General features: G+C 42.5%; 1 protein-coding gene and 1 long non-coding RNA gene across 2 annotated transcripts; one reads left to right on the plus strand and one right to left on the minus strand.

Moving 5' to 3' along the window:
- Positions 1–10,943: 10,943 nt before the first annotated feature.
- On the minus strand, positions 10,944–92,932 carry LOC149308833 (uncharacterized). The gene is made up of 3 exons (XR_016282062.1): positions 92,879–92,932; positions 43,510–43,708; positions 10,944–11,059 (listed from the first exon to the last, which is right to left on the minus strand). It is a non-coding gene; the product is annotated as an uncharacterized LOC149308833 (long non-coding RNA).
- A 4,769-nt stretch (positions 92,933–97,701) lies between these two features.
- LOC149308834 (POU domain, class 3, transcription factor 4-like) lies at positions 97,702–98,936 on the plus strand. Its single transcript, XM_089537187.1, has one exon. The coding sequence runs from the start codon at positions 97,702–97,704 to the stop codon at positions 98,869–98,871; it is 1,170 nt and encodes a 389-aa protein (XP_089393313.1). The 3' UTR covers positions 98,872–98,936.
- Positions 98,937–144,179: the final 45,243 nt, after the last annotated feature.

Here is a 144,179-nt window from a genome sequence, read left to right on the forward strand (position 1 = left end):
GGGCTCAGGTGGGGAAGTAAATACATCTATGACATTCTGGCTACATGTGTGATGTAGGATCTTAGGCAAAATTTTACAATCAATAAGTTGACTTTTCTACATGCCCATGGAATAGACTTAATAGTTATCAATGGTTAATCTATCTCATATCACAAGTGTATGGTAAGGATCACAGAGATCAGGACATATGTGACACCAGTACTCGCAATGGTGCTTGTAAATAACAGGACTTTCTCATTGTCAAATACAGATTTTGCAAAAGGTACATGACGACGTAGGGTAGCTTGAAATGAAGTCCTCATAACTGATCCCGAGTCCAGGAAGCAGAGCTGGCAATCCGCTCCTTTGGGCCGGTGCAAAAGCCACCAAGCTTGTCTCTTGAATCCCACCCAAAGAGAAGCAACCATTATAGCGAACATCTTTGTGAGACCGACAGCTCTCTGCTGACCTGAGGGAATAGACACTGGCTCCTTCTTCTTGTTCTTCTTTGCCTTGCGATGGGTACATTCATCTTCAAAGCACCTTACACATAAGTGGAGAGCCTCAGAAGCAGATCAGGAACAATTCAAAGACTCTTGCATGGCACAGGAGGGGGTCCCTCTTCAAAGTGGTCGGCTTGCATCTTGCCAGAAAAAGAGCACGATTCAAAATTCCAAAAGGTCACCGCACCACCCTGGAGTCTGATATTCAGGTGACTCTAACTAAAAATAATGGATAGACTGGTGGCCAAGACTTCTAGGCTATGTTCTTCCTCCCAGGCAGAGTGGAGGGGGGCTTAAAACTGGAGGCCTTATGCACAGTAGCTCTCCCAACCCAGAGCTTTTCCCCAGCATGAAGATCAGTAATATATACCCCAGTAATAGTTTTTGTGGGTTTTTCAGGTTATGTGGCCATGTTCTAGAAGAGTTTATTCCTGACGTTTTGCCAGCATCTGTGGTTGACATCTTCAGAGTAATTAACTTACCCCAGTAAGTTGAAATAATCAGGGGTACCTCAGGTTTACCCGGATGCAGAGCATAGAAAAGTTATATATTTGGATTACAAATTGCAAAAACCTGGCCACTAGCCATACTGGGGCTGAGGTGTTTCTTGGAATTGTAGACTCCAAAAGTAACATTTGCAAGCTATGGAAATGTATAGCATGGCACATGAATAACTATTATAGGCATGGCATGAAACTACAGGAATGGTAATTCAGTATGGTTTGAGTCTTGGCCACAAATACCTCTATTTCTCCCTCTGTCCCCAGTCTAAATTCAGTCTCTGGCATCTTGTGTTTTAAAAAATCAAGTAGCAGCTAATATGGAACACCTTTGCAGGATTACTTGCTACAAGTCAGAGCAAATGACACTGGGCTACATGTACGTTCCAATATTTTACAGGGGGATACGAAAGGGACATATCTGTTCAAGATGGCAAAAGCTAGTAATGATGAAGAGCAGACAAGCTAGGAGAGGCTGCAGTAGTTTGCTTTTGCCTGAGACTACTGGGATGGGCATGTTTCTGCAACCTTCCCTTCCCCCCTCCATTGAGTTAACTGAGTGCAAACTACGGAGGTATGCTGTTTAAATGTTGCATGCGTCCTAAGAGTCCGGAAGCCATGCCAAAGCCATGATCCAATCCTAAGGACTGGAGCGCAGCTTTGGCACAGCTTCTGGACTCTTAGGATGCATGCATCATTTAAACAGCATACCTCCAAAGTGACCCGAAGCAGCTTTATTTTGGCCTGTCTGTATGGGGTCTACTTTTGCACTTTGTACTCAATTTGCAGCATTTTTAGAAAGTTGAGGTCAAAGGGGGAAAGTGGAAGGAGAGAGAAACTGGGACATTTTAAAAGAAGCTAGAAAAGTGGGACGGCAGAAGATTAATTGACCACATGAGGCATGGGCCACATTCCCTATGTTCTGAAATCTGGGTATCAGAGGAAAGCAATACCCCATCTTCTGGTCCAATTGTCATCTATTCTTCAGTAAAGGACTTGTACAATGCAAGAGATGAGTACTTCTTCCTCACCCTATTCAGAAACACACTGTGCTGCCTAAATATATTTTTGGATGTTATTAAGCTTTGTGGCGCTACGAGGGATATTGCACCCAGTGGTGAGATTTCAATCCATATTTCATCCCTGCTTCTGTGTCGCCGCTTCCAGCTGCCTCCCTAAGCCCCTGCCCTGCAACCCTTCCACAGCCTGCTCAGAAGGAGTGATCCGTTTATACCCCATATGGTTCCTGGGTTGTGAAGCAACATAAAAAGCACAAATGAAGAGTCTGGCTTGATGCTTGCCTTCCCGCTGTGTGCAATGAAGCCAGAAAGCAGCTCCTACTCTATAAAACTACGCTCTTGCAAATTACCTCAAGGTACCTGAATCAACAATCCAAATGTGTCCATGGGAGCTATTTTCTCCTCCTTTACATTGTCTGTTTAGAGCTGTTACTGTCCACCTGCTGTGTTCTTTTAACAAGTATATCACATTTATTTTTATTTTATTTTCCCCGCTCTATATAGTATTTTAAAGTTCTTGATGGTGGATAAGGCAAGAGACCTTTGCCACAAATGCATTATATATTATCTGTTTTATTCATTGCATTTTTATTCGACTCTCTAAGGAGCTTGGGGTATTATACAAGGTTCCTGTACCTAGTTTATCCTCATAACAACCCTAAAGTTGCCACGGAAATTTTGTCTGAAGTCAATTTTGAAGCAACCGCACAAGTTTTTCCTCAAGGTGAACTACACAGACAAAAGCCCCAAACTTTCAATGAGACTACCAAATTATATTGGGGAGAAGGGGCTTGTTGCTGGGGCTCACCTAAAGCAAATGGGATGTGTCTGGGGTTTTCTTTTGAAAAAATAAAGCATAAGAGAGAGAAGGAAATAAAAGAGAATGGCTGAAACATAGCTACGATATCACAGCTATGCTCTACCTCTTGATCCATTCCATGAAACCCACCTTGAAAGCCGCTCTGCCATCCTGAAAGATGGAGTTGTACAGCACTGGTGTGTGGGGCTGCATTCACACTGCAGAAATAATTCAGTTTGACACCGCTTTAACTATTGTGGATCAATGCTATGAAATCCTGAGAACTGTAGTTTGTTGGGGTACCAGAGCTCTCTCAAAGAGAAGGCTAAATGTCTCACAAAACCACCATCCTCAGAATCCCTTGCATTGAGCCATGGCACTTAAAGTGGTGTCAAACCGGATTATTTCTGTAGTGCGGCTGCTGCAAGAGGACAAATCAGTTCCTCCCTGCTAGCAAGCGATGGTGCAAGGATGAGTTGTCACTGGAGTCCAGATGGGTCCCTGCTTCTGCTCCTTTCCTGTTGCTTCATGGTAGGAAGGGACCAGTCATCTCATCCTGCAGCACCCTGCTCACCAATTGCTTCAGGTGGCTACCTTGGTTTTAAGGTGGGCTTCAGGGGCATTCGTGTTCCTGGCAATGGTACCACAATCATAAGTGTGAACAGGAAAGAGGCAGTCCAGCAGTAGTTTTTATAACTCTCCACACTAGGCAGGACTACCACATTTCCTGGTAGATCATGGACTGAAAACCAGTATATTATCAAACACAAAAAAATCTTCTAGTACCCCACCACAAGTCTCAAGTGTGGAGTTGTTGTTGTTGTTGTTGTTGTTGTTGTTGTTGTTGTTAGCCCACCTCTCCCTTTCGGATCAAGGTGGGTTCCAAGCAAAAAACAAATATCAATTACAAATACATGTGTCCTATTTTAGGGTGGACAGTACTCTACTTGAAGACATTTGGACAGATCCACGTTTTGAAGAACTAGCCAACACTAACAAGCTAAAAGTCTGATTATACTTATTTCTTATGGTGGTGAGATATCTTTCCATTTAAATTATGATTATTAATGTTGAAATTTCCACAATATATATATAAATATACATATACACAAACTAGTCTATACAATTTTTTTGCAGATTTCTTTTTCCTGTTGTCCTTTTTTTTCCTGAGGGTGACACATTCCTCTCTTTTGACAAGGTGTAAGCGGCACTCTATCAAGTTGCGTGGATCGAAATGTCTAGGTATAGTTAGTGTCAGAAACATAGGAGCTGAATAAGAACTGCTATTTTTAGTTTCAGATGCAGCTACATAATGAACAGATTCCTTAAATAAAACTTAACTTCCTTAACAACACAATCTTGGAAACGTCAGCTCAAGCGTTTCCACTGAGTTCAATGGGGCTTACTCAGAGACAATTGTGCACAGGATTGCAGCCTTAGTTACTTCTTTGGGAACATCTACACTGTAGAAATAATGCAGTTTGGCACCATCCCACAGAGTTCTGGGATTTGTAGTTTCATGGGGAACCAGGACTCTGCCAGATACTGTGGGTGGGTCAGCATGGGACTGGTTGTTGTTCACCTATTTGCTTATTCTGCTGGAGAGATCCACTACTGTCTTTCACATTTCCCAACATGTATATCTCCCACCCAGATGTTCTTGGAATGCAACTCCTATTGGTCCTTGCCTGCAAAGCAAATGACCAGAGAAGATGGGAGTTGCAGTTCAATACAAACTGGAAGGATACATGTTCTCTACCTTTGCTCCGGGCCATTGAATCATCTCACAAACAAACTAGTCAGGTTCTGTTAAACTGTTAAGCTGGGGGATATTTTTGGGCCTGTTTTTGACTTCGAGAGGTAGTGTGAATTGTACCAATTGTCAACAGAGGGAGCTCTTTGAAAAATCTCGCTCTGTGCAATAAAGACCAGCGTCTGGTGAATACGGGAAACTGTAGGAGTCTTCTCACTGCTAAGGCATGCTCATACTTCCCTCATCAGGAAATTGGAAATGTGTCATTTGCAAAATGATAGAAGGGAGAAAATGTGGGCTTTTTTTGGTGTGTGTGTGTGCAGCAAAATGCCAGTGATTGACTTGCAAGGCACCCAGCGAATTTAAGTGGGACAACCATCATCTGATTGATGAGCCTGATATAAATGATCCTAATCATCAGCCCGCTACCTGATAGGAACAATTCTCATCCCAACCTCTGACATTTACGGTTGGACCTAAGCCGACACCTCGCTTGTCTCATGAAAAAAGAAAGGCTTTGCTCTTTGGAATCAAAAGAATCTCTTAAAGAGTTGCCCATTGATTCCATAAGGAAACTGAACATTTCTAAGGGAATGCTTAACAGTCGAGGCCCTTTTGAATTTGCATGTGTGCCTCTGAAACATTGCTCTAATCTCCTATTACACCTTCCTTTAAAGGACATTTTAAGATGCTTTGGTCCCTTTTGCAGACAAAACTAAAAGAGTGACAGGGTTGAAAGCTACAAGAAGCGACCAAGAAAAAGAAAAGAAAAGACAATCTCCTTACTTTTATGCAGACAGTGAATTGGATCCTAAGATTACAGAAAGGAAATACTCTGTCCTCTTCTCTTCCTACTGCAACCCCCCAATTTTTTCTCTCAAGGATGCAGGGGGATCAATCATCCTAAATTGGAGATATGATTTTCCACATGTAGAGAGAGTTCCCTAATCCCCGTCCTATAACATTTAGGGGGGTTTTGGCTGCATTTGCACTGCAGAAATAATCCGGCTTGACACCACTTTAACTGCCATGGCTCAATGCTATAGAATTCTTGGAACTGTAGATTGGTGTGGCAAAAAAGCAAATCTGAACAAAGCTGAACAAAACATATAATGGATGGATGGATAAAGGGTTAATAGGGTGCGCTGAGTAGAACTTGAGAAATTTAGGTTCAAATCTCCACCAAGCCATGAAACTCCATGGATGATCTTGGGCACACCACTCCTCAGTGTGACCCACACTGTGTTGTGAAATGCGGACGGGGAGATCTACATGCACCAACATAGGCTCAATTGCTGTTGTTGGGTGCCTTCAAGTCATTTCTGATTTATGGCGAACCTATCATGGGGTTTTCTTGGCAAATTTCTCCAAAGGAGGTTTTGTCATTGCCATCCTCTGAAGCTGAGAGTGTGTGATTCGCCCAAGGACACCGAGTGGGTTTCCGTGGGTGAGCCGAGATTTGAACCCTGGTATCTCAGTGTCCTTACCCAACGCTTAAGCCTCTACACTGCGCTGGGTCTGATAAACTCAATAGAGGAAACATAGCTCTAAGTGTGACTAGTAAATGTAACCAATCTAAATTCAATGGGAGAATTAAGCACATACCAAAAGTTCTCCTGTTATAATAAGCTGGACTTTGGATGGGTCAAGACATGCACAATCCCCCTTGCCCCCATGTGTGTCTGTCTCTGGTGTGTCTCCGTCTCTGGTATGTGTCTGTGTCATCCATTTCAATCAAATGCATCTGATGCTTTCTATTAAGCGGCGCCACATGCTGTGATCAGACCTCCATGTGTTGGCCCCATGTATTTTCAATAATCTCCTTTTGAGGTGCTGACAAGGAGGCTGGGCATTTAAATACACTTTGTCCTTCGATGGCAAAAGGAGTATGTTCCCCAGCATATTGCTACCATCATCACTGTAAAGAGCCCCCTTAGAGAATATTGGGAATTTCCTGCCCAAATAACTCCAACTTTTTAAAATCATGACCAAAAAAAAAAGCAGTTCAGGTTTCCAAAAAACAAATACACTCATCACTTGCTCATTTCAGCTCCTCCGGCATAACCCTGACAAAGGCCGAAAGAAGCTTATTCCTTTCAGCAGCCTTTTCATTCTGGAGCATGGTTTCCTGTCTGGTGTTAACTTTACATGGCTTGCTGTCAGAAACCCACAACACTTCAGAAACTTCATAAGTTAGCCAGTGAAACCTCATCACATCTGGCTTTTCGTCTGCCATGCAAATGCTACCACTTTAGATAGCGCAAGTAACACAATGAGAACTTGGAAGCAACACATTACAAATCACAATATTACCTTCTTGGGGTAACAGTGGCATAAGGACTGCAAGGACATCTTTACTTTTTACTGTGTAACAAGTAATGTTTGCTTGTGAGTTTTTCTCACTCCCTTTAGGCTTTCTTCTTCTTCTTCCACTTCTTAGGCTAGTTTCTTACTTTTGCCAGATAGTTTTAATGCTAGAAATGAATTCAAAAGTAGCACGCACAAAAAAGTGCAATGAATCATGTTACAAGCCACACAATGATCTGCTGTTGCCCTTGGATTTCTGTAAAGAGTTACATAATAAATTAATGGTAAAATTAAATTTTCTTACCCTGAACATAATACCACTTAGATCAAAAATAGTCCAAAGCACAAGGGGACTATTTGAAAGGATTGCATTTTGAAAACTGAATTTCCTTCCAAATGTTAATGTACCGTCTTACTTTGAGCCCTGTCTAACTGCCCTTTTGGTGCCCGCTATTAGATTTGGAGAGTGTCGTAAAATGTTTGCTCATAACCGAAAAAGAAGTTAGAATATTTTGAATGTTCAGATCAGATTTAATATTTAGGTCTTATTTTAAAATGTTTCTCCAGCAAAAATGTTCTATACATTTATCAAGACAGCAGGTATACTTAGGTGTCCCAGACGTCCTAGTTCTACTTAGTCTGCTTAGGAACAATATATCCAGCCTGGCAGCTATATAACTTTGCTTAAAGACTTCTTTGGATTAAACCTTTGGATCTAATGCACACACAGCTGAGTTCTTCCTCTAGTTAGAAAGCAAAAAGGAAGTGAGAGTTCCTATCGTGAAGTTTCCATGTCAAGCATAGTTCAACAATCCTTCTCAACCTAATGTACTTCGTGGGGCTATTGGAAGGTCAAATAGTCAGTGAATACATGGTCCTTGGTTCCTTAGAGGATGGGATACAAAATGGAGTGAATACATCATTATTTTTATTTCTGATATTCAAGCCACACAGGGCATGCAACCGGAACAGTTCTCCACATACAAAGGAGGTGTTATCAGTAGGCTTGCGAAAACATGTTGTGCAGAAATATACATTTTTAAGCAAACAGACAAATACTGGAATAGATAATTCCCAAAACAGGCCAATGAAGACTGAATTTAGAAGCTAAATCCTAGCCTAGGTGACTGTTGGGAAAACAGAAAATGAATGATGTGGAAATGGAAAGGAGTGGCTGGGATCCTTAATAGCAGGACTCCAAGCTCCAACATTTTGTTGCAGACCCTCTTGGTGAATATAATTTAGAAGAAGTTTCAAGCCCCTCGAATGCCCAAAACGTCTCCTCTGTTGCCTTGCTTGTTTTGCTATGTTATAGTTAGCTGGTCTGATTTGGTATTTATTTGCTATACACAGTACAATAAACATTCAAGGATTAAAATACAATATTGAGTCCCATCTAATCTTGGAAATGAATTTCCCAGGGTTCATATTACGTATGAGATTCCAAATCTTACTGGTATATGGAAAGGGCATTGAGGTGTAACTGTGAATCACATCCTTGATATACCTAAGCCTATTCTAATTGCAGGTGAAATAACTTTATTGCGCTGCCATAGCCACTTCATGAAAGGGGACAAAACCGGTCATTATATACTGCCGCTGTTTTTCATAGGACCTTCTGGGCTCATGACCCCAGGGTTACAAAAAGGCCATAAAACCAGCCAGACGGAAACACCTTGTTTTAGTTAGTTAGATGATGGAGAGTACTAGCTTGGAATGGCTGACTTGCTGCACCATTGGGCCTAACCAATGCAAATGAGCATCCTTAACTGAGAGCAGAGTTCTTCAGGCCCTCCTTGGCCATTCCCATGGAGGTAGTTGTCTAGTGATGTGGGGAGAGACAGAAAATACTTTCCTATTATTCTTTTCTAAACACATTATCACGTTTCCATGCAAGAACTTTGGAACAATATCTTATAAGAAACTTCGTGATTCTCAGCAATGTCCACCATAGTTGTTCCCATCCTTATAACTCTAACCATTAGGATGTAGAGAGATCTTGTAGCACCTTTGAGACCAAGTGAAAGAAAGAAGTTGGCAGCATGAGCTTTGTAGACTTAAGTCCACTTCCTCAGATGCATTTGCATCCATCTTCATCTTTTGTTTTTACTTGACTTTGTTCATTCTTTGACTATGTGTATTTTATTAACCTCTCTGATACTTTTTATATTTAAAAGATGCTGTCTTGCCACATCCTCACTGAACCAAAGAATAAAATCATCTTGGCTATAGGATTAATGAATGTATATTTAATGCATTGTATTTTACTCTTTCTGTCTTGTAACCCGCCTTGATTCTTTCATGATAAGGGGGGATATAAATGAATTATTATTATCCATGAGAAATCCACAGTCAGCCCTTATTAGAGCTGGCCAAATAGTGTGCAAGATTTTGACTTCTCTAGAACTCTTTATCAAGCTGGATGGAAAGCAGAAATTTCTCTGAGACAGTAGGGAAGGCGAGGAGAGACAGAGAGACTGACAGGTTTGGTACTGAAGTCCCAAGGCCTGAATTTACTCACAGTCTTAAAATTATGAACTATGCAGCATAGAAGGACTATTCAAAGGCATAACTGTAACAGTTATCATTTATCAATATGCAAAGGAATCTTGTAGTACCTTTGAGACTAACTGAAAGTCTGCTTCATCAGATGCATGAAGTGAAATGCCCATGAACAAGCATTTGCCCATGTGCCATTTGCCAAGTGCCCATGGACAAGCATTTATACCCATGAATGGGCAAGGTGCGTATGTGAATAGTAATAGAAATGCAAAACCTGTGGGTATGATTTATGCTACTTGTGACCTTATCAGTGTACCCACAGGTTTTGTTTTTCACTACTATTCTTTCTCATATACACACTCACACACAAGCATACTGTCCATTCATTGATATAAATGTCCATCCAAAGGCACCTCATTCCATATATCTGGTGAAACAGACTCATCTACAAAATTTTATACTATAACGTCTTCTCACAGATCGTCTCAAAGGTGCTACCAGCCTCATCTGGAGTATTGCATTCAGTTCTGGGCACCTCCTTTTAAGAAGCATAGACAAGTTGGAGGGGATTGAGAGAAGGGCAACTGTGATAATAAGAGGTATGGAGAACAGAACATATGAGGAAAGTTTGAGAGAGTTTGGTATATTGAGCCTGGTGAAGAGATGACTAAGGTGGCACTCTTTAAATATCTCAAAGGCTAACACAGAGGAGAAGGAGGCAGGTTTGTTCTCTGCTGCCTCAGAGGGTAGACCAGGTCTAATGGTTTTACATTACAGAATGGTAGATTTCGATTAAGCATTACAAAGAAGTTATTGGCAATAAGAGTTGTTTGACAATTAAACTAATAGCCTAAAGAGGTGGTAAAGCCTCTTTCTCAGGGTGGCTAGACAACTACCTGCTGGGTATGCTGTATCTGGATTTCCTGCATAGAGGTGGACTCAATAGCTTATGGGACTCCTTCCAACTCCATGATTTAATAATACCACTCTATTCTGCTTTAGTCAGATCTCACGTGGAATTCTGGGTCCAGTTCTGGGTGCCATAATTCAAGAGGAGCATTGACAAGCTGGAATGTGTCCAGAGGAGGGCAACCAAAATAGTGAAAGGTCTGGAAACCATGCCCTATGAGAAGCAACTAAGGGAGCTGGGTGTGTTTAGCCTGGAATAGAAAAGATTAAGAGGTGACATGATAGTTTAAATATTGGAAGGTACATCATGTGGAGGATGGAACAAGCTTATTTTCTGCTGCTCCAGAGACAAAGATATGGAGCAATGGGTCCAAACGACAGGAATCCACTTGAACATTAGAACAAACTCCCTGTTGGTAACAGCTTTTCAACAGTGGAGCATAGAGTGTGGTGGATCCTCTTGCTTTGGAGATTTTTAAACACAGGCTGGATGGCCATTTGTTGGGGATGCTTTGTTCGTGTCTTCCTGCATGGCAGGGGCCCTTGGAGGACTTTTCCAGCGCTATGATTCTATGATTCTATGATTCTACAATCCCTTTGTGCACAGCATAGGAAGAGACAGTAACCATACTCACTTATCAGGATGTAGGTTCCTTTGAACTCAATGGGGCTTACAAATCTGATGTAGTTATATACAGGATTTCAGTGAAAATTGGATTAGCTTCCCCTTGCAGATGTAAACTCTTTCCGATCAACAGCCATGGTTAACTTATAGGTGTCTGTGTGCCCTAAGAAGAGAAGAGAAAGAACAAATGTTATGAAGTCCATAAAATAAATAACTGTTCCAAGAAGAAAGCACTCCTTCAAAGAACGTGGTTCACTTCTTACAGTACGATTGCATCAGTCGATCTTCATACGGCGGGGAAAACATCCCCTAGTAAATATGAAAGAAGAGAGGGATAGTTTTCTTTAAAACCTCTCACAGGGAGGTAAAGTAGAGCACTAAATATTACATTTCACCTTTTTTCTTGTTTTCTTTCCTTTTTTCCTCACTTTTCTGTATGTGTGCGCTTTATTTCACGATAAACAGGGCTGTTGAAAGAGCAAGTTATTTCTCCACCAAGGGAACAAAACTCGGAGAGATATACAAGATAAGAGAGAAACGTCGTATCAATTACCACAATAAGTCATTTGTCAGAGGTCTATGGGATTCCTTGAGTTTTTTGTTTCATTTTCTTTCCTAACCTCTCTAGAGAACCAGATCTTAATCGAGGACTTTCACCCTTCACCAAGTTAAGTGTCACATTGCTCAGATGATTAGAGATGACTTAATCTTAACACTTGGTTTAAGTAAAATCAAGTACAATTCATGCGCTCACTTCGTTTTAAGAAAGTGCGTTGAGCAGCAGAGCAGATCTGCGTCAAGTTTGGTGCATGAAAGAGTTGTGAGTGTTTTCTAATCTCCAAAGGAGATTGTTCAGGTTGCCTCATAAGAACATTGTAGGGTTGGACAGGGTGCAAAAAGGGACATTACACGATTGGGGAGTGGAGCACCTTCTTTATGCATTCCTTGGATTTTGCAATTTTTCAAGATGGAAGTGGATATGTTACAAAATTATATCTGATGTGGATAATGTATGTTTAGATACAAACAAGAATTAACCAAAAATTGTCGATGTCTTCATAAAAAGGATGGGAAAATTCAAACTAGGAATAGGCAAAACTGACAGATTAATCCAGCTGCCAACAAGCTTTCAATGTCTAGCTAAGTTTTGTTTAGAACCTAGAGGGACCACAAGGGATATCTACTCCAATCCCTGTCCGTGTTGAAATGCACATCTAAAGAACTTCTGGAACCAACCTTTGTTTAAAAAGCCCCAAAGATGAAGAGGCCATCACCTTCCAAAGCAGTCTATTGCACTTTCAAACCAAATCCATTGGTTTGTGTTCTATAGAGCCAGAAAATACGGTGGTTTGTTTTCTTCTGCCTGACATTCCTGCAGATATTTAAAGTTGACTATCATGCCAGCTCCCACTTTTCTCTCCTCCAAGATGGACAACTGATTGAATCAACTTTCCTGTGGGTCAGTCTTCTCATGACACAGTCAAAGTACAATAGTCATTTTGGCTTCTAGCGTCTAGGCTTGATTTACTCTTGGAGTCATTTGTGGGTCATTTTGTCACTCCATCATCTCCACAGAACTCTCTTCCAGGGCTGCATTTCAAATGCATTGATGTCTTTTGCTGTCTACTATCTTCATCGTCCAGCTTTCACAACCTTACACAGAAAATGGAAATATCATGACATGGATGAATCTGACTTTGGTATTTAAATGATAAAACCCACATACCCATACAGAAAATGTACACATCGGGGGAAGGAAACCTTCTTCCTCATCCACATATATACATGCACACACACGCACACACAATATTCTTGCATAAAACCAGGAATGAGATTTACTTCCCTCCCCCTTTTAATAATCTGTGGATGGATTAAGTAATACCAATGACAAAGGGAAACAAATTCCATGCCAGAAGGCCTCCCGCAGTTGAAGCTCAGTAGCCTGCTGACTTCAGATGCAATGTGCTAACCCTTCACAGTTGGCACTGAGAAAGAGCAGAACGGAACAAGTTTCCTGAGCATACTATGAGATGCTTCCTCCAAAATTTAAGGGCATGAAAGGCACAAAAATAAAAGCTGGCGGGCCCAAGTCGTGACACCAGTCCATCATTTATACAGATCTGGCATGAGAATCTGACATCCTTAGGTGGCAGCTGGGATACCTGCTCTGGAACCCCCTCCCCCCCAAATGTTGTTCTGATGTGTTGATCAGTACCAGGTGGCAAGGCCTAGTTTCCATTTTAATTTCCAAGACTTATTCAGTGCAACCGAGTGTGAGAAGGTGTTTTGGGAACTTAAAATGGCCGCTTTCAAGAACAGAATCAACTCCTTTGAAATGTAAGAGACACCATTTGACAATGCATTCTATTTAATGGGACTTGATATGCATGGATTTTGGTATCCCCAGGGGGTCGTGGAATCAAACGCCAGCAGATACCAGGGGCCTACTGTGCCACAAGTAGGCAAGATAAATCATGGGTAATCCAGAAGGAGAATCAAAAGCCATGCTTCAGCTTAAAAAAAGAATAAAGTAACCCCTTGCCACTTTGAAATCATGTTAACTTAATTATGCCTTACTGAAAAAGTAATGAGCTGTTTATAACTAATTGGTAACTACTTACATGTAATTTGTTACTGGGTGGGAAGTCAGGGAATTCCATCCCCTGACACACAAACACACACACCCCATATGAATTTCCCAGGCAAACCTATCATGGGGTTTTCTTGGCATGACTTGTTCATACAGATTTTGCTAGTGCCTTCCTTTGAGGCCGAGAGAGTGTAACTTACCAAGGGTTACCCAGTTGGTTTCCGTGGTTGAGTGGAGATTTGAACCCTGGCCTCCAGCATCACAGTCTAATATTCAAACCAGTATTGGAAGAAACAGGCAGAAGGAACAGAGAAAGAACAGTACATAGATGTGTGAGCAATGCATCCGCGTGTCTTTATTTTTTGTTCTGATGCAGAATGAAGGAACCAGGGAATTCATGGATCATGTGCTCTTGGATTGTTGTGTTTGTGTGTTTCTCAGTGGCCACATGAACAATTCCCAAATAGATTACTCCTTCGTTCTCTTCTCCAAATAGACACACTGGAGATAATGGGGATGCCAGCAGATTTTGTGCAGCCCACGTTTTTAAACGAACCAACCCAGTTCTCACTTTCTGGACAAATGCACAAATCAGAATCAGTGTTTTAACTGCTTTTATTTGCTTGTCACTTCAGAAGCTCTTGCGCGCTGGGAGGCAATACAGAAATACCTTTAAGTAAATAAAGAAATAAAGGATAAAGAAAGAATGAAAGAAATTTTAAAGTGTCTGCTCTAGAATACATGCAAAATGCATATTAAGTAATATTGCATGAAAAAAAGAAATCACTGTTCAAAAACAATGCAAGCTTTTGTGCCTATTTTTGTAACACGAATGAATATGTGTAAAACTGATGCAGAGCAGAAATAGACTGATCCATCTATTCTTAAGATATACACACACACAGAGGATTTGTGCAATGCTGTAAGAATTATTTTGCTGATGGGGAAAACGGTGATCCCTCCTTTGATGTTCGGAGGGTGGGGAAGGCAAAAAGAGACTGAGTGAAGATGATGTTACTAAGACTTCATTACCCCTAATAAAATACACTGTGCAGCACATTCAGTGGCATACTATGAAGTCTTCATAAATCACATTGCCTGCTTGACGTGTGTCAAAATAAAGGCACATAATACAAAACAAGAAGAGATATTCCCAGTCCTGTGTATTTGTTCATGCACATCCCTGGGTTAGGCTAGATGACTCTCCAGATCATTACTGGGAGTTAGAAAGGTCCCCAATGCCAAATATATCTGTCCCTACATTGTCATATTAATGCTGCACACAAGGAACAGGCTGGGATTAATGTCGCACACAAGGAACAGATTGGGATTAATGTTGTACACAAGGAATAGATTAGGATGGGGGCGGGCGGCAGGGAAGACCACCTTGGACAGGTTCTTGGGAAGGTTGCATGTCTTTCCACAAAGAACGGTAGCTTGGAAAGAAAGGGACGAAGGGTTTGGATCAGAGGGAGATGAGAATTAAAGGGACCCAACAGGCAATACAAAGTGCTTGGGAGGAACTCTCATATAGGGTAAAGACATAGAAAAGTATTTGTACACTAGGATTTTAAAATGGGAAATAAGATTTTAAAAATGAAGAAGCATTGGACAGTGCAGGGAGGGATCAAGTATATGGATCAGTTGGAGGGAGTGAAGGACTAAGCTGTTTGCTTTTCGTAATGAAACTCTACAATGGAAGTGGGTAACACACCACCCAGTCTCTGCATCCTACCCTTGGGACTCCAAAATGCATCCCCTTAAGATCCCCACAAACACACCAAAGCCACCAAATTAATTATTTTAAAACAACTTTCTACCAGTGTTCAGGGCACATTTTATTTGAAAACTGGCCAAGTGTAACCGAAAACAGCCACAAGAACATTCTGCCAATTTGGGGGTCAACATTTTGCCTGAAAACTGGCCCAAAGCTAGCCAAACCAGCCACAAATGTGGGGTTTAGTTTCTACACTCCAGTCTCTACTCCCCATAAAAGGCCCAAACAAACAAACAAACAACAAAACAGCTAAAATATCTGCCAAAACAGCAGCCATAAGTGATGTAATGTCACTTCCAACATGCCAGAATGCAACAGTGTGGCTTGTTGAGCAAAATGCCCTGTGCCACGGGTGGCCACATCTGCCCTATAGCTACTGTTTTTAGTAGCAATAGGCTGCATTTGCACTGCGGAAATAATCCAGTTTGACACCACTTTAACTGCCATGGCTCCATGCTATGCGATTTTGGGAATCATAGGCACGTTACAGACTGCCCAAAATGGGCAGTCTGCCGCCGCCGCCATTTGCAGCGCGGAGGAGCCCCAGCGTCCAAACCACGCGGCTCCTCCGTGCTGCAAAAAGAAGCTCCCCAATGGCGCTTCTTGTTGTGGCGCGCTTATGATGTCACGAGGCGCCAATTGTGCACTCGCGGCATCATTTGTGTCATGCAACGTGTAGATGCAATGCGTCCACTATGTCAAGATGGCGGTGCCCGTGTGGAATGGATGCCACCATTTTGTGCGCGCTCCACGCATATTAGGGTTAGGGGCGTCAGGAAGTGATACCCCTTCTAACCCTAGTACGCATGGAGCGCATACTATAGGCCTGTGCGGAACAGGCCATAGTTTGTTGTAGCACCAGAGCACGCTATGATTCCCAGAATTCCACAGCATGGAGCCATGGCAGCTAAAGTGGTGTCAAACCAGATTATTTCTGCAGTGTGGATGCAGCCAATAGATGGGGAGGCAGGCTGGTTCAGGAAAAATATTGCATCCCCTACAATGCTCCAAGCCCAGTGTCATTCTAGGGCATTACCGGAGACAGGGTGGCGGTGGCACCTTTTAAAAATGCTGCAGTGTATTTGAGTGAAATTCTACATATAAGAGAATATTTCAGAGGGAGAGAAGAAAGAATTTCGGATAAATTCATTGTAAGAAATCCAGACTGCCCTCAATGCCCAGTTGGCATGGAGAGACCTGTCAGTAGAGAAAGCAAGAACGTGGGCATCTGAATTTCATCACTCCCTTACATTTTGCCCCATAGCTTGAGCACTAGTAAGACTGATAGAGAGGGGAGGAGGCCTTCTGATGTTCACACAAAGTGGTGCGGAAAGGCAAGGAGTCTTGACTTCCACATACAGATCCAGAACCACCATCAAAATCCTTGACTCACACCAGTTGGGTACATGCACTGGCAATGCATCTGCACAGCACACTGAGCCATGACCCTCATGCAGCAGGCATCCAATAAACCCTCAACATGCAAAGCCTTTTGTGCATAGAAACCTTTGGAAAAGCTGCACTCCCTTTTGTATACTTTCTCTCACACACACACATTGCTAGCATTCTCTCCCACCACTAAAATAAATAAAAAAATGCCCACCCCCTATTTCTATGCTAAGGTTCCTCCTCGGCATGCTTTATGGGCGCCCTGCGAGGAAAACTCCCATCAGCTGCTTAGCCCAAAAGCATAAATTTGATCTCGCAATTAGTATTCAGCTCAGCACCCTGGATAGAAACCAATGTTGCAGCCAAGAGGTGGTTTAAAACACATAAATCATAGATCAATGACAGAACTCTAAGCACTGGATAGATTACAAAAGTAAGCTTTAGTTAAAAATAGATTAACCATTTCCCTGCAGGAATTCCTCCTGTGTTTTTTTAAACAGAAAAACTCTCTCTCCCATTCTCTCTCTCTCTCTATGTATATATACATATATATTTTAAAGATGCATCTGATCCAAGGAGTTTTTCCCCATCAAATATATGAATGCAGTAGATTAATTGCTTTTTTTCCTTGACATTTAGCATTCTGGTTTAAAGACATGCTGCATCATGCTATTTGAAGAGAAAATAATATACACCGCAGAGAGCTTTTGTTTTGTTTTGTTTGGCTTTGTCTTCAAGTGAGCCAAATGCAAAGTGAACTAGAAATATACTGAATTCCAACAAAAGCAGCAGCTTTTGGGACAAGTGCTACAGCAAACTGTGGCTATGTCAGGGGCATATGGCTTGGGCTGGAATGGTCAAATGGTCAGTTTAGGTTAATAAAGCTTGGTGCACATGTCCAGTTAGGCAAGTCCCATTTTGTGTTTAAAAATATGAGGTGCACCCCTTCTTCAAAATGGTAGAAAAAGTCATGAGTTTGTACTGAGTTCGAAAAATGTGTTTTGGGTCCATTTCAGTTTGGAACATATTTTATATCAAGATGGATCAGGTCCAGCTAACTCCTTTTTTTTATCTCTACTACGGATGGAAAGAATATTTGACTATATTTGAAATATAGTCAAAAATTATGATAGGAAGAATCCTGCTCACTGTTTTTCTATGTATTTGCACAGGACAGCATTTTCTGAACCAGTGGAAAACAATGCTATAACTGGGGATTTATTCTATGCAAAATTCACATGATTTGCTTAGAAAACAACAGCTTTTTTGTGCAGGAAAGAATATTTTTGCATGGAAATGGTATTTTCTTCACAGAAAATGTTGCTTCATGTGCAGAAAATGCAAAACAACCACATGTGAATTTTGCACTGAATAAATTCTGAATTGCAAATAGGCTTCAAAAACGGCGTGGTTTTTAAAGACTTTCTCACAGTTGGACGAAAATTGCTACAATCACACATTGCTTTCTTTGAGAACAAATTCAATGAAGAATTGCATCTCTAAATTCTCTACTGACGTATCTACTGGGGTGGATCTGGGATGCAAAACTGGCAATTTAGCATTGCATTATGAACCTTGCCCATATGAGACAAGATTCCAGTTCTGAATAGAGGCCTGACTTGAAAAGAAATATTGTGAGATGCCTCATACTGAGTCAGATCATTGACCCATGCACTCAGTGTTGTTTTCATTGTTGTTGTTTTGTTGTGTGCCTTCAAGTCATTTCTGATGGCCCTAGGGTGAACCTATCACAGGGTTTACTTGGCAAGATTTGTTCAGAGGAGGTTTGCCATTGCCTTCCCATGAGGCTGAGAGAGAGTGACTTGCCCAAGGTCACCCAGTGGGTTTCATGGCTGAGCTGGGAATCGAACCCTGGTCTCCAGAGTTGTAGTCAGTCACTGAAACCACTAAGCCACACTGGTTCCATTATTAGGCAACAATTCTGTAGGACTTTTTCCAGCAAATGACCTTGGACCTTTCTTGGTGCAAAGTAGCTGGTACACCACTGAACTGAAGTCCTTCCATAGTTGAGGCTTATATAATAGACGGGCCTCCCATTGAGATGAATTCCTTGTGCACAGAAAACTAGTTTGTCATGAAGAAGGCTCTGAGACACATTAGTTGTCTTACAGACCCTGTGTGACGATTTCTTGCAATACAGGGATTTTGAAGATTCAGTTCCACTTTCTCACATAGGTTTAATCTGAGCTTCAAAATGAATGCAGATTGACACTGTGTTAACTGCCATGACTCAATGCTATGGAATCCTGGGATTTGTACTTTGTTGTGACATCAGAGCATTCTGACAGAGAAAGCTAAATATCTCAGAAAGCTACAAATCCCAGAATTGCGCCATGGCAGTTGAAGTGGTTTCAGGCTGCATTACTTCTGCAGGGCAAGTTAGACCTCAGTTTTGAAATTCATTGGGTGAGCTTGAAAAAAATCACCACCACTTACACTGTCCTATTCCGCAGGGTTGTTGTGAGGATAAAGTGGAGAGGATGACAGAGATGTATGTTGCCTCAAACTCAGCTCATAGGAGGAGAGAAGAGACATAAATGAAGTGAATGAATAAATGCACAAAAGCTTTGGGTATGAAAGATTTCAAGAGGCGAACCCTCGGTGCAGACAACCCAAACTCAATTTTATCTTATCAGTTTGAGAAGCACAAACGTTTCTTTGGAACTCTAAAGAAGGGAAAATAATTCCATTTCTGAGTCATAGTTTTAAAAACAAGGACGTCACCTGTTTCAGTGACTCAAAATTAACATTATATTAAATCTCTTTCTTTCTTTCTTTCTTTCTTTTCAGAGTATCCGTAAGTATTATTCACCTATTTCCTCAACCACCAAATTTTGGAAACTCACTGGCTTTTGGCTGAAAAAAACTATTTTAACTCAGTGTTGACAGACAGTCACTAGAGAAAGTATAGAGGAGGGATTTTTTTCCCTTTTAAAATTCCAGACAGCTAAAACAACATCAAAAGGAGGTAGAATTCAGATACACAAGTCTTTCACTCGAGGTTTCTTTTTCTTTTTCTCCCCCCTTTTTCTCCACTCTCATTAAATACATCCTGCAACATTTGGTCGGTTGAAGAACGATCAAAGGGAAATGTTGAGAAACCAAACTTCTCGATGCTGGGTTCCCCAAATTTTGATCAAACGAGAAGGACGGAATTTAGAAAATTCATTACCGCACAAGGCTATGGTTGTCTCATACTGGATGTGCTAAATAAGGATCATGTTTACTTCATGTAAATCCTGAAGCAAAGTAAACATCACCAAACACCTATGTTTGCTCTGATACTTAAACATCCTGCAAGTAACAAAAAAATGAATATGCAGAGGAATGTTGTTATGTTGAGTTACTTTTCAAGTCATAGAATTCTGACTTGGTTAAGAATGTTCAAAGTACATGAGCAAGAATGGAGAATATAGGGTCAGTCCTGGGTTCAGATGAATCTTGGATCCCTTATCTCCATTTACTCGATTTGGAAAGTCTGGATTCCTCCAAAGCACATTGTCTCAAAAGCAGTCTTGTTCCTCTTGGAGATTCAGGAGTGATTTGGCAAGAGATGCAAAAGAGCCAGTGTGGTGTAGTGGTTTGGGCCTTGGACTATGACTCTGGAGACCAGGGTTTGAATTCCACGGATTCGGCCATGGAAACCCACTGGGTGATCCTGGGCAAGTCACACTCTCTCAGCCTCAAAGGATGGCAATGGCCAACCCCTTCTGAACAAAACCTGCAAAGGAAACTCCATGATAAGGCTGCCTTAGAGTCACAATAAGCTGGAAATTATGTCAAGGCGCACAACAACAACAAACAATGACATAACTGCAAAAACTGTAGATCTGCAAAAACTGATATATTTCCCTTCAAATGCTCCATAGAAAGAAAACACCAGTGTGAGAAGACTGGGAGGGAAGGGTAGTTTTCTCCACCAGGGAGGAATTTTACTACGGCTCTCCTATTTTACTTGCAATTAAAGAGCTTTTGAGCCAGTGTGACCTAGTGGCTTGAACATACTAGCCCTATGATCCCATTTTAACTGCCATAGTTCTATCCTATGGAATCCTGGGACTGGTAGTTTAGGGAGAAGCATTTAGTATTCTATGCCACAGAGCTTGTGCCACCCACATCAAGCTACAAACCCCAGGATTCCATAGGAAGGACCCACCTCAAGGTGGAACAATGGTACTATCATTGTGCAGCGTGAATGGACTTTAGGACTTTGAGAGACCAGGCTTCCTGCTCAGCCATGGAAACCCACTCGGTGACACTGAGCAAGTCCCACCCTTTCAGCCTAAGAAGAAATGGAAAGCAAAACTTCTCTGATTAAATCTTACCGAGAAAACTCTTGTTGCCCCATCACACTCCATTGTTATAGTGCTATATTCATGCTAAACATCTTCCTCCTTCTGGGTTGTTTGGCTGAAATGGTACTTTGGGGCATGGATTTGCAGTGTTTCTGGTCTATCTTGGCTGAGTATTCCCAGAGAGTGGTGCTGGGAGACTGTTGTTCATCTTTTTGACCATTACCCTATGGGTCAATATTGGATTTGAGCAACTGGACAATGGCAATCACCTACCTGAAGGCTGGATGTTCTCATCTGGTTGGAGGCGGTGGAAGATGCTCTTCTCTCTCTTCTCCCCCAGATAAGAGGGACAACAGTTAAGTTAGGATTCTTGGATCCCATTGGTAGCATTCAGTGAAACTGTAAACCTTAAACACACTTCTTGACTCCCTTCTTCTTCCTACAGGAGTGCGGGCACCATTTGGATCCTTAATCCAGAATTAAGCCTTTTATCCAGAGTCACAAGCATGGTCCGCACAAGAATGGCTTGCTTGAATAAGCATTGCAAGGATGGATTTTCTATTCCTCCTAATCCCAACTTTTTGTTTCCTTTATCTTTTTTTCTTTTTCCTTCCTTCCTTCCTTCCTTCCTTCCTTCCTTACTTACTTACTTACTGGTATTAGACTCAATCTAATGGGAAGGGAGGGAAATGGCAAGGAAACACTTTAAATAAATGTAATGTGTCAGTGAAAAAATCAGGGTTAATTTTTAAAGACACATTTCCCTGCAGCAACAATTCTCTTTAATTGTTTCAATGTGAAACACATTATAAAGCATGTTTGTTTCCTGTTCTCAGCCCTCGGTGGCTGACATGAGATACTCACAACACAGAGCGTGTTTCTCGACTGTGCGGTTACTCGGGGTTTACAAGGTGCTGAAAACTCTTGAATGCAGCTAGAAGTGAAGAGGACCACCGGAAAGGCCACCTCAGAACATTGCAAAAAACATGACCTAACAGTTTGGTTGCAAATGGGACTGTAATCAAAAACCTCTTCTAACAGTGTCCCAGTTGGAGTATACACACAATACCCTTGGAAATCTTGCCTATGGAAAGATTGAAGAATGCTTAAAGCTTTGCAAAAATGCAAACTTGTGTTGCTACAAAGGACTGAACTCAAGATGAAGAACAGACAGAAACCTAAGTAGGAGGTTAAAGGAGCAAAGAGAGAGTCGTGGGGAGCAGCAGAGGGGCTTGGTATATTTTAATGTACTTTCTTCTTCATCGCTTGACATTCAGTTTGGTTTTCCCATGGAGGGAGTTATCAAAAATCAGACTAGGAAAATGTTCCTCCTCCACCACCTTGGTGCCACCCAGTATCTGGTTTCGAGTGGAAAACAAGGGCTGCTCCTACATTCATGGACCCCTGTAAGGAAAACCAAGACAAAAAACCAAACCCAGGTGTCAAAAGGGTGCATAGACCAGATGTGTGTGTGTGGGGGGGGGAGAGAATGGTTGCAAATTTGGTCTTTAAACATCCCTAACAGATGATGGTCATTCTCATACATCATGTGAGCAGAATGTAACTGCTCCATCTGTGCAGTTCCATGTCCCTTGTATCTGAGAAGACAGCTTCCAGGCTGCCATGGGCACTTATTCGGGATGAAAACTGACCAAAGCAACTTGCTAGATATTCAGGAGACTAATGTCATCTCTCTTCTCCAGGTTGCAGGACTGCAGTTGGGTGTTACTTTCTCATGTCCTGTCCTCCTTCCAACTACCCTAGCCAACAAATGCAAAGGATGCCAATGCTTAGGAGCTACCTTGGGATGTGATCAATATTGTGCAAGGCAGTAGTGAATACCTCCTTTGCAACATCTAAAAAAAGGACATATGTGTACAGAGCTTGGAGTTATCAATGCATACATCACCAACAGAATTCCAGCCAATGATATCATGAAAGAGGAACGGTTGCACCAGGAGAGACCAAAGTGGGCAGGAAGCTCCCTGCAACAGTGTAAAATGCCAGGCTGTTTGTTGTTTTTGTATGCCTTCAAGTCATTTCCCACTTATGGCAACCATAAGGTCAACCTATCATAGTTGTGTAGGGTTTTTTTGCTGTTGTTGTTGCAAATTTCTTCAGAGGGGGTTGCCATTAACATCCTCTGAAGCTGAGAGAGTGTGACTTGTCCAAGGTCACCAGTGGGTTTACATATCCAAGCCAGGATTTGAACCCTTGTCTCCGGAGTTGTAGTCCAACACTCACACCACTACACTACGCTGCCCCCCCCCAACCAACAATGTCTAGTTTTTATTTCAGCCATAACTAAGTCTATTCCAAGTATAATGCTATGGAGCTAGCAGTCCAACTCTACTTCTCATTATGTCATTTATGTCTGAAAAGTTCTTCCTGCTTTTGCTTGATGGAGTTCCCAAAAAAGGAGCCCCAAGATGTAATTTGGGCCCAAGGAAGAGTTCCTTCATCTTGTCTTAATGACATGAATGCCTCAGTCTCATCCACACACAAACACACACATGCAACCTGTTCCAATCTACAATGGACTAAAACACAAATAATTTCAATGCCTGCTTTTCTATTCCTTTTCATTTTGGGGATGTAGCCAAAGGTTAATGATCGAATTAGACATCACTCATCAGACCAAGTTTATGAGCAGGAACAACATGTAGGGCAGCCTATGGTAATAATACGGGATGGGCGCTCTGATTCACTCCCTTTTGAATTTGCAAAGTGTTCGTGGGAAGCATTTCCGATCCCTTCCTCCAAACGGAGATGACTAAATTGGGCAGCTTATATTGCTAAGAGCTCGCTATTTATAGCACCGTTATACAGGAGGAAAATCAGACGAGAGAAATGACAGCAGAAATGAGATGACATTGTCTTTTGAGCTCACCTGCGGAAACATCTAGGTCATCCCAGGAATGAGTTAAAAGTCTAAGAAGGCAGTAAACGCTGCCATAGCTGTCCTTCATCTTGCAAAGAGATTTCATCTGGCTCCGCACATGAATCTTTAACTCAAGGCCCTATCCGCCTCCCTCCCTCTCCCCAACCTCATTGCAAAAGTCTTCTCATGTCCTTAAAGATACTGGAACTTTCAGACAAGTTTTTTTTTCCTCCAACATTTTCTTTATGATTATTATTATTAGTGGAAATTCAAATCCCCTTGAGGAACAAAAAATGTCTGGATTCTTTTCTTCTCCTTTTTCTTCTTCTCCTTTTTCTTCTCCTCCTTTCCCCCCTTTTTGGACCAACTCTACCTGATCAGCTGTAATCAAATGGTCTTTTTTATACCACCTACAGCAAAACTCCCTCTCTAAGCCAGCTGTAAGATTAAAAGCTTTTCAACTTGCTATCTTGGGAAATTTCTTTCAAGGAAATTACTACAAAGCCTTGTTTTAGTGCGTTCCCCTACTGTGCGTCCTACTGGGTTTTTTTAATAAGGAAAGCTATCCATCCATGGAAGTGTATCCTGTTCTCCATGCTTGAGTGTCTAACAGCAGGCATATACAGTAGACTCTCTGATGTTTTGCTCCTTTAATTTTCACTCTATAATGTTCTCTGCCTGGTTTTGCTGACTGATGCATGCACCTTCATCGCCATTTAATTAGGGCTGTGCGCAGAGTTTAGGCAGGAAAAGCACTTCTCTCAATCCCTTAAATAAATAAAAATCAATGTGATTACCCCAAAAAAGCAATGTACAGTTATGAAGCAGCAGGAAAGAGGACTCAAAACATGGGCACAGTGTTTAAAATGTGACATCCTGAACAGTCTATTCTGACCTTTCTCTATCTGATGATCTCCATATACAGTCGGTCCTCCTTATCCACGGATTTTTTATCCACAGATTCAAGCATCCACAGCATCAAATTCAAAAAAAGGATACATTCCAAATACAGAGCCTTCATTTTGCCATTTTGTATAAGGGACACCATTTTACTATGCCATTGTATTTAATGGGACTTAAGCATCCACAGATTTTGTTATCCATGGGGGCGTCCTGGAACCAAATCCCAGTGGATAACAAGGGCCCACTGTACGTTATCCAGATATGTTGGACTACAGTTCTAGCCATTTCCTGCCAACACAACTGGATCATTGCTCTCAGCCTCAGGGGAAGGCAATGGCAAACTTCCTCTGAAGAAACCTGCTAAGAAACCCCCATGATAGGTTCAAGTTAGGGTTCCTGTAAGTTGGAAACAACTTGAAGGCACACAACAACAACAACAGATCACACAGTTCCCACTGTTCATCTGATCATCTATCCAGATCAGAAGAGAGTTGGAGTCGATCAACATCTGCCCTTATTTTAGGCTTTCTTTTAGAGCAGAGGTGGGCAATTGTTGGAGGTTGGGGACCTTAGTGGACAACACCATCATATCCTCTGACTTTTCCAGTTTTGCAGGGAGAGTCCCGATTAATCCTTTGTTTTCAGCCATTTTGAAAATGTCCCAGCTTCTCCCCCTCTCCCCCCTTCGTCCTCAGCTTACTTCAATTGCTGCAAACCAAGTTCAAAATCCCCAAGTAATTTGCAGTCAACTAACTCAGCAGGAAGGAGAGGAGAAAAGGGGTTGGTGTCTTACCTTTTCTAGTGGGATCGCAATGGGTAATCTTGGGCAAGTCACACTCTCTCAGTTAAAGAAGTAGCCAATGTCAAATCTCTGAAGAAATCTTGCCAATAAAGCCCTAGGGCAGGGTCACCAAAGTTGGAGTTTGTTTGTTCATTCCTGCATGGCAGGGAGTTGGACTGGATGGCCCTTGGGGTCTCTTCCAACTCTATGATTCTATGAAGTTGACTTGAAGATCCATAACAAGAAAGCTGGGCAAAGAAAGACCAAAGCTAGAAGGCCTCCAGGGCTAAATGTCCAGGACAAGATCCTTTGGACACCTGATCTCTGCTACACTAGAAGCTATAGTAGTACTCTGGCCTTCCAAAATGGTGTTACTTTTGAGTATCTCAAACCAAGCCAACAGTACTGGTTGATGAGAAAGTATTGTGGCAATGCTGGGGAAAGGCCCTGGTGCCAAAGTCATCCGTCTCAGCTCCCTCACAATCCATACAAACAGTGAGAGCCATGAAACATATGTTTTGTGCTTTTAGGCCAATGTACAATTTTGAAATGGAAGAATAGCAATACAAAATACAAAACTAAATCATAAAAATTGTAGCAACAACAGGCAATTAAAACTTACAAGGCCCAAGGGGGTGGTGGTGGAAATGTCTGCCTGGCACTGGAAGAAACCAGTGTGGTTGCCAGATGAGGAGGGCAAACCCCCTGAAAGAGGAGACACATCACCAAAAGAGAGAGAGAGAGAGAGAGAGAGAGAGGCTAGCTGAGGACACAGATTTGCAACCTTCTATTGCATAACTTGTATTAATTCATGCAAATTTAGAACTAACTGTTGTTGTTGTTAACTGCTGTCAAGTCAACTTTGACTTATGGTGACCCTATGCATGAAAGACCTCCAAGTTTCTTTGATTATCCTTGTTTAAGGAGAACTATAATACATCTTACCCAAGTAAGGAAGACTGTGACCTGGATATCTAAGGCTCAATCTGCTGCCCAGTTGTATAAACAGCTGATGGGCAACTTCAAGGGCCTTACGCATCTTTCTTTCCTATACTTTATTTTGCCCCTTCAACCAGATTTTGGCTGGACAACCTTTTCAGCAGGGACATTTTCAAACAGAGACCTGCCATCAGTAAAGCTAGACACATGGGCCACCCCAGGCATATTGCCAGTGAAGCTGACCTTGAGATCTGAGGACTTAATTAATTAATTAATTAATTAATATCTTGCCTTTCTCCCATCTTGGGATTCAAGGTGGCTTGCAGCATCTAAAAACCATCACCGCACCGTACAATTTCAAAAGCTCTTGATACGAAAGTGGAAACGCAGTTAAACTAAAATTGACATTAAAAACAGCAATAAAAAGCGGCCGCCTGGTTCGGCAGGCAGGCCGCTTTGCCTCTAGACAGCGGCGCGGACTTCAAGCCCCAGAAGTCTCTGGGGCTTGCCCTGGCCCCTTATTGGTGCGCGGGGCGGAAGTGTCCTGCTTCTGCCCTGCGACGCTCTAGGGGTCGGGCTCTATGGTCCAGGAGTTCCGGTCCTCCAGGCAGCTCATTGGCTAGCTGCCCTGGAGGAGGAGTCTCCCGGATCAGGTGATCTGGGGGCGGAGCCGGGGCCTATTTAAGGCCGCACGGCCGGCTCCGGCCCCAGTCGGTGCTTGGCTCCAACGAGGTCGGAGCCAAGCAGGAAGGGAACAGGCCAGCGTAGTGCTTCTCCCACCCACCCACCGCTTTCTTTGTGGGTTTTTGTCACAACTTTGGGGCGGCAGCATAGGCCAGGATCTGCACGGTGTGGTACCAGGGCTACGGAGCTCTGGTTTGGGAGCCAGTAGGGACCCAGGGGCGAATAGGGCAGGCATATGGCCATTGTGGGGGCCATAACGCAAGGACGCCTCCCAGTGACTAGGGACTTAGCGAATATGTGAACACACGGCAGTGTTGCGGTAAAGCGGTGTTCATTAGCCCCTACGTCATCCCAATGCCTGGTGGGTACCAGGTTTTGCTATCAGACCAAGATGGGGTTGTCTGATTTCGCAGATCCTGACCTCATGCTTTGTGCCAACCCTTCTAATGGTTTGCTTTAATAAAGTTGTGGCCTTTCCTCCAACTTGGTCTCTTGTGGTTATTTGAGCAAGCTTCTGAGGCAAAAACATTGAAACAGAATTATTAGTATTAGTATTATTAGTGTTATTATTATATTTACATTGGACCCTTGGTATTCACTTGGGTTTGGTTCCAGGACCTGCTGTGGATACCAAAACCCATGGATGCTCGTCCCATTAAATACAATGGCATAGTAAAATGGTGTCCCTTATATGAAATGGCAAAATCAAAATTTGCTCATTAGAATTTCTATATTTTTAAAATATATTTTTAAGCCATGGATGGTGGAATTTAAAAAATCCGTAGATACAGAGGGCTGACTGCATTCGTATCCCACCCCCACTCCCCCGAAAATTGGGACTCAGAACGGCTTACAGTTTAAAAGAACAGTCAATTAAAAACGTCCAAAAGTGATGCATCAATCATAAATGAATTTTAAAAACACTACAAATCCCCCTTCCATCAAAAGCTCTATCTGTTGCAAGATGCTAAAACCCAAGTGCCTTCTTAAATAAAAAATCTCTGAATTTTGGAGAAGGGGCAAGGGAAGTCAGTGGTAAAATGAACACAATAACCTCACCTCCAAATTCGAAGCAAAGCCACCCAAAAACCATTCTCCCTGGATACTTGGAGAGAATCCTACATTCTTGGAGGTACCACCACTGAGAAAGCCCTTTTATGACTTCTTCCAGGGACATCCTACAGATGTTGGCTTTCTGTGTAAAAGAAAGCTGGATGGAAGGGGTTCTTTTGTTTCTGTTTCTTTCTTTGGTTTTGATTTATTAATTTTGTAGAAAAAAGATTTCGTGATGCAAGTCTTCTCTCTGCGCATCTGAAGTGGCATAGCCCATATCCCACATATGTCATGTCAATGAAAACTAAGGTCACAGACTATGGCAAACATTGGTGGTCTGTGGAGGAGGCAGATGGCGTCTGTTGTTCTCAGAAATACTACAAACACAACCTTCTTGTGTGGGGCAGGACACATCCCCAGGGACCCCTCCAGATGCTTCCATTTCCCATGTTCAAAAGGCAGTCGGTGACAAAAGAGCACCATGAACCACTAAGACTGCATTGGAGCACAGCTGGGACCTCGGAGCGCAGTACAGATGGCCCTCTTAGGGTCACACTTATGTGTGCCGGCCATTTGACGTCTCACTACTAGCAGGCCACAGTGGAAAATATAGGCCTGGGTTGTAATTGGTTGGTAGATGGTTGGTAGACTCATTGGATCCATTACTGAAGTCAACATATAGGTAAATCCCATTGATTCAATGTGTTTCAACTAGTTTGAACAAACAACATGCTCTGAAGATGTCAGCCAAAGATGTCAGCGAAACGTCAGGAATAAACTCTTCTAGAACATGGCCACATTGCCCAAAAAACCCACAAAACTTCACAAACAGGATTCAGGCCTGCTTGCACCAAGAATATGAGGTCCCATCTCTGGTGGGAAAACACCATCCCCAGTCTCCAGCATACCCCCCTCATCACCAGAAACATAGGGGTTTATCACACTAGTGAGAAAACGGGAGTTAAACGAGAGTTAAGTTAAATTCAAATTTAAACAGAACTTACAAATTCGGAAAGTTTATCACAGTAATTGCTGCTAAAATGAAATAATGCCAAGTTAATCCGCAGTCAAAGCAGAGGAAACCAGCAGCTTTTTAAATTCGGTTTGTTCCAAGTTTAAAAAGCTGCTGGTGGCGCAGTGGTTAATGCCTGTACTACAGCCATTCACTCGAAACCACAAGGTTGCGAGTTCAAGACCAGCAAAAGGACCCAAGCTCGACTCAGGCTTGCATCCTTCCGAGGAGGGAGCTAAAATGAGTACCCAGACTGTTGGGGGCAAATTAGCTTACTTGCTAATTAGCTTACTTGCTGTTCACCGCTATGATCTTTGGAATAGTGGTATAGAAATAAAACAAATTATTATTATTATTATTAACTGCGGATTAACTTCACGTTGTTTCACATTAACTGTGACGTCGTGTGATACACTTTGGGCATTTCCAGGTTATCTTCGCGTTACATCGTGTTTAACTCCCGTTTTCCCACGGGATCTCACTAGTCTGATAAACTCCATAGAGGAGCCCTTGGAACCAGACCTCTCCTCCCAAGAATTGGTAGCCTAGGCTAAGATCTACATCATGAGATTTAGCCTAGCTCATGGTGTTATTCCTTGGTTAAGCTCCATCCTCTTCTTAACAGGTGATGTTGCACAACTCTGTGTTTGTAACCTTCAATTGAATACTGTCATTATGCATTGGTCAAAAATAACCATCCACTTGCACAAGACAATTTTTGCATGAGTAGGATGCTAACAGGAGGCCAGTCCTAGGTCCAAAACACACTGCAGAAATAATCCAGTTTGAAAACGCTTTAACTGCCCTGTCTCAATGCCAGGGAATTCTGGGAACTGTAGTTTAGCAAGACATTCAGCCTTCTCTGTCAGAGAGCTCTGGTGCCACAATAAACTGCAGTTCCCAGGATTCCCTCCAGTTCCCAGGATTCTTGTTGTTGGATCCCTTTAAAATTCATTTTATAAACAAACAGCATGCATTCTGTCACAGATACCAGCATTTCATGGCAAGTCATTTCGACGCGTCTTCTAACTAATACTGACCCATATTTAGACTATGAAGAAAAAGGGACATGGGACAAAGAGCATTAGCTGCACAATGGCAATAGTTTGAATGCTGGCTTAAAAGAAAAGAAAAGGGAAATAAATAAATAAATGTGCATTTGATATTTGGGGAAAGCATCTCCATTGTAATTAAATTAAAATCAGTAGATAAAAACGAGATTGCATAATGTTCCAGCGGTGTATGGCTCCCGATATTGGGTTGTGTTGCATCCATGACAACAGGCTGGAAGGTTGCTTTTAATACTATTATCTTACATCCCTGCAGCTGAATGCTAATGCCAAGGAAATCAAGTTTCAAATCTAGAGTCACTGAACTTGCCATTGCCAGGCTCAGAAAAGGGACGGAGGGGGTGGTGAAAAGAGAACAACCAGCGAATATCAGGAATGGCTATCATTCAGCGGTCCACCACTGTCCAGTGAGATGTGTTTAAGCATGAGACTAATGCAAGAAGCAAAATTAATGCATCTTTACCACTGAGGATGAGGAAAAAAAATCAGCACCATGTCCTTAAAAAAAACACCAGCCTACAATAGTACCAATAAATTAAAATGCTGAATTCAATTTCCAACTGCATTCAGGGTGCTAAAAATTGATCGTTCATTATCAGGAGAAACAATTTCAGGGAACAAAAAGGAAATCCTTCCATGTTGTTTTTGTTCTCCTTTCCCCTGCCCTTTCTTCAGACACCTTAGTTTTATATCCAATATTACTTCTGTTTAGCCCAGAGAGGGAAACAGTCTGAGATCCATCCCTTGCTTAAGTTATGTGTACTGTAATAATTATTATACTCCATCCCTTATCCATTGTGATCCTTCCCATGGAATAAATCTACATACATGTTAATCTCAGTTAACGAAGAAGCTCTTTTTTAATGCCTGTCTAGCCATTGCTTTTCTTCCTCATCTGCTGTCTAGCTGAAGGTTTTTAGCAGCATCAGCACTGGGAGGATGGTGAAAGGGGGCTAGAGAAAGACTTTCACAGCTCTTCCACACTGCGAAATAAAGCAGTTTGGCACCACTTCAACTGTCATGGCTCCGCCTTGTGGAATCATAGGATTTGTAGTTTGGTGACATATTTAGCCTCATCTGTCAGAGAGATTTGGTGCCTCAACAAACTGCAAATCCCAGGGATAGACTAATCACAGTTAAAATGGTATCGAACTGCTTTATTTCTGCAGTGTGGATATGTGTTGGGTGGCAGTGCTGGGCCAGTATGTCTCTAGTAAATAATGTGATGAACAAAATTTGGGCTGGGAAATAGTGTAGGATTCTGCTCTTGCTTTTTGTACTGGAGTTGCGTATGATTCCAGAAATCCCTTACTGAAAATGCAGGAACAGAAAATTTGAGAGAAAAGGGAGGAGAAGATGAGCCTGTCTCACTACCAGCTCCCCAAAATGTTAAAAAATAGATCTAGAAGTTTGGCCACCAAAATAGAAACCGTAAGAAAAGTGGAATATGGTGAAAGAAAAAGCCATCCCAAGCTATGTATTAAAATAAGCATTCAGGAGGTCTTTAGAAGGTTCAAAATGATTTTGTTTATCTGACCAGGTTGTTCCTGTGTTTTTAGAGATGCTAGAGCTGGACAGTGAAGAAAGCCGACAGAAAGAAAATCAACTCATCTGAGATGTGGTGCTGGAGAAGAGTGTTGAGGATACCATGGTTGGCCAAAAAGACACACAAATGCATCCTAGATCAGATCAAGCCTGAACTATCCCTGGAAGCCAAGATGAAGAAACTGAGAAGAAAGCCAAGATGAAGAAACGGAGCCTACTGTACTTTGTCCACATCATGAGAAGCCATGACTCATTAGAAATGACTGCTAGGGAAGGTAGACGGCAGCAGAAAGAGAGGAAGACCACATGCCAGATGGTTAGACTTGATCAGGGACAGGGACATAGCCAGGATTTTGGGAAGAGGGGGTCCAGACTGAGTGCCACCATTATAATGGGGCTTGGGCGCAGTAGCACATACCATTCATTGTGCCTAACAGAAGGGGGGGTCCGGATCCCACGGACCCCCCCCCTTGGCTACATCCCTGTCAGGGAGGTCACTGAATCTGCAGGACCTAACCAAAATAGTGGAGGACAGGGGCAGTTAACAACAACAGGCTTAATTACAGTAGACCTACTACTGAGTCAGTTGTTAAGTCAACATTTGTATAGGTTCTATTGATTCAAAGGGCATATTCCAGTTGGTACTAGCCATTGCATTTAGTCCTGTGGTGCCCAGTCTACTGAATCAACACGTGCAGAAACTCAGTATGCAGATATAAACCCGATCACATTTTTGGGAGGAAATTGCACATGATTCAGTTTTGACTGAGGACTGAATTGTGAAATGAAGAGATTAGGATATTAAATCAACACTGAAATTACCCAGGCTCACATCCCTACTCCATTATGAAGCTTGGTGGGTAACCATGGATTGGTCACTCTCTCTCTCAAATAATCTAACTCACATGGGTGTAGTAAGGATAAAACAGAGCACCAATTTTATACTGTTCTTTGTTCCATGGAAGAAATGCAGGATGCGCATGTGTTTTGGATAGGTGGGCATATGGATAAACTTTGGAATCCCTGCCTGTTCACATATGCATGACTTCACTTTGATCATTGCAATATTGTGATGACTTACACATGCATGAAAGTACAACAGATATTAGGGAACACTGCAAACCCAGAGATTAGGTTGTGCTAATAGAATTCCTCTATTAGCACAAACCAGAGTTTGTCAGAATGGGACAGATTTGGATTGGTTACAGCAAATTATCCTTGACCTAGAGTGTGGGTCTGGCACTGGTCAACCTGCTTGCTTATATGGCAACTGGCAAGCCAGGGAATGCATTTGTGCAAATATTTACTTATATCAGTACTTAAATCTATTGCCTTTTCCTCATTCTTATTTTGCATCTCCCAGGAGCTGGCACTAAAACAAAGTTTCTGGTGTTAAGCTTGAATGGGGCCTTGGCTCAAATTAACCCATCCTCTCCATATGGCGAAAGAGGGAATAAGGCTGGATATGTCACTAATAGCTTTGTTTCCACTCGATCCGTCAGCGTATGTCCTCATTAGAAATACATCTCCTTTTAAAAAGAATGTTATGAGCTTGGCTGAGGCTGATTGAGAAAGATCACTTGAATTTGCTCATTGATGAACCTTCCGGGAGGAGGCAGACACTATCAATACCATTGACCTTTGTGGGCACAGATGCTATTTCAGCATCTGGCCCTGCCATTTTGAAATTAAATGGAATTGCTGTGCAGGCACAAACATCCTATAACAGAAAAGGAGGATGTTTCCCTATCATAGCCCCCCTTCCCCTTTCTCCATCCTGTTATGAAGTCGACGCATTCATGATATTCTTGTAGTCAGCTTCCCACTTTTATTCTCATCTCAGCAGAGCAAGTCTGGAATCGTATAGGTGGTTTATCTTAGTGTAACCTCCATCAGGACAGAATAGCTACTTATAGACCATTGAAGAAAGAGGTATCCTGTACCACCTTTCACAGTGCTTTACCCTTAGCAGTGTATGGCTCTCAGGTATACAAGCAAGGATGGGTGAAAATTTTGTTTCACTTCATTTTTTAAAGAATTTATCCAAAATCACAAATATCTTCCTATTCAGAATCAAAAGAACTGATTTAAATGCACAGGATCATGCCTTGCTCCTGAATAGTAGAATAGGTCCATTATTATTATTATTATTATTATTATTATTATTATTATTATTATTATTTGGAGTATTTATACTCTGCTGTACAGCCCCAAAGGTTCTCAGAGCAATTTTTACCCAACATATGAGGGCATAGAACCTTGTCCTTTTCTACTATGGAAGGAAAGGAAAGAACATCCCAGTTGCTTTGCTCCCATTGCAAAGGCTTGGTGGTGGGGTACATCTTTTTCTACATATGCGTTGTGATTCTGCCACTATGACACATATTCATTGAGATCCTACATGATCAAGAGTTTGGCATGTGGAATTCCACTGTGACTCACCTGTCACCATCCCATGACTTACTACTGGGTTGTGATAGTCCATCAACAAGAAAGCCAGCATGGTGTAGTGGTTTGATGTTGTTCTGTGACTCTTTAGAGCAGGGTTCGAATACCTGCTCAGCTATGAAAACCCTTTAGGTGACCTTGGGCAAGTCAGACTCTCTCAGCCTCAGAGGATGGCAATGGCAAGCCCCCTTTGAAAAAACTTGCCAAGACAACACCATGCTAGGTTCTCGTTAGGGTCACCATAAGTCAGAAACGACTTGAAGGCAAGTTATCATGGCCATCCCATGACTGGTGGAGAACAGGGGAATCAGAAAAGCAGCTAGCTGTGGCCCTGTAGTTAGATGAAGACCAAGGGCATTTCCCATCAAGGTCTGCTGGGAATTCCCAGAGGTCTCAGCAAATGATATCATTGGGAACATAGCCAGATGCTTCTCTGATCCCTCTACTCTCCACCAGCAACAGAATGGCCATGGAGGAGCATTGCCACACAACAGTGAGTACTAAGTGTGGCTTTTCGACATTGCAGAGGAATGAAGAGAATGTTAATTTCTGCAATTACAAAAATATATATACATGCGCAAGCCTAACTTGTATTTATACTTGCAAATCTATGATTCCATGATTCTATGTCACTAACAGGATTCCGGCTCTTTTGTTTTTTACTATTTAAACACAGTTACAGCCCTGCGATATGTGTTTAATTTTTCTTCCCTTCTGGAGTTCAAAACAACAACAAGTGTGGTGATTTCAAAGCAATGGGTCAGAGGAGAAGCACCAGGCAATGAAAGCCAGGAGGTGAAATGATCTATGGAACTGAGTACTAAGCACTGCAGAGAAAAAAAAGGCCCAGTGCAAGGTATGAATGTAGATAATCTTCTACTGAGGAAGCAAAGCAGGACTGACCTGCAAGAGGACTGGGTAGGAGGCCTCCAGGGAACCATTGTTAAGCTCCAGGAAAGCAGGGTATGTGTAATGAATGAATAGTTAAAAGGCATGAGAACCTAAACATGTATGCTAATGCATCTGCCTGCATAGATGTAGCCTCAACTCTTTGCAATCTTCTCCCTTCTCCAGCGGTTCATTTTATGACCTTCCTGATACAAACCCGGTGGCCTCCATTTCCAGTGTGCATATGTTTGATCTCATGGGGCCAGTCTTGATGTTGTTAGATGCTGTTGTTGTTACTGCTGTTTACAGATATAGGAATTGTTTCTGGATAGGTAATTATAACTAAGACTATTAACCTGACTGACAGGCAGCCTGATGAAATCTATAACCCCAGAATAGGCTAGGAATTGGCTTGAAGATTTACAATTGGAGAAGTATGTTTTCCCATGGATGATGAGGGTAAGGTTGCCAGAGCAAAATATGGAGAGGGACGTGTAGGAAGTTCTGTAGGTGTTGCATGTTTTCTATTTGTGTGACAAGCAGTATTTCTGAAATTTCCTCTTCTACATATTATTTTCTTTCCTTCCATAGTAGAAAAGGTACAGGATCCCTCTCCTGCTTTTATCCTGGGAACCCGAGGTATACACAGAAGAAGAGAGGAAAGCCCTTTCAATGCATTTCTTTGGTTTTCTCTCTAACAGAATTGAAAATCTACAAAAGAAATCCTCTTTTAGCCAACCAAAATGCAAAAGAATGTACCATGTCCGACTGCTATCCTTTCTTAGGAGAGACTCATCTGTACCATTATATCTGTCAAAACTCTTGGGTGCTGTATAGGTAAAACTTGGCAATGATACTCTAATGAAGGAGTTTTAATAATAAATAATAAACTGTTTATTTGTATCCCGCTTATCCTTGCAGATCTAAGCGGGGTAACAACAAAGTACAACAATGTACAAATCACACAAACAGTATAAAATACATCAAAGCACAAACAATGCAATAAAACAGATTAAAAACAAGGTAAAAACTACAGAATTAAAACACAACAATAGCTAGCGTAAAGTGCAGGTGGAACAATACATCAGGGAGAGAGCAGATGCTACATTATCTGGGGGAAAGCCTGTTGGAAGAGGAAGGTTTTTAACCTCTTCCTAAATAAGTCAAGGGAGGTAACGGAGCGGAGCTCACCGGGAAGGGAGTTCCAGAGCTGCGGGGCCAAGCTGGAAAATGCCCTTTGTGCAGTCACAGAGTATTTCATGTCTGGACCTCTCAGCAATTGCTTCCCGGCCGATTTGAGAGTGCGGGGCGGATTATATGGGGAGAGGCGGTCCTCCAAGTACCCTGGGCCCAAGCCATTTAGGGCTTTATAGGTAATTACCAATACCTTGTATTGCACCCGGAAGCGAATGGGCAGCCAGTGTAGATCTTGTAAAACTGGTATTATATGGCTGGTCCTGGGGCATCCAGTGACCAGCCTGGCTGCCATATTCTGCACTAATTGAAGCTTTCGGGTTTGGTACAAGGGTTGCCCCATGTAGAGCACGTTACAGAAATCCAACCGAGAGGTTACCAGAGCATGTACCACCATTTCATCTTTGTTGGTGGTAAAATCTTCAAAGACCTAAGTCCCAGTCCCTGGTCCTCAGATGGCCAAGAAGATGGCCTCTGCCTGTACTGAAATTCCTCAATACCATCTTAATAACAGAGTAACACATGACCCAGAATGTAGGCCTATGACTCTAATATCTTTGCCATTTTTCTCCTGCATGGTTTTTAACACCTTTGCCTGATGCAGAAGCCAGTGAAGCTTTGAAAACTTGCATAATACATTTTTGGCATTTTGGCTGGCCAATAAAGGTATCATTCTTTTGTGGATTTTGGATCCTGATGCATTTTGCTGCATAGCCCTGATCATGTTTCCCCTCTAAAAGAATTTCCCTCGGCAACACCACTTCTACAACCTTGAATTCAAGACAGATATTTTACACATTTCTCCATCTGATGAAAAATCAAAAAGGGCCCTTTCACATTAAAACAATGAACGTGTTTAAGATTCCACTTTAACTACCATGGAAGCATTCTATGGAATCCTGGAATTTGCAGTTGAAGGAGGAGTGTTGAAAATTCTCCAACGGAAAGCTCTAGTGCCTCCTGAAACTGCAAATCCCAGGGCTCCATAGTTTGCAGCCATGGCAGTTAATGTGGAGTCATAGTGTCATAATTGCATAGTGTGATAGGGCCCCAAAACACCCTTTTTGCAATCCTCAAAACCAGTCTGGTGCAGCTTCTTATGTGTGGCAAGGTTGCTAAGCTGCACCAATGCTATGGCATCCATATAGACGACACAGGCATCCCCTTAATGACAAATGTGCCTACCTGATGGAAAGTGGTATTTAAATGGGAGAACAAAGGCGAGTAAAATTGCCTACGGGAGCAGGATCAGGTGAAGGTTAATCAAAGGAAATGACAGTTAAATGGTACTCTGGGCTCTTGAGACTATACATGTGCACTTCGCTGGAAAATATGTTGTGGGTTTCCCATAAAGAGATCTCTATAAACAGAAGCCAAAATAATGGATCCAAAAGAAACATCATTTGCACAGCTGCCCCTTTGCAACCTTTATGTCTGGTTTCGGAACATCCATTTCCATGACCCTAAAACAGCACAAAGGAGAAAGCCAGAAACTTACTCACCCCACTCCCCCCCCCCCCAAACATCACTTCCAAAAATAAAAGCAAGATCTGCATTCTGGATGGGAAAAGTATATAGGTTCATGATTGGAATAGAGGCAGAACTCAGGTGGATGGATACAGTTCTGTTTGGGAGTCAGTACTGAGAGACGGGTGCTTCTCCTTCTTTTTGGACCTGTATGTATTTCCGTGAATAATCTGGAATTGAACTCATTTAAGTTCTTTGCCCCAATCCAAAAGATCTTGTGAGCATCACTCAGGGTTCATAATACAGTGGTGTATATTAGTTCAGGGACTCATCATGACAGTGTATTTAGGATTAACTTATTTTAATGTATATCCCACCTTTCCCCCAGCATGAGCTTCCAGGAACTGTTCAACCATTTAAAAACACAATGCAACTGAAAAAACAACAACACTTAGTATGAACATTAAAGCACAATTAAATCAACTTCTGTTTTAAAAACGCAAGCTCAGAGCCATTTTAAAAACAATTTTAAAAAAAGAATAATAAAGTATGAGTCTGGGGACCCGGGTTTGAATCCCATTCAGCCAAGGAAACCCACTGGGTGACCTTGGGCAAGTCACATTCTCTCAGCCTCAGAGAAAGGCAAAGGCACACCCCTTCCGAACAAATCCTGCCAGGAAAATCCCATGATAGGGTTGCCTTGCGGTCACCATAAGTCAGAAATGACTTGAAGGCACACAACAATAACATTTCCCACCTTTGTTAGATGTTGTCTTCTTTGCTTGAAAGGCATACTTTGTGCAAGTGTGACTGACGCCTAAAGTGGCACACTCAATGACACTATCAGGCCCATCACCTGTGACACACAAGATGCCATCTCTAGTTGTTGGATTTTGACTCTGAAATGTCAGTGTCTGGACAGTCCTGACATGGCCACCCAATGGCACCGCAGTCCATTTTGTGTCTACAACCTGCAGGTGAAGCAGATTGTAGCACCTACACAACTGAGGCTGTAGTGTGGACAGTCTCCCAAAACAGAGTTGCTAGTCAAGTCTGCTCTCTGCTTCCTTTCTTGACAGCACTCTTAAGACTATTTTATTCTGGCAGCCTTGGTTTTTTATGTTTTAAATCTTAACGTATGATATCTTTTTTTAGTCTACTGCAGTTGTTTGTGTGTTGTCTTTTTTAAAAAAGAAAGATGTGACATTTTTATGGTGCTGTTTTACTACTATCTGTTTTATTGTTAGGTCTGGGTTTCTTTTAAAAATGTGATGATTTATATCTGTTACTTATAAGCTGTCCTGCATTTTATATTATTATAGAAAGTTAGGCATAATGCCCAAAGAAGAAAACAAAGTGGCAAATCATGCAAAGTGCAAAGGCCAAGATCCTACATTCCTACTTGCACAGTGTAGATCTACACTTGTGTAGTTACACAGTGGTTGCACTGTCCTATTTTCCCACTAAGTAAACTTAAATCTATGAAAGTTCATGCTGCCTATCTCATTCTTTTAGTCTCAGAGGTGCTACAAGATCTACAGACATACAGATTCTACAGACTTACATGGCTATATCTTTGAATTCTATTTCATAGGATCACCATAAATCTAAATTGACTTGATGGCAAATAACAAAGACAACAACCCATATGTGCAACTTGAGCTGCATCTTTTGGTTCCCTTAGCAAAGATCCTCAGCATTACCAAAATATCAGGGGGGGGGGGGTTGGTAATGCTTTTAGGGGTCTACTAAAAGAAAATTTCAAATGCAAACTTTTGAGTCCTCCCTGAATTTTCACCAGCTTGAGATATGGAGAGAACCAGAAAAGTCCCCAAATCATCTTGGCTAGACCTCCAAACCACAGGATGTGCTGTTAGACTCAAGTTCCACAATGGTGACAGCAAATGGAAAGTAAAGGTGCCTACTGAGCCATAGTCCTGAGGCAAATTCCTCCTCTGGCCACAACAGATGTTTTTCATCTTTAAAAAAAAGAAGAATCTAGATTGTTGGATTCCAAAATGGGAGTAACTAACCCTTAGATCAGGGGTAGGCAACCTTTTTGAGCCGGGGGCCGGGTTGCTGTCCCTCAGACAACTGGTGGGCCAAAGCCAAAAAATAAATAAATAAGGAGGGAGGAGGCTGCCGGCGATTGTGGCGATTGCCGGTGGCCCCGCGCACTCCTTCCTGGCCTATGCAGAGGCTTCGGCCTCCGCAGAGGCTGAGATGGAGGGGGAGGCCGCCGGCGGCAGCCCCGCACACCCCTTCCCGGCCTCTGCGGAGGCTTCGGCCTCCACAGAGGCTGAGAGGGAGGGAGGAGGCCACGGGAAGGGTGGGGCGGCCGCACGCAGGAGGCGCCGCTTCCACCTTCGCCTCCTCCGCCCCAGGCCTCGCTGCCCTCCTCTTCCTCCGCCTCCTCCGTGCAGCCATGCACGGTGGAGGAAGAGGGCAGTGAGCAGCGCAGAAGCTGCGGCGGGGGCGGCAGGGCCGAGCTGGGGCCGGTCGCAAGGCCTCGGCGGGTCGGATTCGGCCTGTGGGCTGTAGGTTGCCAACCCCTGCCTTAGATTAACCAAAAGAAAGAAATTGGCAGCATGAGCTTTCAGAGGCTTCAGCCTACTTCCTCAGATGCATTTAAGGAAGTATACCAGAGTCTATGAAAGCTCATGCTGCCAACTTCTTTCTTTCCGTTAGTCTCAAAGGTACTACAAGATCTCTCTACGAACTGATTCTACAGACTAACATGGCTATATCTTTGCATTCTGACCCTTAGATTCTTAGAGATACTGATCTAAGAATAATTAAACCTAATTATTGTCTGCAGCTTTGAATGGCACTGGGTGCATGAGGTTGGCAGCATGAGCTTTCATAGACTTAAGTCTATTTCTTCATGAAGTAGTCTTAAATCCATGCTGCCAACCTCTCTCTTTTCATACATAGGGGTATAATGCTACATATAGGGTAGTATCCTTGGCTGTTTTGTCCTCCCATAATTGGGGTAGCTTTCTCCCTACTGCAGGAGAAAACAAATACATCTCCACAAATTCGAAAGTCCTGAAGTCACCCCATATTGAAAAATCGTGGTGCGCTGTAGAGGAATTTTGCTGCAGGGGGAAAAATACTTAACAGGTATCCCATTAAGTATTACGATGTCATAAGCTATACTTACGACCTCGTAACTGTTTCACATTGACATTTACAATCGTGGCACTATTGCCCTGACCACAATTGCCCTTAAAATCCACCTTAAGAGCCAGATATCATACCGAGCAAAGGAGTTCTGCAGTGCTGGCAATCTGGGCACTGAAGGGATAATGTTTCTAGCCCACTCTTACCAGTGAACCACAGCACAACAAGGAATTGCAACAGTCCCTGCTTCTGCTCATATTGCAGCTTACTGGTGGAAAAGGTTGGGTGCATCATCCTTCAGCAATCCTGCTCCCCACCAATGTCACCAAACCCATTTGCTTGGTGCTGCCAGACTTTTAAGTTGGCTTTTAGGAGGTCAGATTAGGAGACAGAGCATTAAACCATAACATCAAGGCCACATGTTCCATGCAGAATGTCAGTTGGCTCTCCATATTCATAGATTCTTTATCCACCAATTCAACCATCCACAGCTTGAAAATATTAAAAATATACATAAATTCCAAAAAGCAAACCTTTTTTTATAAGAGACACCATTTTACTATGGCACTGTATTTAATAGGACTTGAACATTCAAATACTTTTATATCCACAGAGGTTCCTGGAACCAAACTCCAGCAGATACCAAATGCCTATTATAAAAGAAGCACTTTCATAGTACATAGTTATAGCACTTTGATTCCACTTTAACTGCCCAGGCAGCATTCTGCATAATCCTGGGATTTGTATTTTAAAGGATGGGATTTTAGAAATCTCAACCAGGGAGCTCTAGGGTCTCCTAAAATGACCAGTCCACGGATTTCATAGGATGGGACCATGAAAAGGAAAGTGGAGTAATGGCACTATAATTGTGTAGTGTGAATAATCCCATAAAGGAAACAGGTTTCCTCAATAGCAAGATAGATACGATATCTAGAAATTTTAAGACCAAGCTACAGACTCAGGTGAACTTTGCAAATAATCCTCATGCAATGCCTAAAAATATTCCAGAATGAGAACATGAGGCAAAATTCATTGTATGCTTTATTCAGTATTATAACTATTAGGAGTATCATTGGTATTACCAACTATTTACTCAGCTTGTGTAAACGCTCATCTGTTTTTCCATTCTCTCTCTGGCCCTAATGAAGTATGGCACCTGAACCACTGTAGTCTTTGGCCCTTCTCATTGTTGTCATTGTGTGCCTTCAAGTCATTTCTGACTTACGGTAACCCTAAGATAAATTATTCACAGGGTTTTCTTGGCAAGGTTTATTCAGAGGGGAGTTTGCCCTTGCCGTCCTCTGAGGCTGAGAGAATGTGACTTGCCCAAGGTCACCCAGTGGGTTTCTATGGCTGAATAGGGATTTGAATCCTGGTCTCCAAGAGTTCAAATCCAACATTCAAACCACTACATCATGTCAGATCTCATCAGCCTTCCATGTACCAACTCTAATTCCTCACCTGTGCTATAGCATTCAAGATCCATTAGATATTCCTAAACCACTGGTTGAACAAACCTGGATAAAAGCAAACACCAATATTAATCTTGTTCTTTTTGTTGGCAATATCACAAAGGGCATTTGTTTAACTCACAAGCTCCTTCCCAAGCCAGCTGTAAATGAATATTACTTTTCATCGCGAAATAGTCATTTAAAAGTTCAAGCGCAGGGTATGTTTTCTTGAACACAATATTAAGCATGTTTTTCCCCTCTCTCTTTTTAGCACTTAACCGCCAGAGATGTCACCACCTAAAAGCTGGCCGACAGGATAGTTTTGTGTATCACAATGGTGTGACAAACTCTTGCAAAGATCAACGTGACCCAAGTGTTTGGTGCAAGACATTAACCTTGCTCCTTGTTAATAGGGATGTCATTATTCACTTATTCTTCTCAAAGAACAAGTATTTCTAGCAATTTTCTCCCCACTGCGAGAAAGTCTTCCAAAAACATGCCTTTTCCAAAGCCTATTCGTCGCCAGGACTTGTTATTCACAAAATTCACAAGTGGTTGCTTTGCCCAGGAAACAATATTTTCTGCTGTTCAAATAATATTTCTATGCAGAAATACTGTTTTCTGCATCCTCAATAGAACATGATGTTTTCCATCAATTCGGGCTGCATTTGCACTGCAGAAATAATGCAGTTCGAAACCACTTTTATCTGCCATGGCTCAATGCTATGTGCCCGCATTATACGCAGGTGCGCTTTGCGTGGGCTTGAGTGTACGTGCTCAAGCTGCGGGGAGTGCACGGGGTGCGCGGGGTGGTGCGTCCCATTCAAATGACTCTGTCACGCACGAGCCCCATTCAAACGAATGGGGCTTGAGCATAGGCAGAATTATGCAGGGGGGTCCGGAACGGATTCCCCGCGTAAGGCAAGGGCCCACTGTGTGTGTGTGTGTGTATACTGTTCATTAATAGCTTCAATAAATAAATCAAATGCATACATTTCTAGAAATGGCAGGAGGAACAGACCATTTGCCAAACAGGTGATTTCTTATGGGATGCTGGTATTTAGGACACAAAGTCATTGACACCCTTCTGAGCAGACCTTACCTGTTCCTCTTAACAATGTCAAAACTGTGAGGCCGATATGCCTCATTCCAAGTATTAATCTTGATCTCAACCATCTTTATCTCCACCAGGAAAACAAATGAATGCCATTCACAATTAGAGGAGATCTGTGGATGCCATTGTTGCTGCTATTTTCTCCTCATCTGAACTTCCACAGTCATGGGGAGGGAACGGCATAAAACTGTAGAATAAAAGAGAAAACGTTTGGCTGCTTTTCCGCACACTCACACAAGCATTTAGAAAGGGAAATGTTTAAAAAAGAAATCCCTCTTTCATTTCATCTCAAGATCATAACGCATATTTCCCCACAAAACTCAATTACATAGCCCAGTGGTTTACCAGCAAAGCTAGTCAAAAGATATTATCTAGCGGCAGTTAATGCGTGTAACTAGTCGCAAGACAAAATAAATCCTTGGGAAATTGCTGAATACAATCAAACAAAATGTTGCAAAAAGAAATCTCAATAGCATAGGAGTAATCATGAGGAAATGTCCATGATGCACCAGAATCAAGGGTAATTTCAAGTCCAGATCCCCAATCGGTCTCCCTACTTTTCCTACTTTTGTTTTCAGGGGGAAATTTAAGAGATAGCTTTTTATACACTGAGTTATATTGAATGGGTGACACCTGGTTTGATGGAAAGAGATCTAGGAGTCTTAGTGGATCACAGGATGGACATGAGTTAGCAACGTGATGCAGCAGCTAAAAAAGCCAATGCAATTCTAGGCTGCATCAAGAGGAGTATAGTGCCTAGATCAAAGGAAATAATAGTGCCACTCCATTCTGCTTTGGTCAGACCTCACTTGGAATATGGTGTCCCATTCTGAGCATGACAATTCAAAAAGGACACTGAGAAACTGGAGCATGTCCAGAAGAGGGGGACCAAAATGGTGAAAGATTTGCAAACCATGCCCTATGAGAAGCAGGTTAGGGAGCTGAGTATGTTTAGCCTGATGAAAAGAAGGCTAAGGAGTAACATGATAGCTATGTTTGAATATTTGAAGGGCTGTCATATTGAGGATGGAGAAAGCTTATTTTCTGCTGCTCCAGAGACTAGGACATGGAGCAGTGGATTCAAACTACAGAAAAGAGATTTCACTTAAACATAGGAGGAACATCTTGACAGTTAGAGATGTCTGACAGTGGAATACATTATCTTGGAGTGTGGTGGAGTCTCCTTGTTTGGTGGTTTTTAAACAGAGATAGGTGACCATCTGCAGGGAGTGCTTTGATTGTGTATTTCTGCATGTCAGGAGTTGGAATGGATGGCACTTGAGGTCTCTTACAACAATAGGACTCTATGATCCCATGATTCTAAGTTTCCACTGTTTACATTTCAGACTCTCTTTTCCTCCTGATCATTTAGGCTGCAATCCTCTGCCTACTTACCTATCTAGCCATATGACTGCTCATTCAGAAATGTCTGTGTATGATCCAATTTACTCCCTAGCAACAGTGCATGGGATCACAGCCTAAACTGCTGAATTGAGAAATGGCTCATCACACAATTGGGGAATGTGAGCAAATGTGCATGTGAGTTGTGTGGGTCTAGTAGTTGCTCACCGTCTGCTGATGAATACTAATTACTCTGTTCTCAGATAGTTCACAGATTGGAATCCTGGTCTCCCAGAGTCCTCCTCCAACACTACACCATGCTGGCTATTGTCAGCCATAGATATACTAGACCTAATTCTTCAATGGCGCTGTAAGACTCAAGATCTATTAGATGTTCCTTAACAACTGGATTTAATTTCTATTTTTGAAAAAAAAACTGGACAGCGCTAGAAAAAAGGAAATGTCAATCTTAATCTTGGATGGTGTCCACCAACAGTTTGTGCTCCAAGCATGGAGTACTTTGCCTCAACCTCTCTCATTTTGGCATGAGCCACCTCTTCTGCTTGGATCACAGGCCAACACTGGTAAAGCTCCATAATGTGCTGAATGCAATATCCTAAATGGATATTTACTGACAACATGATTGCCCGACAAGACTGCCAACTCCAGCCCTACCATTAGGCAGTCTTCCCATTGCTTCCCATCTAAAACAGTGATTCCCAAACTTTGGTCCTCCAGGTGGATTTCAACTCTCAGAAGCTTCTGTCAGCTTGGCCAACAGTCAGGAATCCTGGGAGCTGACGTCCCAAACATCTGGAAGACCAAAGTTTGGAAACCACTGCTCTATAAGCTAGCATACTTCCCTCAAGCATAGTGAAAGATGCTGCCCTATCGTCAGTGCCCAAAAATGATTCAACTGAAAAGTTTGGTAAGCTTTCTATGGAATGGCGAGGGGGACAATATTATCATGCCCTTTGCCTCAAGCAAAACTATTCTTGGACCAATCTAGATGTACTGCTTGTACTGCCTGATAAAGTGGTGATATTGGGACTGTTTAGACTTTTGTAGTTAATGTGCAAGTATAGTTCCTTTGGATCTTCTCCTACAAGATTATCATTCTAACAAAGAACAGGAAAATATGTAGATATATTCTGAAAGGAACACAGTGGTGAGATCAAATTCAAGTAACCAGACACGTAGTACAGTCAGCTGAAATTTCCTAAGCCAAAACAAAGATAGAAAAAGGTATCAAAAACCTTTTCTCACCATCTCTTGAGAACATGCAATAATTTGTCCTGAAATGACTTAGGCCATGAGTTAGGACACCGTGACATGAAATGTTCTTAGGAACAGTTAATGGTGATAACATGAAGTGATATAATATGGACCGTGTGGCCAAAATAGGCATGGTTACATTGTTCTTAAGCTTTTTTCCACCATCCAAAAGCACTTTATAAACAACAATGACTGTGACACAATGATGATGACCACGGCCATTATGAACATATCTACCCAAGCATCATCTGCTTTGGTCAGAACTCACTTGGACAACTATGTCCAGTTCTGGGAAATACAGTTTATATTTACATGCAGCAACACATCCAGAAGAATTTAACAAATATGGTAATGGTTTGGAGACCTAAGTGTTGTGAGGAAAGATGGCTGGATATATTAGCCTATGGGATGGAAGAACTAATGAGAGGTCATATGTGTTGTTGTTGTTGCTGTTGTTGTCTGCCTTTAAGTTGTTTCTGATTTGTAAGGTGAACCTATCATGGGTCTTCTTGGCAAGGTTGATTCAGAGGGGGGTTTCTCTTTGCCTTCCTCTGAGACTGAGAGAATGTGACTTACCCAAAGTCACCCAGTGGGTTTCCATGGCCAAGTGGGGATTTGAACCCTGGTCTTCAGAGTCTCATGTTGAAATCACTACACCATGCTGGCTCTCTCATGTGTGTGCAACTATCATTTGAAAGACTGTCACATATATGTTGAAGCACATTTATTTCCTGTTGCTCCAGGTAGGGCCCCTACCAAGCTTTACAGGGAAAAAAGAGTTTTATGCAAAACATTGGGCAAAACCAAGGAGCCCAGGTGGTGCAATGGTTAAATGCCAGTACTGCAGCCATTCACAGCTACAAGGTTGTGAGTTCGATCCCATGGACTCCAAGGTCCACTCAGCCTTGCATCCTTCTATAGGTTGCTAAAATGAGAACCAAGCTTATACATTGTAAACCACTTAGAGAGCGCTTAAGTGCACTGATAAGCGGTATAGAAATGTACTTGCTATTGTGCTTGCTATTGCTCACTTCCTGATACTATGAAAAGTTTGACAGTCAGGCAGATTGACTCAGAAAGGAGTGTTCAGATTTTTATGGAGTGGGTGGAATTTCAAGCAGGGATGTTTTGTCAAATGCTGGGATGCTGTACTAATGGACTGCTAACACCAGCAGCAGGTTGGGCCATATGACTTTTGAGATCCCTTCCAGTTCTATGATTCTTGGATTCAATTGCATTTTACAATGCCGCCCCCCACAAATGAAAAACAGAAAGAACACAGACAGCTACAACAGAAGACAATTACTTGAAAAGTAATGCATCAACTCTGCAGTCTGTAAAACAACAGGACTGGCAACAAAAATAGTTTTAAAGGAATTGCTCCCCATCATTGAGGGTATTATTTAAGGCCAAAGAGACTCTACAGAGACAACGCCTTAAACATCCTTCCTCAAGCCCTCCATATGTGTTAGACTACAACTGCTCTCCCTTTCTGTTCAATGGCCTTAGCCATGAATATGAAGGGATAGGGATGACACAGGGAATGGATACAGCCTGGATAGCTGCATATAAATAATAAAGGGTCTTCTGAGCTCTAAGAGTCAGAGGAAGCTTGGAGACAAGGAAGAAAAGGTGTATGGATGACAGTTCGCTGTTGTCTGTCTTCCAAAGCTCTTAGGCCAATGTGGGAAAGGCACTCAAAATATCATCCCCTCCGAAGAAAAACCCAGGAAATGAATTGAAATGAAATGAAAAATAGAGGAAATAAGAAGAGACGGAACTGTGTGAAATCTGCATGTGCTCATTGATACGCATGTGTGCAAATGGGAAAATCATTTCTCTAACAGAAATGCCGCACATTTGACCATAGCAGAGAAGACCTGTGTGCTGCCAGTCCGGCTGTTCAGGTGTTCGCTCTTGATGGGCAGCCTCAAGATCCCTGCTCTCCCCTTCTTAGACCTCTTTATCTTTAAACCAGACTTGGACTGAACAGCTCTTCAGGTGTTTTCAAAAAGAGGATTGACCTCTGACAGCACTTTGAATAAGAGGACTGTAAAGTGGGACACTATGGGGGCAAGAGATCGGGGCAGGCTGGAAGGTGACTCTTATAGGTCCTACTGGGACCCCTTTTGATGTCTTTTTGAAGGACTTAATGTAACATCTCTAGAGATGATCCAGTACATTTCTGGCTCAATGAAATGTGTTCATATGGGGCCTCTTTGAGGATTTTTTCCGTTCTGCTGGGGGGAAAAATTGAACTTTCTTACAGGATCATTTCAAAACCTGTTGCATAGATATAAAATGCTCTTAACAACTTTAACATAAGAATATATTTGTTTATTCTTGAAAGGTTTGTTCAGAGGAGGTTTGCCATTGCCTTCCCCTGAAGCTGAAAGATTGTGAGTGAGTTTCATCCTCAAACTGCGAATTGAACCCTGGTCTCCAAGGTCATAATCAAACCACTAAACCACAAGTTACTTTGTAGTTCCTTTTTTGACTGCAACTACAGGGAGACTCTCATTGCTTTACTTCACTAATTTGACTCTTAAGGAGGGAAATCTGTGGTTAGCATAGGATGCTATGAAAACTATTCTGGACAAAGGAATGGATCTGCCATAAACAATGCACTAACCTAATTCAGAGTCCAAACAAAGAGCAGGACACACTTGTTGCTTAGACTTAGTACGAAGTCAAATTTTGAGATGCAGTCCTCAGCTTAAAAATTGCATGTAAAATGCATAAATTAGAATGGATTGCATTCAGAGTGTGTGTGCGTATGAAAATAAACGTGAACTCTTATGCTTTTTTTAAATCACAGAAATCAAATGGAACAAGTACAGGTGAAACTGACACACAAGAGACTCATCCGTCCATCCTTATCCTAGCCGCAGAAAAGCCTGTGCTTCAAACTACAGGAGAAGAGATTCCACCTCAACATTAGGAAGAATATCCTGATAGTAAGAGCTGTTTGACAGTGGAACACAGTCCCTTGGAGAGTGGTCCAGCCTCCTCCTCTGTGGTTTTTTAAAGAGAGGCTGGATGTCCATCTGTTGGGGGTGCTTTGATTGTGTCTTCCTGCATGGCAGAATGGAGTTGGACTTGAGGTCTCTTCCAACACTTTGACTGTATAATTCTATGAATGCCAACATCAAATAATTAAAAAATATATCCAAGATTCTGTACTGCAAAGCATAGAGTAAAAGGCCCACAGGCAGAATTACACTTGTCCCTCTTCTCAACCTCAATCCCGGACATCCATGGCCATTCAGTGTCTGATGGAAAATGAGAAAAATAGAATCATAGAATAATAGAGATGGAAGAGACTGCAAGGGCCATCCAGTCCAATGCCCTGCCATGCAGGAAATCCAGATCAAAGCATCCCTGACAGATGACCATGCAACCTCTAAGAGAGGAGCATCTGGCTATGTACCCAAAACCAGATGCAGACCAATGGCATCATCCATCCATATCTGCTGGGCTCTGCCAGGGAATACAACACATGATGTAATAATTTTGCACCTTATGGGGACATAGCCAATCCACACTGCTCTCCACCAGCCAGTAAATGGTCATCAGGAGAGAAGGGATATCTCTATGATACAGTGAATCAGGAAGGGTGCTATTGTGGAGGGAGGAAGAAAATACTAATGTCTGCAATGCCCCCCATCAAAGACATTTAAAAAGCCTACTTTAGACTTACAGTTGTGTATGTCATTAACAGGATGCCAGCCAATAAATATTTCAACAAATTCATTTCACATCAGTGTTCAGGATATTATATTATTTATCCCACTGGGAAAGAAAATGATAAGCCTACTGGAATTCAGCATGTTTACATTCTCTGGTTTTCTGCAGGCCAAATTCCAAATGGTTTCCCCCTTTCTTCCCGAACGCTCTAGTGAGAAACACTCCTCTGGATTTAGACATCCAACTAGCCTAAGTCTTCTCGGTGAGGAACGTTGTCAAAAGCTCTGCAGCAAAGATCATTTCTACATCTGACAACCTTTCAACCCCCAAAGAATGGGGGAAAGGGAGTTGCGCTTGTCTCTGAAGAGCTCTTTGGTGAAGCTAGCAGAATTATGAGCAGCGGGAGAAATACCGGTAATTAAGACAATAATATATCTATATCTTGCAGCTGACAGAATGACGCTTCGAGTTAGCTTTGGGCAAAGTGTTGGATAAGGGAATGAATAAAGCACCACCGTGCCGTGGAAAAAAGACAAACTAGCTCTGGAAGAGAGCAAAGAGACAGACATGTTTTTCTTAAGGGGAAGATCAGCTCAAGAAAAAAGAGAAATGTGCAAATCTACACACATACACACACACCAGTGAAATTCGGGTGAATGGTGATACACTGTACCAATCAGAGTTGGATAAAATATGCCCCTCCAAATGGAACTGGACTACATTTCCTAGCACTCCTCACCACTGACTATGCTATCTATAGCTAACAAGAGCAGCAACATCTGGTTTAGGAATGTAACTCTTCACTAAACTAATTCTCCTCCTTTCTGCTAAAAAAAAGTGCTCATGGGGTTCACAAATATCACTAAATTTCAACAAAAGACAATTGAAATCATCAGCACTAAAGACCAAAAGAGTTTCTAAACCAAAATTCAACAGATGTGTCTTCACATATTTCCTAAATACAGCAAGAGTGGAAAGTGAGCACGACTCTAATGGAACCACCGTCAATGATTTAGAAGTCCACGCAGTGATACAGAATAAAAGAACAGATCCCTGCTCCAGTAGCGTACCTTTCCAATTCAGTGGAGGAAAACAAGAGAACATGAGGAGCCCATAACAATTTAGAACGGTTGGAGACTTTCAGTTGGATATAGTACACCTTGTTTATTCTTGTCCTCTCCTTGCCGGCACAGTTGTGAGGTGGAATGCTGAGGACATCGTATCATTACATAATGGATCTATCCTATACACTTTTCAAGAATTGTATTTTATTTCCAAATATCAAAAGAGGATGGCAGCGCTGTACATCAATCATTTCCATTTTAATTGCTCTGTTGTTTTCTTGATTACAGTTTTTCTTCCAAACGATTTGTGTATTTGGACCATGTTTGGATCAGCAAAGGTGATTTGGACCATGCTGGAAAGACAAAAATAGCAACTAGCAGTTTCTAATCTTTCCCGTAAGCTAGTTCAGTCTAATATCATCCTCCAGAAAACAGCTTATGGTCCCTACCACTATAATAGCTTTGAGATGGAAGAACCAGCCGGTTGGAGTCTTTTGGCTCCACGGTGCCCTAGAGTAACAGGATAGAAACTTGGAATGATCAGCCCAGAAGGAATCGGGAGACCGGAGAAGTCTGGAGGGACCCAATTAGTCATATGCAAGACGTTTTTGCCCTAGTCTCGGTTCCTCTGTGCAAACAATTTGTCTGTGGAAGCACATGCTAGACAGACTTCTGCCTTGCCTCCTGAGATCTTGAAACTCTAGTTAGGGCTGCTCCCATTTCTAGAGTTTTTTGAGAGAAACAACAGTGACATACATTCTATTTGCTGTGCAGAAGTTAAGACAGAACTAGTCTTTTTGCCTCAGTCCCTCAAGTACAACACAGAGACAAAATTCAGCCACTTATGCCTAAAAGACTTCTTGAGCATCTTCCTAACTTTGGATGTGCTAGCTGGTTTCCATGAGCTGTAGAAACGATGATTGTTTTACTTTAGGGGCAGTACAGATGACAGATGCGCCGCAAAACAAGAGCCGCCTAGAGTGGCTTCTCTTTTGCAACGCCGTTGTGGCCATCCAAATGAGACACTTCCACATGTGCTCTGCAACTGCTTTCCACACTTGACAGCCTGGAAACATCGGCGCGATGCTGTGATGAATCGACTGGCCAATGCTATTCCAGCTTCAATGGGCACCATCTCTCTAAATCGAACTGTGCCTGGGACAGACAGTCAACTGAGACCTGACATAGTAATCACAGATGAAGACCCCAAGAAGATTACTATTGTGGATGTCACCATCCCCTTTGAAAATAGGAAGCCAGCCATGAGGGAGGCCAGAGAACGGAAACATCAAAAGTAAACCCCTCTGGCTGAGGTCCTGAGATAAAAGGGGTATGAGGTCTCTGTCCATGCATTGTTTGTTGGAGCCCTGGGTGCCTGGGATCCAGCAAATGAACCTGTACTGAGAGTTTGTGGAGTGGGAAAGCGCTATGCAAAACTCATGCGCGAGCTAATGGTGTCAGATACTATTAGATGGTCCAGAGACATTTACACTGAGCACATTTCGGGCCATCGTCAGTATGAGGAACCAGCTGCGGTTTTGGTAGAAAAGGAACGCCGGAAGCAGGAAGGGGCACTGCCATGATGCCACTTCCTGCCAGCAACATCTGGTCGCTGAATGGCGGCGGTGGCATCATGGCGGCCCCCATATGGATGGGAGGCCACCATGATGCTGGCGTCCGTACATATTAGAGTTTGGGAGCATTAGGTTGCTGTGTGCTCCTGAACCCTGAAATCCTGCCGCAGCCACAAAGCATCCATGTGTACCAAGTCATAGGTTGCTTCTTCTACATGTTTAACCATCAAAGATGGCATTTGAGTACCCTAATGACCTGTAGAGAACAACTGGGTAGACCCAAGTCTCTTTTCATCCCTCCTAAAAATTGGGCTAAAATATAATCATGCAACCTCATATAAGAAGAATGGTTATCTTAGCAAGGAGTGGAGGAAAGGAGTTCTGGAAGCCAGCTGAAAAGAGGGTGGGATAAAACTAAGCAGTTTGAAATTAAACCCAAGGAAATTGTTCGGACGTGTTAACCTGAAACTTTTAAATGAATTTTAAAAAAGTTAGAAAATTCACCCTTGTTTCAAAGTTAGTTTATCATAAATCTGGCCTATGACACATAATAACTAGCAACGTTTTTGAAGGTTATTTGATAGCAAGTTCAACAGTGTAGGTGACTGCCGGTGTGAGCAGCATGATAATGACTCCCTGGGGAAATCAGAGTGGAGGAAACAGGCTGGGTGAAACATCCATAGCCTTGTATTTTAATGGGGAACGGGGGAAACACATATTCAAAATTTGAATGTTTATCTAAACAGAGCATCAAATAATACCAAATCACTCCAATCAAATATATAAAGCACATCAGATAGATAAAACATAGTAGAGGAATGTTTGCTACAAAAAGATAGAAAGAATAAACATGTGATGGATGAGGAACGATGACTGGTTAGGCCTTATTCTATATCCGTGTCGGCCCTCCTTATCCGCTGATTTTTTATCCACGGATTCAAGCATCCACAGCTTGAAAATATTGCAAAAAAGGATAAATTCCAAATAGCAAACCTTGATTTTTCATTTTAAATAAGGGACACCATTTTGCTATGCCATTATATTTAATGGCACTTGAGCATCCACGGATTTTGTTATCCACGGAGATCCTATAACCAAACCTTAACGGATGACAAGGGCCCACTTTATATGGCATGCACTCCATTGAAATGAATGGGGAAGGTGAAGAAAAGCCCCACCAAGCTGTGGTTCAGTTCCTTTCAGTAGCTCTAGCTGTCACAATATGATTGGAGCATCCTCCCCATTCTACCCTTGCTTGTTTTTGTTGTTGTTGTGTGCCGTCAAACCGTTGTTGACTTATGGTCACCCTGTCTTGGCGTTTTCTTAGCAGGTTTCTTCAGAGGGGGGTTGTCATTGCCATCCTCTGTGGCTGAGAGAGTGTGACTTGCCCACGGTCACCCAGTTGGTTTTCCATGGCCAATCCAGAAATTGGTCCCTGATCTCCAGAGTCATAGTCCAACATTCAAACCATTACACCACACTGGTTCCTAGCTGTTTCCAGTATCATCATGCTGGCAGCCAGTATAACATAATGGAACCAAGGTTGTTAAAGTGGAATCATAATGTTATAGTTATACATGATGCGTTATTTGCAACCATGGGGGGGGGGGGGAATTATTCACATTACAGTTATATTACTCTATAGTGTACAACTGTAGCTTAACTAAGGATAACTTCACTCCTTTTGATGTACCTTCAGTTCTTGTATTGTTATAAGGTTGTGGCCTCAATAAAGGACGGACAAGAACTATCATATTATTCCAGTGCTGCCAGTTTGTATCTTGTTATGGGTGTTCAAGTGATGACAGAAGTGGACCAGGAAAGTGTGTGTATTTTCTGTCACAAGACAACAGTTTGTAGTTTTCTGTTATATGCCAGGTTTTTAGTCATTTAAACAGTTTGGGGGGTTCGAACTGTATTACTTCTAAGGTTAATTTTAAAACATATTATTTGGAGAACTAATTACTAATGTACCTAAGTTCTAATTACTTGCACTAGTGATTACTAATAGTAGAACTAATTACTAATTACTTTTACAGTTAGCTTTAAATTTTACTTCTTGTGGGGAAGATGGTATCTTTGTTCTATCAGAGAACAATGAATGTATATTTTGCAGAACCAGAGCAGCAACCGTCATATATTTTTAATCTAGCTTGGCTTTCTCCTTTCTGCTCACCCTCTTTTCACCACCAACCTCCTCTGCTTGGCACAATTAATGGAGTTCTTTAGGTGTGACAAGTAAAAAATTGCAGCCATTCACAATTTCATTTTAAAAGCATGCCAGCAGTAATTGATTAATACTTAGCATACGAACTAATTCCTGAGCCGAAGTGTGGGACAGGTATTTATTTCTTCTTCTTTTCTCCCCAAGATGTTGACGTAATAAATACAAGACTTTTCAGAGACAAAAAGAGACATTCTTATCCCAGATACTCAAGTACCTGAATCATCAACGATGCCAAATTTAGCAACATCCGCGTTAATGGAAGACTGGGTCAAAAACAATGCAAAATGAAAAACCAACTGAATCCATGTAAAAATTCTAAGCAACTTAGAAGTTGCTGAAGATGTATGAATGGAGATCAGCAGTGATGGATTAACCAGCATGCTAAGTAGGCTACAGTCAAATCCCCAAAGCAAATGTAGGTCTTGCAATGGAAGAGCCTCCTGGGAGGTTCTTATGAAGAATGTGCCCATCGTGTTCCCTAGACAGGAGTCCCCTGATGGTGGATGTCTCATAGGCACAACATCAAATGCTATTTTCATGGGTGTTCTTAGAAGTTTAGAGTACCAGAAGCTACAACTAGTAGGGAAAGATTTATGCATTCAGAAAGTCCACTATTCCCTCACACAACTGGGTGCATCTATACCAATAGTTGCCAAACGTTGGTCCTCCAGGTGTTTTTGGACTTCAATGCCCAACATTGTTGGTCAAGCTAGCTAGGGCTTCTGGGAGCTGAAGTCCAAAACACCTGCAGGACCAAAGTTTGGAACCACTGGTCTATACCGTAGAAATAAGGCAGTTTGACATCAATTTCAGTGCCGCAGCTCCAGCCTGCGGTTTGTAGTTTTACAAGATCTTTAGCGTTGTCTGCCAAAGAGTGCTGGTGGCTCACAAAAATGCAAATCCCAGCATTCTGTAGGATGCAGCCTTGGCAGTTAAAGTGGTGTCAAACTGCATTATTTCTACAGTGTAGATGCAATCAGCAATGCAAATGCACTTTAATTGCAATATCAATATATTGATATATATTAATGCAATATATTGGATGCTGAGAAACAGACGGTGGCTTCAGGGACTACGAAAGTGATGTCCAGAGGCCATGTGCAGCTCGTGGGCCACAATTTGCCCACCCCTGGTCTAAGGGATTGGAAAACTATTGGTCATTAGAGGAGGAAACGGCAATGCCTTCATGATTCCTATCATCATCATCATCATCATCACCATCATCACTGCATGTATACTATGAAAGGCTTTCTACAGCTACACTCTGATAGTTGTTTCTGCCCTTGTACCAGAAGTGGAACAGGAACTAAGGAAATTTGGATCTTCTAGATCCCGAGAAAGAACACGACTTCCAGAGCCCTTTAACGCTATGCAGTTATAGTACTTTTCAGGCTATGTGGCCGTGTTCTTGAAGAGTTTATTCCTAACATTTCACCAGCATCTGTAGCAGACATCTTCAGAAAATGCTGGCATGGAAGCCACAGATGCTGGTGAAACATCAGGAATAAACTCTTCAAGAGCACGGCCACATAGTCTGAAAAACCCACAAAAAACTATGGATGCCAGCCATGAAAGCCTTCGACTTCACAATTACAGTACTGTGAGTGTACTTTAACTGCCATGGTTCCATCCTATAGAACCCTGGGATTGTAGTTCAGGGAGGTATATTCTCATCTAAGGAGCTCCAGTGCCAGATTACAAATTCCAGATCCAACAGGACACAGACATGGAAGTTTCAGAGGAATCACACTGCTATGACTATGCAGTGTGAAAGGACTCCTAGGCAGCATCTGCACTGCAGTTTTCCCCCACTTTAACTGCCATGGCTCAATGCTACAGAATTCTGGGATTCATAGATATTTATCCTTCTCTGTCAGGGAGCTCTGGTGCCATGACAAACTACAAATCCCAGGAATCCATAGGTTGGAGCCATGACAGTTAAAACAGTGTCAAATTGCATTAATTCTGCAGTGTGGCAGTAGTTTGAAATGAAATGAAAACCAGGAATCATGTGGCCAAGCAACATCAGAGTGTAGTGGTCAAGATGGCAAAAGATATAAATAAGAAAGGACACACAAGCGAGGAGAGGGAGCAGCAGTTTGCTTTTGCCTGTGAAACACCTGGGGAAGACTACGTTGTTCCTCTTCCTTTCCTCTCTCCATCCCTGAGCCATTAAATACAAACCATTTTTTACTTTGCACCCAGTTTGCAGCAACTGAATAAAGCTGAGGACAAAAGGAGGAGGAGGAGAGGAAAATAGGACATGATAAAAGTGGCTGAAAAAATGGGATGACAGAGGACTGTCCCTGCCAAATTGGAGCAAGCATATGCCATCTCACAAGCTACAGCTACCTGGCCATACTCCTGGTTGTAAAATCAGGCTAGTAGTCCTCGAGTCAGAGGAAAGTCCTCTGTTTGAAGAGTAGTCCAATCTGGATCTTTTTTTTAAAATATATATATATTAAAGATCAATTGTAAGTATTTATCCTTGGAGTCTAAGGCCCTATACAGACGGGCGATATGTGGCATTCCAACACCAATTCTAGGGTTCTGGAGTGTGCAGCAACCACACCCTCTGAAAACCTAGTCTGTATGGATGCCAGCATCATGGCGGCTTCCTGCCCACACAGGGGCCGCCATGATGACATAAGCCCAGCCCAGCGTCCACATGTCTGGCTGCCATGCTTGCATCATTGACATGGCACAGTGCACCAATGGTGCCTGATGATATCACCAGCATGGGCCAAAAAGAACCCGTTTTGTCAGGTTCATTTTGGTGTGGAGGGATGCCGCACGATTTGGCTGCTGTGGCATCCCTCCGGAGGAAAAATGGATGCCAAAGTCTTTTTGCTACAATAAGAACACTTACTTTGGAACAATACAAGTGATTGGATCAGTTTGTTTCACTCGTTCCCCTTCCCTTGGGCATGGTGGATTCACAGCTTTAATATTATTACTTATCCAAAGCTCATACATATTTTGAGTACTTTTTTATTATTACAAGCTGATAAGGAAATGTGCTCAGTTATTATTATTATTATTTGAGCTGGGTACGATCGTGTTAAAGTGTGCAGCTAAATTTTTATTGCGGAAGAGTTTAGCTGTAGAGAAGCCATCCCTGCCAAGTAGATTAGCACCTTCCTTTTAACACAGTTACATTTTCCTGTTGCACTTGTCATCCCCTAATGTGTTTTGAAGAAGGAGAACTTTCACTTTTGCAATGAGGGAAAACGGAAGGGAGGCAAAGATTGTTCATGCACCTTCCGCTATTTTGCTGTTTCTAAATTCGCTTCTTTGCAATGCATCCTTTTATAACTTCTGAACAGTGAAAAGTTAAGCAACATTCTTTCTTTCTTCCTGCGGTAACCGTTCACAATATTATGACGGCATTTTCATAAATCTGCTGAAATTGATTTTATTGACAACCCCATAAATCACAATTCTTCAAGTGCTCAGATTCCTTACTGACACATTGCAATGCATTTAAAGCCTTCTAGGTTATCCACGTAGGGATTATGCGACATAAAAATAAGCATGGGAGAATAGCGTGGTTTATTTTCCTTGCAAAGTTAAATAAATATATTATTATTATTATTATTATCCTCTATTTATAAAGCGCTGTAAATTTACACGAATATATGTGTATATGTGTACAAAAGTGTGTCTATGTTATGTATGTTTTCAATTGTACTGTTTTAATTTGTAAGCTGCTTTGTGTCCCAATATTGCAGGGGAAAGTGGGATATAAATATATATAGTAACAGCAGCAGCAGCAACAACAAAACACACATATTCAGACTATGTGTACGTGTGGATAGATAGATAGATAGATAGATAGATAGATAGATAGATAGATAGATAGACAGACAGACTTGTGTGTGCCATGCATACACACGAACCTCTTCTTTTCAGGCTCCCATTGGAAGTCTGGACATTGTTATTCCATACCTTTAAATAGCAAGGGATGTATATTCCTAGATGAGTTGTGTTCAACCTCCCCACTGCTGCTATGGTGAGATGCACATAAATCGTGGCTTGTAGTTTCCCTATCTAATGCAGAGCTTCTGTCCTGGCATTTATCAGAGGGATCCTCCAGTATCCAATGAGTAAGCCTATCCTAGTCGTCTCCTCTGTGTGGTCTTTAAGAACTGTCCTTATCTGCCTCCTGTTTATTGTTGTGCTCGGTTTAAAGGGAATACGCCAAGTTATCCCTGGACTCCAATCTTTAGGCCTGTTGTCAGGACAAATTAATTTCTGTGGAAACCCACTGTGACTTAGATACCATCTAGGAAATGCAGGATTAATGGAGTCCCTGTACAGCAAACTGTGTGTGGCAGTGGCTGCTGGCGGGGTGAGAAAAGGGGGGTCGGAGGAGCATTGTGAGAATAGCGGAGAGGGTGGCACCAAACAAACGGATCTGCCAAGATGTTTGCAGAGGGCCGGCTGCGGGGGGCTCTGTTTGTTTTGTAAAAAAGAAACCACAGATGCTAATATTTGAGCCAGCTGGCATTGCCCCCACATCCCAAGAAATCTCGCTTACTCCTGGTCTCTCTGTTATGGAAAGAATACAGTGAGAGACTGGCAATGTATCATCACTGGTAAACCAGGTACCTGGGTAGCTACACATGACCAGAGTGGGCCCTTTATATCTGCTGGGCTTTGGTTCCAGGACACCCTCTTGCCCATGGATACCAAAATCCATGGATGCTTTAATCACATACAATAGATAGTAAAATGTATACCTTATACAATGGGCCCTTGGTATCCACTGGGATTTGGCCCCAGGACCACACAAAGATACCAAAATCCATGGATGTTCAACTCCCATTAAATATAAAGGCATAGTAAAATGGTGGCCCTGATAGAAAAGCATTGTTTGCTTTTGGGAATGTATATATTTTAAAAAAACATTTTCAAGCTGTGGATGCTTGAATCTATGGATAAAAAAACTGTGGATAAAAAAACTGTGGATATATAGAGCTGATTGTATAAAAAGACAAAATGAAAGTTTGCTTTTGGGGTCTTCTTCTTCTGGAATATTTTCATGTTATGGATAGCTAAATTGTGAATGCAGACTCCATGGATACCAATGGCCAACTGTATATTGTCTCCAGTGTTCTTTCTCTGAAATGTTTCAGTATGAAAAACAAAACTTACAAGGGAAGTGGGCATGTTCAGCCTGGTGAAGACAAGACGCAGGGGTAGGATGACTGCAACCTTTAAGTATCTCAAGGGCTTTTATAGCATGCAGGCCTGTTCTTTGCTGTGAAAGAGAGTAGCACCAGGTCTAATTGTCTTAAATTTCAGGAGAGTAGATTTTGCTTGAGCATTAGAAGGAACATCTTTATGGTAAGAGTGGTTCAACAATGGAAACAATTGCCTACAGAGGAGGAAGTGGGAGTCTCCTTCTCTGGACATCTTCATAAAGAGGTTGGACAGCTACCTGCTGGGGATACTATAGCAGGAGTTCCTGCACTTAGTAGTGGGTTGCACTCAATGGCTATGGGGTCCCTTCTAAATCTATCATTCTAAGACATGCACATCACAACACAAAAAATTGTCATATATCCATGGATATGAATCTATCATCCACAACTTGTATTTTTGCAAGGGAAATTTACTCCACACATGCGCCTATGAGTGGTGTTTAAGGCCAGGGGAAAGACAAATCAACTAACTTTGAAATATTATTTTTGGGGACCCGAATTCCCAGAATGCTCCAGTCAGCATGGCCGCTACATCTGGGGAGGGGGGGCATTGCATTCCCCCAGAAGTGATTTTTCCAAGCTCCGCTAGAAAGTAGCAATAAACATGATGGATGGAACAGTCTATTTCCACTCCATATTAACCTGGATATATGTTCATTCATAACTGGTGTATCCCACCTTTGCATGAATCTTGGAATTCTTGGAAAATATCCATTAATAAATGAATTTTGATCTCAGTGCATTTATCTCAGGATTGTGTTATCCGAAAATAGCCAATTTATCCTCAATTAAGAACTGCATTGCAAAATATGGAGAAGTGCAAAATCCAAGGATAACTATGACTAAAGCAGCTGTTCTCCAAGTGCTCACTTCTAAACATATCTTTAGCCTAAAATATATTTTCATATGAATTTTGGAACTTACTAGTGCCCAGAACTGCATTTGGAGAAGAGCATTGCTAATAAGCATTGGGAGTTCTGCTCTCAATCAATAGGCCAATCTTCAATGACATGTTTGGAGCTGTTAAGTAGTCTCCGAAAATCTCTATGTTGAAACATCTGTCCCTGCTCCCATTTGTTTTAAATTGTTTTTATTGTATTTCTTAATGACAAAAAGCTCTCCAAGTGATGAACAATAAAACAGTTTTAAAACCACAACACCAGTGAAAACATCAATCTATAAGCAGCACCATAAAATGAAAGGAACCCGTGACAGATCAGATACTAAAACATCTTGCATCTTGTCAACAGCCTTAAGCAACAGGGAGGTACAAAATATCCTCATAGCGCTGAAAATATAACACCCAGTGTGGAATGCCAAGGTAAGATTTCATAAACGTTAAACTCATTCACAAAATGGATCCTAGAAGTGCTGGGAAGGCAAGAAGTTGTTTTCTACTAGAGCTCTATAAGAGAACAGAGTAGGTGCCAGGTGAGCATCCTTGGGAAGGGTATTCCACAGCTATCACGTGAATTCGCTAGTTCAGCGAATTTAGGTGAATTCGAATTGCGTTCGAACTGACTTCCCATTGCCCAAAAATAGCTTGCCATTGCCCAAAATTGCATGTGATCACCTCTCACGCAACAACATGAAACCCCATGATTGTGTTCAGACTGACTTCCCATTGCCCGAAATTGCGTGTGGTAGTCTATCACACAATAACGTGAAACCCCATGATTGCATTCGGATTGCCATTGGATTATACTTCCAATTTCCCTTGTCTGATCAACTCCATAGATGCGCATCAGCCAAGAATGAGCAACTTTATGGTAGGAATCCAGATGGATGGTCCCAATGACAAACAGGATCAGATGTTGAATGGTGAATCAGTAAGTTCAATGGTTCTCCTCTTGCCAGGACTAACAGGATTTAGGCCCATGTGGTTGACTATGCTTGTGAAACTCCACTGACATCATTATGAAATGAATGCGTCTGTTGCATAATGTCCAAAAAGTGCAACCAGATGTGTAGGGGAACCTCCACATGTGTATGATATCAGCAGGATTCAAGGCATACATTCAGACCATGGCTGCTAGTGCTTGCAGTGTATCCTCCTGCCGTTCCAGTTTGGTGGTTAATCCTCTGCTTTAATCCATCTCACTTGCAAAGCATTCTAGTTTCAATCCCCACCTCCCGCTTTCTCCTTTTGTCCTCAGCTTACTTCAGTTCCTGCATACCGAGTTCAAAATGCAAAAGCAGATTTCGTTCAGTTAACTCAGCAGTAGGGAAGGAGAGAAGAGATGGATCTTGCCCTTTCCTGTAGGCTCAGGTAAAAGCAAAGTGCTGCAGCTTTTTCTAGCTTCTTTTGCTATCTCGGTCACATTGGGGTGTTACTTGGCCACATGATATTCTGGTTTTCAGCTGTGAAGTACAATAATACAGGCATCTCTTCCTTTTCCCACCTCGAGATGTTACATTTGTACAAACCATGAGATATTTTATTTTGTCTGTTTAAAAAAATGTGTGGAACCTGAATTCCAAACACAATTGCAAGCCCAATTATTCCCCAGAAGTATATGTGATTTGCTAAGGTGTAAACACCAGCGCCTCCTGCACACAGAGATATTGTTGGAAGCTTAAGTACCTATATATAACCATAATCATGCCTGTCATAATCATGATAGAGAAATACTCTCCAAAGGCCACTTGAATCTCCTTTTCTTCAGCTGGGCCTTGTGTTTTCAGTTGTGTGCAAAACAATATTCAAAGAGAAACACTCAAAATGCAAGAAACAACACTTTTGACACACACCTCTTGTAAGCTCATTCCCAGATGTTCTTCTTCTGGATGGTGTAATTGTGAGTTTGTTCTGCCTGTAGTACACTGGTTGAAAAGAAATATAAGGAGCAACATAACCTTAAAGGCATTATCTATAGATCTGCGACTTCTGTCATGTTTTATAGATATAGAATGCTTTGGAAAAGGAATAGAGAAGTTCTGGCCACAGACTAAAGGAAGCCTATGAGGTTTTCACACCCAGGTTCAAGTTTCTTCTGCTGGTCTCCAACCAGTGATTGAAGATAACAGGATATTTAAAGTTTAAATACCCAGTCCCAAATACCCTGCATAGAACCGATTTACATTTTGCAGGCATGATAGCTCTTGCATAGAACTGAGCTGTGCTCTGCAGACATGAAAACTGTTGCACAGAATTGAGTTTTACAGAGGTAGAACTGAGCTGTGAGCAACTCAAACATTATTTTACTGGCTTCCAAGTAAATCAGATATTGATAAAAATCACCTTTAGAATTACAGTACCCAGAATGTCTCCAACAGCATGCATATCCTCCAGTATTTCACATATGAAAACTGGAGTATGTGTGGATAAGATGGCTGAAGTTATTAATGAGGAAGAAGACACAAGCCGCTGCTAGGAGAGGTTGCAGCAGTTTGCTTTTGCCTGAGTCTGCAGGGAAGGGCAAGATCCCACCTCCTCCTTTCATCTCCTCCCAGTTGAGCTACCTGAGTCTGAGGAAGATAACACAAGCCAGAAGAGTTTGCTGTCATTTTACCTGAGCCTACTGAGAAGAATATGATTCAGCTCTGAAGCATTTAAGATCTTCAGGAGGACTTTCTCTCCATCTGCTACCACCAAAGGCGCATTTGGTAAGAACATAGGCTTTTTGGTGACTGCCCCCACAATGCCTCCAAAGAAGGCTCAGTTGGTCACCTGCCTGTTTTCTTTCCATCGCCATTCTATTTAGGCAGGCCTTTGGCTCCTAAATTACTATTACTATAGCAGAAGAGTCTTTTAATGGGATGTGTTTTGCTTTCCCTCTTTTTACACTATGTTTTAATGTCCTTCTAAACCGTTTTAACTGAACACTTTTAACAGAATTGTTTATTTCATGGGATTTAAACTTGGTACCAAATAAGTTTTGATGGCAGAATATTACGATTGTTTCTGCAATGCACTGCAAAACAGCATGGTGCTGAGCAGTGTCTCAGATGCAGGCAAATGATCATAACACGGATAAACAATATGCAAAGGGATCTTGTAGCACCTCTGAGACAAAATGAAAGAGAGAAGTTTGTAACAAGCGCTTTTGTAGACTTCGGTCCCATGCATTTGAGGAAGTAGGCTCAAATCTACAAAAGCTCACGCTACTAACTTCTGCCTTTCAGTTAGTCTCAAATGTGCTACAAAATCCCTTTGAATACTGATTTTCCAGACTAACAGAGCTATATATTTGAATTCCACCACTGATAAACAGTATAACACAACTTTGCAAGGCCCTTAAGCAGTCAGTCTTCAAAAGCATGCCAGATATGTATCAGTGAACTCTAAGTGGTTTACAATGTGCAAGCCAATTGCCCTCAACAAGCTGGGTACTCATTTTGCTGTGAAAGGATGGAAGGCTGAGTCAACCTTGGAGCTCTGGGATGGAAGTCACAACCTTGTGGCTACAGTACTGGCATTTAACCACTGTGCTACCAGGGCTTAAGCAAGGAGGGTGCTAGCGTAAGCTTTCTCAGAAGAGAGTTCCAGAGCCCTCAAGGTGGTGGGACAGAGAGAAGGTCCTTCATACAGCATCACAAAACAAGGGCCATCTCCTATGAGAAAATAAGCTGCAATGCTTTCTAGGACATTGCATTTTAGAGATGTAACATGAGGAACCATAGCTCCAGGTCATCTAGAGAGGGATTGTAACAGACATGACCATCAGCATGAACTCTCCAACAGCTGTCCTGGGATTCTACCTATTAATACCAAGACTAAATTGTTTGTTGCATGAAAGTGTTACCAGGGAAGGACACTCTTTACTTCTTCCCAGGCAGTGCTTCACAGTAGCAAGAAGAACTCTCTCCTCTTAGGAAGAGGAAAAACACTGACACATAAGCAGATGCGACCTGTCTGAACACAAGCCTTCTTATGGGAAACAAATTCAAAAAACGTCCTCTTATATAGAGGTGTCAAGAGCATTCAGGGAGAGGTGACTGCAAAGGACAACACCCTTTCTCAAAGTCTTTCAGGGAGGAACATCATCTCTCTTCTCATCTCGCAGGGAGGAACATCATTGCCAGCATCTCTACTGTTGTCATAAAAAGAATCACAAGGCAAAGCAGTACAAAAATATATAGAACGGAGCCCTGTTACAAATGATGGGTTATGAAGAGGACATAAGTGAGCTTTGCTTTCAGTGTCTACACGCCTGGTGCAATGTTTGAAACACACTTGTCCCTCCATATTCGCTAGATTTAGGGGCACAAGACCCCTGTGAATATGGAAAAATGTCAAATAACAAAAACACCATGTTTTTACCTGAGAGGACACCGCTCTAGGAATCTCTAGGTCCTCCAGGGCAACTCTGTAGTCAACGTCCGACAGACACTGACCATAGAACTGCACTGGAGAAACTACAAATGTAGTAGAGTATTCTCTCTAGGAATCTCTAGGTCTTTCAGTGCAACTTTTACTTAAAGTTGACCATAGAGTTGCACTGGAGGACCTAGAGATTCCTAGAGTGAACATATTAATCAAATCCGTGAATAATCAAAGACGCAAATATCAAATTCGCAAATATGGAGGGATGACTCTGTGTGTGTGTGTGTATCACTAGCAATGGGAATCCATAGGATGGAGCCATGACAGTTGAAGCAGTGTCAAACTGCCTTAATTCTGCCCCAGGGCAGCAGCTATAGTGCCTTAAAAACTAACACACTGTGCACTAATGTAACTAAACCTTAAGGAAAAGCTATGCCTTGCCTCCAGCACCATATCTGTGCATATGAAATGCCTGCAAAGGCCCAGGAGGGCTTTTACGCAGTTCCACCAATAATAAGCCAAATTTGACTGCTGTTTATGTACGGGAACTTGCCAGAAAAGCTTGTTGGCAGATGTAAAGGAGGTGCGGGGGGGGGGGGGTGTTCAGGGACAGCCATCCCTGTTTTCCACAATCAGGTTGTATAGGCTGCTCACAACGGGGGCTGCAAAAGGGCTTTCAAAGGTGGAGCCTCAGGGTCAAGAGGCACGGTCCATATGCTTGACCAGACCCACTCCCTGGCACTGCCAATTATGGAACCACGCCTGGAGATTACTCCTTTTGCTAGCAGGGAGGCAGTTGGCTGGGCAGCTGCCAAAAGAATGCCAGATCACGTTAATGCCATTTTGCCAGCAATAAAGAGAGGCTGGCTTTTATAGTCAAAAAGGAGGGGGGAGATTGGAATTTGGTGAGATGATCATGCAGAAGCCTTGGAGACAGCAGACACAGTCAAACCCAAATCTTTAAAGGAGCTTAATTTTTGAAGAAAAACCCTTATACAAACCTAAAATGCCCTTGTCAGCCACTAAATGCCTACACAGTATTACAAGAATCTACTGTTTAGCATTTGGACTTAAAAAAAAAAAAACACAGTTCAAACATTCAGGAAGAGTACGTGGTACAAATCTTCAATGTCACCTGTATCACCTTGGAAGGCAGCTAAGAAAGAGCATGCTTGAAAATGTCCCTAGGTCAAAATCCCCTTGCACTGTCAAAGGTAGAAAGCTTTCTATGTGGTGCCAAGTTATTAACATGTTCAGACATATGTACATATGTACTGTGGTGTGCTACAACTGGCAGATTTAAGGAGAGGTAACCGAAGCCAGTTGTGTGGGGGGAGCAAGGCTTATAGGGTAGGGTCTAGAACAAGGCTTATGGGGTATGGCCTGGAAAGTTACTTTTAAGAAGAATTAAGACACTGATATGTTGAAACCGTCATAACAGAGCAGTGATAGGAAGATGCTCCAGACTCCCAGAGCATTATGCTACAACTAGGGATGATTTCAACTTGTTAGTCTGTTCATTCTCCTTCGACATTTCAAAACTCCTTTTCTTGAATATCTGAATGCATTCTTAGTCTGGCATTCTTTTTAGGGACATGTATATGGAGAGGTTTCTCTTACATCTGTGCATGTCTTTCTTTTTTCTTCTGCACAGTGGAGGCTGGCATTCCCTTCCTCCTTCTGCAGTGCCCAAAATGTACCATATAGCCTCAACATAGTCATTCTATGGGGAATGGGCAGGATCAGAGAAGCATCTGGCTATGTCCCTGTAGCCAGTTGCAAAATGATTATATCAGCCTTGAGAGCCCAGAAGACCCCAGCAGATCTCAGCACCACAGCAGTAATTTCATGCCTGCCTATGGGGACATAGCTAGTCACATCTCTGATCCTGCCAGCTCCCATCGAAGCACAGGATAGGTGTGTGGGTGGGCTTCTGAGGCTGTAGAGTAAGTTGAGGGGAGGCATTACATGACTCAGTTATAGAAATACTATACAATGCTGAGCTATATAGCTCTGCAGCCTCAGAGAGTGCTTGATTTTAAAAGCTAGTTAGGGAGCATTTCTAAAACCAAAGATGTCCTAGTTCTTGGTAAATCTTATTGTGGTAAAGTTAACAGGAGTCCTATTTTGTATGAAACATCTGCATTTAGGATCCCAAAGCTTGGCCCTGCATCAAGGTAATACTGGGGACACCTGTATCCTGTATTTGAGGTCCAGCTATGGCTCCACCAGGCCAACACACTAGCATTTGGCATGTATGCATCAATCAGGTCTTATGCACCAAATGCCAGGGGTCCAACTACTGGCATTGTGGCTGGCATGGCACCACTCTTCCTCTGCTTTCTTTGTCTGGGCTGGTGCCAAACAGCAGAGTAAAGTATTCAGGGAATTAAAGTATTGTGAGACTTAACATAGGTTTGGGGTTTCCTGCAAGATTTGGGATCTCACAAGAGTACTGAGATCTCGTGAGATGTCCTTCCCTTGTGAGACCTTGGGCAACCTTATATATACCTATCTCACAAATCCAAGCCACAGTATCATTACCTTATGCAAGAAAGTTGTTCTCTGTTTTTGCTTCAAGGGTCATATTATATGACCCTGTTAAATGCATTCAAATTTCATCCATTTTAAAGTGCTTATGGAGAGAAATGATAGTTTTCTCAAGCTTTCAAAAGACACCAGTTGAAGGCCCAGTAAGTCAGTAAGTCATAGCCAATCTTTTGGTGTTACAGTTGGATGCAATCTGTAATTTCTCCAAGCACATTACCATCAGAGAGATGGTAGACTCCAAAGAAAAGTTGTCCACATATTTATGACATACAAAGGCAATGTACCCAAGGAAATATGCTCTTTTTCATTGATGCTGCTCACAATATAATTTGTTTGCAAGTTTGTGTCTGGTACTACATCTGTCTGTACCTTTACATCCCTGCTCCAAAACCGTCTTTCCCATGAAATGGTTGGATTAACTCAATCACAGAAATGGGGACAAAATTCATTTGGTTTGCATTTTAATATTGAGCAACCTTATTTTGTACTTCCAAAAGTTATATGCAAACTGAAAAGCAATTATCTTTCATTTTTTTTGCACTTCTCTGAATTTTTCAATGCAATTCTCTGAGCAAAAATTGTATATAAGCATGCATCCCTTAAGGGAAATTGCACACAAGAATGGCTATGTTAGGAAGGAATTGCATTCAAAAACCCGCTCTTGCATACTACTGCTCCTGTTTCACTGTTGAATAGATCTGACTACATTTATAGTTTTAATAGTGTTGTTCTATTAGCATTTCTGTTTTGTATATTTGTATTTGTAAACTGAAGAGCTGTATATAAATGTAATAATAAATTAATACGTAACGTACATAGACCATGCTTAATGGGAACATACTTGCAGGGAAAACTGCATACAAAATATGTATAAACTTCTGTGCATATTAAATTATGCATAAACTCATGTTGAAATGGGACAGAATCAACTTGCATGACAAAAATGTCTACATTGTAGAAACCAAAGTAGATTTGGAGAATCCATGCATGCTTATGCACTAGAGTTTTTAAAAGAACTGTTCCCATAGAAGTGTGCATAGGATTTCCAGTTTAAGTTCAGGTTTATCTCTCATTGAACTCAGATTAAGACTGTAATCCTGAACTTTATAAACCGCATGGAACACAATGAGGCTTACTCCTAGGTAGAAAAAAATGTTGCACTAACTGGATCATGTCACGTTTGCATCAAAGCAAGCCAGAGTCCGCACGCGCATAGATGCAAATGCATACCACCAAAAACTTTCCAAAGAATGCCATCATAGATTTAAATTGCTTGACAAAATCAATGCAAGAATGTCAAACAAGTTAACCAGCCTGACCTTCTAACTGCACTATCATCGTTCCTTCAGGAATTAGTCCAAGTGTACAAATGCTTCATGTTTCAGTAATAACTTTAAAAGCAGGGGCAATATGGAAGTAATTGTATCTACAGTGGCCGAAGAGATTAAATCAAAACTTAGTTTCTTTTGGATAGAAAATATTACAAAGCAAATGATTGCCAGGAAGGAACAACAACAACAAAAACTCCACTCTCACGCAAAGTGTTTTTCTTGTCATTTCAGAAATGAGCCCAATTGTAGGCATTTGACTATGAAATCATTGTGGTGACCAAGAAATACAAAGGATAGCAAGATCCGCTATGCTGAAGGTTTGATCCTGCAAACCTTCTGGATCAACCAGAGAACCATCATGTCCCTCTTATTTATTTTAGTATCATATCCCCACTTGAGGATAACATCTCACAGAAAGGGAACTGCTTGCAGATGTAATGGCTTGTGCATTTTTATGGAGAACAACAGTGTCAGTGCACAGAAGCCTATGTGGCGCACGCTTGCGTAGGCCCTTCAAGCGATCAGGAAGGCAGGTCACATAAATATCTTATGCAGACGTGGAATCCATGGAATGTATGACAAGTACCACGTTGCGATAAATTTTAACGCCAAAGGAGCCATGATGTGAAAGAAAGGCCGACTCGCCCACCGTACAAAAATCCCAATTCTTTCTCCCGCTTGCAAAAGAATCACCCCAAATGTTCATCGTAGCCTCTTACTGTAAACAAACAGTCGAGACAGCCTTCCAGTTTTTCTCTCCCACCTTATCTGTATGAAAAATCCCCTCTTTTTCCCTCTTCGCTGGGAAACTAGAACAGGGGATGCAAGAGAAAGGAAATTATTAAACATTCTAGCAGCTTTCCCCCCTTCCTTCTTTCTTTCTCTCCCCCCCCCCAACGAAAACGAAGATAGAGGTCAATGAATAAGTATATGCAGGCTGGAACTTAAATCCTCAGGGGTGACTGTAGGCTAATTAATAATTAATGCCAGAGCCCCAGTGTTTGAAATGCAGATGTGATAACTGGAGGCCTGGCAAAGCTGTTCGAAGGAAGCAGATCTGGATGCTACAGGGAATAGGCCCTCCCTTGCCGGCTGGCTTGGAAAGCAGACCTGGGTGCAAAGCAGCGCCTATGGTTTAGATTATATTCCCCTCAGCTGTTAATTACCTGAACCTACTTTGAAGTCCTTCTCTTTTTATCCTCTGCATGAAAAGAGATTGGTTCAGCCAAGGGACTTGAAGAAATGATCAAATGCTTAGGGTGTGTGTGTGCGTGCGCTTGGAGAGGGGGAGGCAGTTAGCAATGGGGGCAAAGGCAGGAGAGAACTTGAGATACAGAAAGAGATAAGGAAGGAGGAAGATGCGACACACAGCCATGCACATGTACAAATGCATTTGAGAGCATGGGGTGTGCCGTGCCACCCAGACATATGAGAACATGTGAAAAGTATGCAAGGCTAAGAGCAGGAGATTCTCCTCCAGCTTGTTTTTAAATGTAAAGTTATTAAACAAAACCAAGGCAAACAGAAAGCCAAGGAAAATGAAATCATCCAGGAACCATAGTGGGGCATTAAATATATTAGGCTCAATCCCTGTTTGGAGGACGATGCTACTAAAGTCTTGCCCCACTGCAGATTTGGTATTCAATACCATCATTATATCTGCGTAGTTAGATACAGGTTGAGTTTCTCTTATCCAAAATGCTTGGGGACAGAGGTGTTTTGGATTTTGGGTTTTTTTTCCCCACCTTTTGGAATACCTATGTCTGCATATACATACATACGTAATGGGATATCTTGGAGATGGGTCCCAAATGTGAACACAAAATTCATTTATGTTTCATATGCATTATACTGACATAGCCCAAAGGTAATTTTATACAATATTTTTAAAAAGACACCTATGAAAATTAAAACGGGCTGCAGGCTACACCAGTCCTTTAAAAAGCAAATAATCTTTGGGAAAATATGGAAGAAAAAGAAGAAAACAAAATAAGAAATGAAAGGACAGCCACTTCCTGTTTTAATGTCTTGGTTTCAGGGGGCAACTCTGGGGAAGCAACCATCGCTAATAGTAAGGTTGCTAAATCAGGAGTATCCCAGGCCCTGAGATTTCAGCACCAAAACCCTGAGATCTTGGGATGAACCCTTCTAATGTCACAGGAGATGGGCTCTGGTGATGCAAGAAGAGTGATGTTACAAAGAGGTTGCCACTGGTAAGGTCATTAAGCATGATACATTAAGCTCAACCACAGTTACGTTTCTTGCACAGTCAAGAAACCAGAAGATGACTAGGGATGGGAAGGACAGCTATGAAAGAACTAGACAAGATCCTAAAGATTCACAACTGAGCACTTGCCCTGCTTACCTCTACTGAGGTCAGCACAGCAGGGGAATATGCAAAGGAATAGTCCAGAATTCAGTCCAAGGGTCACACAATACCAGTCAGTCACAGCAAAGGGCACAGGCAAGAGCACAGTCACAAGGCAAGTTCAGAGGTCAGATAACCAGTCATGAACCAAAGAGCAAGCAACAACAAGGCTACAAGACTGGCTATCAGCTGCAAAGCACCTCTGCAGCTGGAGGTCTTTTAAAAGGCCTCTGCTTCTCTCAGCTGAAACCTATTAGCTCTCCTCTTGGCTTCTAGCCTGGAAGAACGCCTCAAAGACTCCTTGACCTTTCTTTGCTCCACAGGTCCTAGCACCTGCAGCCTAGAGTCTATTGAGTCTGTTTCTCTCTCTGCAGCTTCCTGAGCCTCCTCTGGGACTGCGGATCCAAGCAGCCCCAGATCTGCCCCTGTCTCAGCCTCCTCCATGTCTTCAGAGTCTGAGTCCTCTGACTGTGTCTCTAAATTAGACCCAGGGCAGTCCATGACAGCACTAAGGTTAGAATCATCCAAGCCATTGTATCCCCCATCACCATGTACAGATATGAGAGCTGGGCAGTGAAGAAACCAGATAGGAAGAAAATAAACTCATTTGAGATGTGGTGCTGGAGAAGAGCACTGGAGTTACTGTTGACAGCCAAAAAAGACAAACAAATGGGGTCAGATGAAATCTGGAAGCTGAGATGATCAAATTGAGGCTGTCATACTTTGGCCACATCATGAGAAGTCTTGAATCATTAGCTAAGACAATAATGTTAGGAAATGTGGAGCGAAGTAGACAGAGAGGAAGACTGCAAGCTAGATGGATAGACTCAATTAAGGAGGTCATAAGTATTACTATACAAGACCTAAGCAGAGTAGTGGAGGACAGGGAGACTTAGAGATGTCTCATCCACAGAGCTACCATGAGTCAAGGATGATTCAAAGGCAGTTAATAACAAACAACAGTTGCATAGAGTAGGCTAATCCACTTCAAAAGACCAAGGAATTTATCACACCAGGTTTGTAAGCCTCCATGATCGCACCAGTCTAGGAAATGCAAACATACTAGGTTGCTATATAGTCATTTTTGTATAGCTCTTCCAAATCACCATGGTGCTGCTTCTGTCTCATCCTCTGTCTTCCACTTGCTCACTTTCATAGCCCTGCTTCCCTGCCCTATGCCCTTCCTAGCATGTTTTTTTATTTGTATTTGTTTTCAATTTTAGCACAATTCATTAATTAAATAGAAAAGAAATGCGTTGAAATGGAGATGAGGAGAGGAGTAGAATCATACCCATTCACACCACGTGACTACCCTCATATAGAAACTGCTTCAGGAGGAACTTATCACATGGGGATCAATAATGAAAAGCAGTGCAGTGAAGAATCACTGAGGGGGGTTTGCCCATCAATGAGGAGCGTTCCAACAATGGATGGACTACAGACCAGCTACTAGACAAACACCACATCATGTGATAAGGTATGACCATGGATGCTACTATCCTGGTCTATTTCTACTTTGCAAGCCTCATGTCATAAAGTCCCAAGTCTAACAAATGAGGAAAATATTTGTATGAACACTTTTCAAGATAGTGCTCTCACCCTGAGATATTTTCCCTTCCCTCAGAGGACTGGAGAAGAGGGGGCAAGCCCTGTGATCTGGGTAGCCAGCTCCTAGAGGCCTGTCAAAGAACTGTATTTGATTTTTTGTTTAATATTAAAATATAATACAATATTTTAATATAAGAAATAGTATGGGAGAGAGCATCAGGGTTTGGAAGAGAAGACACAGAATTCCCCAAAAGGCCTTAAGAACCATGGGCAGCTCAATGTTCACACTTTCCTTCCCAATTCCCCAGCTCCACTTAAACTCTAAAACAGCCTTTCTCATCTTTGTGCCCTTCAGATGTGTTGGACTACAAGGCCCATCATCTCCCACCAGCATGTGAAAGGCATCAAACCCATCTCTGTTTGTTGCCTGGTTGATGACATTGGTAGTATTACCAGAAACCCTTATTCCCACTGTTGCTTTCTGACAGCGAGTCATCCTACTATTGTGGGATAATAAGAACCTAAGGAAAAGACTGTTGGGAAAATAAAGACTAATGCAGAAATACAGTTGGGAAGGGCTTTTCTCTGTGTATGTACATGCTGCAGGTAAACATAAAATTGTCAGCCACAAACCAGCGGGGTTTAATGAAAGCTGAACAGAAAGACAAGTTGAAAAGCACGTTTTTGAGTGAGAACAACAAAAAAAGACACTACTGATTTGCCAAAAGCAAAGGAGTGTGATCTTCAGCAATCCCCAAATGCACGTGAGGCAGGAAGATTCCTTTTGAATGCTTCTCAAACATTTGCCTGGCCCTGCTGGTATGTTTGCACGAGACACATGAAGGCGCACCAATGCAGTGTTCTTTCTCCAGTGTCTTCTAAGCAGCCTTGAGTGATCATATACCAAGTGACACCTTTCTAATATTTCAAGACATGCTGTTTTTTTCATTATCGTCTTAAATATGAGCCAGCATAGCCCTCCAGTATTGCCGATACCACACAGAGACAGAAATGCACATATGGAAGTTGCAGTAAAACCCTGGAGCATGGAGTGAGTTCCCTGGTGCAGAGTTCCAGCCTACCGGTCAGCCATACACAATCCAGCCAACTAGTCAGCCATGCTCTTTTCAAATCTAGTCCATTTCATTTCAGTTTTCCATTCTTTCCTCTAGCAACTAACAGCATTTGAGTTTGCTCCATCTTCTGTAGGCTTGGGAACAGGAGAGGTTTCCACCCATTAAATATTTCACCCAGTGGCATCACCAAAAGGGCACAAGGGGTACAGATCACACCCGGTGACACATGACCCCACCATTCCTCAAACATGTTCCTTTGGGCAGAAAAGGGCTGTGTCCTATTAAAGTGCTGAAGAGTTGGAGGGAGTGGGAGGAGGCGCAGTGGGAGGAGAAAGGAAAGGTCCCAGGTTGTTGTGGTATCAAACTGCATTCATTCTGCAGTCTAGGTGCAGCCTCAGGGTACTTTCATCCCACATCCCTTTCCAAATTCCAAGTCAAAAATATTCAGTGGCTAACTTTTTACTTTCTTGACTTGCCACTCAGTATTCACATCCCTTCGGATCTTTAGGCTGCCATAAGTAGCCACTTATATGTTGCCTGAAAAGAAATCAAGAAAGAGGAAAAAAGAAGCCAGCACTTTTCACAAGCACTGCATAGGCGAATTTATATGTAGAGACTGACACTCAGAAATATACAGTCACCCCTCCTAATGCATGCATATATGCGGAGGGGTGACCTCCTTTATTTGCAGTAGTGTGTGCATTCCTGCCACACTCACGGCGTGCGCTCCATTCGAGCCTATGGGGCTTGAATAAGCGTGACCCTCCATTTTCATGGTGTGGGGGGTCCATAACGGACCCCCCCCCCATGAAAAAGGAGGGTCAATTGTACTTTCAATAGATGTACAATATACCTTGCAGAAGACTGTAGACCACAGGCCTATTCACACTACAGAATTATAGCGCTATTATTCCCCTTTAACTGTCATGGCCACATTCTGTGGGATCCTGGGATTTGTTGTCCTTCCGTCAGCAAGTGCAAACTTTTCTATTCCAGCAGCCTTCCAGGGATTGATTGCAAGGGCTTTGAATGCGTGTTGTTCTATTGATTTTGATTTTTGTCTTTTTAATGGGCTTGTTTCAAACACATTTAATTCAATGGATAGTTTAATGGCATTTTAACTATCACTTTCTGTTTGCTTTACTTAGCCCTTTGAACATGCCTTTATCTGCATTTGTTTTAATTCATGCAAGCTGCCTTGAATACTAGTCTGGGAATTTTACCTGTGAACTTTGTAATTAAGAATCTATACCCACATCTGTTTTCTTTTCCTCCTCCTTCCTAATCCACTTGCCTTTTCTCTTCTATCTTTTACATGGAAGTCTGGGCATGGATGGAAGTTTGGACAAAAATAATTGTTTGGCACCTGAATCCCCAGTTTACATAGAAACAAGTGGTTGAGAAACCGGATGCTTCTTGGCTGCCTCCAGTCTCCCTGGCCACAACAGGGCCATGCCTTTTGGGACTCCAGCTGCCAGAATCCCCAGACAACATGGAAACAAGTAGTTGAAAAGGCTAAACATCTCACAACACTACAAATCCCAGAAGACCATAGCATTAAATCATGGCAGTTAAAGTAGTGTATACAAGGACAGGGGGCAGAGGAAGAACATGAATCCTGCAGAAAAAGAGTGAGGACTGAGGATGCACAGATCAGGGCAAAACTTTATGCTCTGTCTCCCTATGCAGAATCTTGACCATCATCCACACAAACGCCATCATCAGTATCACAATTCCGATTCAGGAAATCGTGATTGCAAGCTGCTTTCAAAACCAGTCATATTTTAAAAACAACCGTATATGAATTGGAAAGCCTCAAAGTCCAACTGCAGTACTGCTTGGCTTAGGGGAAAGCAAGGAGGTTGGGTGGCTATTATAGGACCCAAACAGACAGGCCAAAATAAAGCTGCTTCGGATCACTTTGGAGGCATGCTGTTTAAATGACGCATGCATCCTAAGAGGCCGGAAGTCCTGCCAAAGTCACACTCCAGTCCTAAGGACTAGAGCACAGCTTTGGCACAGCTTCTGACCTCTTAAGATGCATGTGTCATTTAAACAGCATGTCTCCAAAGTGACCCGAAGCAGCTTTATTTTGGCCTGTCCGTTCAGGTCCATAGAAATTAAAAAGCCTCCCTCTCTTGCCTCACTACTCAGCTTTAGCCCCATCACCTCCATAATCTGCAAAACATGGACCAGCCCTCAGTTGTGTTTTAATTCTAGATCTGTGTAGCTATAATAAACCATACGCTGGTTCCTCCTAGTGGCTTTTCTTCTGCACAAGATACCCGACCATCCTTCCAAGTGTCCTGATTTGGCAGGGATAGTCCCAATTAACCCTATGTCACCCTATTTTTTCAGATGCTTATAAAATGTCCCAGTTTCTCTCTCCTCCTCCCACTTTCCTTTCAGCTTACTTTAGATGCTGCAAATTGAATTTAAAGTGGGGAAAAATAGTTTGCACTCAGCAAAAGAGAGATGAGAGCAGAAGACAGAGTTTTGCCCTTCCAAATGCGAAAGCAAACTGCTGCAGCCTTTACTAGCTTGTCCACCTTGTCCTCATTTTTCCTCCTTTGCCTTTGGCTACCATGATCAAACTCTGATGATGCCTGGCCACACAAGTCCTGGTTTTCATCTGTGAAATGTTGGAAGGTAGACCTTACAAATTAGGAGCCTTTGGATGATAAGAGAAAGAAGTTTTCATTCTGTTCTTAGGGTACCTACGTTCCAGCCAGAAGTTTTATTTATCCTGTCTTTCTCTCAAATGGGAGTCAAAGTGGCATGGGCATTAAAATTTAAATTGCTAGCAACTAATTAAAATTAGTAATAAAAAGGTTATTAATATATATTGTTAAAAAGTTACGGGCATAAATATTCGAATGGCACCGGATTGTAGCTGATCTTGGAAGCTAAGCAGGGTCAGCCCTGGTTAGTACTTGGATGAATGACTGCCAAGGAATACCAGGTGCAGATGAAACAACTAGCAAAACCACCTCTGTGTATTCCTTGCCTAAGAAAATCCTATGCAATTCATAGGGTCATCATAAATCAACAGGCAACTTGAAGGCACATATACATACACACAATAAAAAAGGGAGCAGAACAAGCTATCATATTAAAACTATACTCTAAAACTTTATAAAATCATTTAAAACCAGATTCCAAGTCAAGTCCCTAGTTTTCCTAGTTAAAACAGTCCTGGATAGTATGTGACGAAAAAGACCTTTGCCTGAGGCCTTCTAGGACTACTGTGGAGGACCATAACTGAGTGGTAAAATACCTGCTTTGTGTACAAAAGGTTGCAGAGATTCTACTGTTGCTGGAGCAGCCTCGAACAACAAGGGGCTATTGCATGCAGTTTTTTAAATGTTTCTTTTTGGGGCAGTACTCTTGTCCTGAGATGCTTCCCCTTGTTCTGAAACCTGGAAAAGAGGGACCAAGCCCTAAGATATGGGAACCCTGCCTGTATGTGTGACTGCCTTTAAAAACATGCCAGGGACTTTAGGCCACTACAAAATGCAATGATGGGGGTTAGGTTCTTGGAGAAATGTGACGGAGCTCTTGCATCATACATGAACTTAAGTTTTTAAAATCCTGGCTGGTCTGCTTTTTACAATGTCATAAGCCAGACTCACAACACATTGCAGTTCACATTTACGATTGTGGTACCATTGCAACAACCATGTGTTCTCCAAAGCTCATCTTAGAAACCAGGCAGCCACACCAACCAAGGAGTTTGGAGGCCCCAGAGAGTTGGGCACTCAACACTGAGGCATGCAACCTTTCCAACAGTGAAGCGTGGAACAAACAGCCCTGAAGGATCCTGTTACTGGTGGAAAGATTCTATATCATAAAGTTGGAAAAGACCACAAGGGCATGTCATCATTCATCGCATTGTTCTCTGCACTTTGGAATACCTTCTGTTGATGTTGGCCACCTGGCTTCTAAGGCCTCATTCCCGCTACCTTTTAAATCGGATCACAATTCGGTTTGAAGCGGTTCAAATGACCTGGTTCCCACTTAAATCAATTCTCTGAAGCGATTCGGTGAGGGTGGCCATGCACCAGACCCATTTAACCCACATCTTTTTGATGCTGATTTTTTTCAGCATCTTCTTCACCAAATCGATTCAACACAAGTGTGAACCACAAGCGGATCGGAATCTATTCAAATTTGCCCTTCAGCCAGCTGGAACCAAAACATTTTGAATTGATTCATTCATGAATGGGAACCACAAGTGGGTTATTTTGATGCCAGAAAATGTGATCGGGGCAAATGTAGTGGGAACCACTCTCCAATGTCGAATCGATCCATCGATTCGGTTCACACACCAATTTATCTGTAAGTGGAAATGTGGCCTGGGATGGGTTTTAAGAGGTCAAATTAGGAGACACAGCTATGACAGCAGATCTCATTCATCATATCTACATCTAACAATGCCAAATCTCAGCTGCTGGTTTTTTCTTTTCTTTTACTTTTACTTTTAAAGCTTTAAATCAGGGCTACAACCATGTGGATGTTGTTGGCTTACAACTCCCATCAACCCTAGCCAGCACAGTCAACAATAGGGCTTATAGGAGTTGTAGTCGAGCAACATCTGGATGTCCATCCTAGCTCACCCCTGCTTTCAGCAGTTTGGGACATAGTTCTTTGAAGGGATACTTCCATCCATATCATTCTACCCAGGTTTTAAGTTCAGCAACTGAGACTGTTCTCATTCGTATGTCTGCCTGCATCAGTGAGGCTGCATCTGCACTGCAGAAATAGTCCAGTTTGATGGCTCAGTACTATGGAATTCTAGGTATTGTAGTTTTGTGAGACATTTAGCCTTCTCTGACAGAGAGCTCTAGTGCCCCAACAAACCATAATTCCCAGAATTCCATAGCACTAAATCAAGGCAGTTAAAGTGGTGTCAAACTGGATTATTTTTGTAGTGCAGATGCAGCCTGAGAGCAATAAGGATCTCAGGCACACGAGAAAGTTCTTTTTTTACAGTCAGCCCCTTCTACCAGTGGCATGCACTCCCAACTGCGGTGCAACATGCCCCTTCAATCCACAGTTCTTTTAAGAAGACCCCCCAAACCCAAATGTTTTATTATAAGAGAAGTCTTTTACTGAATTCCTGCTGGTTGTTTTTCTTGGCTTTTTCTTCTTCTTCTTCTTTCAAAAAAATTCCCTTCTGGAGCGGAATTTTAAACAGCTTGCTGAAGCACACTTTTGCAAAATGTTTTATTGCCTTGAACTTCTGCCGTTATTTGCACTTTTGGGAAGCTGCCTCCGGAAAGCTTTTACCCTTAAAGGCAGCCTAGAAGGCCTTGCAATAAATAAATAAATCATAAACTAGTTTCCCATTCATTTTTCCCTGCAGTAGCTGACCATAACATTTCTCCCCACACAAGAAGAGGAATGCCCTCCCAATAACTAACCCACCTTGGTAAGTTTCTGCAGAAGAAACTGGGCTCATTGCAAATTCGGGGATTAAAAGTCCCAGATCTCAAGTCCTATTCGGGAGGCATTTCTCCCCCCATTTCCCACCCAGCTCCATTGCTTCTGTAAACTCCATCAAGCGCACAAAAAGGAGTCCCAAATCAATGGCGGCTTTCAGCGTGCTTCTTTTGGGGTTTCTTTTTTTCCCCTACAAAGGTTGGAAACCTGGACAAAACCAAATTGGGTTGATTTGCACGAAGGCTACCCCCAGGGTCTGAAGCTGAGCTATAGTAAAAGCTTTTCTTTTTCTTCTTCTTTTTGCCTGGAGCAAATTCTGCATCGCTGCGTTTATAACCCCCGAAAATAGGGTTAATGATGGACATGCAGCCACAGGCTTAATGGTAGACTGGCGAAATGCCAGCTTGCACCATAAGCTACCAGCAATGACCCCCAACTAGTTTTAAATTGGATCTGCCTTCAGCATGCAGGGGAGTTATAAAGGAACAAAGAAAGGAAAACATAGAAGCGTACCTGCCTCTAGAACAGGTTGTGTATGATTTTATTTATTGGGTTGCATGAGCTCTTCCATTGTAGAAGAGAGTAGCTCAGAAGGTGACACAGTTCTTCCTTAAGAGTTTTAAGCAGAAGCTGGGTTGCTCTTCAAGTCAACCTTTGCATCAGGGAGCTCTATGGGCCCAAACAGACAGGCCAAAATAAAGCTGCTTTGGGTCACTTTGGAGATATGCTGTTTAAATGACACGCACATCTTAAGAGAACAGAAGCTGCACCAAAGCTGTGCTCCAGCCCTTAGGACTGGAGCATGGCTTTGGCACAGCTTCTGGCCTCTTAAGGTGCAGCATCATTTAAACAGCATACCTCCAAAACAGCATACCTCCAAAGCAGCATTATTTTGGCCTGTCTATTTGGGCCCTATATGACCTTTGGGGTGACTCTGCAAGATAGCTTAGGATGAGAGAGAACAAGGTAGCCAAAGCCAGGCAGTGCATGCTTAGGAATGAATGAAAACCTGAACCAGGAGGTGCATCTACACTGTACAAATAATGCAGTTTGACACCACTTTAACTGCCATGCCTCCATCCTACAGAATCCTGGGATCTGTAGTTTTGTGAGGCACCAGCATCCTTTGGCAAAGAAGCCAAAAGACTTTGCACAGCTACATATCCCACTATTCCATAGGATGGTACAGTACTACAATACTCAAAGCGGTGTCAAACTGCTTTATTTACACAGTGTAAATACACCCAGCATCTTCCCAGTCCTAGTGCAACGTTTTAACCATGCTCCAGTCTTCGTGGTTTTGGGACTTCAAGCTTTCTGGGAGGGAAAGGGCTAGAAAATGGGTTTCTCAAGGGTTAAAAGCTAGGAAACTTGATGAGAAAAATCCTGGACTGACAAAAGTCTTCACAGTACAAGATTTATTATATGCAAAAGTCACACTGTTTTGCACAGAAAATAACATTATTACTATTACTACTACTATTACCATTATACACAGATAATGTAGGGATATAATTGAGAATTTCTTCTCAAAACAACAACGAGTAATTATGGCATTTGTAGATGGGCTCATACATTTTCTCAAGTGTAAGAGTTTTCTGCGATGACAATCCTGTGCACTTATTTGGAAGAAGCAACCGCTAGGTTTCCCGGAGGACTTGCAGCTCACTCCTGGGTATGTTTATGCAAAAGTAAGACTCCCTTGTGTCCAACGGGACTTACTCCAATGTGCAGAACTGTACAGCACAGCTGCAATCATGAAAATGCTTACCTTGGAATAGGCCTGAGTAAAACATTTCCAAGCCCAGACTCAAGAGATGATAAAGTTAGTGACAACCCTACTCAGACATAGGTCCCAATGAACCTTACTTGTAGGGCAGTGTGTAGAGAATGGCACGCTCTGATACCACAATGTGCATATCAATGAAATGAATGGGACTTGTACCATATTTGCTTTAACAGAAGAACATTTCTTTTCTTCTCAGGCTAGATAGGCACAATGTCTCTTTGCTTTCTTCCCTCCTCTTTGCTTCCCAATGATCTTTGCAAGTACTGAGGAGGGAGCGTTTAGAAAGATAAAGCATAATTCAATGCTACTCAAATTAGTGGTCTGAGAACCAATACTAGTCCACTGCAAGTTTCTAGGAAACTAGGCAAATCCAAATAATAATAATAATAATAATAATAATAATAATATAGCATAAATATGATACTAGTCCCTGGTGCACTGGAGGTGTCTGCCATATCAGATAGCTTGAGAAGCACTGCCCTGGTGAACATTAGCATTACAAACAGTTTAGAAAACAAAAACCATTTGGAAGTGGCCTCCTTAGCTGCTATTAAACCCAACATTTAGGACAAGGATGCAGTCAGCAGTTCAGATATCTTATGATGAAAAGGCTAATGACATTTTCTTCACCTATCTTTAAGGCTATGCCAATGGGCAATGAATTTAACTCTGCAGCTGCGGGGAGAATCTTCTTTGGTCCGTCTTGGATCTCTTATCATTGAGCTTCATTGGATGACCCCCTGGTTCTAGTGCTATGAGAGAGGAAGAGAAGCTCTCTTATTAGTTTCTCCCCTCCAGATTTTATCCTCATGACAACAACAAGAGCAAAATCTGTCAACATCACACATTCCCTCTTGCTTGGACCTTTTCCCGCTACACTTTTATAGCACTATGTTTCTACTTAACTGGCATGGCTTCAGTCTAAGGAATCCTGGGATCTGTAGGTTCATCTGGTGCTAGCGTTCCCTGGCTGAGAATTGTAAGTACCTCCGCCTAAACTGCTTAGCCCAGAATTTTCACAGGCTAGGCAGTTAAAGTGGAATCATTGCTGTTGTAAATGACTGCCTTCAAGTCATTCTGACTTAAGGCTACCCTAAGGAGGAGCTGTCACAGGGGTTTCTTGGCAAGATTTGTTCAGAGGAGCTTGCGACTTGCTCAAGATCACCCAGTGGGTTTCATGGCCAAGCAGGGATTTGAACTCTGGCCTCCAGAGTCATAGCCCAACACTCAGACCACTACACCAGCCTGGCCCTAAGTGGAATCACAACATGGCAATTGTGTAGTAGTGGAGTCTCCTTACTTAGAGGTCTTTAAATAGAGGCTGGATGGCCATCTGTCAGGGATGCTTTCATTGAGAGTTCCTGCATGGCAGAATGGGGTTGGACTGGATGGCCCTTGCGGTCTCCTCCAACTCTATGATTCTAGTGTGAATGGGTCAGTTCGCCATCTCATTTTTTAAAAGCACAGGAGCCGGGCTAAAAGAAGAAAAGGTGGCATCCCTGTTCCAAAGAGGCACAGCCATCCCAGCTCAGTGACATTTAGTGAAAAGAGACTGTTTCCACTTCCAGTGCAAAGAGTTGGCTTGCTTCACCTCTCTTTTTTTTCCTGCCAAGCCAGAAGACAGTATTTCCCTCTGTGTGTTGCAGTTACACAGTTGTGACATGTGTACCCCCCTGTTAATTTTTTCCAGGCCAAAGCCAAAGCTGTGGAGCAAATGGGAAGCTCTGTGATAAAGGAAGAAGGTGGAGGAGGAGAAGAGGGGTTGCATTTGCATTCCTTCTGCTACAGGCGCATGTTTACATGACCTTTAAAACAGAATTAAGGCTGTATCATCAGCAGCTGCAGGCAACCCGCATTACGAAGGCAATCAAATCAGAAGGCTAAACCAACTATAAAACATGAATTAAACGGAGAGGGGAGCAACCTAATTCACTAGGTTGGCTGGCAAATTACTTAGCTGCTACTAGTCTTTTTTCTCTCTCTGTCTCAAAGAGTTCCCAGAAGCAGATTATGGAGAGAGGGATGGATAGATGGAGGGATGCAATTGGGAGTTTCTAGTCCTAATGAAGTGCCCAGGGCACTCAGGTTGCATCCGCACTGCTGGCATGATCCAATTTGACCCACTTTAACTGCCCCTGGCTCAATGCTTGTTGTGGCACCAGACAGAGAAGGCCCAATATCTCACAAAACTACACTTCCCAGGATTCCCTAGCATTGAGCCAATGCAGGTCAAGTGGGGTCAAGTTGAATTATTTCTGCAGTATAGATGCAGCCACTTAGAAAGCCAAAGAGCTAGCTAGTGGTCCTTACTCCCTTGTTACTCTCTGCCTGCTTGCAAGGCTTAGGTCCAAAGCACACTACAGAAATAGTCCATTTTGAGACTGCTTTAACTGGCCAGCTCAATGCTAGGAAATCCTGAGAACTGGAGTTTGCTTTGGCACCAGAAATCTCTGGCAGGGAAGGCTAAATGTCTCACCAAACTACAGTTTCCAGAGTTCCCTAGCATTGAGCCAAGGCAGTTAAAGTGGTCTCAAACTGGATCATTTCTGCAGTGTGTTTTAGACCCAAGATTTACTTAATCAGAATTTAGCCCCTTTATCCCTTTGTGCTCCCAGCTTGCATCTGCGCTGTAGAAATGATGCAGTTTGGCACCACTTCTAAGTGCTGTGGCTCCATCCTCTGGAATCCTGGGATTTGTAGTACTACAGGCCTTGAGCCTCCTCTACCAAAGAGCGCTGGTGCCTCACAAAACTACAAATCCCAGGATCTTATAGGATGGAGCCATCTTTGCCAGCCCTTCTTTCCAAAAACTGTTCAGGAAAGAATACAATGGAAGGAAAGAAGGGAAAGGAAATAAAAAATGTTTGCAGAAGCAAAATAAATGTTAAGCCTAGCCCAAGAAGCCCTTGCTTGGAGAGAAGTCTAGATAGATCCCTTTTTGGAGCATCAGAGAAGATGAAGGCAAGGTGCATCTACACTATAGAAACTAAGCCCTGTGGCATCCTGAGAGTTGTCGTTTTCCAAGGTCTTGAGCCTCCCCTGCCAATCCTTTTTGCAGACAAGACTGCAGATCCCAGGATTCTGTAGGATGGAGCCATGGCATTTCAAGTAGGCTCAAACTGGGTTATTTCCGCAGTGTAGATGCACCAGGGAGACCAAATTGGCATATTCCCCTTGAGTATAGGATGGCAACCTGTAAGCCTGAATCCATTTATTCCGGACTAAACGGGGGGGGGGGGGGGGGGGTCTGAAAACAGGAAGAGGTAACGAAAGAGTAACTGAGTAACGTTTACAAACAACAACAACAATGCATTCTCCTTGACTTTAGACAAGTCACCATCTCTCAGCCTCAGAGGAAGGCAATGGCAAACCTACTGTGAACAAACCATGCCAAGAAAACTCCATTGATCAGAAATGACTTGAAGGCACAATTATCATCATCATCATCATCATCATCATCATCATCATCATCATTATTGAGAGAGAGATCTTGTAGCCCCTTTGAGACTCACTGAAAGAAAGAAGTTGGCAGATGAGCTTTCCTAGGCTTCAGTCTACTTCCTCAGATGCATTATTATTATTATTATTATTATTATTATTATTACTGTGTACCTTTAAGTCACCTCCATCAATCTGCAATGGTGCCTTCAGGGCACACCTTGGCTGTGTGTGGTGGCAGGTGTCATGATCATCATCAAAGAAGGACACCTGCCATGGCAGACATCCCAGGTGCTCCTTGAAGGCACCCTATTTCCAATACGCTTTATAGGGCGCTAGTCCTCATGATGGCAGGGCAGGAGGGTTTTGGAAGAAGGGGGGTCCTCCATCTACAGACAGGACAGGAGGAAGCCATGGCCTCCTTATAAAGCCCCCCCAGAACCCCAGAAGGGCATTAATTTAAAGACCTGCCCAGTTCAAACCATGCAACCAAGGAGTCAAAACAACCACCAAAAGAAGAAGGCGAATCCCTGAAACGTTGCAATTCTTTGGTGGCTTTTGTCTGGGGGAAGAGCCATTGTCTGGGGGTCTTGGTTGGAAGAAAGGGGCTTTATTCCCCCCATCATCCATCCCTTTTCCCCTCCCTTCCTCCTCTCCTCCTTCTGGCCCTTTCTCATCTCCTTTGCAGATTTATGGAGGTCTGCAAGGCAAGGAAAGAAAAAGGAGGTCTTTGAGGAAAGAGCATTAACTCCAGCTAGGCATCATCCCAAAGCTGCAGTTTTCTTGGGATTGAACCTTGAGGGGGGATAATGGGACTTGCAACCCAGTAGGACTATTGCAACTTGAGCTTGAGAGTCCCATTTGCAGGGTGTCCAGGCGTCCTCCTTTTTTCCCAGGACGTGTCCTACATTCCCACTTTCTGTCCAGGAGGGATTCCAAACCATCCTCTGTTTCGTGCATGACTAAAAAACATGAGTTTAGTTGAGGTCCAGTCCACACTGCAGAAATAACCCGGTTTGAGACTGCTTTAACTGCCTTGGCTCAGTCTAAGGTGTCTTTGGGATTGTGTAGTTTATTGTCTCACAAAACTATAGTTCCCAGACTTTCTTAGCATTGAGCCAGGGCAGTCGAAGCGGTCTCAAACTGGATTATTTCTGCAGTGTGGACTCAAAAAATCAGGGGACTCGCTTTAGAAAGCGGATAAATAGATCCCCGTTTTAAAAAGCTGGAAACAAGAAATCTAAGCAGCAGCAGCAGCAGCAACAACAACAATAACAACAAAATGGTTTGCATTTTCATCTCCTGCCCAAATATTATTTAGGTATTTTATATTAAATGCTTTATATTAAATTCGACTCTGTGTTGTTGTTGTTGTTGTTGTTGTTGTGTGCCTTCAATTGTGTTTTTTTTATTCATGCATTATTCGTTGTTTTACCAATGTTTGGCATTTTTAACTTATCTGGGCCTGAAGACGTTACTGTTTGCATTTGGGTTCTGCATGGGCATTGAACCGTAACAGTTAAAGCGGTGTCAAACCGGGTTATCCCTCCCGTATGGATGCTGCCCGTGTAAGTAAAAATGATCGGAGGGGAAGGAAGGGACGCGGGGCATCGAAAGAGCCAGAAAGGACCCCGAGAAATCGACAGGCTAGAGCCTGGAAAGGAAGACACGGGAAAACGCCGCACGTGAGAACGGACCCAACACGGGTTGGAGAAGAAAGGGAGGGATGGGAGGCTGAGAGGAGGGTCTCGGAAGGTGGGGGTGAGGGATTTCTTACTCCTTTGGTTTTACCTTCCCATTCCTTTGGCAAAGGGGGGAAAAGAAGCCTTCCTTCCTTTTTCTTTCCTTCTTTCCTTTCCTCCCTCCCCCTCTTTCTTTTCTTCCCTCCTTCCTTCCTTGATTCCTCCCTTCCTTCCTTCTTCCCTCCCTCCCTCCCTTCCCTCTCCCTCTTTCTTTTCTTTTCTTCCTTCCTCCGTTCTTTCCTTCTTTCCTCCCTTCCTCCCTCCCTTTCTTCTTCCCCTCCCTCCTTCCTTCACCACTCCTTTCCTCCTTCCTTTTTCTTTCCTTCCTCCTTTCCTTTCCCCCCTCCCCCTCTTTCTTTTCTTCCTTCCTTCCTTGATTCCTCCCTCCCTCCCTCCCTCCCTCCCTCCCTCCCTCTTTCTTTTCTTTCTTTCTTTCTTTCCTTCCTTCCTCCCTCCCTCCCTTCCTTCCTTCTTTCCCACTTCCCCGAAGCCCTCTCCGTCTCGTTGAAAGTCAGGAAAACCCATCAATATTTAAAGGTTGGCAAGGGGGGCGGGAGGAGAATTCTGTAATGGGGGGGGGCTTCTTTTTTCCCCCATTGGTTTTCCCTTGCAGCCTTGAGCCTCCCAAGCAGAAATCTCCCCCTCCCTTTCTCCCTCTTTCTTTCGTTCTTTCTTTCAAAAGGGACACTAATTTCTGCTCATTCCCCTTCTCCTCGCCTTCCCTGGCAGATATGTTATTATTATTATTATTATTATTATTATTTCTTTATTGTATTCTTCTTCTTTTATTTTTAGGGGGAGGGAGAGAGAAAGACACCCCCCCCCAAAAAAAAAAAAAAGGAGTGCAGGGGGAAAGTGGAAACCAGAGAAACCACTTTCTGGGTGGAAGAAACAGTTCAAACCCTTTCCCTTTCTGCCTCCTCCAGCCTTTTCTCCTCCTCCTCCTCCTCCTCTGTTTTGTCAAGGGGGGGGGAGATTCTTGTGTCCCCCCCAAAAAAGCTCTGCCTCCAAAGTGAACTTGGGCCAAAGGCAGGGAGAGTTTCTTTCCAGGGGTCAAGACCTGCCTGGCTTCCCTCCTGAGAGGGTCTTCATGCTGGATTAAACCCAGTCAAAACTGCCCCCCTGGAAAGGAAAAGAAAGGGGTCCGGGAAGTATGTAAGCCGCCTTGATCCACTGGGAGAGGCGGGGTACAAACAATATTATTATTATTATTATTATTATTATTATTATTATATTTATTTATTTATTTCTGCACCAGCGCTCTCTGACAGAGAAGAAGGCGAAATGCCTGGGAGGACTCAGACTGTGTCTGCACTGCAGAAATAACCCAGTTTGATCCCTTTTGGTTCAATGCTATGAAATGCTGGGGACTTAGTTTGTTGTGGCACCAGATAGAGAAGGCTCAAATGTCTCAAAGGAACAAAAACAAAACTATACTTCCCAGGATTGCATTATAGCATGGAGCCAGAGCAGTTAAATCGGGGCTAACTTGGGTTATTTCTCGAGTGCGGATGCAGCCTGTAGTAATAATGAGGTTTGGCACAGCTTTTAACTGCGAGATCCTGGGGTTCGTCCTTGGTTGTGGCACCAGAGCTCAGAAGGCTAGAGATGTCAGCGAACTACAAATCCCAGAATTCCATAGTTGGCCATGGGAGTTAAAGTGGTGCAGTTTGGAAAAAATGCAAAACCCAGTGACACTGGCTAAGAATGATGGGCATTGCAGTCCAACACACCTGGAAGGTTTTATCTGCTTGGTCTAGGATCCTCTGGAAGGTGTCTCCGAGAGGCATTGAGCCTTCTCTGTCAGAGAGCTCTATCGCCACAACAAACCACAATTCCCAGAATTCCATAGCATTGGACCAGGACAGTTAAAGTGGTGTCCAAATGGATCATTTCGGCAGTGCGGATGGAGCCATAGCTAAGTACAAGATCATCCCGAATCCATATATGAATGAAAACACACACACTCTTGTGTGTGTGTGTGTGTGTGTGTGTGTATGACTAAAACACGTGTGTGTATATATATATATATATATATATATGAATAAAAACACAGATTTGTTATATATGAATGAAAACACACACACACACACACATATATATATGAAGTGTGTGTGTGTGTGTGTGTGGCGGCATAACAATAATAATAAGGAAGGATGTGTGCGGGGGGGCATAAATTTATTGCAATATGCATTCAAAATGTTTTATATTTGTGAGCCGCCTTGGGTCCCTTTCTGGGAGAAAGGCGGCATGAAAATGAAAATAATAATAATAATAATAATAATAATAGGGGGAACCCCACAATTCCACCAACCTTTCAAGGAAGAGTCTGGGGGAGGTGTCTTTTCCCAGAATAAATACATATATACATATTTATTTATTTATTTATTTATTTATTTCCAGGATTTATATTATTATTATTATTATTATTATTATTATCATCGGTATTATTATGATTATGATTATGATTATGGCCATAATCTGTTTACGGCCATAAATTTGCATGGCCCTTTCCAGAAACAATCCTTGCAGAGACATTAAATCCAATCTAACGATATAATATTATATATATATATATAATTATAAACAAATTGTCCAGCGCTGCAGAAACAACTGGCACACAGTCAAAGATAGAACTGCAAAACAATGTTAATGTTAATGTATGTAAAATGCCCCAAACTGCCACCCACAAGGCGGGTTACAACACTTTCAAGGGACAGAATCATGGAAAGAGACAGAAAGTATAAAGATAAACAAATAAATGTGAATGGAAACGTTACTAATATAAATAAATATAAATATATAAATATAAATATAAATAATAAGCAATAAATAAATATACATATAAAAATATAAATATAAATAACAATAAATAAATAAATATAAATATAAATATAAATAGATCAGTAAGCAAATAAATGTCCCTCTCTTTCTGTGTCTTTTTTTTTCCTGGAGGAAAGAGGGGAAGAAAAATAAGTCCAAGCCTTTGCAACAGTTTCTCTGCAGCGTGTCCTTTTTGTAAGAAAGAAGAAGAGGGAGGAGGAGGAGGAGAAGAGGAGGAAGGGGAAAGAGGAGGAGGAGGAGGAGGAGTGGGGGGCTCTCCTGTCGCTCGGGGTCGGGCTCTTGAATGGGGGGCTTTTCTTCTCTCGGGGGCGATGGCTTTGCGTCTGCGGCCCTCCTTTTATGGCTCTCGCTATGGAAACCCGGCTCCTGGGGAGAAGTATGCGGCCCTGAATGGGAGCCAGGAGCAGAAAGGGGCTCCGAGAGCAGCATCTGTTACACTCGGGAAGTTAGAGTGACAGGAATGGGCCACAGAGACCCTCTCCAGAGGATTAGGAGGAAGAGGAGGAGGAGGAGGAGAGAGAGAGAGAGAGAGAGAAGGGAAGAAGGAAGGAAGAAGAAGAAATAAGAAAGAAAGAAGGGAGAAGGAAGGAAAAAGAAATAAGAAAGAAAGAAAGAAAGAAAGAAAGAAAGAAAGTGAAATAAGAAAGAAGGGAGAAGGAAGGAAAAAGAAATAAGAAAGAAAGAAAGAAAGAAAGAAAGAAAGAAAGGAATTAAGGGCAGAAAGAAAAGAAAGAAAGAAAGGAGGAAGAAAAGAAGGAAGGAAGGAAGGAGAAAGAAGGGAAAGAAAGAAAGAAATGAGAAGGAAGGAAGGAAAAGAAAGAAAGAAAGAAAGAAAGAACAGCCCCCAGAAGAGCAGCGAGGGGGAAAAAAGAAGAGAGAGGAATCGAGGATATCATCTTCCCTACAAACCAAGCAAAGAAAGTGGGAGACGAGGAGGAAGTCCATCATATATAAAATAACAGGCAAATAATAAAATAACCAAGGCATTGATAGCTAGGCAAACCCCCGAGTGGTCGGAAATGACTTGAAGACACGCAATATATATATATATATATATATATATATATATATAGAGAGAGAGAGAGAGAGAGAGAGAGAGAGAGAGAGAGACTATATATAGACTAACTGTACTCACTGTAAGAAAGAAGTTGGCAGCAGGAGCTTTCCTAGACTTCAGTCTACTTCCTCAGATGCATATTCCTGTTGTGTGCCTTGCATATAGATGTGTGTGTGTGTGTGTGTGTGTGTGTGTGCAAGGCACACAACAAGAATATACATCAGGAAATAGACTTTAGTCCAGGAAAGCTCCAGCTGCCAACTTCTTTCTTTCAGTTACTCTCAAAGGTGATGCAAGGTCTCTCTACAGACTGACTCTACAGACTAACACAGCTATATCTTTAAATAGATGTAAAAAGTTATATATACACAGGCAGACACAGACATAGGCGTATATGCACACGCAAATTTCGTATATAGATAGTTCGATCTGAAATTCGTTTGTGCGTATATGTATATGAATGTGTGTGTGTAAAACTATATACGTATATTTTTGTTGTTGTCAATCTTGGGGCTTTCTTGGCAAGATTTGTTCCGAGGAGGTTTGGCATTGCCTTCCCTCGAGTCTACATATATATATATATATATATATATATATAATACAACACTGTGTGTGTGTGTGTGTGTGTGTAATGTTAAGCAAGGGATCCTGAGTTTTGCCAGGGTCCTCTGAAAGAGAGCCAAGCGTCCCAGGGAGGTCTCCCCTCCAAGTACTAACCAAGGGGGACCCTACTTAGTTTGCAAGATCAGACTGGTGCTCTGAGAGCATTTCGACCGTCCAATTGCATATAATTTTATAATATAGACAGACAGACAGACAGACAGACAGACAGATAGACGGAAAGACAGATGGAAAGACAGACAGACAGGGAGATGGATGGATGGATGGATGGATAGATAAGTAGATGGAAAGACATATAAATAGATGGATAGACAGACAGATAGATAGATGGAAAGACATATAAATAGATAGATGATAGATACCTAGATAGATAGACGGATGGAAAGACAGTCAGACAGACAGACAGAGGCTGAAACCTTGCAAATGAATCCTGGTCCAAATGCAAAATAATTAATACAAATGCAAATTGGGGAGGCCCTGATTTCTGGGGAAGGGGGGGATTTGGGCATTAAAAGGAAGGCAAAAGGAGTTCAAGGGAAAATTTGGGGGGGGGGGTAGAAGAGAAAGAAAGAACCAATGAGAAAGGAACATCTGATCTCCCCCCTCCTGCCTCCGCTGCCTCCTGCTGCCATCTCTCTCGAAGGGCAAAGACTTGCTTGGGATCGATCTGTTTTCCCTCCCCTCCATCAGACCCCGAAGTCGCTGGGTCCGGATTCACAGCCCCTGCTCAGCCTTGATGCCAAGGGGTTTCGGGAGGCTTGGGGCAAACCTGGGGTCCTTGCTCAGCCAGCAAATCCAGACCCATGGCTGGTCTCTCTCACCAACACAGACCCAGGAAAACTTGCCTCGGATTGCAGCCTTTCAAGCGGCCTCAAAAACAAAACCCAGGATAGGAGGAACAAACTTGGCTTTTCCTCCCATTTTTGTTTTTCTCCTTTCTCTTGGCTCTCTTTGCAAGAAGTGTAGTGGATTCGGTTTCCAACTGGTTCGTTGGAAAGGATGGGTTTATTTCCATTTTTCCTTCCAACATCTCTTCCCTTTTCACATCTTCGATCCTTATTTAAATACCTTTTTGTAGATATTATAACCCCCTTTTTAAAAAAGGGAAACAGCCCTGCTCCCATTACAGACCCATCCATGTCCTTTTCTAAATCCTTCCAAATTTCCATTTCCCATTTAATTCCATTTCCATTTTGTCCTTCAAACATCTCCCCTTCACATCTTCTCTCCAAACATAAACCCCATTTATAGATACTATACCCCCCCTTTAAAAAAAGAAATACAGTCCTGTTTCCATTACAGACCTATCCATGTCCCTTTCCAAATTATTTCATTCCCATTTTTCCTTCAAACATCTCCTCCTCCATCTATCCTCATATAAATCCCATTTGTAGATATTAGATATGTTAGATATAAAAGGAAAAGAGACCTCGCTTCCATTAGAGATTCATCCATGTGCCTTTCCAAAGCTTTCCAAATCCAAGTATGTTCTTCTTTCCCTCCCACAAACAGCAAGTTTTAAAAAAGAAGAAATTGATCCCAAGAACCAGCCAAGGAGATAGATAAATGATAGATAGATGATAGATAGATAGGTAGATAGATAGATAGATAGATAGATAGATAGATAGATAGATAGCAAACTTTCCCAACTTTAAGAGAGTGAGAAATCGATAGCTCGATGGATTGCAACTTTTGCTTTGGAAAGCAAAGCAACAAAAGGATTTTGCATCCGAACCACTTTGCTTTGGAAAGCAAACCAAACCAGGATTCCTTACCTAAAACACTCAGGCAGAAAGAAAACGACCACAAACCTTGTTTTATCCTAAGTTTAGGGGGTAAAAAGCCAAAGCAATGGGAGGAGGGGAAGAGAGAGAGAGAAAGAGAGAAGAAAGAAGTGGAAAGAAGCTCACCTTGTTTAGGGCGATATTTTCATTTCCTTGCCTATTTTTATTGATATATGTGTATATATATCTATATATATAGGGTCCTGCTCCTCCTCCTCCTCCCCCTCCAGATCTGCCTCGCCAGCCAACTTAATGCCTTAATGACTTTCGGGTAGCTGCAAGCCTTCTTTTATTTCTGCTAAACGTATGAAAATGTATGCAAATTTAAATCAAGCTTAACCTAGGCGCTCCTGCAATATATTTAATGGAATTGCAAACCAATAAGGGGACTGTGAGGCAGCCTTTTTTGCAAGCGCAAATACAATTACGCAGCTAGGTTACCTCCGGAATCACGCAAGGAAAGGTCATTTCTTTACAAAGGAGGAAAAGTCTTCAGAGTTATTTTTGCTCCCCTCCTTCTTCTTCTTTCTCTCTCTCTCTCTCTCTCTCTCTCTTTCTCTCTTTTTCTGAAGGTATTAGGGTTTAATTTTCTCAGCTGGAACACGACAACAAATCCGAAAGGCTCCGATTCCCCCCCATCCTTTTGAAGCTGCATTGAAAACCATTGCAAAGAGCAAGACACAATGGAGTGTGTGTGTGTGTGTGTGTGTGTCTGGATGTGTTTTTTAAGCCACAAAACCCATTGGAAACAAAACACACACACACACACACCATCACTCTTTCTTTCTTTCTTTCTCTCTCTCTCTCTCTCTCTCTCTCCACCCCTTTTTTGTCCCTGTTTCACCTATTTCTCCCTTGATATCTCTCCTGACACTTTTGGAAAAGACAAGATTTTAATAGAAAATAGAGAGAGACACAAAACTCAGCTCTCTGCCAAAAACTAGGGAGAAATCATTTTGGTTTATTCCAATCATTGGATAGTGTTTGTTTGTGAATTTGTGTGTGTCGTTTGGAAAGGGCTCCGAAACAAGGGATCCTGAACTATCCAAAAGAGGACCCTCCTTTGCGCCTTTTCCTTTCAAGGCGCAAGGAAACAAAACTCAGCTCTCTGCCCAAAAACTGGGAAAGGATGGATAAAAAATCGTTCTGGTTTATTCCCATCGTTGGGTAGATGCAACTGTGTGTTTATTTGTTGGTGTGTTTGTGCATGTTGTTTGTGAAGGGCTAAAAAACAAGGGATCCTTAACTTCTTGAGCCCTATCCAAAAAAAAAGGATGCGTCTTTGCGCTTTTTCCTTGCAAGACGCAAAACTCTGCCAAAACTGGGAGAAACCAGTTGGATTCCCATCACTGGACAGGCTGCATCCGTGTCTCTCTGTGTGTTTGTGTTTGTGTGTGTCTTCCTCCTTCAAAACAAGGTATCCCTCCCTTCTTGCGCCCTATCATCGATCCCTTTCAGCCTTAGCCTTTTTTTGCCAGGGGAGGACTTTCCATCGCACCACTTTGTTGGATGGAAAGGCAACACTTCTCAGCCCTTTTCTCCTTGTCTTTTGAAGGGGGGGGGTGGTGGGTGGGAATGAGGAGCCAGGCTGGGGATGATGGGCAGGGCGAGCGTGGCCACAACGCATTTGGCAGCCTCTAAAGAGAGGGATTTGCATTTCAATCAGGAGAATGGGTTAACCACTGATTTACCAACAAGGCTCCATGGAAAGGGAACAAGGGCTTCGGAGGAGGCTGCACTCACTGACTAGGAAGGAGGGCAAAAGGAGGGCAGGGCACCCCATAACCATTCTGTTCCTTCTCCCGTGGGATTTCCCCTTCGTCCCCCCAATTGCTTGCATTGCAAACCGTTGCTGCTTTTCTGTTTGCAGCGTCCCTCTGGCTGCCTAAACTGGGCTGCTCCATCCTCAGCTGCGCTTTGAAGCGATTGCAAGGCCGCGCACTTTTTGCAGGGAAACTTATGGCAGGGTCAGACATCTCAGGGACTTGGGGGAGGGGGCATGTCTTCATTTTGTCACCCCCCCACCCCCACCTATACCTTTACTTATTTTTTGGTATTTAAAGATATAGCTGTGTTGGTCGGGAAAGGAGTGTGGAAGATGATCTTGGTGCCCCTTTGAGACTCACTGGGAGAAAGAAGTTGGCAGCATGAGCTTCCCAAGACTTGAGTCTACTGCCTCAGGTGCATTTGGTCACAATGTTTCCATTTGTGAGAGGCTTACTTTTCGCTTTTGTGTGTGTGTGTGTGTGTGTGTGGTTAACACAAGAGACCGAATGAGTCTCTCTTTCTCCTCCTCCTCCTCCTCCCTTCCTTTCTCTCCCTCTCTTTTCTCTTCTCTCTCTCCCTTCCTTCCTTCTTGCCTTGCCCCCTCCCTCCCTTTCTCTCTCTCTCTCTTCTTTCTTTCTTTCTCCTCTCTTTTCAAACCCCAAGGTATAGCCATATCAGTCTGGAAACCGGTCTGCAAAGGCATTTTGTAGCACCAGGGATCCAAAGCACACCGAGGAACTAACCCAGTCTGAGACCTCTTGAACTGCCCTGGCTCAGTGCTGGAGGATCCTGGGGGTTTTATTGGGGCCCCAGAGCTCTCTGACGGAGAAGAGTGAAGGTCTCTCAAAAGTACAATTCTTAGCCTTGAGTTTGGGGCAGTTGAAGCGGTCTCGCAACTGGATGGTTCCTGCAGTGTGCTCTGGACCCGGGCCCCTTTGCCTCCAAGATCCCTTTGCATAGCCTCCAAACCCAGCCAGAGTCCTGCTTCCCAAACCAGGAACCACTTTGGGAAAACCGAGGAGGACTCCTCATAGTTACTTCCACCCCCCTCAACAAGATCCCAATTACTTTCAGATTGCTTTCCAGTCCTGAAGATGGGGAGAGCCCTACCAACTTTGCAAAGCAGGCAGGTATTTAACCCCTCTTTGCCTCTTTCTCTCCCATCCACTCCTGTTTTGATGAAGCTTATACCTGGAATTAATCACTACAAATTTAAACCATGCCTTCTCTTCCCCCTTTCCTCCTTTCTCTTCTTCCTCCTTCTTTCTTCTCCTAATGAGATCTGAAAGATGAAGGGCGTGTGGTGTGTCTGTGGATGTAAAAGACTACAAAGGAAGACTGGAAAGAGGAAGAGCAGAACTGGAGTAGAGCAACAAACTGTAGACCCTCAGCAGTGGGTCGAAGAGAGGCAATGGTTCCCTGGCACACTACACACACGATCACATCATCCCTATAACAGCATCTATAATCCATTATAACAAAGAATCCAAAGATATAGCTGTGTTAGTCTGCAGAATCAGTCTAGACTTTGGTCTACTTCCTCAGATGCATTGCATCTGCCTAGAAGTCTATGAGAGCTCATGCTGCCAACTTCTTTCTTTCACTTAGCTTTAAAGGTGCTACAAGATCTCTCTACACATCCCATTGTAATGTAAGTCCATAGGCATCTGAGGAGGAAGTATTTAGTTTAGGAAAGGTCATGTTACCAACTTCTTCCTTTCAGTGAATCTCAAAGGTGCTGTAAGGTCTCTCTACATCTCTACAGACCGTCAGGGCTATATCTTTGGATTATGACATGATAACACATTATAACTGGCATTCTTTTGTGGCCAGTCCGTGACACCTTCTTTTGGGATCCCACACAACATCCCAATACTCATTCCTAGGGTTAGCTTCTCACCTTGGCTTTAGGCAACATCCTTCCTCCTGTCTTTGTCCCCCAGCCATCATCCTTAAAACTGAACTGGTCACCTCATCTCCACAGCTGCAAAGTTGTGCATTCCTATGGACATCCTTACACAGGTCTGTCCCTAGGCTTTCCACTCCATCACAAGTATTTGAGGCATTGGCATCACTAGGCTGGCATCACACTGTGCTGCTAGGGTTGGCATGACTCCTGGCTCACCTCCCCCATTGACCTCTTTCCATACAGCACCATACAGAAGCCTAAATAAAAATCAAGCCAGCATGGACTATGGCTCTGGAGGCCAGGGCCTGGATCCCTACTTGGCCATGGAAGCCCCACTCTCTCAGCCTCAGAGGAAGGCAAAGGCAAGCCCTCTCTGAAGAGACTTGCCAATAAAACCCTATGATAAGTGTCACCTTTGGGGCAGCATGAGTCCGAAACAACTTGAAGGCCCACAACAACATCCCATCTCTTCAGCATTTCAAAGGGATGCAGGCAAACCCTCCAGCAGTGTCTGCCCAAAGGCAAAGGGGAGCAGTGGTGCCAACCTCCTTAAGGTGCCACCTGGTGCCATCTGAACCTCCAGCACCCTCCTTATGGCACCCCTCATGCTGCAAGATCCCTTGGGGCTTGGCTTTCCGCTTTGAATGGTATGTGTCTGTCTCTCCCTCTTTCTCTGTGTGTGTGTTTGCCTATGTCTCTCTCTGTGTATCTCTAGTTCTCTGTATGTGTTTGTGTGTGTGTATCTCTCTGTATGTATGTAGTTGTCTATTCCTCTCTCTCTCTCTCTCTGTATGTGTGTCCATGTTTCTTTCGCTCTCTGTGTGCATGTGTGTGTGTCTCTCTCTTTCTATCTCTCTGTGTAGATGTGTGTGTATGTCTCTGTGTGTGTGTCCCTGCCCCCCTTCAGGAGCAGACAGGGTTAACCCCCTTCCCTTCCCTTCCCTTCCCCTCCTCCTCCTCCTTCTTCCCAGCCTGCCTCCAATGGGACCAAGCGCTGCCTTCCCTTCCTGCCTCCGTCTCCCTCGTTTTAACCCTTCCCTGTCCCTCCCCTCCCCCCCTTTGATTGGGGGCGACCCTCCCCTCGGCGCTGATTGGCCGCCCGCCGGGCAGGAGGCGTGGGGATTGGCTTGGGCGGGTGCCGCTCCGGGGGCGGAGGGAGGGAGGGCCGGCGCGAAGAAGATGTCAAAGGCTGGCCGGGGCTGCTGCGGCGGAGGAGAGCGGTGGCGGTGGCGTCGGCGGCGTCGGCCTCGGCGTCGGAGGAGGAGGAGGAGGGATGGCGACGGCGGCCTCCAACCCTTACAGCGGCCTGCTGGCCTCGGGGGGCTCGGCCCTGGTCCACGCCGAAGCCGCCATGCAGCCGGGGGGCCCCTTCCGAGGCCAGAAGCTGCTCCAGGCGGGCGACTACCTGCAAGGGGTGCCCAGCAGCAACGGGCATCCTCTGGGGCACCACTGGGTCACCAGCCTGAGCGACGCGGGGCCTTGGGCCTCCACTTTGGCCGGGAGCCCCTTGGAGCCTCCGGACGTCAAGCCCGGCCGGGAGGACCTGCAGCTGGGCTCCCTTTTGCACCACAGGGCCCACGTCGGGGGGCACCCCTCCCCGCACCACCACGCCAGCCACGCCAACCCCTGGGGGGGCAGCCCGGTGCCCAGCAACGGAGGGCAAGCCGTCTATGCCCAGGCCGGCTTCACCATGCTGGAGCACGGAGGAGGCCTGACGCCCCCGCCGCCTGCCTCCTCGGGCGGCCCCGGCTCGGGCTCGACGGGGCTGCACCAGGTGCTGCGGGAGCACAGCCCCGAGGTGGAGCCCCTGCTGGGCCACCACTGCCAACAGCAGCAGCAGCAGCAGCAGCAGCAGGAGCCTTCGGACGAGGAGACGCCGACGTCGGATGAGCTGGAGCAGTTCGCCAAGCAGTTCAAGCAGCGGCGGATCAAGCTGGGCTTCACCCAGGCCGACGTGGGGCTGGCGCTGGGCACTTTGTACGGCAACGTCTTCTCGCAGACCACCATCTGCCGCTTCGAGGCCCTGCAGCTGAGCTTCAAGAACATGTGCAAACTCAAGCCCTTGCTCAACAAGTGGCTGGAGGAGGCCGACTCCTCGACCGGGAGCCCGACGGGGCTGGACAAGATCGCCGCCCAGGGACGCAAGCGCAAGAAGCGCACCTCCATCGAGGTCTCGGTCAAAGGCGTCCTGGAGACCCACTTCCTCAAGTGCCCCAAGCCCCAGGCCCAGGAGATCGCCTCCCTGGCCGACTCGCTCCAGCTGGAGAAGGAGGTGGTCCGCGTCTGGTTCTGCAACCGCCGCCAGAAGGAGAAGCGGATGACGCCCCCCGGAGAAGGAGGGCCCCCCCCGGGAGCCCCCGCAGGAGCCCTCGGACAGGGGCCCCACCAGGGATACCCCTCCCACCCGCTCAAGGCCACGGACCGCGACGGACACGACCTTTGACCCCCGAGCCAGGGACCCCCCCCAAGGGGACTAGGAGGGGGCATCCTTTGTGTTCTTCCTTTCCTTTCCTTTCCTTTCCTTTCCTCCTGCCTCCCTGCCTTTCCTTTCCTCTTTCTTTCTCTTTATTACTTGCCTTCCTTTTCTTTTCCTACATCCCTCCTTTCTCTTTCCTCCCCTTTCTTCCTTCCCTCCCACTCTTTCCTTCCTACCTTCCTTCCCTCTCTCCTTTCCTCCTTACATCCCTCTCTTCCCTTCCTTCCTTCCCTCCTTCCTTCCTTCCCCCATCTCTCCTTCCTTCCTTCCTTCCTTTGTTCCCTCCCACTCTTTCCTTCCTTCCTTCCTTCCTTCCTTTCCCTCCCTCCCTCCCTCTCTTTCCTTCCTTTCTTCTTTGCTTCCTCCATTTCCTCCCTCCCTCCCTCTCCTCCCTTCCATCCTTTCCTTCTTCTTTCCTTCTTCTTTTCTTTCTTCCTTTTTTCCCCTTCCTGTCTGTCTGTCTCTCTTTCTTTCAGTCCCTCCTTCCCTCCCTTTGGATTGGGCCCCTTCCTTCTTGGTGCTTCTTCTTCTTCTTCTTCCTTGGCATCCATCTTTGGAGCAGCCCTGGTTCAGGGCTCTGGATTTCGGGGGGTTTGGGGTCCCAAACGCCATCCGCTGGGAGGCCGCTTTCAAACCACTTTGGGAACCGGAGGCCCGTCCAGACGGGAGGAACCATCCGCTTGGAGAGCGCTTTCACTGCCTTGCTTTGATGCTGTGGGATTTGCGGGACTCTGGGTCCGGAACACATTGGAGAAAGGACCCACGTTGATCCCGCTTTAACTGCCCTGGCTGTGGAATCCTGGGATTGCCGTTGGACCCTCCAGGTGGGTTGGACTGGGATTCCCATCCTTCTGGGCCAGGTTTATTCGGCTACCGACTGCCAACCTGCTGGGCTGCAGAAATAATCCGGTTTGAGACCACTTTAAGTGCCCTGGCTCAATGCTAGGGAATGCTGTGAAATGTAGTTCTGCCAGACATTGAGGCCACGACAAACAATTCCCAGAATCCCATAGCCTCCAACCATAGCTAGTGAAAGCGGTGTCCGACCGGGTTGTTTCTGCCTGTCTTTTCGTTGGCATCCGCGCACTGCAGAACTAAACCCACTTTGAATGTGCGATGTGGAAATAATGCGGTTTGACACCCCTTTGACACCCCAATACATTGTGGAAAATGATGCAGCTTTGACATTAGAAAAAGAAGGTGCGTCTACATTGTGGAAATAATGCAGTTTGACACCTCTTTAATAATGCGGTTTGACACCAGTAGGGCTCCATCCCACAGAACCCTGGGATTTGTAGTTTGGTGAGGAGCCATCCCTTTTGGGTAGAGAATGCGAAAAGGGCCTTGCAGAACTACAAATCCCAGGATGCCACAGCACTCGAAGCGGTGTCGAGCTGCTTTATCTCTCTACAGGTCAGATGCACCCAACGCAGCTTCAGTCCAAATCCATAACATGGAGCCAGGGCAGTGAAAGCGGTATTGAACCGGGTTATATTTTCTGCAGTGCGGATGCAGCCTTGCTGTCCTTGCTATGATTATCCATGGTTCTTTCAGGCACCAGAGCAAAGCTTAAAGGAAGACGAAGCTTGGAAACCCAGCATGGAAAGGGGATCTGTAGCACTTTGGAGAGGGACTCTTTCAGGCCTGGTCTACACTGCAGAACTAAAGCGGTTTGGCACCACTTCAAGGTCCACGGCTCCATCCTATGGTATCCTTGCATTTGCAGCTTGGCCTGGCATGGGAGCTAACTACCAAAACTACAAATCCCAGGATCCCCTAGCCTTGAGCCATGGCACTTTAAAGTGGTATCAAACTGCATTAATCCTGCAGTGCAGCTAAGACCTTGGTTTCCTCTCAAAGGTGTTACAAAAGCCCATATTTCTTTTTGGTATCCATTTGCAGTTGATAGTAGACTGGAGAAATAATCCAGTTTGACCCCGGTTTTAACTGCCATGGCTAAAGGCTATGGAATTCTGGGAATTGTAGTTTTGGGAGACATTGGGTCTCTTTTCTGGCTTGGCCCAAAATGGGGAGCCTTCTTTGGTGGATCTGGGATATTTATTGGCATACCTGTTTTTCCTTTATCCCTCCCTCCCTCCCTTCTTTCTTTCTTTCTTTCCCTTTCTTGTCTTTCTTCTTCTCTATGCCAAGGCAAACTACAAATCCCAGGATTCCATAGACATTGAGCCATGGCAGTTAAAGCGGGATCAAGCCGGGTTGTTTCTCCAGTCTAGCAACTGCTTTCTTCCAGGGTCAAAAATCCTTTGGCTCAAGGAAACAATGTCTATCCCAGTATTCAAACAAAACTGTAATGTGTGTGTGTATTTGTGTGTGTGTCAGTGTCCTGAGTTACGTGTGCCTTTTGTGATGCACACTCAGGCAACACACACACGAGGGACACACATTGCCATTTTGGGTCCAGGTTGCAAAGAACAACAACACCCCAGATCCACATTAGAGGGATCCTTTTCAGCAGGCCAACCCAAATGCACACAACACACAACTCACAATACACCTTGGAAACATTGTTATTATTATTATTGTATGAATTTGTGCCCCGCATTTCTCCCAGAATCGGAACCCAAAGCGGCTTAAAACACAAAACAACCCAAAAACTTCCAAAAATGACGATTAAAAATGCAATGAAACTATTGCAAAGATTCACTTCCAAAAGTGACAATTAAAATGAATTTATATTATTGCAATATTAACTTCCTAAAGTGAGAATTAAAATGCAATGAAACTGTTGCAATATTAATTTATTAAAATGCAATGAAACTATTGCAACATTCATTTCCAAAATCGATGATTAAAATGCAATGAAACTGTTGCAATATTAACTTCCAAAAACGAGGATTAAAAATGGAATGAATCCATTGCAATATTGTCTTCCAAAAGTGGCAATGGAAAATGCAATGAAATTAACTTCCAAAAGTGACTAAATTAAAATGCAACGAAACCGTTGCAAGACTCACTTCCGAAAGTGTCCATTAAAAACAGAATGAAACTGTTGCAAAAGTGAAAATTACAATGCAATGAAACTGTTGCAAAATTCACCTCCAAAAGTGTCCATTAAAAAATGTTGCAACATAAACCTTGCAACATGGGATTTGTTGTGCATTTGGCTTGGTCCAAGAAAAAGGGGATCTCTTTGGGGGGATATTTCTTGGCACATTTCTCTGCTTTATCCCTCCTTTCTTTCCACTCCCTTTCTTTTCTTCTTTTTTCCCATTCCTCTTTTTTTCTAGGGCCAAACAATTTTTCTTTTTTCCTCCCCAGTTTTAGGAAAAGGGGGGAACAAACCCAACTCTTTCCCTTTCTGTCTCTTTCTATATAAATATAAATATATATATATATATATATATATAAAATGATTTTTTTACATTCCTTTTTTTGGGGGAACAACAACAAAAAAGACAAGACGTGCCTCAGAGAAACCTTTCAGCGCCTTCGGTCAGTGTTCCTTCTTCAGGGGATGGATGTTTTAAAGCATCTTCTTTGCAAAGAAGGGTTTTTATTCCTTCCTTTTTGTCCTTCTTTTTCTCCTTCTTTTTGCTTTGGATGGACTTCGACTTGGGACACTTTCTCCATTTTTGCAAAATCGTTTCTTTTCTGTCTAAACCGGATCAGAAAACAACCCTTTTATTTTTCGTCATTCTTTAAACGTCTCTTTCTATTATTTATTTATTTTTTAAAAATTGAGTTTTTGCTAAAATAAAAACCCACAAAACCTCCTTTTCTCGAGGTTTTGTTTCCCAAAAGGATCCTCTGACTTGAATACTTTGCATCCAAACGTTTCAGTTGCTTCAACCTTCCTTGCTTTACCTTGCTCCAAGTTCCTTTTTTCGTTAAGGTAACGATTCCCGTTAATTCCTGGCCAACGTTAGCTACTCTTTCCAAGAAGCCCAACGATCCCATTCCTTGCCTTTTTAGTCCTGATTTTTGGGGGCTTCTCCAAACAAAGATCTCGAATCGAAACCGGGACAAAAAGATTTAGCCTTTTCTCTAGTTCGGAAAGCTCTGTTTCTCACTTCAGTCTCAGATGGATTTTGACGGTCTGTACTTTCAATATATATACATATATTAAAAATATATATTGGGAGAAGCACATATATCTATGTGTGTGTGTGTGTGTGTGTGTGTGTGTATAAAATTATATACACACACACATATACTTGTGTGTGAATATATACACATATGTTAATATATATTCATTATATATATATATATATATATATTAATATAACATAAAATATATAATATTGTGTGTATATATATATATATATGTGTGTGTGTGTGTATACTTGTGTCTGTGGATGTGTGTGTGTGTATATATATATATATAAACATACATGCTAATATATATATTATATATAGAAATATTATATATATAACATATATATATATATGTATACTTGTGTGTGTGTGTGTGTGTGTATATATACACACACACACAAACACATATACATACACACACACACACACACACACACATATATATATCTTCTCCCAATTCGAGGTTTTAACTCCGAGATCGAAAGGGTTTGACTCCGTTTCGAGATTCCTCCTAAATTCGGAGCTGATGGATACAGATCAAAGAGATGTTCTTTAAACATAAGGGCAAAGATAAGCCTTTGGTCAAAATCCACTTGGGATTGTGCTTCGATCCGTGGAGAAATGCTAGACCTGGACAGAAGTGCTGGCCTTTTCTTTCCTTTTCCTTGAAAACAGTATTTTGTCCAGGGACCTCTCCCTCTCCCTTTGCATATTTCTCTATTGCAAATCTCTCTCACAATATATGTGTTTGCAAAGGGCACACAATAGACACATTCACAAAACACAGCCAGCCAAGGGCACTTTGTGTATTGCTCACCTATCCAAAGCCTATCTATATTTAACACAGGTGCATTTTTTGAACCCCAGACCCAACTCCAGCCCAGTTTCCCTTTTGCCTCTGAAATGTCAAGACATCAAACCTTTGTGGGTCCTTTTCAGTCCAACAAGATTTCATCCCTATAACTTTCCCTATAATAAGGCTTTCATGTCTCCAATTGGAAATGTTTTAGCCAAGTCCATTCTTGAAAAGGGTTTTTCTTCTCTGAATTTCTCTTTCCTTTTTCTCCTTCCCTCCTTTAATATTCCTTTAATGGTTGGAAATATTCCATTCATATTTGATACATATTCCTTAATATCCATTTCCAGAAAAGGATGCTCCTGCTTTGAAATATCCCAAGGTTGAGATATCTTCCTGCCAACTATATATATATATATATATATATATATATATATATATATAATTTTTTTAAAAGGAGAAAAACAACAAAAAATGGAAGAAAACTGTACAGTTTTGTATATTCTAAATGTTTTTTTTTTTTTGGGGGGTGTTCTTAATTTAAAAGGGGGGGCGAAGAAGAAGAAATACAAAAACAAAGATCATTTAGATTATTCATTTAGTAACGGATGTATAATAAACGCTATTTTCATTAAAATGTTGCTTTTTTCAACTATTTTATTCCAAAAATATTATTATTATTATTATTTATTAATAATTATTAAGTAATAATTATTAAGTAATAATTAATAATAATAATTATCTATCGTGGTCGCTGACAATTATTTATTTTCAATAAATTCTGAATTGTGTTTTGAAAAAAAAGTTTAAAAATATTGAAAAAAAGGAGAGAGAGAGAGAGAGAGAGAGAGAGAGAGAAAGAATGAATGAATCCTCAAAGGAAGGAAGGAAAGAAGGTTTAAAATAAGAATAATAAAAAGAATTAAAATGATCTGCTTTTGTGATATTTGATTGTCAACCAATTTTAGTCGAGGGAGGGGATATATATATATATATATATATATATATATATATATTCACACTATTTTATTGTTGTGAAGACACACAAAAAAGAGGGTCTGAATAAAACATTTTTGTGCAAATTTTGCATATTTAATTTTTTTGCAAATTTTGCAAATTTAATTTTTGTGCAAATTTTGCAAATTTAATTTTTTGGGCAAATTTGTATTTATTGACACACTATTTTATTGTGTGGACACACACAAAAAAGGGGGTCTGAATAAAACACACACACACACACACACACATATATATATATATGCAAATTTAAACAAAAGAGAGAGCCAAGATGTTGCAGTTATTTGTGTGCAAAGGCCAGAAATTTGTGTGCAAAGCCCTTCCAGTAGCCTTTGAAGCCTTGCTGTTGTTGTTGTTGATGTTGTTGTTGTTAAATCATTTTTTATTTTAATATTGTTTTATTCAAAGAAGAGTGTCCCTGTTCTGAGTTCAAATCTGCCTCCCTCCTTCTGCCAAATTGGCAAACTTCTTTCCTTTGGCAAAAGCCACCTTTCCAAAGGAAGGAAACGACCAAAAAACAACTCTTTGAGTCTTTTTCCATAGGGTTGCCATATAAATCCATAGGGTTGCCATATAAAGCACACATTCACAGACACACAATCTGAAATGTGGCGCCTTTTGTGTGTGTGTGTTTGTGTGTTGCCGGTCAACTTGTGGTGACCCTATGAATTTCATGGGGTTTTCATAGCCAAGGGCAGGCCTCTACCAGTTTCCTACTTTGCAAACAGGGTTTGCAAAAGGTTTTGGGATGGGAAAAGTGCTATTAAGACAATGTCCTAAAGTCCTTTTCATTTTGGCGTATGACCCTAAATAAGTAAGTGTCCTAAATCTGAACTGATGGTGTGTCCTTGTCCTTTGAGAAATCCTAACACAAACACACACACACACAACTCACATCTATAGATGTGGGTTATGCACAGATGTGTGTATATGTGTCTAAACCATGCTAGGATTTCTCTATATACCGATATGTCTATGTGTCTATAACAAATTCGATTCATTTGACCATCTATACTGGCAAACTGTGAACAAATAATCTGTAGATTAATTGATTGATGATCGATTGACAGATAATATTGTATAATAATAATAATAATAGATAATAGATTATATATAGATATAGGTATAAATATTCACAGAGGGTTTGTTTGGGTGTATAAAGGGTCTGCCTGTATGGAAACACAAATGGTTTCTTGCGCATGACAGATTGTTGTTATTATATAGTAATAGATAATAGATGATAGGTGTAGATATATAGATATAATATTCACAAATGGTTTGCTTGTTTGTATGTGTAAAGAGTCTGCCTATATGGAAAAAGACATGGTTTCTTATGCATGAGAGATCATTATTATTTATATAATAACAGATATATATATATATATATATATATATATATATATATATCAGCACAGATAAAAAGGAATATATATATATATATATATATATATATAGAGAGAGAGAGAGAGAGAGAGAGAGATTGTTTGTTTGTTTACTACAGATTGTGTATAAACAGTCTTCTTATATAGAAAAACAAATGGCTTCTTATCCATGGCAGATAGTTATTATTAGATAATAATAGATTTTCATATATATATATATATATATATATATATATATTCAAGAATCTTTATTATTATGGTCATAGACCAGCACAGATAAGAAGGGATCTATCTATCTATCTATCTATCTATCTATCTATCTATCTAGATATATTCACAGGTTGTTTATTTGTGTGCAGAAACAGTCTTCCTATATGGAAAAACAAATGGTGTCTTATGCATGTATGTATATGTATATATGTTTATGCACACTATTTGTTATATACACACAAATAAATTGTGTGTGTGTGTGTGTGTGTATTAATGACAGATTATTTGTTTATCCGTGTGTATATAATATTCTTTTAATAGTCACACATACACATACCTACATAAGGAACTATTCGTATAAATTGTGTGTGTGTGTGTGTGTGTATTATTGACAGATTGTTTGTTTATTCATGTGTATACAATAAATAGAGTGTACAAACAGACACATATGCACATACATGCATAAGAAGCCATTTGTTTTTCCATATGGGCAGACTGTATGTATACACACAAATGAAGAAATCGTGTGTGTGTGTGTGTGTGTGTGTGTGTATTATTGACAGAATATTTGTTTATTTGTGTGTATAAACAAATAATACATATAAACACACACATATAGCTTGCCAAAAATGTGTGCGTTTAAAATATTGATCTAGGTTGGTTTAGTGTTTCCCTTTTGCCCCCTCATTGTGTCGATTTCAGTTTAGCAACTGTGCCAGGTGATCCCTTTCTTTCTTTCTTTCTTTCTTTCTTTCTTCTGCTGGGATGGCATTCTGTTTCCTGGTTAGCAGCATCTCTCTCTTTCCTTTGCTTCCACTCTGGCCTTTCAAACCAGGCAAGGCTTAAACCCCTTCCTTAGGCCAGCCATGGGTCAGTGACAAAAGCAGAGGGGAGCATGGCTCCTTCACCCTTTCCCCTCCCTTTGAATGCTGTGGGCGCATGGAGAGACCCTGGCACGCATCTTGCTTGCAAATGATCACCGAGAAGCAGAGGAGGGTGCTGCAGAGGCCTTTGTAAAGAGGAGAGGCTGGGGCTGGCTTGTCTGGAGTTGGCTTTCCTTTAAAAATGAGATGATGATGATGATGATGATGATGGTGATGATGTGCATATGCGCGCATGTGTGTCTATGTCTGTGTGAGACCCTAGCAGGAAAAAGAAACACTAGCCACGGAAACACAACCCTTATGGATGGGGTTCTCTCCCATTTCTGCCATCTTGTTGCAAATTAATAGGAGCTGTATGTGTGGCATGCAGGTGCATCATCATCATCATCATCATCATCATCATCATCATCATCATCATCATTATCATAATCATCATCATCTACCTGCCTTGTATATTCAGTGTGTAATGCCCCCCTCCATTCACTCCTTATAGTTATTTTTTCAACAATGACATACAAATGGTTGTGATGTACACATGGTTCAAGATAGGCCACCAAGGCCTAGAGACTTAAAGTAGATGCAGACAACCGACTGGTTTGATTGGATTTTTCTTCTTTTAAATAGCCAGACTCCAGTTTATTTACACTGGCTCCCAGTAATGGTAAACCAGTAAACCCTTGGCACTAATTTGGCACGAGAGGAACAGGGTGCGGAACAGATCCTCCTAAAAACACCCCCGAAACCCCCTCCGTCACACAAGGCCTGGGTGGCGGAGGAAAGAAACATTGCATTCCCCAAATGGTTCGGTGGTTTTGCACTTGCAACAAGGCATTCTCTGCTATGTTTTATATCAGCCAGGCGCCATTCTCTTTAGCAGAGGCCTGTAAGAGTCTAAGGAGGCCGCAAGGGCCACTGATGGATCTGTTGAGAATGCTTGCCAGAGCAGTTAAATGGACATGAATCCAGCTTCTTTTGTTGCATATTTAGCTATTGTCACCCCCAACCTTTGGAAACCAAAGGGTACTTTTGGCTTGGCTTCGAACAAGGGAAAAAAAGGGGGGGCTGGAGGTTGCATTTGGGATTTCTTTGGGCTGCTTTTGAAAGTCCATTCTTTTAAAAAAAATAGGGAAAGAAGACACGGAAGAATAAACAATAACCGTCGGTCTATATATTTGCAATGGGGCAAAATCGAGCTTGCAATTTCGATTTCGTCTCTTTCCCATTTCGTCCTCCATCGCCTGGCAGAGGGGCTGTTGTGGGGAGGGCAAAACAGCTACACAACAACAGCCCACAATCATCATCATCATCATCTAGACAGGACAGGTAGGTTGTGGGCTGGAAGGGAGAAAGAGCTGGCAATCCAGGCCTACACAATCTTCCCTAGAAGGGCAAAGAGAAAAAGCTGGTGGCAGCACTGGGTCGAAAGTTGCACAAGTCTTTATTATTGTTATTATTATTATTATTATTATTGATAATGTTAGAGAGAGAGAAAACAAAGCTCCTGGATAAATCTGCATTATTTTATTATTCTTTTTGGTTGGTTTGTTTGATTTTGCATTGCTTTGTTTGGAAAATAAGCCCTTGTTTTATAGACACAGCTTCCCATTTCCTCCTATTACATCAAGCTATGAGAAAGAGGGAAGGAAAAAGGGAGACCCTTCTTGGGGTCATAGGAGAGGCGGGATAAAAATACATGTTGTTATCTATTATTATTGTTATTGTGCGCCCACATAGGCAAGGTGTTGTTGTTCATCTTGTGTGCTCCACGGCACTTGGATGTTGGTTTTGTGGTTCTTCGGGACCAATAGGGTTTCCCCTTGCTATTGGAGTCAGGATAGGCTTGGGAGCATAAACACAGCTCTGTGTGTCTGTGTAGCTTTCCTTCACTGTCCATATATTATCAATCCCAAAGCTTCCTTTCCCTTTCTTTTACAGCCATGTTACCGTTTTGTACTTTGCCTGGTCAATTGGCAATAAAAACCCCATTGCCTTCCAAGAGGGCTTCTTGAATACTCTGGAATCAAATTCCAGGGAGGAAAGTCAGAGTTACGCAGGATAGATCCATGCAACTACCTCCAACTAAAGTGTTGGGTCACAGGTGATGAGACCCAAATGAAACACTACCCTTCAGAGCAGACTACTATTGGGCTGGGTAGACAAATATCTGGCCCAGTATCTAGACCAGCATGGCATAAAGCAAATTCAGATGGTACTCCAACAAGTCCTTTAGCCATAAACCAGACATAGGGAACTTAGGGTCAACCAGATGCTTTGGAGGACCACCATTCTTGGAGCTGGGTTTCCAAAACATCTGGAGGGCTAAAGCTTGCTTGTATCCATGTTCCACTGGATGAGTTTTCTCATTCAAATGCTTTCATTTTATTACATTATATTTTATGCATCCTGGATTAAGTACATGAAAAGTATTTTTTATAAAGACAGTGCCAGTAAACCAACAATTTAGAGCTTCTATTTATATTTTGTCAAGACAACAACAACTACATGTTTAAACAATACACCTTGTGCAATGCTCTTCAACCTGCCCTGTGTTAAGATGCAAGTATTGCTTGATCCAGTTGTTGTGCAGCATTTAAGATTTAGCAGAGGGTCCAATTCTGACGCTTTCTCTGAGCTGTTCTATCTGTTTAAGAGTTCTTCTTATGGGGCCTAAGCCTGGTGTGGATAGGAATAGCTTGTGGGCTACATGGCTTAATAATGTGCATCCGCACACTATTTTTGCAGCTAAAACGTGTTCACTGAGTCGGCCATGGCCTGCATTTGGCTTGCTGGGTCACAAGTTGTGCAGGCTTACTCTTAATATATGCAGGCTGTGTGAAAAGGAATGGTAATGTATGCAGGTGGTACTGCTGGAAAGTAGTTGAGGTTTTGTTGATGATTATCCTGGCTTTGCAATCTCTGGTAAAACCCATAGTATTTTATTACTCTTCCTGGGGAAGGCTGTTGCTTTTTTAGAGGGGGGGGACTGGACAAAATACTGTTGTTTTCCTAGCTTTCGATAGAGAGGCATTCCCCCATCATATTTATTATAGGATTTATTTATTTTAAAGTCCCTGCAAAAGTAAGCTGGTCATGATTTTCTTCTTTCCTCCTGAGAATACTCAGATAATTACTGTGTCTCTATGTTTGTGTCGGTTGAAATTTAATAAGATCCCTTCCATGTGGAGGACTTATCAATTTAATAAGCTATATACAGAATTATAAATATGCTTCTGTCCGAATTGCAAAGGATTGGTGTTGTTTAAAAAGCCAAAACCTACTTCCCAGATCTGGACAGGGAAAGAACAATTTAATTCCCAAACTCACAATCGTTCTTTAGGCCTTTAAAAAAGAAAGAAGAAGCTAAATGACTGAAAAAAGCTACTAATGTAATTAAAAATATTGTAACTTACGTGGGAATTAAAACTGTCGAGGGAATTGAAACTAACTGTCATTTAAGGGCATTGCATTTCAATTATTTTTCTTATCAGATATCTATAGGAAAGACTGAAATCATTTTCATCGATAGGAAATATTGAAATATTTCACTGTTTTCAAAGAGAGATCCTTCTAGGCTGAAATCTTCTAGACATTGACCTGGGAATAAGCCTCACAAATTCAGAGGGAATTATTTTTGAATGGTCATATAATAATATTAACCATAATAATAATTTATTAATATTCCGCCTTTTCCCGGCGGAATCAAGGTGGATTCCAAGACGTAAGTGACAATAAAATACAAATTGCAATAAAATTTATTTACAATGACATAAATATATAAGGCTGCACCGTTTGCTGGTGCAAATGTGCTTGGTTCATTTTATGCAACTGGATGATTTCCTTTTGTTTGCATCTTCCTTACCCCAAGCCCTTGAATTTTCTCATTTCACCCAGCTGTTGAAAGACAGAAAGGAAACAATGCAAGGCAGACACAAATAAAGTGGGGCTAAAAGAAAAAGAGAGAGAGAACCTTTAAGAAAAACTATTGGGGGGGGGGGGGGGGAGGTCAAGGAAATCCATTTTGAAACTGTTTAAAGAAGGAAAGTTCTTTTGTGCCGAATCAAGGCCTGTCCAAAAGAAACGCTTTCCTGCCACCTAATGTTAAACAGCCATCACTGTCGGGCCTTCTTGAGCCAGCTTTGCATTAAATATATTCATGGCACACACTGACTGAAGCATTAAGCAAAACAATATTGGAGGCACAAGTGAGATGTTGCAAATTAATCGGTATGGATTAATCGGAAGGGTTTTTCCAATCACTTGTTATGAACTTAGCCCTCCCCACCCCAAGACAATTCATGCATTCATCCAAGAGAAATAAAGTGTTGAGGAATCATGGTATAAAAGCCCCAACAGTGGTGTATCCATAAATTTGAATCAGGCTTTTACTACAAATATATATGTACTACATGACGTACATTGCATTAACTATATACGCCGTGTCGATCAAATGAATTATTTAAGACATGCATATTGTATGTGTGCAGATAACATGTAAGGAATCATTTCACTTAACGTATTCGAGAAGGGAACTGATTTTAGAATAGTATTAGGCCAAGCAAAAGGAGATAATCATGTGTCCAAGCTTTTGGGATCTCTAGAGCTCCTCATCGGTTGTGCTGAAGAGCTCTGGAGCTCTTGGAAGCTTGCACATTTTTGTCTCCTTTTGCTTGGCCTAAGATTTGGGATGTTTACTAATTGCCAAAATGGATACCTTCGAGATATATATATATAGACTACAAAGGTGCAACTAATAAATTGCAAATATATATATATTTAAAGGGGCAGACTGCATCCAGACTTTGGTTCAATCTGCACTGCAGAAATAAAGCCGTTTGACAGTGCTTTAACTGCCATGGCTCAATGCTATGGAATTCTAGGATTTGTAGTTTTGAGAGATACTTAGCATTCTCTGTCAGAGAGCTCTGGGGCCACAACAAACTACAAATCCCAGGATTCCATAGCATCGAGCCATGGCAGTTAAAGCGCTGTCAAGCTGTTTTATTTCTGCAGTGCAGATTAGACCTGAACCATACTTGTACTAGGCAAAGTGAAATGGCTAGGACTTAAGATGATCATGAGTAACTTTTCAATGAATGTCGTGGGTCTTGTTTAAGTATAACTCAATTCCAGTCCAAAAATTATGTTTTAATGCAACTGGTTTTAAATACTGCTAATGGAAAGGGCCATCGCAAAAGAAGTATACTTCCTTCTCTGTCACACAGGGCCAATGCCTCTTTTAATATGATACCTCTTATAACTCAGTGCTCAGATGGGGCAGTTCAGCTCAGTATGTTACATCGTTGTATGAACTATGTATACATGATCTAAAATAATGCAAGGATCATTTACAATGTGTGCACACGTATGTGTAGCCTAAAATAATGAAAATATGCTTCTTGCTTCAGAAATATTGGTTTTAGCCATATGTAAATTTAATCGATAGATCAATCAATCCACTAAAAGTCATATTATGAGTGCATTAAGGTGTATTTAAGCAGGTAGCAGACCATATATACATCTGAGCAGAGCTGGATTTGGAGAAGGGGGTGTACTTTTTTCTTTTACCAGAATGCTTGCTATGTGTGTGCTTAGAGAATTCAAGTTTGGTACTGGCGTAGGAGTGTTGTTGTGTGCTTTCAAACCAGTTTACAGTGACCATATCCTGGGGTTTTCTTAGCAAGGGGTAGATAGATAGATTTCTTTATTATGGTCATAGACCAGCACAATTGGCAAGAGGTGTTCAGAGGAAGTTTGTCATTTGTCTTCCTCAAAAGCTGAGAGAGTGTGACTTGCCCAGCATCATCCAGTGGGTTGCTGTGGCTGAGTGGGGATTTGAACCCTGGCCTCCCAGAGTCCTACTCGAACGTCCAAACCACTATACCACCTTAGCTTTCTCTCTGCAAGGTGATATGAGACCATATCTCCTCTGCCTCCAAAACTCCAAGCTCTTGCACCTCTTTTTGTGGGTCCATGGCACCCCAGTCATGGCACTGCCATGCACAGCCCAGAAAACAGTTTTCCCCTCTCTGCCCCATAGCAATTGAAGGAGGAAGGATGTTTTGCCTTGTGGTTTTACAGGGGAGTTTATCACACGGGAGGAATTTCTCTTAATTTCAAATGAAAAGAAAGTGGGACCAGAATGCATTCACGTGAATTCGCTAGTTCTGCGAGTTTATGTGAATTCGAATTGCATTCGAACTGGCTTCCCATTGCCTGAAAATAGCTTGCCATTGCCCGAAATTGCATGTGATCACCTCTCACGCAATAACGTTAAACCCCATGAGTGCGTTCGGACTGACTTCCCATTGCCCGAAATTGCATGTGGTAGTCTATCACGCAATAACATTAAACCCCACGATTGCGTTTGGATTGCCATTGGATTATACTTCCAATTTCCCTTGTCTGATAAACTCCAGGGCCATATGTGTGGCGTAGTGGTTTGAGTGTTGGACTGCAACTTTGGAGACCAGAGTTTGATTCCTCATTTGGCCATAAAACCTTGGGCAAGTCACATGCTCTCAGCCTCAGAGAAAGGCAATGGCAAACCTCCTAAGAACAAATCTTGCCAAGAAAACCCCATGATAGGCTTGCCTTAGGTCAGAAACTGCTTGAAGTCACACAACAGCAACAATAACAACAACATGTTACAGGAGATCACATACCTTTCATTTGTCCCAATTTGGCCGGGACAGTCTCAGTTAATCTGCTGTTGCATCATTTTTAATGCTACTATTAAAATGTCCCAGTCTCTCTCTTATCCTCTCACTTTCCCTCTTTGTCCTCAACTTACCCCAACTAGTGACAAGTGAATTACTATATAAACTCAACTCTAAGTCAACCTCATGTATAAGCCAAGGACAGGTTTTGGGGCCAGAATTATGGATTTGGATATGACCCATGGATAGGTCGAGGGTAAAACTGAGGGGTATGCAACAAAGGATCTAAGTGATGAAGCAAAGGAAAATGATGCCAAAGACCATACCTAGGAGTTGAAGTACAGTATTTACATTGAGCCGTGCATACGTCAACCCATGTTGGTGTATATGGGAAGATACTGGATTCAAAGAGAGTGGCAACTGCAGTGGCAAATTGTGTGTGTGTGCATATGTGTGACTTCTAATGGGTTCTGAAGGAATCCAGTGCATTCACCCGACCCTGGGAAATTATCCATCCCTGCAAAAGTGCTTTGCATGGTTCTGTGCTAAAATGTTTGCTTCTGTTGCAGTGGTCCCCAAATCTTGGTTATCCAATTCAGCTCCCAGAATTCCTCACTGTTGGCCCAAGTGGCTGGGGCTTCTGGCAGCTGAAGCCTAAAACACCTGAAAGGCTGAAATTTGGGAATCACTGCTCTATTGTATTATAAATTTTCTGCCCTGGTGCTTAGTAGTTTGCAGTGAAAAGTAAAGAAAGCCAGCTTTGGACTTTAAAATCCCTGCTTGGTCATGAGACTTACTGGCAGAGTCACTATCTCTCAGCCTCAGAGGGTGGCAATGGCAAATCCTCTTTGAAGAAATATGCCAAGGAAACCGCCTTAGGGTCACCATCAGTCAGAAATGACTTGGAGGCACACAACTGCAGCAGCAGCAACAACAACAGTGCCCTGGGAGTGTGCATAATCCAGTGGTTTCAGACGCCAATTTCCCAATAGTCCCAGGCAGCATGGCCAGTGGCCAAGGATTTGGGGAACTGACATCCAAAACATCTGGAGGACCTAAGGATGAGTTCTACTATCTTAATCATAGGAGGGTAAGTTCTGGCTTATTGATTCATAAAAACTTTATCTTTCACTAATTCCTTGGTAAGGGTGACCAGTCTATTTCTGAGTCGTAATAGTTTTGTGTATTCAAGTATTTTTGGTTCCGTCCGATTTCTGCATCAGGCTGTGATTTTAAACACACATACACGCATGTGTGCATTTATATTTGAATACACTTTTGCTTAAGATTTTTGCTTGCAGCTTTCCTTGACATATACAGTGTTAACGCACAAGGTTTTGAGCCAAGACCTGAGTTGAAAAATTGCCTACTAGTGAAGAAAGTGTGAATTAGGTAAGTTTATACAGACTGCACAAAATTCTGCCTCCATCTTTTTTTTCCAGCGTGTACACACTGGAAAGCCAGCATTGTGTAGAGGTCTGAGCATTGGACTATGGCTCTGGAGACCAGTGTTCGAATCCCTGCTCAACCCACTAAGTGGTCATGGACAAGTCACACTCTCTCAGCCTCAGAGGAAGGCAAAGGCATACCACCTCTGAACAAATCTTCCCAAGAGAACTCCATGATAGTGTTGTCGTAAGTCAGAAATGACATGAAAGCATAAAACAACAACACTTCTATCTGGAACCATGTATGTATTTGGCATTCAGATTTGATATGACCTGGATTTATCTTTTTCAACACACACACACACACACACACACACACGCACGCACGCACAGACTAACTGACTCTGAACATAAGGCAAGCACATCAGAAAGACATTTATCAAGAGGGATCGTAGAATTTGTATTTTCTTGACTTCAGGATGCCCAAAAATTCCCTTCAAAACGTAAACAATCTTCCGCTGTTAAAAAAAACACCCACCATACAATACTTTCTCTGTTACCTAGAATGTACTTAACGTGTGTGTGTGCATGTTTATATATAATACACATTCATTCGTATAGGGCCAAAACAGACCTGCCATTATGCCTTTAATTTGTAACTGTGTGCCTTATTTAAATCTAATAGCAGTTATGGGGAGCATCGCGCCAGGTGAGAACAGCCACCCAGACCTCTCTTCTTTGTCCCTGCCACAGTCTTCATCTAGATTCCTTTCTGTCTAGCTATACAGGAATTAAAGTTGCCATTGTTATCAATGGGGTATCATAAATGCATATGTTCTCCCCTGTGTCATAAACCTCCAGCTCGTAGATATTAACATAATACCTATTCTCTACCTGTCCCTAAAATTACCTCTTGGGGAGATTTTGGGCGATGTCTTTGTTAAAATTGTGTTTGTGTATTCATGTAGGAGGATGCATTAGCCTCCCTTTCTTTGCTTTCCTGACTGCACATTTGTTCATGTTGTACACAATGCTAGATATGTCTTGAGCTGCAGCAATTTTATGAGAATTAACCCACCCGATCAACTGGGAAAAGTAAGTGTGTGTGTGTGTGTGTGTGTGTGTGTATGAAAGTTGCGTTTAGCTTTTTAAAAGAAAGGAAAGAGGTACAGGGTGTTTACTAATTCAGCCTGCTACAGCAGCCAAGGTTGTACCAATGGCTATGGAAAGGACTGGGACACTGTCTCCAAATTCCTGGCCCCCCACAAAAATTTCCTTCACATTTCAAGCTTTGCAGTAACTTAAAATTTCAATTGACCGGAAATACGGTTTAAGCTTCCAAGGAAAAAGGGCAGGCAAAGTCACCAAGGAAATGGGCAAAGAGCATAGAGCCAGACCGCCGTTTCCATGGATGTTGCATCCATGGATTGCACCATCTATGGCTTGAAAATGTCTCAAAATAATTTTAAAAAACAACCTTGATTTTCCCATTTCATAAGGAGCACCACTTTACTGTGCCATTGTATTTAATGGGACTTGAGCATCCTTGGATTTTGGTATCCATTGGCGGTTCCAGCAAATACCAAGGGCCCATTGCATATAAGAGATCCAGGTATGAGCAGTCTTCAATGTCTCACTCTCTTCAGTGCTAGAAATTTGGAGATTGAAAGAAAATGTTATTGGAGGGCAGTATTCTGTATATTTTTGGGGAGGAGGATGCCTTCAATTTACACTCATTCGCCTCTATCCCCACAGCGAGACCCCTGGTTTGGACAGACATGAAAATAAATGAACCTTCAGAGAGTGTTGTATTGAGGGAGATGTGAGGAGGCCACATTTCATCTGGAAACAAGATTCCTTACAAATACAAAAGGATCAGCTTTGTTGTTGTTGCCTGCCTTGATGTCATTTCTGCCTTTTGATGACCCTAAGGTGAAACTATCATGGGGTTTTCTTGTCAAAATTTGTTCAGAAGAGGTTTGCCATTGCCTTTTCATGAGGCTGAGAACTTATGACTTGTTGAAGGTGATACAGTGGGTTTCATGGCCAAGATGGGATTTGAATAATGGTCTCCAGAGTCCTAGTCCAAGACTCAAACCACTACGTTGCACTGGCTACTTGGAGGTAAGCTATTCTCATCTTAAAACTGTTGTTGGACTCCTAACAAAAAGGTTAAATTTAGCATGAGGTTGAGAAAATGGACACCTTTCAGTCAAAAAGGGTCTTATGAAGGAGATACACCGTGACAGAGCAACAAATGGAGGATGAACGTACATGAGTAAGGAGGGTGAGCAGAGGGAATTCTGGACCAAATGACAGATCAAAGAAGGGATCCATTTGTTTCACTTTTAAATAACCTGTTCGTTAGTTGTTGTTTTTTAAAAAGGGAAAACAATTATTGAATTTGCATGCCGTTCCATAACCATGAAACGTGGCTTGCTGTCATGTTTGCTTTATCCCTGTCCTAGGCGGTGATAAATTTCCGTACAATAAATTGATCATAGTCTCTCATAGCTCCCTTATTGTTGCTTTCATGGGGGCATTGGGAATGCAAGTTTCTCCAGCAAAAGTGACCACATTAGTCAAAGTTGGCCATTCAGGACAGAGGCAAGTAACTTGAATTCCATGAGCAGAGAAGTGCATCCCAGCAGATACCAAGGGCCCACCATATATCAAATGGTGGGGACCAATAACAGATTGGATGCTATTGCTTACATATACTGGCTACGGACTTCTCAGAAGGATCCATTTGGCTACTGTGGACAACACAATGCTGAACTAGAATGGCATTAGAGTCTTCTCATCTTTTTATGGTTGTTCTTCTCAAGCAGTTACCTACAATTGCAGCCATATCAGAGCCAAAGACTCTCCTAAAACTAGTCAAATGCTGAGTGGGGATCTGAGATTTATCCTTTGTATCCAAACCTGTTTCCATGCACACATAGATCCCATAGACTGTTGCTGGCCCTACCATAAGGCAGAGTGAGCTAGCTGCCCCAGGAGCAGATACTGTGCGGTGTGGAGAAGAACCAGTGGCTGCCTTCTGTTGGAGGACACAGCTGTGCCTTTCATGCTCTAAACTAGCCACAAGTGAAGTAGAGAACTTTGTCTTATTGCCAGTCTAGTTGTCTTCTGCTGATGGAATGGGAGAAAAATGGTCTTTTGCATCAAGGTATGAAAAATCTTGGACTAGACGAGGGAGGAGAAGACAATCCACAAATAGCAAATAGTCTGTTGCAACTGGTCCCATTATTTGTTGGCTGGAGCATCAGAAACACAAGCTTGGGGGGAAAAAACCCAGGCATAAACCAGAGTTTCTCAAGGCTCCCAAAAGAGTCTCCGGGGGGCTTTCCATCTAGGAACAAATCCATTTTGGAACATAAAGCAATTGATTTTAAAACAGCAGCCTGGGACTGGGAAACTTGATTAAAAAGTCCTTGCGCTCAGGAGTACGTCGACAAAAATATTGAAACAAAACTCCCCTGTAAATAATATGCCGTGGTTAACCTCACAGTCAATGTTTACAGCAAGGGTTATAATACACAGACTGGATTTAGGCTGGATAAAGGCAGATTCACTGTTTCGTGGATACGTTAGCAATTTTAAATCATTCCCTTGATAACAATATAGGAATAGGGCTTTGCACGTGTATGTGGAGTTACCAAAATAGGCTTTTGCAAATGTATGTGGAGCTACCAATATAGGCTATATCCTTTGGAGAAGAAACATGCTTCAAGCTAAAGGTGTGGCAAAATGAGGGCATTGAATCTTCCTTAAAAATTCTGTCCCCCCCCCACCCGAAATTTTCCATCAGTTTTCAGTTTTCTAACATTGCAGAGAGTGAGACACTGGAAATCATTCACACCTAGAACGCATACATTTGTTATGTTCACATTCCCTGGTAACTTTGCTTGCCCTCTTTCACTGGTTATTTGCTCAGCTTGGTTTTTGTAAATGCTCTGCTGAAGTTTTAAGTTACGGCAGTACTAGGGACTTTGGCTGGCACCTTGTTCAATACTTACGAGTTCATAAACTGAATCATGTAACTGCTGTTAATGACAAAATGTGATCCCTGAAACCTACCTTTTCAGCTTGGCAGCCCTCCTGCTCAAGGGTTCCCAGGCACTTTGGATCAGGGTGCTGTCTGCAGGGCTCTCCCAGCCATTGGGTGCACTGAGACAAGCAGTTGCAGAAGGACCCCAATGGATCTCTCCAATCACCTGTTCTTGATGCAACCCTCAATTGGAAAAATGTTGTAGACATCATTTCCCATTTTCATTTTCTGCAGCACCTAAGAAACTCTTCAGATGAGGTGTTGCCAGGCCGAAATAGACATAACCACAACAATTGGAGCTGTGCCATCATAGTTTCTTCCAATGATACAGGACCTCAGCTTACATTTCATTTGGGGAGGCAGAAATCTTATTTCAGTGAGAGCAATGTCCTTGTTTTGCATCATCTCAAACAAAAAACAAACAAGCTTCATTTATATACCGCTTCATACCGCCTAAGCAGTGTCTAAGCAGTTTACAACTGTAAGCTAATTTGCCCCCAACAATCTGGGTACTCATTTTAGCGACCTCGGAAGGATGCAAGCCTGAATCAAGCTTGAGCCCTTTTGCTGGTCTTGAACTCTCAACCTTGTGGTTTTGAGTGAATGGCTGCAGTACAGGCATTTAACCACTGCACCACCAGGGCTCCACAACAATTGCATTATTGGAAGATAATGGAAGCATAGCGCTATAGCAATCAATATTTTCACACAGTCGCACAATCCTGGTGATAATGATGATATAAACATGAAAGCGAAATGCAGTTGCATTCTGCATACATCCATTCATGCATCATTAGTATATCGCTATTGAACGTTTCATGCATGTGCCATTTTGGCGCGACCACACATGTCTGAAAATTATGGTTCCATCCTGAACACAACAAAATCAAATTTATATATTTCACAACTTTGTTTTTATCCAGTTGAAACAAAATCATGCCCTATACCTCGAAATAAGACAAGACTCCACTTTAAAAGCCATCCTAGCAATGAAAACGAATTGCCTGTACCAAAATGCAGTCTGGGAAAAGGTTCCAGATTGCTCTGCGATAGCATGAATGAAACGTTATTGGCTTCCATACCTTTGTGATAATGCGAATGAAGCACTATTGGAAAACAATTCATGGGGTTTCGTTATGAGTGCATTCTAAGTTATTTACGGGAGAAGTACTGGATGAGCACGATGTCATATGAAAATCTTCGCATGATCACACGATCATGATGGGAACATTCCTTTTTTCCTTTCTTCTCAACCCCAGGTGATAATCTCCCATGTTTGCAGCTGTCTTATCAACCAGGTCCCTCCTATTTTTCTCTCTGAGACTCCCACAAATAGTTCTGCCTTTGCTGGAGTGATAAAGAACCTGGAACAGCTGAATGGAACAAGCAGGATAACAAGAAAAAGAAACACTGAGGGATGATTCAAAACAAGCTATCAGACAAAAGAGAAACATCAAAATGGTGCACCAACATCTCTGCCCAGGCATACAACTGACTGGGTAACTTTATCTCTCATGCAAGGGAGGCCATGAAGTATAGCCTGAGTTCTTGGGTAGAAGCAGAATATGAAAAATATTACTGTAATACTCTTGGGGTATCTGCACTACAGTTACAACAGTTTGATGCCACTTTGGCTTTCTTGGTTCGTTTTTATGCCATCCTGGGATTGGTACTCAAGTGAGACACTTAAAACTGTTAGTGCCATAGATCAGGAAAACGCATGAGACAGTTGTAAAGATCTCACCAAACAACAAAGCTCCAGATTCTGCAAAAAGCAGCCCAAAAAGTTCAATAGAACATGTGACGGGTTTAACTGTATGGCATAGAAACCTTTAGTAACTTAACACACACTAATCCTATTTTCTCTCAACACGGGAGTCAAAGCGGCACAAGAGATTAGAGATACAGCATTTCCAGAAATGTCGAAGTCACGGGGAAAAGGGGATGGGGAGCGTGCATCATATTTTTTTCCAGGAGGAAAATGGAATTTTTCAGGGGGAAAGGTAATAATAAAGGTAGCCTTTACAGATTCAAAGTCCGTTCATTACTTTATGAACATAAATATATCATGCATACAATTGCCCCTCCAGATCCACTGATTTTTTTATCCACAGATTCAACCATCCACAGCATGACAATATTCATATAAAGTGGACCCTTCTTTTACATGGGGGATCCCTCCCCTGCGTATAAGGGAAATACCGCAGGACCTCGAGACCCATTGATTTTAATGGTGGCACACTCCTGCACATGCACCATTAAGACGGCCAGGGCTCGCCAACCACATGACCTTGAGTCCACATATGATGAGCCTGCATATGATGTGGGCGCACTCAATATATATATATTCCAAAAAGCAAACCTTGATTTTGCCATTTTATATACGGGACACAGTTTTATTATGCCATAATATTTAATGGGATGTGACCATCTACAGATTTTGGTATCCACAAGTGGGTCCTGGAACCAAAACCCAGACGATACCCAGTGTGTTTTTTGGTTTGGTTTAAGACTATAATCTTAGAATATTAGAAGCAGAGTACATTCAGACAATAGTTTAACATTGAATTTATCTTTCTACTTAAAAGTTTAGTTACAAATAGAACTACAAGGGCCTGAGCTGTATACAGTATCTGAAATGTAAGGATTCTCTTTGTTTTTATGATGAGGAGGCGAAACACAATAAAAACAGAAGAAACCATGAGCATTAGAAACTAAATTATTTTTCCTTAGTGTTAAGCAGGAATAAAGCTCTCTTTCCCATAAAAAGAAATGAGAAAAGAAAACCAAGACAAGGAATTGCAACGATCAACTACTGTACATAGTCTTACATGAAGGCATTCCTGTTATATCATGAACACTTTGTCTCAAATATTTTATTTATCATTGTAAAGGAAAATAATCCATAATCCCTTCCCTCTCCAATTTTTCTGGGGAAATGGATTCCTAATGGTGGCTCATATCTTGTTATGGGATTGTAAGGTGGACCTCTTTATCTCCAGGGATTCATGTTTAAGGTCCTTCATGACCAGAGTGACCCAACAAAACCTACCTTCACAGTCTAGTAGCATCCCAACCAAAGCATTTCCAATGCACCATAGATCGAAGCACAGGGGAATAATGCTCCAATTGTGCCTTTTAATAAGGTCATAAATAAAGGATGGGCAACTGTGTCCCTCCAGAAGTTTTTGGAATTCAGTTCCTAGAATTCTTCACCATTGACTTAGGCTCATGGGAATCATGGGCCAAAACATTTGGACGGACGCAGTTGCCCACATCTATTGACCAAGCAGTCTGATAAAAAAAAGTATGTTCTTCCTGTGATCTTATCAGATAAACATCAGGCAATAAACTGCACCAGAAAAACAACAGATATTGATCCTCACATTAAACATTTTATAACTTCTTAATTTATTGTAAAATGCAGAGGGAAATGAGCTCATTCTTGCCACCAGAAAAATTGCAATGGAGATACTAGATATGTCTCTTTAGGGATGATATTCTGTAAATGGGGCAAAACTACTCAGAAACATGTTTCCTTTATTGCTACTTAATAATATGCAACTAAAAAATTGGGGGACTTGGGAGAAAGTTTCTGCAAAAGAAACATTTCCTCAAGTTTATTTTTGGTCCTAAGTCATCCTGGTTTTGGAGGATGGCAGTTGTAGTCCAACACATCTGGATGGCAACAAGTCAAGGAAGATTGGCGCGGGACGTTTAAGGTAAGCACTAACAATTTGAACCAGACCCTAAAAGCAGCTAGAAAAGTTCTTTTAGAGTATAACATTGATGAATACGATTCACCAGCTGAAATTCTGGTATCCATGTTCATGTGTATTGTGTTCCTTCAAGCCATTAACAACTTATGGTGACCCTAAATCAAACCTATTATGGGGTTTTCTTGGCAAGATTTGTTCAGAGGAGGTTTCCATTGCCTTCCCCTGAAGCTAAGAGAGTGTGACATGTCCAAGGTCACCCAATGGGTTTCATGGCCAAGCAAGAGGAATCAACCCCTGGTTTCCAGAGTCATAGTCCAACCAATGTTCAAACCACTATGCTGCAATGGCTCTCCATATTCTTATCAACAAAAGCTTCTGAATAGTTTGAAGTTATATAGCAAATGCGGGAAACTCGACTGCATAATTTGGATCTCTTGTACTTATACTTACATTATGGGGAAATTAAAAGAGTTACAAGCAACTAGTTATATTATGAGTTACTTTAGTACACTATCACTGACTTCCTAGGATCACAGCCTTCATTCCCCGTCAGATTCAGCTTTTGAGACACAAGCATTCTGCAGCCAACAGACCAGAAAGACTCCACAGTAATTACACATTTAGGATATGCGATAGCCAGAGCAGATCCTTGCGAGCGATTGCAGGATAGAATATATTTCAAATGTTCAACGGCCAATTTTTTCCCTTTCTTTTTACATTTGTAAAATCCCCCAACAACCGCAGCCTCTCAGCTGTTTTCAATTGCATTTTTTAAAATATCAAAAGCAATTATACTTAAAACAACTTGCTAAATAATGCCTATATTAAAACCATGCGTAGAGCATCGTGTCCCTTCTTTTCTTTTTGCTTTTGCAAAAGCTCTGGAAGAATGAAATCAATGCATGTCGTTAGCATATCAGAACAGATTTCCCAACAGTTTAAGGTTTCATAAGCTAGATTTCAGGCTACAAATAGGACTCAAATTGCTGAGCTGAAATGTTCAAGAATTAGCAGACCCTGGGAATTTGGAGCTGTTGGATACTTTGAGAGGTGGATGGAGGAATGTGCGTTGTTCCTGTTTTTATTCATACTCTTCTGCCTTTGAGGTTCTTCTCTTCACTTTGGCTGCATCCGCACTGCAGAAGTAATCCAGTTTGACACCACTTTGATTGCCATGGCTCAGTACTATGGAATTCTGGGTCCAGTGCCACAACAAATGAGAAGTCCCACAATTGCATAGCACTGTGCCATGGCAGTGGTGTCAAACTGGATTACCTTTGCAGTGCAGATGAAACCTTTGAGGCTTTAAGGCAGAGATAGGCAAAGTGAGGGCCCTGGGCCACCAGTGGCCATTGGGATCCTAAAATGCAAGCCCTCAAGCCCTCCTAGTCCCCTTATTTCTTTTCTTGCCCCAAACCTCCTCAAATGGTTCAAAACAGGTGCATGGCTTTGCTCCTTTAATCTCCAAGCTCCCCCATACTCCTCTCAAAATCGGTCCAAATCGAAAATGGAAGTGATGTCATTTCCTATTTCATTTTCAGCCAAATTGGAGGTTGTGTGTGTGTGTGTGTGTGTGTGTATGAAATGCTAGCTAACTCGCCATGCAATAATACAGTGATTCCCAAACTATGGTCCTCCAGGTGTTTTGGATTTCGGTTCCCAGAATCCCAGATGGTTGGACAAGGCTCCTGGAAGCTGAAGTCCAAAACACCTGGAGGACCAGAGTTTGGGAACCACTGCTATACTGTAATAGATTGTTAGCCTTCAAGGTGCCACTGTACACTTCATTGGTCAATTTTGGGTTACCTTCTTATCTCCTTTCTCTATGGCTAAACTCCTTCCTTACTTTGCACGATCTTCCTTGGTGTTACAAAAGAGGGAACACTGAAAATTGCACTTTCCAACATTGGATGGCAGTGGGAAATATGGCACGCGGGGGTCTCTGTCAGTCTCCATCCTCCCTGCCCTATAATTGCTGGATGCCGATGCTTGATAATTACCGCATTGCTTTAGGGTTCTTCAAAGGTATAAGAAATGAATAGTTTTGCTCCCAAATAATCATTAGCCATGTAGGACACAAAGTCAATTCATGCATTATTCTGCCTTGAGCTTGTTTTCTTAATGATTTAGGAGTTGAACTCTTGTACTCCAGAGTACAAATAATATTTATCTGCTTGGTAAATTCTTCTGTGTTAGATCTGGCAGAATATGTATTTGTCTCCAGCCTTTAAAAAGAATTTGTATCCTGAAACAAATAGAAAGCCAGTGTAGATCCTTTGGTGGGGCCAAAGCATCACTGTTACGATTAAGTCTGCAGATCTATAGCCCACTTTCCTTATGTCACATACATGTGTAGACACGTATAGGATTGTGCTATCTACCTAAAAGCAGGTTCTCCCCCACCTGCTTTCATCTCAGTTCAAACTGCAAACCCTTTGAGGCAGGGATCTTTTGCTTACATTACCCTAGTATCTGGCACATAGAAATCAATTTACAACCAGGAATCACAGCAGCAAAGATACTTTGGCCTACCAAAGGATCTGCACTGGCTTTCTATTTGTTTCAGGATGCAAATTAAAATGTTGGTTTGGATTTGCATTTCTGGCCCCAGATGGGCTTAGGTTGGAACCAGACTATCCAAAAAGCAGAGCTTGGGCAGTTTAATTTCTTAAGAATTCACCTTCCAGAATCCGACTGGCCCTCAGCAATATTGATGACAGTAATGGTATGGGGCTTCCCATGATAGTAGTATCTTCTCTCCTTATGGAGTATAGATTATATAGGGAAATTGGACAAGAAAACAACGCTACCATAAAGAATGAAAGCCCTCAGCTTGGGGGGAATCTTCTCACAGAAAAGTGGCATGCACATCGGAGTGTGAAGAAGGTCTTTTCTTGGACTACAACTCTCAGAATTACCCAGCCAGCTAAGATACAACTTGCAGCTATAGAGAGATATTCAATGCTCAACACACAAAGCCTAATTTTTGAACTTTTGAGGTCTTCCCTCACTAGTTCAGAGTAGTCCCAGGTCCTGAGGTTTCTGGACCTAAACCTGAGATGTAGGGACAACCCCTTGTAATGTCAGTAAGTAGTGGTTTGAGTGCTGGACTATGACCCTGGAGACCATAGAATCATAGAGTTGGAAGAGACCACAAGGGCCATCCAGTCCAACCCCATTCTGCCATGCAGGAACTCAATGAAAGCATCCCCAACACATGGCCATCCAGCCTCTGTTTAAAGTCCTCCAAGGAAGGAGACTCCATCACTTCCCAAGGGAGTGTGTTCCACTGTCGAACAGCCCTTACTGTCAGGAAATTCCTCCTATTGTTTATGTGGAATCTCTTTTCCTGGAGCAGCAGAAAACAAGCTTACTTCCTCCTCAATATGACATCTCTTCAAATATTTAAACAGGGCTATCATATCACCTCTTAACCTTCTCTTCTCCAGGCTAAACATCCCCAGCTCCCTAAGTCATTCCTCATAGGACATGGTTTCCAGACCCTTCACAATTTTGGTCGCACTCCTTTGGAGACGCTCCAGTTTCTCAATGCCCTTTTTGAATTGTGGTGCCCAGAACTGGACACAATATTCCAGGTGGGGCCTGACCAGAGCAGAATAGAGTGGCACTATTACTTCCCTTGATCTAGATCCCAGCTCAGTCATGGAAACCCACTGGATGACCTTGGGCAAGTCATACACTCTTAACCTCAGAGGCTGGCAATGGCAAACCCTCTCTGAACACATCTTGCCAGGAAAACCCCATAATAGGCTCACCTTAGGGCCACCACAAGTCAGTAACTACATGAAGGCACACAACAACAACATTAAGCACTAACCAGATGCACACATGCACAAACATGTGCCCACATACACACTGACACAGAAACACATTTTCCTGTTTGGAAATCAAGAAAGACATTTTAACTAAATAGGCTGTCCCCAGTTCAAGGTGAAATGAGGGGTTTGTGCCTTCTCACTTACTTAAGGAGACAGGATAAGGACACTTTAATTTAGCCTACTTTCTTCTAGCCAAAAGTTGGATGCGGAGCAGAGTGAAGGCTAAGCCCTGGAGCCACAATGACTGCAAGGGAAGGAGGAAGCTAAGTAAATACATAGACCTTCTGGTAGGACTGCCAGATTCTGTTCCACAAAACCGGGGCAAAAGAATACAGGACTGGATTGGGTGGCTTATTGGCACCCCCTCAAAAAAGACCTGAAACACAGGGGCACACACAAATGTCAAATTTTGACCTTTAACCTTGTTTTATTGCATATTTTAATTGTTGTTGTTGATGGTGCTTCACAACGGTCAAAAACAGTGGCACCTTCCATTTTTCAGACCCTCCAATCTGGGATTTTCCTGATTTTTCGGGACAAGTTGCAAGCATACCTCCTGGAAAGTTTGCAAGCTGCATCCTGAAATAAATGAATCCTTGCAAAATGAAGCAAGCTGCGATTTGTTATGGGGATAACAATGATTCATTTACATACTTTGTTTCACAAATTGCCTTGAATGCAAATTACGAAGATAGGGATCATCATCATCAAAACATCATCATTATCACCACTATCTCCACCATTCAAGCCATGAGCCTTTTAGCAACTCCTTAAGAATGGATTTATCTGATGCTGGTTCTGTTTCTTGCCATTACTCTCAGGTTGAGGCTAGGATCTCCATACCGTAATGCTTCATATATTCCAGGGAAGATTATAGCAAACTGTACTGCTTTGACCTTTTCGGGATCTTTTTTAAAAACTCTCTTACCATTTGATTTGTTCATGACTTCCATCTTTCCTGTTTATTGGCCTTGGTAACCTGTAGGGAAGATGGCTGACAAGTAGCCAATCAAAATGTAGAAGACTGAAAAGGTTAAAGTCCATGTTTATGAGTCCATTAAACCTTTATAGTCTTTTACAGTCCATTCCGGGCATTAAAATTATGGCCTCTTATTCTCATAGCAAACAGGGTAACAAGAGCCAGAAAAATGACAAAAACGGAAGCCCTCCTGAAAGCAAAATGTGTAATCAGAGCACAGATAAAAGAGAGGGAGAAAATAGAAAGTTCCCTTCTTTAGTGATACTAATGGGAGAGATGGAATAGTTAATGGTACAGAAATGAACCATGCGCACATGCATAAACTGCACAGAAATGGCTGCATTAAAACACTGTAGCCATGGGATGGGGAGATGCGAGGGCTCAAACCCTCTCAAGACTAGGCTGGCGGACTGAGCCCTCCATGATCTGGCAAAGTGGACCATTAAGTCTCCTAGGAAGTTGAACACCATCAGGAATTGTCAATCATAAAAGTACAGTGGGCCCTTGCCTTACGCGGGGATCCGTTCCAGACCCCCCCCCCCCCGCGTAAGGAGAATTCCGCCTATGCTGGAGCCCCATTCATTTGAATGGGGCTTGTGCGTGGCAGTGTGGTGCTGCGGGAGTGTGCAGGGCGCCGTGCCCATTCATTGGAATGGGATGTGCTGCCCCTTGCACCGCGCGTGCTCCCCGCGGCTTGAGCGCATATGCTCAAGTCTGCATAAAGAGCGCCCGCCTATAACACAGGCGCACAGTACTAAATGATGAAGCACTAAAAATATTAAGACAACAATTGTTGTTGGGTCTTCCTAGGAATCATAAAGGCCGCCTTCAATATGTCCTATGGACACTTTGTTGCAGTATGTCTCCAAGTTGTTTCTGACTTATGGTGATTTTAAGGCAACCCTATCATGGGGTTCGAACCCTGGTCTACAGAGGTATATAGTCTGACACTCAAACCACTACACCAAACTGGAGATTTATGGACACTTACTTGGGACTAAGCTACACCAAACACATAGGCCAGTAATGGTGAACCTTTTACAGATGGAGTGCCCAACCTGCAACCCAAAACCCACTTATTTATTGCACAGTGCCATGTCTGGCTTTCTAGTAACAAACTCTGGCAAACTCTGTGCTGGGGTGATGGCACATGTGCCCACAGAGAGGGCTCTGAGTGCCACCTCTGGCACGCGTGCCATAGGTTTGCCATCACTGACATAGGCTGCTGCCACGCTGCAGAAACAATGCAGTTTGACACCACTTTAACCTCCATGAGCCTTATCGCATGAGAAAACAAAGCCAAACCAGAGCTGGAGAGTATTACTTTCTCCTGACATCATAGCACTTCAGTTCTCTTCTCAAGAGAGACAGTTTTAGACGTGTGCCTTTCATCTAGTTGGGAAAAAAACATTCATCAAAAGATGCGCTTTTACGATCATCTCCCTTGGGAAAAGAACTGAAGCGCTACGACATCATGCAGAAAGGCATGAAGAAAACTGCTACTCTATGGCTCCATTTCCATTTTCTTTCCTCTTGCAATAAGGCTTCATGGCTCACTGTTATGGAATGCTGAGATTTTGCAGTTTGCTGGGGCACCAGAGTTCTCTGACAAAGAAGGCTAAGTATTTCATAGAATCATAGAATAATAGAGTTGGAAGAGACCATAAGGGCCATCCAGTCCAACCCCATTCTGCCATGCATGAAATCTCAATCAAAGCATCCCCGACAGATGGCCATCCAGCCTCTTTTTAAAGACCTCCAAGGAGTGAGACTCCACTACACTCCAAGGAAAGAGTGTGTTCCACTGTCGAACAGCCCTTACTCTCAGGAAATTCTTCCTAATGTTGAGGTGGAATCTCTTTTGCTGTAGCTTGCATCCATTGTTCCAGGTCCTAGTCTCTGGAGCAGCAGAAAACAAGCTTGCTCCCTCCTCAATATGACATCTCACAAAACTACAGCCCCCAAGATTCCATAGCACTGAGCTACGGTAGTTAAAGCGGTGTCAATCTGGATTATTTCCACAGTGCAGACACAGCCCAAGCCTAGAAAGGGACCTCTTTCCTGTTGCATTCGTGATGGGTTGCAAATTCCTCTTAAGTTCCAACCGATGGCAATTCCTCATCCTTATTTTCTCTTCCATTCTGTTAAATTTAGCGCTATGGTGCCACAATGAACTACAGTTCCCCAGAATTCTATAGCATTGAGCCATGGCAGTTAAAATGGTGTCAAATTACTTTATTTCTGCTGTGTGGATATACCCATAGAGAACACTTCCAAGTAGGCAATGTGCATGTAAGGGGCTGTACACACAGTCCCTAAGGGACGGCGCGACATGTGGAGCAACATGTGAAGTCACGGCGCCCTGGGGGCAGATTCGGGGCATGCGTCATGTGGATGCAACGCCCTGATTTTGTCCCCAGGCCAGCCTTAATGGACAGTCTGAACAGCCCCTAAGTCTTCATGTTTAAGGAAGTTTAATTGATAATAGACAAGAAAAGTAATTTGCTCCCCCAGCACAAGTACCTGCAAGTAGTCAACATTAATAACAACTTGTCAGCTTATGTTGAACCCCTCCAACTTAAAAACAGTTCAGGGATCTCTTAACTGTAGCATGGCAAACTGTTTCTCTTGCTGGCCATTGTGTGACAAGAGGGCTGGCCTAAGGTATGCTGATGCCTCAAGCAGGCCACCTCCTCTAAGGTTCCATAGGATGGAGCTACAGCACTTAAAGTGGCATCAAACTGAATTATTTCTACAGTGTAGATCGGCGGTTCTCAACCTGTGGGTCGCAACCTCTTTGGGGGTCAAATGACCCTTTCACAGGGGTTGCCTAAGACCATCGGGAAGCACATATTTCCGATGGTCTTAGGAACTGAGACACCGCTCCTCTATCCAGGGGGTCACCACAACATGATGAACTGTAATAAAAGGTTGCAGCATTAGGGAGACTGAGAACCACTGGTGTAGATGCACCCTCAGATGATAAAATCCTATGAGCAGGAACTCTTTTCTTAAAAACTTATACATAAGCCATAGTGAGAACCTTTCCACTTGTAGAGCTAAATAGGCGCGCACGCACACACACAGATATATGTACGAGAGAATGAAAACTTACAAGTTGGCTGCTATAGTTTGATTAATTCCATCCCAGTCAAGCAGATTTTTCAGCATCTAATATCCCTATCTCCAGTCTCCCGGTGCCATCCTGCGCATTTGCATCTCCGTACTTGGAGCTGGCTGCTGATGTATTGATTTGGAGAAGCTCCGATTCCCCAGCTCATTCACTGCAGATACAGAATGAGATTAAGCAACTGGGAAATCAGGAAAGCAACAAGCAGAGCAGGGCATATTGGCAAAAAATTATTTAACATTTGGAAACCTACCTACCCTTGATAATACTAGCAATTAAATGGATGAAATGAATATTAATTACCAATAATCCATTGTTTGTGCGGGCATAGTAATAAGTGGAGAAACATCAGGAAAGGCACTGCCTGCATTTTATGTCATATCTCACTTCCTTATAAATTTTGGAAAGGAAATTGTGCTGTTTGCATGTGCAAACAGGCAAAGAGATTCCACCTTAACATTAGGAAGACGTTCTCATTGGTAAGAGCTATTTCGACAGTGCAATGTGTTGCCTCCAAGTGTAGTGGAGTCTCCTTCTTTGGAGGTTTTTAAACATAGGCTGGATGGCCATTTGTTAGGAGTGCTTTTGACTGTGTCTTCCTGTATGGCAGAATGGGGTTGGATTGGATGGCCCTTGGGGTCTGTTCCAGTTCTATGATTCTATGATCCCAGGACCATGATTTGATTGGGAACAAAACAATAAAACAAAAGTAATCATGTTTTGCTTCTCTGAAGTGGCAATGTACCAGTCATTTTTCTTCTGTCCAGAATAAGGCCCTAATAGCAATAAATGCCAGCCTCAGGGCAGAGTGGGGTCATGGCATCCACACAATGGATGCCCCAATGCTGCCCTGTCATGCTGTGTGCCCAACCACATGGTGGGCAGCATCATGGTGATCCTCTAGAGCTATGTCCCTATGGTGCAGCACCAAAGGAGCACTAAGGCAGCTATGGTGCCCTTTCCATGGCGCAAAAGGGAGCCAATTTTTGCACTATGGAAAGGTCAGATCAGGAACGTAGCATGTAATTGCCACGGCCCCAATCCGACAAAGAAAGAGGCGGTTGCAGGCTGCCCCTTGGGGCAGTTTGTTCAGCCCCTAAGACAATAGGTCAAAAGAGTGCAATATTTTTCTTTGAAAAAAACATAAAGTTCACAAACACATATATATGTCTATATGTTACCAACAGCATTCCAGCCTTTCTGTCAAAACCAACAACCCAGTTCTAGAAGATTTGAGCTCCACTGGAAACAGGGGGAAACCCTAAGGGGTTTTCTTGGCAAGTTTCTTTGCCATTGCCATTTCCATCCTCTGAGGCTGAGAGGTCATGCCTTGTCCAAGATCACCCAGAGGGCTTCAATGGCCGAGCTGGAATTCGAATTTCATCTTGGCCACGGAAATCCACTGGGTGATCTTAGGCAAGTTGTACCAGTCCAATTTTCAAACCACTACATCACACTGGCAAAAATTTGGGGGTAAAAAGTTAAATCAATAATTACTGCCCAATGGTAGCTTCTGGCCCGAAGCTTCAAATTGTGAATGATTATGGTTAACGATTTGTCACTTTGGAGGTCATCCACCTCTCTCTCTCTCTCTCTCTCTCTCTCTCTATATATATATATATATATATGCAAGAGTTTCAAAGAACACATACTGTGGCCTGTTCCAAATATAAATGCCAGCATCCCATTTTCTCCAAAGATCGCCTTTCCTTTTTCACCTATGCTGGGTATCTGTGCACCAAGTGGATGGACATTTGAAGCATTTGGGTTGCTTGGAATGCAATCAAGCTGAAGGGGGACAAATGCGGAGCAGCATTCAATTAACCAGCACAGCCGCCACAGCAGCAGCAGTGCTGAGGTTTCATTAAAATGTTGCATAAGCATCTTGCTGTAGCATGCGCGAAGGAAAACAATTTAATTTCCTGCCCTTATCGCAAGCCACAGAGACAGTGTGGCTGTGCATAAGGGAGGATTAAGGTGGAAGAAATGGGCCCTCCAGTGTTGTGATTTATGGGAGGTGCGCCTGGAGCTCATCACACACCATGATCCTCCCCAAGACCCAGCTGGTCTGGTACTCAAAAAGGGCAACTCCATCTCCTGATGCATGCGCTGCCTTTTCAAAAGCAACATGCAACATAATTAATTGGTTCTCTCACACTGAAGTGGAGGAATGCTTTCTAGCAAGAGAAAAAAAAGGGAAGGCCATGTCACATGTATAGATCTTGCTGTGGGGTAATTTAAGTTTCCTAAGGCTTCATTCAGCCTTTGCTAGGAAACAACAATATTTAAATATCAAAATATCAAATATCAAACCTAAAAATGAGCAGAGTAGCAGAAATGTGTTCTTGTCAAACTGTGCTTGCCTCAGATTTGAAACTGACTCCAGAAAAACCAACAAACACATAGTTTGTAGTTTAACAACAAAAGTTTACTAATGGCCTTAATCTATATTTACATAGAAGCTATATCCTAATCTAGCTAGCGAATAGTTCAGGTAAAAGAAATATTTATCACATCATCTTTCAAAAGAAACTTGAGAGCTGAAAGTCACTGAGTCCCAAGTCACAGTGTTAGTTTGAATGAGAGAGAGAGGGAGGGATGAGTTTGCATGCAGGAATTCCCTATCTATCTAAGGAGGGGAGAAAAAGATGCAAAAATCTTCCAACACTTTCTGCCTGAGATTGTACAAAGCTACTGCCACCCCAAGTCAACAATACTGGGCTCAATGAGCATAGAATAATACTCTTTGGTGTGGTACAGACCGCCAACAAGCGGCGTACCAGCACCGGTATTAGGGTTAGGGAGCATACACCATGTACATGCTCCCTAACCCTAATACGTGCTGGTGGCATGATAATGGCGGCGCCTTGTGTACACAGGCACTGCCATTATGACATCACGCACACGTTGCATCCAAACGGCGTGGTGCGTGTGTGACGTCTTCGAGCGACCCCAGGCCGCTTATGGTGGCTTGACTGCGGCGTGACAAGGAGCTCTGAAACGGAGCTCCTTCTGGGCGCATGCCCCATTCCTACAGCCACCAAACGGCTGTGAGAATGACACCAGGGAGAAAGGACCCGAGCGGCTTCTTTCTCCCATGGCTCTGGCTCCCAGGGTGTCCAGGGGCATGAAGCCCCAAGGAAACCCCTTTTCCAGGCCACAGGGAAGCGGTATTTTTCCACTTCTCTGTGGCCTGGAAAAGCGGTGGATTGGGGCCTCTGGGCTGCCGGTGAGGCTGCCCTGGCCCCAATCCTCCACAGAAAGGGGTGGCTGCGGACCGCTCCTTTTCCACAGTCTGTACTGGGCCATTGAGCTTGAAGGGATCCCAATGGTCAGCTAGTCCAACTCCTATTGTGCAAGAATACACAACTAAAGTACTCCTGAAAGATCATTATCCAGCCTCCTGTAGTAGTTGTTGTTGTTGTGTGCCTTCAAGTCATTTCCAACTTACAATCCTAAAGCAACCCAACCATGAGGGTTTCTTAGCATGGTTTGTTCAAAGGAAGTTTGCCATTGCAAATTTGCAGTGCTCTGATGCTGACTGGCACAAGGCCACCCAGTGGCCTCCATGGCCAAGCTGGGAATCCAGCACTCAAACCACTTTGTCCTTGTTGTCTCTCACCCCAACTTCTATTTAAAGATCTCCAAAGAAAGAGAGTCCACCACCCTCTGAAGTAGTCTTTCCAGTGTCAAATGGCTCTTTCCCTCAAGATATTCTTCCTAATGTTTAGATGGAATCTCTTTCCTTGCAATTTGAATCCTTTAGTTTGCATTCTAGTATCTGGAGTAGCAAAAAAAAAAACAACAACAAAAAACAAAGGAACAAAACCAAGTTGGCTCCATCATCTTTTGAGACCAGGGTTCAAATCACCAATGGGCCATGGGATTTGGGCAGTTCCCCACATGGAAACTCAGTGTGTGATCTAGGCAAGTCATACTCTCTCAGCCTCAGGAGAAGGTGATGGCGAACCTCCTCTGAACAGATTTTGTCAAGAAAACCCATGATATGGTTGATGGTACCTTACAGTCCCCGTATGCTACAAATGACCTGAAGCCCCACAATGGCAACAACAACAGCAAAATGAGCAAATCCCAATGAGCAAATCCCAAATCTCACAAGTGAAAGGAAGGCAGGAGGGGTTGCGCTAAGAGGAAGTCAAATCCCACAGTCCACATCGGACTGACCTGGTAAAGATATTACGGCACCATAAGGAGTTTAGAACAATGTCTCCATCCCATAAAAATTCAAAAATTCAAAACTTAGAATTGTTTATTATCCCTTATGGGGGGAAAAATACAGCAGGCAAACGCCATAAATTCACGCTGGCAATGCAGCTTTACCCATCGCCTTTCCAAGTCACAAAATTTAATTGTTGATATAAAAATGACAAGATATCCTTTTTTTAGAGAAGAGAAAAGTTGACTTAGCAGAAAAACTGACACATGCTGTTCCAATGCCACCCCCTTCTGGCCAATGCAGAGATTGAAAAAGAAGCTGCATCTTAAAACCAAATCCTATACCAGCCTTTCCAACCTGGTTCTCTTGAGATGTGATTGGACCACAGTTTCCATCATTCCTGGCTAATGCCTGGGTTTGGCGGGAGTTATAATCGACAATGTTTTGGGGAAATAGCTCCATACATTACATGCCAAAAAATCCTTCCTGAATTGTAAATGTAACATGAAAGCTCATTTTAAGAGAGAGCGAGAGAGCACAAAAACTGCTTCCAGCAGAGATAGTGGTCAGAAATCTTCTGCCACCCACTTTCAAGTTGTTCTCTATCCTGTACCCAGCTCCATGTTTTGCAAATGTATCTTAAGAAATAATGTTCCAGTACTTGCAGGGGAAAATGCCATGCCCTCCAACTGTCCTGGTTTGATAGGAATAGTCCCAATTAATCCTCTCTCATCCCACTTTTTCAGATGGTTTTCAAAGTCTATATCTTTGAATTCTACCACTAGACTAGGTTTACCTGAACATAGTGGGATGACACAATACTTCAGTCTTAGAACACTTGTCCCAATCATATGCCTCCACGTTTTCCATCACCAGCATCAAGTAGTGAAAGAAAATGTGTGTTCCTTCCCTGTGATATCGAATCTTAGAATTACAGAGTTGGAAAGGGCCCCATGAGCCATCCAGGCTCCCCCTGTTCAATGCAGCCATCCCAACTAGAGCATCCCCAGACAGTAGCTGCCCAACCCTTCTTTGAAAATGTCCAGCAAAGGCAATCTTGCTACCTTTCTAGGCAATTGATTCCATTGCTGAACCACTCTTACCCCTAAGAAATTCCTTCTAATGTTGAATCAAAATCTATCCTTCTGTAATTTAAGCCCACCAGACCTGGTCCTGTCCTCTGGGACAGCAGAGAACAAAGCCACCTTCTCCTCTCTGTGAAGGCTGTTGAGATATCTAAAGAGTATAATCATGGCACTCCTCACTCTTCTCTTCACCAGCATGTCCGGCTCCTTCAACAGTTCCTCATATGTTTTGTTCTCCATACTTCATCATTTTCATTGTCATCCTCTGAAGCTGCTCCAATTTGTCTATATCCTTCTGCAAATGAGGTGGTCAGAACAGAACACAGGACTCTAGATGACCAGCTCAGAATATAATGGGGGCTATTGCTTCCCTTGACATATAAAGAAAAGCTTGACAACTTCCCTTCCAGAGGTTTCATCATCAGCTCTGCAAAATCCTTTGTTGGAGTCACAAGGCCGACTTCTGTTTCCATTTCCTACCTGTGTTCTGATTGGCAGCTGTCAATCCAGTTAAGAAAGATAAAAGAAGGACAGAGGAATAAAATACAATGGGGGGGGGGGGAACAGGGCTCTTTGTTTCCTTTTATTTTATAGGTATGGGGACACTCTGAAGCTTTTCAAGCAATTTTTCTGGTTGGAGGCCAGGAAGAAATGGGATAGATATTGGGCCCTAGGTGAGTAGGGAATGTACGGGTTGTAAATGCAGCTGAAGGCTTATGTTTTAAAACAAGGACCAGTAAACTGGGTCCCTAAGCTAAATGCTCTCTCCAGATATTTTGTGTCCCCTGTAATGCTACTAAACCCTGCCCTACATATGCAAAACCAGAAAGGTGCCATTCCTGAGTGACAAAACCCTATATAAAAAAAGACCCCACCCCAATCCTCCAAGTTTTTCAAAACAAAAAAAGGACAAAAGGAGCTGAAACTGGAAACCGGGTCTCTCCCAGTTTCACCCAGCTTCCCATCAGTTCAAGAGGGTGGTATTCAGGCCACTATAGTGGCAAACATTGTTCTATGCACCATGTGCTGTTGCTCGCCCTATTCTAAAGAAATTCAAATTTAAACAAGCTTCCTCCCGTGACGTAGTACCACTGCTTTTTATTCTGCTCCTCAGAAAATGTATTTCAACCGTAATTCAACACCCGAATACGTGTGAGGTTGACTACATTGTTTTAATTCTTTAATTTATAAGGTGTGATTACACTCCTTGGTTCCAGAAAACCTGAGAACAGAATAGAACTAGATATTTGTACATGTGGAGGGTTTTTTTTAAACCACATCTGAATCTGTGAAGTTTGTTGAGGAAGAATATTACATTTTAATTATACTGCATTTAAATGTTGAATTACTGAAGAGGGGAAATCATACTTCAGACGACAGTTTCCATAATCCCATCCCTGTCTTGCCAGTTGCGGTTTCTGGGCTTGGGTACACCACATTTGGAGGGGCAAAGAAAAAGGAAAACAAGGTGGTAGTAGTAGCTCTGAGTTGAACTTCCAGGAGTTGTAGGGCCCTTTTCACAGCACATGAGTATAGCACTTTGATTTCACTTTAACTCTCATGGCTGCATCCTGTGGATTCTTGGAATTTGCAGTTTAGGAAGGAGTATTTAGAAAACTCAGATGGAGAGCTCCAGTGTCTCACCAAACCACAAACCACAGGATTCGGCAGGATGTTACCATGGCAATTAAAGTGGAATCATAATGCTATAATGGTATGGTGTTAAAGGGCCCATGGTTTGGCAACATACGGAGATCTCCAGGTGCTTGTAGCTTTCCACAAGCAATAGATGGTGTGAAAGTGGAGGCGCTGGATTGTTTGCACCCCCAGTGTATTTATTAGGTCAGACATGAGGTATAGATGACTCACAGTAACTTTCCAGTTGCCTGCCATGATTTAGTGTCAAGAGCCGACAGAGTTAAAACCAAGAACTGTGGCCCTCCAGATGTGTTTGGACTGCAACTACTAGAATCTGTCACCATCAGCTCTTCTGGCTATAATCCTTCTTTGAAGGTCTTTAAGCAGAGGCTGGATGGCCATCTGTTGGGGATGCTTTGATTGAGATTTCCTGTATGGCAGGGGGTTGGACTGGATGGCCCTTGGGGTCTCTTCCAACTCTACGATTCTATGATTCTATTATTCTATAAGGTTATTTTTGCCTACCCCTGCTATACAATAAGAGGAAATGCCTGACCCAATGAGAATGAATTCTGTCTTTCTTTAGAGTGTTGGATTAAGGGACTAGATGTAATATCTCTTGAGGATGGAGTTCCATAAACACAGTGATTACACTACAGGGAACCTTCCATCCTACACCATTTGAGATTCCATCAACCCAACACAACAGCAGCAACACAACTTGGCAAAGCGTGATGTTCTTGGGTCGCAGCGCTCAGTGGCTCTAGTCAGCTCAGCCAATATGATGAACACTGGGAGTTGCAATCCAACAATATCTGGAGGGCCATCCTTTCCCTATCCCCGTCCTACCATAAGGTAAGGCAGCTGACCTAAAACAGAACAGAAGCATACTGTATTTAGGATGCTGGACAGATACTGGACCAGAGTCTTGGGTGGATTCAGGACCATGGCCAGCATTCCAGCTGCTAAAGTAAACAAGTTACCCCAAGCACTGTCCTGGCTTTGAGAGTGTTTCTTGGAGCCCCATACAATTACATCTGAATGTCTCAAAAGTTCAGCACCCTTTTTTTTCTGCAACAACTGGTTGCTGTTGACTCATAGCCAGTTTAAAGGGGGTTGGTTGGGCTTTGCTCTCCATTGCCTTCTTGTTCCTTGGAGGAATCTGAGGACCACATAAAGGCGTCAGTGGATCATAGAGCTTCCATGGGATTTAGTGGACAGTGTGCAAGATCTAGGCTGAGAGTGACCCTACCCATCCAATGATGGGTGCTTTGGGGTCTTGATCTTGGGAGCATACCCCCTTCACTCAGACCTTGCAAAGTTACTTTCTTGCACATCAACTCCCCAAAACTCCACTCAGCTTCCCCATTGAAATTCAAGACGAAGGAAACCATCAGCAACCTCCCTGCTGTTTCTGCCAGAGCTTAGGAAAAATACTTTTTTGGACAACATCTCCCAGCATCCTTCATTGAGGCATTCTAGGAACTGTAGCTCATTCCTCCCTCCCCATATCTTGCTTTAGATTAAACTGTGTGGGTTTTCCCACACTGCTGAATATAAGATAAATCTACCTAACTTTCTCCTTGCTCTATTTGGCAAAGTCTGGGCAGACCGGACAACTTGTGGGTGTTACCATAAACTACGTTTTCTTCTTTCTTAAAAGGACAGGCTGCATTCCAAAGGGCTGTCCACTCACACCCTAAAATCCAGATATATAGCCATGTTAGTCTGGAATATCAGAACGCAAAGGGATCTTGCAGCACCTTTGAGGCTAAGTGTGCAAAAGAAGTTGCAGCATGGGTTTTTGTAGACTTGGTTGCATCGGAGAAAGTTGACCAAATCTACGAAAGCTGATGCTACAACATGGTTTGCACAGTTATTCTCAAAAGTGCTGCAAGATCCCTTTGCACCCTGAAATCCAGTTTTATGAGCTGCTGTTTTACATTGCAGTACCATGTCTAAACCTAAAGGTAGAGAATGTATCTGCAGGCTACACTGTGCAGAAAAGGAAGAACTGATATTGGCCAAGCATTCTCAAACTGTTACACCACTCCAGTCCTTCAAATAACCTGCATCTGAAATGTATATAGTATTATAGGTCATCACCAACTCTTTGAATTCTACATGAATCTCCTTTATGCTGGACTGAGACACAAGTGTGTGCCAATGTGCAAATGGAAAGGCACTGATTTGCAAAGATTCATCCAAGTCCTCTAGACGGTTGTGCAAATAACTTTGTTCCCATTTTTGCCCCTCTTCTCCATTCCGCCCATCCATTTCCCTTCCCTTTCTCTTGCTTTCTTAGAACCCAGTTGCTACTTCTGACATCTTCATTTGGAGAACACTGCTGATCGGTTCCCTCTTCTATAGTGTATGTTCCACATTAAGTCATTATCTATGCTGTTCACTCCATTAATTCTGCTAGTTTTATTAGCAAAGTTCTGCCGCCTAGTCCTGTAACAGTGACAAGCCTTTCGAAAAGCTAATCTGACAGATAATGACTCCATTAAGGGTTGAATACTAATTGGTTTACATCAGGGGCCTGGAATTAATTGATGTAAATAAATTAGCACCTGAGCATGCATCACCCTGGCTTTGGATTTCCTAAATACCAAGGTTTTTTTCCTATTTATTTTTTTAAAAAACCACATACACAAACCTTGTATCTTCCGCAAAATGCAACTGAGTATAAACAGACAGGACAAGTAATTAAAATGTGCAAAGAAAACCTGCCAAGGAAGGTTTAATATTATCTCTCAACCTCTCTGAAGACGGAGGGCTGGGAGAGAGAGAGAGAGAGAGCGCTTTGCTTGCAGATTTGGCTTTTAATGTTGTGATGGCTTGTCCAAAACCCTGCTTTCTTGCTTCAATTGCAAGACACCTTCTTTTTTAAATATCATTGAAAATAAGTACCCCGAATAAACAGGATCGGTAAACAGCGCATCTGTTGTCTTATATTTGTCATAACTGTCAAAATGGTTAATTACTCCCCGTCGTTGGAATTAGTAAAAAACGTGTTTTATTTCATGCTGGAAAGAAGAAAATGGCAGCGGAAAAAGCTCTAATTTTACAAATAATGGATTTTCGGATGATCCTGAAGGTCAAAACATTTCCACCCCTCAATACTTGTCCAGAACAATAAATGCCGAGAAGATTAATGGTGGACTCTCTCCTCATTACAGGGCCAAGCATGATGAAATGCTTTGAGCATTGTACTAACTGTAGAAACCAGGGTTCGAATCACAGCTACTGGGTGACACTGGGAAAGTCACACTCTCTTAGCCTCAGAGGAAGGCAAAGGCAAAGCCCTGCCAAACAAATCTGGCCAAGGAAACCCCACCTTAGGGTTGCCGTACGTCAGGAAAGACCTGATGCCACACAACAACAACAACAAACGACATTTCCGTTTTATTATCAATTTGGCTATAACAAAAAATACGGCCCAGGAATATTTTGTAATAGAAAGCAACGACAAGGAAAAATACAAGATGCATCATCATAATTATGTTTGCTTTCCCTCAGTGGGGAGATTTATTTCAAGGGATAAGCCTGCAAAATCCAGACCAGAGTAAGTTGTAAATGAAAACTATGTAAGTGTTCCTTAGAGGCATATGCTGGAAATACAGTTGGCCCTCCATATCCATGGATTTTTTTATCCATGGATCTAACCATCCATCGCTTGAAAAGATAAAATAATATTTATGTATTTATTTATTTCTATTTTATTTTGCCATTTAATATAAGGGACACCATTTCACCATGCCATTGTATATAAGGAGCATCCACGGATTTTGGTATTTGCGGGAGGTCCTGAAACCAAATCCCAGAGGATACATACCACACAGTTAGTATTGTGCTATCATTCTACTTGTCAAGAAAACGCCATGACAGGGTTGTCATAAATTGGAAACAACTCAAAGGCACACAACAACAAGCGTTCCTGCATGGCACGGGTTTGGACTGGGTGGCCCTTGCGGTCTCTTCCAACTCTATGATTCTATGATTCTAACAATAACAACAACTTGAGCATCCGTGAATTTTGATATCCACTGCAGATGGGTGATTCTGGAACCAAACCTCAGTGGATACCATGGGCCCACTGTATCTCTTGTTGCACTTTGTAATTTAGTTAATGCAGAGTTATTGAAAATAACTCATTATAGAAAACTAGTTATTTGTAACTAGTTACTTTCAAGCCATGACTGACCCAGAAAACAACAACTTCACACATAGGCAAAATACAGACAAAAGAGGGTGGGATGAAACGTGAAGGTTTGGTTGTCGTTGTTGCTGTGTGCCTTTTCGGTTGAAAATTTCTGATTTATACAATCCTAAGAAGAACCTATTGCATAGGTTTCCTGGCATATTTTATTGCAGGGGCTGAAACCTGCCTTCGAGAGAGCATGACTGGTCCAAGATCACCCAGTGGGTTTCCAGGGCTGAATGAGGATTCGAACCCTGATCTCCCAGATTCCTAGTCCAGCACTCAAACCACTAAGTCACACTGGCTTTCACATGTAGGATACCAAAGGAAAATAAGAACTGTAATGCATGAGTTAAATTCACAAGAGAATCTGTGGGGTGTGCACTGAAGTTCTCCTTTAGGGCATGGTTGCTCTAATAATACGAGATACGTTTTTCCCCCCTTAGCATTTCCCAAGTTCTGCAATGCAGGCCCCAAAAGTGTAATTGTCACCTGGCACTAGAATCCTAGCAAAAGATGCCACCATCGCACTTGATTATCACCCTTAGAAAGGAAATAGCCTCATCGAAAAACAGTGTCAGTAGAAGAAACCACAGTTTTCTCAATGATGGGAGACCTCTTTTTTCTGTATGGCAGGATGGTATCGATCAGAACAAATGAGCCGGATGCTCTCTCAGCCATTGTTACTAAGCTTCCCTACAAAACCCCACCAAAAAAAAAGAGGATTTGGCATGCAATATGGCCAGTTACTGCTTAAGACTCAGTGGGCTCTCCATATTCACAGATCCTTTATACATGAATTCAATCATCGGTGGCTTGAAAATATCCCGAGAAGACATACGTTCCAAAAACCAGACCTTGATTTTTGCTATTTAATATAAGGGACTCCATTTCAGTGCACCATGTATTTAATAGGGTTTGAGCATCCATGGATTTTGGTATCCATGGGTGGTCCTGGAACCAAACCCCAGCAGATATCAAGGGCCCACTGTAATAATGATTTCACGTAATGTTATATTACATTTTATTTTATTATGTATTTGTGTGTTGTCTCTTTCTATTATTATATATAGCCCCCCCCCCCCAAAAAAAAAAAGGCCTATGAGAGCCCATACAGGTTGAATCACATTTTGGGTGTTGTTGTGTACTTGCAAGTCATTTCTGACTTTTGGTGGCCCTAAGCTGAACCTATCAAGGAGTTTTCTGGGCTGAGAGTGTGTGACTTACCCAAGGTCACCCATTTGATTTCCATGGCCAAGCGGGAAATCAAACCCTGGTCCATTGCTCAAACCACTACACCACACTGTCTTATATGCCAATAAAAACATCCATCAATTGGTCATCTTGAAACTTGCATCCACTTTCTTCTGCAAGGACATGGAGGTGAAAACCCTGCCCCTTCTGCACTTGCCCATCTCTGTTTTATTAAGCTGGCAAAGACTGCCAATTTTATGTTTTCTCATATAAAGTGGGTGGGAGAATACAGAAGAAATTAAGACAGATTAATTCTGTTTTCAGCACTCAGAAGTCTCTAGCTGACCTTATGAACATGACATTTCCAAATACAATATCAAGTTCACAGAAGGATAATTTAATCGCACCTGGAAACAACAAGTGACATCCTCAGGCAGCTTCCAGGACCTCAAAAGTAGGGCCTTCTACTGATACTGCCCTTGGTCCTCTGGTCAATACTGGTCAGAGCTGCCCTTTGTAATATTTAGGGTTATCTCCTCCAGTTTGGTACCCTCCAGATGTGTTGAATCACAACAAGTATTAAAATGTGCATTGTATTCCAACACACCAGACTTTGTCTCACACACCGATCATCTGTACATGTTGCAACAAGCCATGGCATGGTTTATAGAAATCAGGCTTGTGATACGTGAAGTCATGCAGGCATAAGTCATAGTTTGAACCTGTAGTTTATTGGTACCTTACATTTATTTAGATGTATTTAAAGCCTGAGTTGTCTGAACCCTGAATGGTGGCCTATCCCTAGTTTGGTTGCCCAATTACCCACTCTGAACCAGGAGGTGATGAAAGAAAGAAAGAAAGAAAGAG

Source organism: Sceloporus occidentalis, unplaced genomic scaffold, assembly GCF_023333645.1.
Source record: "Sceloporus occidentalis isolate IW3139 unplaced genomic scaffold, rSceOcc1.0.p SCAF_8, whole genome shotgun sequence".
Lineage (NCBI taxonomy): Eukaryota > Metazoa > Chordata > Lepidosauria > Squamata > Phrynosomatidae > Sceloporus > Sceloporus occidentalis.

Bases quoted from the DNA above. Each gene is read 5' to 3' on its own strand.
- LOC149308834 (XM_089537187.1), top strand. From the start codon at position 97,702: ATGGCGACGGCGGCCTCCAACCCTTACAGCGGCCTGCTGGCCTCGGGG.